Source organism: Bufo bufo, chromosome 1 (assembly GCF_905171765.1).
Source record: "Bufo bufo chromosome 1, aBufBuf1.1, whole genome shotgun sequence".
In the NCBI taxonomy this organism is placed as follows: domain Eukaryota; kingdom Metazoa; phylum Chordata; class Amphibia; order Anura; family Bufonidae; genus Bufo; species Bufo bufo.
In genome coordinates, this window is record NC_053389.1 from 590,706,744 (window position 1) to 590,846,462 (window position 139,719).

At 44.2% G+C, this 139,719-nt stretch overlaps 2 protein-coding genes across 4 annotated transcripts; both read right to left on the reverse strand.

The window, feature by feature from the left end:
* Positions 1-2,634: 2,634 nt before the first annotated feature.
* Positions 2,635-39,145, reverse strand: MEST. 3 transcript variants are annotated; one of them, XM_040413425.1, is made up of 12 exons: positions 39,074-39,145; positions 18,412-18,566; positions 16,739-16,818; positions 15,282-15,359; positions 14,585-14,721; positions 13,725-13,783; positions 13,137-13,177; positions 9,498-9,568; positions 8,360-8,461; positions 7,866-7,942; positions 7,215-7,278; positions 2,635-3,066 (listed from the first exon to the last, which is right to left on the reverse strand). In XM_040413425.1, exons 2-12 carry the CDS (start codon positions 18,563-18,565, stop codon positions 2,949-2,951), a joined length of 981 nt encoding a protein of 326 aa, XP_040269359.1. In that variant the 5' UTR covers position 18,566; positions 39,074-39,145; the 3' UTR covers positions 2,635-2,948. The 3 variants fall into 3 exon arrangements, with proteins under 3 accessions (XP_040269359.1, XP_040269361.1, XP_040269360.1); XM_040413427.1 differs by having other exon boundaries at positions 39,069-39,108; XM_040413426.1 differs by having other exon boundaries at positions 39,012-39,090.
* Positions 39,146-64,852: 25,707 nt separating this feature from the next.
* Positions 64,853-121,200, reverse strand: CEP41 (centrosomal protein 41). The gene is made up of 11 exons (XM_040413428.1): positions 121,085-121,200; positions 106,440-106,503; positions 99,585-99,632; positions 90,016-90,077; positions 89,096-89,171; positions 87,480-87,636; positions 83,224-83,393; positions 81,473-81,540; positions 71,688-71,802; positions 68,807-69,025; positions 64,853-66,960 (listed from the first exon to the last, which is right to left on the reverse strand). The coding sequence occupies exons 1-11, from the start codon at positions 121,115-121,117 to the stop codon at positions 66,821-66,823; spliced, it is 1,152 nt and encodes a 383-aa protein (XP_040269362.1). The 5' UTR covers positions 121,118-121,200; the 3' UTR covers positions 64,853-66,820.
* Positions 121,201-139,719: the final 18,519 nt, after the last annotated feature.

Below are 139,719 nucleotides of genomic sequence, written 5' to 3' on the forward strand. Positions count from 1 at the left end.
AATAGTACCTTACATCCTAACCGCTTCTGTAGAATGCCGGCAGGCCGGCCGGGCGGGCGGCAGCGTAAGTCCCTGATGTCACGTGCCTGCGCCGCCTACTTTATGAATGAAGCAGGCGGCGCAGGCAAGTGACGTCAGTGAGTGACGCGCCGGCCGCCCGGCCTGCCTGGGTTCTACTGAAGCGGTTAGGATGTAAGGTACTATTAGGAGTGAGGGGGCATGTTTAATAACTATTGAATAAGACATCTTATAATTGTATACTGGAGCGGGGGGGGGGGGGGGATCTGTGGATGACATTTTTATGGGGGACATCTGTGGATGGCACAGTCATGGGCTGGGGGGGGTCTGTGGATGGCACTGTTATGGGCTGGGGGGGGGGGTCTGTGGATGGCACTGTTATGGGCTGGGGGGTCTGTGGATGGCACATATATAACAGTGCCATCCACAGATCCCCCCTCTAACAGTGCCAGCCACAGATCCCCCTGTAACAGTGTCCGTCACAGATCCCCCCCCCCATAACAGTGTCCGTCATCCACAGATCCCCCCATAACAGTGTCCGCCATCCACAGATCCCCACCATAACAGTGTCCGTCATCCACAGATCCCCCCATAACAGTGTCCGTCATCCACAGATCCCCCCCATAACAGTGTCCGTCATCCACAGATCCCCCCCATAACAGTGTCCGTCATCCACAGATCCCCCCATAACAGTGTCCGTCATCCACAGATCCCCCCATAACAGTGTCCGTCATCCACAGATCCCCCCATAACAGTGTCCGTCATCCACAGATCCCCAGTAATAGTGCCATCCACAGACCACCATTAGTTCCAAACACACAGCACACCTTTTGGTTAAAAATATTTTTTTTCTTATTTTCCTCCCCAAAAACCTAGGTGCGTCTTATAGGGCGAAAAATACGGTAACACCAAAAACTTGCAGGTATCTGAAAGTGTTCTCAAATTTTGATCAGTGTTCTTTTTCAACTATCTCATTTACATTTTTATTCTGTGCTTTAGAAATACTGCTTTTTTTTTTTTTTACTCATGTTAGGATATATTCACATAGGACTACACTATGACCTTGACATTTTGGAAATTGTGTGTTCTCTAATTTTGATAGTTACTGTATTCTGGTCTTAAACATCTTGCATGACAAGAGTATAACATGCTCTAGCAATGATATGGCACAAAATGCGGTAGTCCAAACACACAAAAATGTATTTAATCTTGACGCTACAAAATTTTAAGATAACGGTGTCAATATGGAGTGATAAGAAAACCCTGTGTCACACACAGTCCGAAAAATACAGTAGCTATTTCTCTTTTTTTCTAAGACGCCCTTTTTAGCAAGAAAAAAAACTTGCTAAAAAGTGCCTGCAACTTAGGCCCCTTTTTACACGGGCGGGAATTCCGTACGGGTGCAATGCGTGAGGTGAACGCATTGCACTCGTACTGAATCCGGACCTATTCATTCCAATGGGGCTGTGCACATGAGCAGTGATTTTAACGCATCACTGGTGCGTTGCATGAAAATCGCAGCAAGCTCTATATTGTGCATTTTTCCAGGCCCCATAGAAGTTATTGGGGCTGCGTGAAAATCGCAAGCATCCGCAACCAAGTGCAGATGCGGTGCAATTTTCACGCATGGTTGCTAGGAGACGATCGGGATGGGGACCCGATCTTTATTATTTTCCCTTCTAACATGGTTATAAGGGAAAATAATAGCATTCTTAATACGGAATGCTTAGTAAAATAGTGATGGAGGGGTTAAAAAATAAAAAACTATTAATAAACTCACCTTAATCCACTTGAATACTCAGCCTGGCATGTCTTCTTTATTTTTTGATGAAAAGGACCTGTGGTGACGTCACTGTGCTCTGATGAGCACAGTGACGTCATCAAAGGTCCTGAAGAAAGTAGAAAGAAGAGGAGATCCGCTACGCGATTAAGTGGATGGGGTGAGTTAAATTTGTTTATTATTTTTAACCCCTCAATGGACATTTTAGTAAGCATTCTGTATTAAGAATGCTATTATTTTCCCTTATAACCATGTTATAAGGGAAAATAATAAAATCTACAAAACACCTAACCCAAACCCGAACTTCTGTGAAGAAGTTCGGGTCTGGGTACCAAACATGCCGATTTTTCTCACGCGCGTGCAAAACGCATTAAACCGCTTTGCAGTCGCGCGGAAAAATCGCGCATTTTCCCGCAACACACCTGCATCTTGTCCGCGACGCCCGTGTGAAAGGGGCCTTATAGTCCGCAATCACTATGTTTATGCACTGGCCGGATGGCCCCTCAGCACTTGAGGGCTTGCTGGAGCTGAAGTGCGCCAGAGTTGCCTAGGTAACCATGACGCTTGCAGCATAGAGTGTTGGCTGTCTGCAGAGTTCGGGCAGCAGCATCAGGGGGAGGGCTGCTTTAGCCACTTATATCTCCGGATTGGAATCTGCTATAGGCATCTTCTTGTTTGGAAGCTGTCAGTCTAATCTTTAAAACAAGATCAGAATCGCTACAGTGTTTTCACAATGGTGAAAACACTGTAGTGCTTTTGGTGCACTCGCTATATGGCTTAATGTGCTTAAAATAAATCCCTCAAAACATGAAGAGTCATAAACCTTCTTACTGTGCTGGCATTCCCAACAGCTATACTGTCTGTAATCATCACAAATGACAGTGGCTTTTAAAATACTGATTGGATTCGGAACATGCAATTTCTCCAGTACTCCAGGAATAACATAAAACACTTAGTCAGTTAAAAATATATTGTAGGTACATACAGTGTTAAAGACTATCCCTGAGACATGTCTGGCTGGGGTCACTGCTGGTGTTTTAGTCCAGAGCAAGTCAGGAGCCCGTTGTGTAGAAAGGATTGTTATTGCTTTAACAGAGCTCCATATTCACACAGGATGAAATAGACACCAAGTTAACTTGTTCTTTGTGGCTCAAAATGAATTGATAAAGTTTAGATAAGCATTCAGGAATCCAGTGGGGTCCTCCAGCTGAGGGTAGTGACTGATGTGATCATCCAGTACAGTAAAGGTTGACTTGGGAATAAGTTTCCTACATGGAAAATAAAAGCTTTTAGAGCTTATATAATCCTAAACTTTCAGTTAAAGGGGTTCTGCAGTTTTTTTTTAAACTGATGATCTATCCTCTAGATAGATCATCAGCATCTGATTGGCGGGGGTCCGACACCCGGGACGCCTGCCGATCAGCTATTTGAGAGGGCAGCTGCGCTGGCAGTAGCGCCGCGGCCTTTTTTGCTGTTTACCGCAGGCCCAGTGACGTCACGAATAGTATCAATGGCCTGGGCGGGGCTAATCTCTGTTCACTTGAATGGAGATTAGCCCCGCCGAGGCCATTGATACTAGTCGTGACGTCACTGGGCCTGCGGTCAACAGCAAGAAGGCCGCTGCACTACTGCCAGCGCCGCTGCCTTCTCAAACAGCTGATCGGCAGGGGTCCCGGGTGTCGGACCCCCGCCGATCAGATGTTGATGATCTATCCAGAGGATAGATCATTAGTTTAAAAAAACTGCAGAACTCCTTCAAGTTCACTCCAATGGAGTTTAAGGGGTGTTGAGATCAGGCTTCTGTGCAATGTTGAGCACTCCATACAGTATTAGAATGTATTGGCTCCGATGAGCCGAAGTTATTGCTTCGTTCGGGTAATAACTTCATAAATTAATTTGTACTGTAAAAAACCTTTGTACCGAACTCTGGTTCGGTTCCAGGTACTACTTTGGCACCAAACTCAGGTTCGGCAAATGGTTTTTAATAGTACAAATTAATTTATGAAGTTATTACCCGAAGTCTCGTGAGACTTCGCAAAGCAATAACTTCGGCTCATCGGTGCCAATACATTCTAATACTGTATGGAGCTCCTGCTCCGTACAGTACTGGGACGAAGTTTTATGCGAATCGACTTCGGATGTTTCATCCGAAGTCGATTCGCTCATCCCTTATCATATCAGCTGGAGTCCGACTCCTAGCACCCCCTTCAATTACCTCTTTAAACGGATGGCGGTGCTCATGCGAGCTCTGCTTCAGCTTTAAAACTACCTGTGTGCCGTCTCATCTGCAGTGGCCGCGCGGTGTAATTACAACTGTTCATCCCATTCAGCAGGGGTGCTGGAAGTCGGACCCTTGACAATCTGACATTGATGACCTATACTGAGGATAGGGCATCAATATCTTTGCACTGCCCTACCCTTTAACCCCAACATCACATCAATATGTGCTTTCAGCTATTTATTGATCCACTAGAATGAGAGGTTTGGGCACTGATAATAGGTAAAACGCAGATTTAGGCCTCATGCACACGACCGTTCCGTTTTTTGCGGTCCGCAAACCACGGATCCGCAAAAAACGGAAGCCGCCAGTTTGCCTTTCGCAATTTGCGGAATGGAACGGGCGGCCCATTGTAGAAATGCCTATTCTTGTCCGCAAAACGGACTGTTCTTTTTTTTTTTCCGGGGCCACGGAACGGAGCAACGGATGCGGACAGCACATGGAGTGCTGTCCGCATCTTTTGCGGCCCCATTGAAGTGATTGGGTCCGCATCCGAGCCGGCGGCTCAGATGCGGACCCAAACAACGGTCGTGTGCATGAGGCCTTATAGACAGTCCACAAAAAAAAATAAAACTGCATTTTATTTTTTTACGTTTTTACTGCCTATGTGCCAGTACAGGACATGCTGTGTCATGTGGACAGTGGAGGACACAATGAGGAGAGAGAAGAAAGGGGTATTATTTTATCTTTCAGTCCTCTCTATAGTTCATCCAGTGTCCTCCGCTTTTTCTGCGACCAGCTCAGTCCCACTGTGTACAAAGTAGTGTACTTGAATTTATAACTCTAGATGCCATGGCTTTAAATTACATTTTTCTATAGGAGGACAGTACAGAGGCAACCAAGAGCATTCTTGCCAATTGGTGGTGGTTACTGAACAGAGGGATGCATAAGGAGTCGTCTCATCCAGAGCCTTCACCTCAAGCTTCCCTGTGTTCAAAAGCCACCACCAGCAACAATGAAGAATGCTCCTGGATTTATGTGGGGGACTGAACGTAAATGAATTTAAAGAAGCACTCCCACAAAAAGGTTTATTCTGTAACCTGTTATAAAGGTACATGATGTAACTAGTGAAGAGACTATATCTGTAAATTATAATCTCCCTTCTGATCCTCAGCTGTTTAATGTGACCAACATTCTGACTCTCTACATCTAACGTGTAGACAGGAAGCCAGTTTCTCTGTGTATTCCTATGGGATCCTCACTCTCGGGTCTCATGCACATGGACTTATTTTCTTTCCGTCTGTACCTTTTTTTTGCGGACCGTATGCGGAACCATTTAATTTCAATGGGTCCGCAAAAAAAAACGGAAGCTACTCCGTGTGCATTCCGTTTCCGTATGTCCATACTTCCGTTCCCCAAAAAAATACAACATTTCCTATTATTGTCTGCATTACGGACAAGGATAGGACTGTTCTATTAGGGGCCAGCTGTTCTGTTCCGCAAAATACGGAATGCACACGGCCATCATCCGTATTTTTTGCGGACTTGAAAATACATACGGTCGTGTGCATGAGGCCTCTATCCCATATGAATGAATAGAGAAGTAACTGACTTCCTGTCCTTTGTCAGTTGGAGAGGCAGAGTGTTGGTCACATGACACAGCTGAGGATCAGAAGGGAGGTTATAACTCACAAATACAGACATCGGTAAGAATATTACCTTCACTACAATTTACATCATATACCTTCTTTAAGAAGTCTCATGAAGGGAAAAAAAATTCACCTGGGGCATTAGGATGTGGTGTATGCCTGTAAAATCATCCATGATTTTTCGTTTAGTTTAAAGAAAACAATATCTGAAGAGGATGTTGGGAACCCTGACAAAATGTCGGGTTCTCTGTCTTTCACCGTTTTAGTTCACTCCAATGGAGTTTGAGGGTGTTGAGATCAGGCTTCTATGCAAGCCAGTTAAAGCTTCCACACAAAACATGTCAGACTATTTAGCTTATGAATTTTGCTATCAAGTTGGGGGCTTTGTAATACTGATGTAAATTCCAAATCTAGAATTTCTGTGTGTACTGTAGTGTTAAAGGAGTTGTGTCACTTCAGCAAATGGCATTTATCATGTAGAGAAAGGTAATACAAGGCACTTAGGCTACTTTCACACTCGCGTTTTGGCTTTCCGTTTGTGAGATCCGTCATGGGCTCTCACAAGCGGTCCAAAACTGATCAGTTTTGCCCTAATGCATTCTGAATGGAAAAGGATCCGCTCAGAATGCATCAGTTTGCCTCCGATCAGTCACCATTCCGCTTTGGAGGCGGACACCAAAACCCTGCCTGCAGCGTTTTTCTGTCCGCCTGACGAAGCGGAGCCAAACGGATCCGTCCTGGCACACAATGTAAGTCAATGTGGACGGATCAGTTTTCTCTGGCACAATAGAAAACGGATCCGTCCCCCATTGAATTTCAATGGTGTTCAAGACGGATCCGTCATGGCTATAGAAGACATAATACAACCGGATCCGTTCATGACGGATGCATGCGGTTGTATTGTAACGGAAGCGTTTTTGCAGATCCATGACTGATCCGAAAAAAACGGTAGTGTGAAAGTAGCTTAACTAATGTATTGTGATTGTCCATATTGTTCCCTTTGCTGGCTGGATTCATTATTCCATCACATTATGCACTGCTAGTTTCCATGGTTACGGCCACCCTGCAATTCAGGAGCTGTGGTCGTGCTTGCACACTATAGGAAAAATCACTGGCCTCTCTGGTGGCCTGGACCATGGCAGTGTGCATAGGCCGGCTCTTTTTCCTATATTGTGCAAGCACAGCCACCGCTGCCGGATTGCAGGGTGGTTGTAACCCCTGGATACGAAAAGTCTACAATGTGAAGGAAAAATGAATCCAGCCAGCAAAGGAAGCAATATGGACAATCACAGTACATTAGTAAGTGGCTTGTATTACCTTTGTCTACATGATAAATGCCATTTGCTGAAGTGACACAACCCCTTTAAGTGAATAGTGATGCTCCATACTGAAATCCCTCTCTCTTTATTTACGAGCGATTATTTTCTCTGTACATTGCGCCTCTCTTTATCATGCTGCCATGATACTGTTTTGGCCTGTGCTGCTCACCTATGTTATAGAATGGAGCTGTATATGATGTGGTTTATAATTAAAAAGTAGTTGGACTTACTTGTATTGATCCAAGAATTCAGGATGGGGATTGACTGGATCCAGTGGTCCATAAATTAAATGCACTATGGATACAGAAAGCAAATTGTAAAGTAAACAATTTTGTAAATGTTTGATGATGTTAAATTTGAGAAACAGGTCCATAAATTATCATTGTGTGATAAATTGAAATCTGTAGTTTTTATTCTGACTCCCAAGTAGCTCAAGACAATGCTACTCTATGGTCTTGGCCAACTCCACCCTCATCCAGAACAGCCCTATTCAGGTAAATTAGATTTTGGCAGCTACAGATTTCCATAAGATGCATTTTTAGTTCAGTAGCACCATGGGGGGCTTTAATAAGCCCATATTATGACTGCAAAAAAATGGCCTATATAGAAATGAAAGGCTACAATAAAGCTGACCCTGTGCATGGAGAGCAATAATATAACTGGGACTTCTAAGTAAAGAAGAAAAGTGGAGTAAATTTAGCACTTTTCTGATAATGCTGGTCTTGTGATATTCCAGTTTGGTACAGGAAACAAGTGCTGTATTATCAGATTTCTAAATATACTTCACCGTCTTATCTTCTACTGTTATTATGGCATCTAGGTTTTTGGGTTTTTTTCAAGAGAAAGTTGCCCTGTTCGTAGAACATAGAAGGAATACTCACATGGAACCGATGAATTGGTCAAAGCTCCCACCCAGCGTTCTCTGTACTTTCTGCGCTGGTTTATATACTGTAAAATACTAAGAGCCAAATTGAGGTTATAAAAAAATATATACTTTGGATATCCCTTTAAATCCAACTGGTAAGACCATGTAGTACATGTTAAATGAAACTATGACTTCATTTGATCTAGTACATGTCATCCATACTTGCCTATTTTGAGAAATATCTTTCAAGCACAACTTGTGGGTGGCACACTAAGCGGAAAATTGTTAAATGCCCCCCTAAATACACTAAACTACACAAGCTAAATCGTTAAATTTTCACATGCACAACCTTTGACTTGGCTTTGAGAAGCAGTCACTTGGCTTTGCAGAACAGCCTGTTCTTCTGGGAGGCCTACTGAACTTTCCAGGAGAACCAGCAGCACTGGTGTAAGCTTTGGTGTGGGGCTAATAAAAACCAATGCAATGTCAAGTAAGTTTACTATGCTTTACCTGTCTACTACTAGATTGCCATCGTTGATCCTGAGGGCAGTCCACATATCCCAGTATTCAGTGTCTGAAGGCTGAGTATAAGGTCCAAATACCTCACCGATACTGCCGATGCAAAAGCAGGAAATCGTGGTCAGGCAACTAATATCATCATCTACTAAGTATTAGAAATTGTTATTTTCTGATGATTAAAATTCCTATGTCATAGATTTGTTTTAGGGCTAATGCACATAGCTGTTGCTGTTTTTGCAAAACACGAATACCAGACGTGTGCATTCCGCATTTTGTGGAACGGAACGTCCTGCCCTTTATAGAACGGTCCTATCCTAGTCCATAAAACAGACAAGAATGGGACATGCTCTATTTTTTGCGGGGCAGCGGAACGGACAAACAGATAGCACACAGGTGTGCTGTCTGTATCTTTTGCGGGCCCACTGAAGTAAATGCAACCACATCCGACCGGCAAAAAACGCGGATTGGATGCGGACCAAAAATAAGTTCGTGTCCATGAGCCTCTACAAATATATTACATTAACAATGTGCAATTTACCACACTTCTAATATTTGTTTCCAAAGGAATATAGTTCAGTTTTTAAGAGGACGGCTATGTCATTTTTTTTTACCCTGTATTGCCCAATAACAAAATGTGTGGGAGAAGGAAGAGAATGCAGCCATGGCCAGCACCACTGAAGTAACCAGAAAGGCCTCATGCACACAAACGTATTTTGTTTCCGTGTCCGCTCAGTTTTTTTTGCGGATAGGATGCGGACCCATTCATTTTAATGGGTCTGCAAAAAAAGCGGACAGCACACCGTGTGCTGTCCGCATCTGTATGTCCGTTCCGTAGCCCCGGCAAAAAAATATAACATGTCCTATTCTTGTCCGTTTTAGGCATTGTTACAATGGATCCGCAAAAAAAAAAACTAATGGCATACGGATGTCATCCGTTTTAATTTTTTTTGCGGATCCGCGAAACACATTTGGTCGTGTGCATGTAGCCAAAGGGAGATGCAGAGTAAATATAAAACAGATATGATGATATTTCACTTTCATACCTTTGCTTCATTACTATACACCCATTCAGCTTGACCAGGCTGGAATATATATATTTTTTTATTATATACATCTTTAATTTACTTACCCTTTGCTAAAGAAGTAAAAGTTCATCAGTCTAGTTAGTATTGGTGAAAAAATCCCACCATCTTTCAGCAGCTGTTGGTAGGGAAAGAAATATTTGCTATAATGTAAGACTGAACAGCCTGAGTGACCTGAATGTTACTTCACAAATCTTTGGATCCCCGCCTAAATCATTGTAAGTTTCCAAACCCTTCTACTAATGAAATACAGACTTTAGCAAGAAGCACAATCTCAGTGTTGGCCTAAATTCAGATAGATGTTTTTGTCAGCACAAAATGCAGTTGTATCTGCAGGAAGCATGTCATGGAGGAGAAGGAGACGAGCCTCTTGATATATACGGTAGTCTTGTGGGAAAAGAGTCAATACAATTTGTAATTTTATACGTTTTAATCAGCTCTTTCTGATCTGCATTTGGCTGTTATCAGTGACAGATGGTATTCTCTGTGCAAAGGGTGTATTAGGCTACTTTCACACTACCGTTTTTGCTAGATCCGGCAGGATTCAGCAAAAACGCTCCTGTTACTGACAATACAACCATCTGCATCTGTTATGAACGGATCCGGTTGTATTATCTTTAACATAGCCCAGACGGATCCGTCATTAACTCCATTGAAAGTCAATGGGGGACGGGTCAGTTTTCTATTGTGTCAGAGAAAACTGATCAGTCTTCATGCTGCGTTTTTTTTCTCCGGTATGAGAGCGCAACCAAACGGAACGAAATGCATTCTTGTGCACTCCGTTCTGTTTAGTTACGTTCTGTCCCCATTGACAATGAATGGGGACAAAACGGAAGCGTTTTTTTTCCCGGTATTGAGACCCTATGATGGATCTCAATACTGGAAAATAGAAACGCTAGTGTGAAAGTAGCCTTAGATGGGCAGATTTTCAGCCCGTGAACACTCATTGGCGATCATCTTGCAGTGTAATACTACCACCGATTGCACAATGCTGAAAGATCAGGATTTGCAGGCGGCAGATTGTGCTGTCTAATTACGATCTGCCGCTGGCAAACCACTGTACAGCATGGGGACGAGCGATGGCATAGCGATCGCTCCTCCTCATTTTGTGTAGGGAGGGAACATTTCCGTCCTGACAATCACCTGCGTGATCGGGGTGTCTAATATACCCTTAAGTGTGTACACATAGCTGTCAGTCATTAATAAAATGGCCCCAGTGTACAAATGAACTCGGAAAGAGCAGAGATTTAAATATACACTCACCTAAAGAATTATTAGGAACACCATACTAGTACGGTGTTGGACCCCCTTTTGCCTTCAGAACTGCCTTAATTCTACGTGGCATTGATTCAACAAGGTGCTGATAGCATTCTTTAGAAATGTTGGCCCATATTGATAGGATAGCATCTTGCAGTTGATGGAGATTTGAGGGATGCACATCCAGGGCACGAAGCTCCCGTTCCACCACATCCCAAAGATGCTCTATTGAGTTGAGATCTGGTGACTGTGCGGGCCATTTTAGTACAGTGAACTCATTGTCATGTTCAAGAAACCAATTTGAAATGATTCGAGCTTTGTGACATGGTGCATTATCCTGCTGGAAGTAGCCATCAGAGGATGGATACATGTTCTCATTCTTTTTACGCCAAATTCGGACTCTACCATTTGAATGTCTTAACAGAAATCGAGACTCATCAGACCAGGCAACATTTTTCCAGTCTTCAACAGTCCAATTTTGGTGAGCTTGTGCAAATTGTAGCCTCTTTTTCCTATTTGTAGTGGAGATGAGTGGTACCCGGTGGGGTCTTCTGCTGTTGTAGCCCATCCGCCTCAAGGTTGTGCGTGTTGTGGCTTCACAAATGCTTTGCTGCATACCTCGGTTGTAACGAGTGGTTATTTCAGTCAACGTTGCTCTTCTATCAGCTTGAATCAGTCGGCCCATTCTCCTCTGACCTCTAGCATCCACAAGGCATTTTTGCCCACAGGACTGCCGCATACTGGATGTTTTTCCCTTTTCACACCATTCTTTGTAAACCCTAGAAATGGTTGTGCGTGAAAATCCCAGTAACTGAGCAGATTGTGAAATACTCAGACCGGCCCGTCTGGCACCAACAACCATGCCACGCTCAAAATTGCTTAAATCACCTTTCTTTCCCATTCTGTCATTCAGTTTGGAGTTCAGGAGATTGTCTTGACCAGGACCACCCCCCTAAATGCATTGAAGCAACTGCCATGTGATTGGTTGACTAGATAATTTCATTCATGAGAAATAGAACAGGTGTTCCTAATAATTCTTTAGGTGAGTGTATATAAGTTTTGCTGAATCTTTTTCCACAAATTTATATATCAATCTCCACCTGCCTGCAGAGTGCAGTGCACTTGGTGGTGACAGGTTCTGAGAGGTGTTGGCTGTGGATGACAGTGTACCTCTACTTATAGAACATATAGCCCCTGATTTATCAAGACAGACGTATGCTGCTCCAGTCTTGCCAAGGCAGGCTTCTAATTTATGAGAAGGCCTCTTGATAAATTAAATGCCTCTTCTGGCAGTCTGTGCGGTAGACTGAAATGTACTGAGCTGCCGTAGATTTCAGCCATTATTTAAGCCAGTTACTGCCGTAAATAATGATAAATGTGCCAGTACTGATGCCCCCACCCACACCACATCTCCTTCTTGGAAACCCGGTGAGAGTGTGGTTAAAATGCCAGTTGCGACTAAAAGCCAATATAATGTCAAAAGTTACTATTAGTAGGGGCCAAGGCATGGAGAACTCCACCAATAGAAAGCGCAAAAGGGCTCAACAGTATTGTTTTTTTCAAAGGGGTTTTCCGGGAGATTTAGGGCTCGTTCACACGAACGTGTGATGCCCATTGCTGTATTGCGGACTGCATTTGCAGATCCGCAATACACAGGCACCGTTCCATTGCCATTCTGCATCACGGATGCGGACCCATTCATTTCAATGGGTCCGCAAATCTGGAACGGTGTGGAACGAAACACTACGGAAGCACTACGGAGTGCTTTCTGGCGTTCCGTTCCATGCTACCACCCAGCAAAAAGATAGAACATGCTCTATATTTTTGCGGAACTGAAGGATTGCAGACCCATTCAAGTGTATGGTTCTGCGATCCCCATGCTCCTGCCCCACGGATGGTGCCCGTGCATTGCGGACCGCAATTTGCAGTCCACAGCAGGGGTTTCACACGTTCGTGTGAACAAGCCCTTATACTGATAACCTATCCTCTGCATAGGTCATCAGTTTCTGATCGTGGGGGTCTGACACCTGTGACCCCCGCCGATCAGATGTTCAAGAAGGAACTGGGGCTCGCAGTAGCTCTGCAGCCTTCTTTCAGCAAACCAAAGGCAGCACTGTCCATTTGATAGCGGCTGTGCTTGGTGTTGCAGCTCAGCCTCATTCACTTCTATGGCACTGTGACCGATTGCCTAGGCCATGTGATGGCACGTTCAAGCTGAGAGAAGGCCGCTGCCTTCTCAAACAGCTGATCGGCAGGGGTCCCAGGTGTCGGACCCGCACTGATTACTTATTCAGAGGAAAACCCTTTGAAACTGGGGTACACTCTAAGGTCCGTCAGTAGTGTTAATGAAAGAATAGCTTTTGTTCTTCAGGATCATCACATGTGGAATATCTAACAATGATTTTGCTAGAAACCATTCAAGAACCAACCTTCTGAATTAATCTGGGGTGATGTGTCTCTGGGAAGATTCCTGCAAATTAAAAAGGAACATATTAGCAAAGAATCTGCCCTCTTGCAAGCCATGGAACACCTACAACATGCACACAGAAAGAGATATGTCTTTATAAAGTATATATACGTTTTACAGAAGTCACTGCAGTTCCACCAGAACTAAAATTCCACATAGTATTTATCAGTTATATAAGTAAAGTTGGCTGTGCACATGAATCATATACCCTAACTGTTCAATGTAAGCCACATAGCCAAACTGGATGTTAAGGAACTCAGCTTGTAAGGATAAATGGATACACCTAGAACTTTATGGAATATAATAAGCAATTATTTTAAAAAGATGTAAAAGAAATAATAATACGGAACCACAAAATGTTTTAAGCATATAGTAGAGTTAAGCAGCCATCATTTCCCTATAAGAGAAATTAGAAATATGAATTGATACTGCACTGCTAGTTATTACTAAATACATCTAGTCCCTAACATCCTAATATACAGAGCTACGGACAGTGCAGTACAACACAGCAGCTTCTCAGAGCTGGCCTAGGTGCGTCAAATCGTCTTACCTCCATTAGAGAGACACAAACTACCGATGTTAATATGTCCTTGTCTTTGGTGTTCATACCTAAGGAAAAACAACATAGGCAAGTTCTAAATGTGAAAATGCAGTTTTTGGCTATAGTTTTGGAGCCATACATGCCTCCTAAGATACAACCAAGTGCTGCATGACTGTTGTGACCAACACAAGAAAGATGGGGAGCTCTGGAATAGTTATGTTCAGCACTGTTCCAGAGGTCAACCCCCTTCTATCTTCTACTAAGCCACAGCCACTGGTGTGCGAGTGGTATTTGGTAAAAAATTGGGGGCATGCATGGAGCATAGCTAAAAGCTAGGTTTTATTTCCACCTTTAGGATACAGCCATACAGGGCAGAATTTGTGCTGCAGATTTGTTACGGATTTTGTGTGGATATCACCCTATAAATTACAAAGGTTGAAATCGGCAGTGGAAATCCGCAGCATAAATTGACATGTTGTGGATTTAAAATTTCAGTTTATGCTGTGTTTTTTTTTTTGTTTTTGTTTTTACACCATGTGGATATTTCATAAAAATCCTATCCACATTGCTGATACCGTAAAAAGCTTCGGATTTGCCACAGCATTTATACCATGTGTGGCTGTACTTTTAGGGTGGTACCCCACAAAGCTTTTTGTGGTAGCTTTTGAAGCAGTTTTTTGACCCATATTCAGAAATGAATCCAGCAGGAAGGATAAATATAAGTCCTTCCTTGTTATTTCTCCATTCCTTTTGAATACACTGCTGGCTTCGGCTCGAAAACTGCCACAAACACTGGGGTGTTTTTCTGAAAACACCATAACAAACACAAATAAAAACCTACATGTAATTATGGCGGGTATAGTACTGACCTATAAAGCAATTCCTGGGCGACAGTATCTCCATAATCATGAGAAAGTAAGTTCACTTTTTGATCTGTTAAGCCAAGGTGACTGATCAGTGCTTCCACGATACTGGCCTGCTCAAAAATGGAATAGCGGTGGAATCTCTGCAAAATTAATATTATTATAAACAGATCAAACCTCAAATTTGTAAAAAATAAAATAAAAAATCCTGATGTAGACCATATGCTATATGCAACGGATAGAGTTTAAGATAAACTAAAAAAATAATAATAATAATTTGGAGAATCTACCTTCAGAAGCCGCACTCTGGTTTTGCTCGTCAACATCCGGTTTGGTGCAAATCACAGGTACCACTGCGGCCGATGACTGGCCAATAATTGGCTCTAGTGGCACTCGTGATCCTCGTCAAACTAGAAGTTGCTGAGCGGGAACACAGCAAAGCAGCGGTGGACCAGAGGGGCCGAACCCTGCTGCAGAAAGCAGGTAAGTATGCTTCTCTATGTAGGTCCAGCAAAAGAGTAAAAAAGAGAAATTAAGACAAAAAATGCAGCAAGGACAACTAGGCATGCACAAACGACAAATACTTATAATGCAAAATTAAAGCGATGATAAAACATGAAGAAAATCATTTATAGTTATTTTTGGGAAACAATGATGAAGATAGACCCTGAATACTATACAACACATGACCTGCTGTACTTACTGGCTTGTCACTAAAACCAAAGCCTATGAAGTCCAGGGCAATCACTCTTTGAAATCTTTGTGTTAGCCCTTCCCAGATCTGCAATTGGATACAATACAAAACTATGAAGACCATGACACAATAAAAGTAATTTATGAAAATATAAGGGGCAGTGCCTTAAAGAGGTTATCCAATAGTACAAATATCCCCCACAATGCCCAGGGCCCAGCACCCGCATCCCTCCGGACTCCTGCATGGCCACCGCTACATCTCCCCATTGTATGGATAAAAACATCTGGCGATGGGGGGGGGGGGGGGGGGGGGAGCAGCTGGCCGTGATGCTAGGGAGGCTGATCACTGTCACAATCTGCTATTGGCTGCTCACCCCCGTCGCCGGATGTTTTGATTCGTGCGACGGGGAGATGTAGCGGTGGCCATGCAGGGATCCGGAAGGACGCATGTAAGTATCATCTATAAGAGGGGCACTGGCATTGTGGGGGATATCTGTACTATTGGATAACACCTTCAAGCTGGCAATACCCATTAGTCTATAGTTCATATCAACCCTTTGACTGTGCAGATGAGCGCATGTTGATATGTGCCTTTGTAGGTTATGCAGATGAATACCTAGGATGTGGCCACTGCACCTGAAGCTCCAGTCAGTTTCTGTAGCAGCCAGCCCCCCGCCCCACTGACAGGACCAGGCAGTGTAGATGTAATCATGCCTGGCCCTGAAATCTCATGGCTATGCAGTACATGGCCAGGCATATGGAATCTCCAGCCCTATACTGCACAGCCACGAGATTTCAAGGCCAGGTATGATTATGTCTACACTGCCTGGCTCGGTCAGTCAAATTGAGTAGGGGGGCTGTCATAGAAACTGTGCAAATGGAGCCACATATCAACATGGGACCAAGTGTGTTTCTTTCATCTGCACAAAGGGTTGTATTTCCAGGTGTGTGAGGACAGATTCCCTTTCAATAAATATTTTAAACTGTTAGACACGCCTTGATAATTTTTTAAATATACTTTATTTATAGATTTTTACTGTTTTACAAGCAAAAAAGAGGACCTCAAAGTTTGACCATGTATGTAGTCTATGGATTCTGCACTGAGTACCATGCATCACCACAGCTTGAACAACTGTAACAACCAATATGGACTAAAATGTGTATAGCCGTTTCAGCGAACTGATCGTTTCAGCAGATGGTTGTTCATTTGCTATTGAACCATCAACTTCTTTCTAATGTGTATGGACACTTTTAGGGTGATTCAATGGCAGATACAGCTGAACATTGGAAGAATCAGGAAGAATTACAAGTTCCTTGTGAGCTGCTCAAACGGGATTCAATGGTAAACTGCCAACTTTCAGAGAAGAATATGGCCCACGTTTTTGAGACATTTCACAACTGTGATTTATGTATAAACTGCATTGTATCTGGTGCAGCACACTTTTATATAAAACACATTAGATTTACCTTGTACCAGTCGTAGCTTGATGTTGGGAATCCATGTAAAATAATCACCACATCTGAGCTTCCCACAGCTCCCCAAGATTCTTAAAATGTAAAAAAAATAAAAGATTATATATATATATATTCACTCCTCAACACTGAAATTGCAACACCAAAAAGGAAAAGTTGAAGTCACAGGATCTGCAAATAATAAAAAAAAAATAATGGAAACAATATATTCAAAACATCTCGCTTTATGTAGTATCGAGTAGGAATGCCACGCTCAGAAATACACACACTTACCTGCCTTGGCATGCTATCAATGAGGTTATGGAATGTCCTGCCATGCTGAATGCACTTGGGCATGGAAATGATTAACATACATTGCTGGAAGCTCCCTATGTAATTGCCGACCAATGATGACCTTTATGTGCTCAATGAGAGACAAATCTGGAGATGCTGCAGGCCATGGCAGCATGTTAAAGGTCACACAGACTGCTCACAGTAACACAAGCAACATGCGGCCTGGGACACTATAAAAGGGCCGTACCACTGGTTCCACAACCAAATTGATGTAATGTATACCTGAAATGAAGACTAGAGGGAACCGGCTAATGTACATTATGCCACCACACACCATAATCCCGTGACATTCCCTTATGAAGGCCACTTCATGATATTGCCTATGTGGTCCCCAGACCATTCTCCAGCTATCATTGCGTCTGAGACAAAAGTGCGATAGACCTCCATTGCCGTCTTGCTGTGCACCATGATACCCTTTAAGAGTGGTGTCATGAGGTCAATGAAACGCATGTAAGCTGGTCATCTAGCTCGTAGACCTATACCGTACAAATGCCTTCTGATTGTTTGCCACCGTGGGCTTGGGATGTGACGTCCAATTGCGCTTGCAGTACACAATGAATCATTATGCGTCATTCTTCTATTTAGACGATCTGTCCATGCAGACATTCACCTCTGTGCTCCTCTTGCTGTCATTCAAGTTAAATGTGTTTTCCCAACCACTCGGACACACAATGTTGAATAGTGCTGGCTTGGGCAGGTAGTGATCTGCCGGAGTGATAAACCAAGGTCTCTCAGTTCAAGGGTTCTGTCCATTTCAGTTTGCAACAAGTGGCAATAACTGGAAAGTTGAGGTTTCATGTTGCTAAAAAACTTTGCCTTCAATCTGGCTTTTATGCCCCTCCCACATACCACAGATTGGAGCTAGGTGCTTGAAAATTTGATCACCTGTAGATCTAACCAATGCAATTTCAATATTGAGGAATAATTTTATATATATATATATATATACCACCAAGTTCCATTCAGAGAGCCTAGACAGCTTTAGGACCCATTACAATAATGAGTGTCTGTAGGCAACAGTGAAGAAAGGTTCCTTGCCAGCGTGGGGCTACATTTCAGCCAATGGAATCGGGAATTTGGGCAGGATTAATATTGTCCTCAATGCTGAGAAATACAGGCAGATACTTCTCCATCATGCTATTCCATCAGAGAGGCATCTGATTGACTCCACATTTATTCTGTATACAATGTAATTGAGAAATATCTTCAGCATAAAGAACAAGGAGTCCTTGAAGTGATGATAATAATATAATAATATAGTTATTATATTTCCTTGCCTAATAATCTAACAACTTATTTTGCTCAGCAGAAGTAAAATGAATCAAAATAATAACCTCTATAAAAGATCTGTTGTTCTTGGAATGTGAAAAATGCGCCAAATGACCTCCATGTTAACAGTGCTGGGGAGAGGTTAGGTGGAGGAATGTGCAGGTACACAGCAAGCAGAGGCACCGTAATCAGCCCCACCTGAATCCACCATTCCTTCATCCTGCAACACATAGAGAGGAAAAATTCATTTGCACATCCTAAATATTCTTTCCCCTGATCTCAATGAAGAACAAGTTATCATGAGCCTTTTACTGGCAGATCACAAAAAGATGGTTACTTATCTTATGTACGTGCCACTGAGGCTCTGATTCTTCATGAATTAAAGGGCTTGTACTGTACCAAGATAGAAACGTATCCCCTATTCAAAGGTGAAGGTCTAACTGCTGGCACACCCACCGATCACAAGAACGGCCATCACGCATGAATGGAGCAGCAGGTAGAGCTTTTATGCTGTCACTTCACTCATTCTCTATGGGACTCCCAGGGACAGCAAAGCGCTACACTCCGGCTATGTATGCATTCATACAGGGATATGGGAGCCCCATTCTCGTCCCAGTAGTCGGACCGCTAACAATCAGATACTCATCACTTGTCTTGCCACAACCCCTTTAAATAATATGCCATTAACACCAGAGTTCTGGAGTTCTAGAACTGGGATACCCAACTTGCAGCGCTCCAGCTGTTGCAAAACTACAACTCCCAGCATGCCTGGACAGCCTGTAAGGTCTTATGCTATTAATTGAAGGGTTTCCCAGACTTCCTAATGCCCTCTCATCTGTGTGAACCTTTCAAAGACAACATTTCTAATGTAGTCATCATTTTAAAGCACTGTGGATCTGCCGCTTTCCAAACTAGTCATGTGACTTGCCTCTTCGAAAAATGTACTTCCGGTTGTGTCATACGTATCTCTGTTCTTACTCCAAAAGCTTCCAAAACCCTTTTAATTTACTTTCAATTGTTTGAGGTATGTTTGCTGAGATTTGTGTAGTTGCTGCAAATAAAAAAATAATAATCTGTGTGCCCCCTCTAAATGTGGGGATTCCAGAATGTTTTTTTAGGGGTTTGGCTGTATTTATACTGAATTGGGGGAGGGTTTCTATACTAAAAATGCCGGCATGAATACATTAAATGATATATTCTACTATTAAAATCAGTGGTCAGAAGTATCCAAAAGCTGCACACAGTACAGCAACAAAAAGCATTTTTCTCATAATGAAAGTCATTGAGCAGGCATATCCAGCTGTGTATATGTGAAATAATGGATTACTGTCTTACTAAAAGATAGCTAAAGCCCGAAGAATTTCTTTACTACTGAAAATATGGGAATGCAGACTGCACCTAAGAAGCTTTATTGCCACAGACATGTAATCTTCTTAATGCTTCTGCTGGCTCAGGACATAAGTGCAGAAATCTGCCACACAACACCACAATTATCACAAGTAGATAGATAGATAGATAGATAGATTTATGTTTGTTTTTTAATATTTAATTATGTATATTGATTTATGATTAACTGCACATGCACTTTGTGTATATATAAATATATACAGTACAGACCAAAAGTTTGGATACACCTTCTCATTCGAAGAGTTTTCTTTAATTACATGACTATGAAAATTGTAGATTCACACTGAAGGCATCATAACTATGAATTAACACATGTGGAATTATATACATAACAAACAAGTGTGAAACAACTGAAAATATGTCATATTCTAGGTTCTTCAAAGTAGCCACCTTTTTCTTTGATTACTGCTTTGCACACTCTTGGCATTCTCTTGATGAGCTTCAAGAGGTAGTCCCCGGAAATGGTTTTCACTTCACAGGTGTGCCCTGTCAGGTTTAATAAGTGGGATTTCTTGCCTTATAAATGGGGTTGGGACCATCAGTGGCGTTGAGGAGAAGTCAGGTGGATACACAGCTGATAGTCCTACTGAATAGACTTTTAGAATTTGTATTATGGCAAGAAAAAAGCAGCTAAGTAAAGAAAAACGAGTGGCCATCATTACTTTAAGAAATAAAGGTCAGTCAGTCAGTCGGCCGAAAAATTGGGAAAACTTTGAAAGTAAGGGCTATTTGACCATGAAGGAGAGTGATAGGGTGCTGCGCCAGATGACCTGGCCTCCACAGTCACTGGACCTGAACCCAATCGAGATGGTTTGGGGTAAGCTGGACCGCAGAGTGGCAAGTTCAGTTTATATAGGAGTTATAGTGAATATAAATGACATTGTATTTTAAAAGTTATTGCTAAAAGATATGGGTTTATCTATAGGGAGTATACTGGTTTCTCCAGACATGTCTGTCTGAAGGGAACAATGTTTGTTTCATGGCTAAGCCATGACAAGATAAGAATTTATATCCTTAACCACCTCAGCCCCCAGTGCTTAAACACCCTGAAAGACCAGGCCACTTTTTACACTTCTGACCTACACTACTTTCACCATTTATTGCTCGGTCATGCAACTTACCACCCAAATGAATTTTACCTCCTTTTCTTCTCACTAATAGAGCTTTCATTTGGTGGTATTTCATTGCTGCTGACATTTTTACTTTTTTTGTTATTAATCGAAATTTAACGATTTTTTTGCAAAAAAATGACATTTTTTACTTTCAGTTGTAAAATTTTGCAAAAAAAACGACATCCATATATAAATTTTGCTCTAAATTTATTGTTCTACATGTCTTTGATAAAAAAAAAATGTTTGGGTAAAAAAAAAATGGTTTGGGTAAAAGTTATAGCGTTTACAAACTATGGTACAAAAATGTGAATTTCCGCTTTTTGAAGCAGCTCTGACTTTCTGAGCACCTGTCATGTTTCCTGAGGTTCTACAATGCCCAGACAGTACAAACACCCCACAAATGACCCCATTTCGGAAAGTACACACCCTAAGGTATTCGCTGATGGGCATAGTGAGTTCATAGAACTTTTTATTTTTTGTCACAAGTTAGCGGAAAATGATGATTTTTTTTTTTTTTTTTTTTTCTTACAAAGTCTCATATTCCACTAACTTGTGACAAAAAATAAAAACTTCCATGAACTCACTATGCCCATCACGAAATACCTTGGGGTCTCTTCTTTCCAAAATGGGGTCACTTGTGGGGTAGTTATACTGCCCTGGCATTCTAGGGGCCCAAATGTGTGGTAAGGAGTTTGAAATCAAATTCTGTAAAAAATGACGAGTGAAATCCGAAAGGTGCTCTTTGGAATGTGGGCCCCTTTGCCCACCTAGGCTGCAAAAAAGTGTCACACATCTGGTATCTCCGTACTCAGGAGAAGTTGGGGAATGTGTTTTGGGGTGTCATTTTACATATACCCATGCTGGGTGAGATAAATATCTTGGTCAAATGCCAACTTTGTATAAAAAAATGGGAAAAGTTGTCTTTTGCCAAGATATTTCTCTCACCCAGCATGGGTATATGTAAAAAGACACCCCAAAACACATTCCCCAACTTCTCCTGAATACGGAGATACCAGATGTGTGACACTTTTTTGCAGCCTAGGTGGGCAAAGGGGCCCATATTCCAAAGAGCACCTTTCGGATTTCACTCGTCATTTTTTACAGAATTTGATTTCAAACTCCTTACCACACATTTGGGCCCCTAGAATGCCAGGGCAGTATAACTACCCCACAAGTGACCCCATTTTGGAAAGAAGAGACCCCAAGGTATTCGCTGATGGGCATAGTGAGTTCATGGAAGTTTTTATTTTTTGTCACAAGTTAGTGGAATATGAGACTTTGTATGAAAAAAAAAAAAAAAAATCATCATTTTCCACTAACTTGTGACAAAAAATAAAAAATTCTAGGAACTCGCCATGCCCCTCACGGAATACCTTGGGGTGTCTTCTTTCCAAAATGGGGTCACTTGTGGGGTAGTTATACTGCCCTGGCATTTTCCAGGGGCCCTAATGTGTGGTAAGTAGGTAAATGACCAGTGAAATCCAAAAGGTGCTCTTTGGAATATGGGCCCCTTTGCCCACCTAGGCTGCAAAAAAGTGCCACACATGTGGTATCTCCGTACTCAGGAGAAGTTGGGGAATGTGTTTTGGGGTGTCTTTTTACATATACCCATGCTGGGTGAGAGAAATATCTTGGCAAAAGACAACTTTTCCCATTTTTTTATACAAAGTTGGCATTTGACCAAGATATTTATCTCACCCAGCATGGGTATATGTAAAATGACACCCCAAAACACATTCCCCACCTTCTCCTGAGTACGGAGATACCAGATGTGTGACACTTTTTTGCAGCCTAGGTGGGCAAAGGGGCCCATATTCCAAAGAGCACCTTTCGGATTTCACTCGTCATTTTTTACAGAATTTGATTTCAAACTCCTTACCACACATTTGGGCCCCTAAAATACCAGGGCATTATACCTACCCCACAAGTGACCCCATTTTGGAAAGAATAGACCCCAAGGTATTCGCTGATGGGCATAGTGAGTTCATGGAAGTTTTTATTTTTTGTCACAAGTTAGTGGAATATGAGACTTTGTATGAAAAAAAAAAAAAAAAAAAAATCATCATTTTCCACTAACTTGTGACAAAAAATAAAAAATTCTAGGAACTCGCCATGCCCCTCACGGAATACCTTGGGGTGTCTTCTTTCCAAAATGGGGTCACTTGTGGGGTAGTTATACTGCCCTGGCATTTTCCAGGGGCCCTAATGTGTGGTAAGTAGGTAAATGACCAGTGAAATCCGAAAGGTGCTCTTTGGAATATGGGCCCCTTTGCCCACCTAGGCTGCAAAAAAGTGTCACACATCTGGTATCTCCGTACTCGGGAGAAGTTGGGGAATGTGTTTTGGGGTGTCTTTTTACATATACCCATGCTGGGTGAGAGAAATATCTTGGCAAAAGACAACTTTTCCCATTTTTTTATACAAAGTTGGCATTTGACCAAGATATTTATCTCACCCAGCATGGGTATATGTAAAATGACACCCCAAAACACATTCCCCAACTTCTCCTGAGTACGGCGATACCAGATGTGTGACACTTTTTTGCAGCCTAGATGCGCAAAGGGGCCCAAATTCCTTTTAGGAGGGCATTTTTAGACATTTGGATACCAGACTTCTTCTCACGCTTTGGGGCCCCTAGAATGCCAGGGCAGTATAAATACCCCACATGTGACCCCATTTTGGAAAGAAGACACCCCAAGGTATTCAATGAGGGGCATGGCGAGTTCATAGAAATTTTTTTTTTTTGGCACAAGTTAGCGGAAATTGATATTTTTTATTTTTTTCTCACAAAGTCTCCCGTTCCGCTAACTTGGGACAAAAATTTCAATCTTTCATGGACTCAATATGCCCCTCACGGAATACCTGGGGGTGTCTTCTTTCCGAAATGGGGTCACATGTGGGGTATTTATACTGCCCTGGCATTCTAGGGGCCCTAAAGCGTGAGAAGAAGTCTGGAATATAAATGTCTAAAAAATTTTACGCATTTGGATTCCGTGAGGGGTATGGTGAGTTCATGTGAGATTTAATTTTTTGTCACAAGTTAGTGGAATATGAGACTTTGTAAGAAAAAAAAATAATAATTCCGCTAACTTGGGCCAAAAAAATGTCTGAATGGAGCCTTACAGGGGGGTGATCAATGACAGGGGGGTGATCAATGACAGGGGGGTTGATCAATGACAGGGGGGTGATCAATGACAGGGGGGTGATCAATGACAGGGGGGTGATCAATGACAGGGGGGGTGATCAATGACAGGGGTGGTGATCAATGACAGGGGTGGTGATCAATGACAGGGGGGTGATCAATGACAGGGGGGTGATCAATGACAGGGGGGGTGATCAATGACAGGGGGGTGATCAATGACAGGGGGGTGATCAGGGAGTCTATATGGGGTGATAACCACAGTCATTGATCACGCCCGTGTAAGGCTTCATTCAGACGTCCGTATGCGTTTTGCGGATCCGATCCATCTATCAGTGGATCCGTAAAAATCATGCGGACGTCTGAATGGAGCTTTACAGGGGGGTGATCAATGACAGGGGGGTAATCAATGACAGGGGGGTGATCAGGGAGTCTATATGGGGTGATCACCACAGTCATTGATCATGCCCCTGTAAGGCTTCATTCAGACGTCCGGATGCGTTTTGCGGATCCGATCCATCTATCAGTGGATCCGTAAAAATCATGCGGACGTCTGAATGGAGCTTTACAGGGGGGTAATCAATGACAGGGGGGTGATCAGGGAGTCTATATGGGGTGATAACCACAGTCATTGATCATGCCCCTGTAAGGCTTCATTCAGACGTCCGGATGCGTTTTGCGGATCCGATCCATCTATCAGTGGATCCGTAAAAATCATGCGGACGTCTGAATGGAGCTTTACAGGGGGGTAATCAATGACAGGGGGGTGATCAATGACAGGGGGGTGATCAGGGAGTCTATATGGGGTGATAACCACAGTCATTGATCATGCCCCTGTAAGGCTTCATTCAGACGTCCGGATGCGTTTTGCGGATCCGATCCATCTATCAGTGGATCCGTAAAAATCATGCGGACATCTGAATGGAGCTTTACAGGGGGGTGATCAGGGAGTCTATATGGGGTGATCACCACAGTCATTGATCATGCCCCTGTAAGGCTTCATTCAGACGTCCGGATGCGTTTTGCGTATCCGATCCATCTATCAGTGGATCCGTAAAAATCATGCGGACGTCTGAATGGAGCTTTACAGGGGGGTAATCAATGACAGGGGGGTGATCAATGACAGGGGGGTGATCAGGGAGTCTATATGGGGTGATAACCACAGTCATTGATCATGCCCCTGTAAGGCTTCATTCAGACGTCCGGATGCGTTTTGCGGATCCGATCCATCTATCAGTGGATCCGTAAAAATCATGCGGACGTCTGAATGGAGCTTTACAGGGGGGGTAATCAATGACAGGGGGGTGATCAGGGAGTCTATATGGGGTGATAACCACAGTCATTGATCATGCCCCTGTAAGGCTTCATTCAGACGCCCGGATGCGTTTTGCGGATCCGATCCATCTATCAGTGGATCCGTAAAAATCATGCGGACATCTGAATGGAGCTTTACAGGGGGGTGATCAGGGAGTCTATATGGGGTGATCACCACAGTCATTGATCATGCCCCTGTAAGGCTTCATTCAGACGTCCGGATGCGTTTTGCGGATCCGATCCATCTATCAGTGGATCCGTAAAAATCATGCGGACGTCTGAATGGAGCTTTACAGGGGGGTAATCAATGACAGGGGGGTGATCAATGACAGGGGGGTGATCAGGGAGTCTATATGGGGTGATAACCACAGTCATTGATCATGCCCCTGTAAGGCTTCATTCAGACGTCCGGATGCGTTTTGCGGATCCGATCCATCTATCAGTGGATCCGTAAAAATCATGCGGACATCTGAATGGAGCTTTACAGGGGCTTGATCAATGACAGGGGGGTAATCAATGACAGGGGGGTGATCAGGGAGTCTATATGGGGTGATCAGGGAGTCTATATGGGGTGATCAGGGGCTAATAAGGGGTTAATAAGTGACGGGGGGGGGGGGGTGTAGTGTAGTGTAGTGGTGCTTGGTGCTACTTTACTGAGCTACCTGTGTCCTCTGGTGGTCGATCCAAACAAAGGGGACCACCAGAGGACCAGGTAGCAGGTATATTAGACGCTGTTATCAAAACAGCGTCTAATATACCTGTTAGGGGTTAAAAAAAACACATCTCCAGCCTGCCAGCGAACGATCGCCGCTGGCAGGCTGGAGATCAACTCTCTTACCTTCCGTTCCTGTGAGCGCGCGCGCCTGTGTGCGCGCGTTCACAGGAAATCTCGCGTCTCGCGAGATGACGCGTATATGCGTCCACTCGGAATGAATCAACCACCTCCAGGACGCGTCTGTGCGTACAGCGGTCCGGAGGTGGTTAAGACACATCTGATGTGTGATGTCTATTCATAAGTATTATATATATTCATGTGTGCATTTATTTAGCTTTTTAGTATGAACATATCAATAATTCATGTATAATATGCAATATTGATATACAGTACAGACCAAAAGTTTGGACACACCTTCTCATTCAAAGAGTTTTCTTTATTTTCATGACTATGAAGGCATCAAAATTATGAATTAACACATGTGGAATTATATACATAACAAACAAGTGTGAAACTACTGAAAATATGTCATATTTTAGGTTCTTCAAAGTAGCCACCCTTTGCTTTGATTACTGCTTTGCACACTCTTGGCATTCTCTTGATGAGCTTCATGAAGTAGTCACCTGAAATGGTCTTCCAACAGTCTTGAAGGAGTTCCCAGAGATGCTTAGCACTTGTTGGCCCTTTTGCCTTCACTCTGCGGTCCAGCTCACCCCAAATCATCTTGATTGGGTTCAGGTCCGGTGACTGTGGAGGCCAGGTCATCTGGCGCAGCACCCCATCACTCTCCTTCATGGTCAAATAGCCCTTACTTTCAAAGTTTTCCCAATTTTTCGGCTGACCTTCATTTCTTAAAGTAATGATGGCCACTCGTTTTTCTTTACTTAGCTGCTTTTTTCTTGCCATAATACAAATTCTAACAGTCTATTCAGTAAGATTATCAGCTGTGTATCCACCTGACTTCTCCTCAACGCAACTGATGGTCCCAACCCCATTTATAAGGCAAGAAATCCCACTTATTAAACCTGACAGGGCACACCTGTGAAGTGAAAACCATTTCCGGGGACTACCTCTTGAAGCTCATCAAGAGAATGCCAAGAGTGTGCAAAGCAGTAATCAAAGCAAAAGGTGGCTACTTTGAAGAACCTAGAATATGACATATTTTCAGTTGTTTCACACTTGTTTGTTATGTATATAATTCCACATGTGTTAATTCATAGTTTTGATGCGTTCAGTGTGAATCTACAATTTTCATAGTCATGAAAATAAAGAAAACTCTTTGAATGAGAAGGTGTGTCCAAACTTTTGGTCTGTACTGTATAGTATAACCAAATATTAAAGTATACTTTATGCCGTGTGTATCTCACTAGGTGGATATAGTCTTAGAAGGTATAGAAAGCACTAAGGTTTTCTACTAATGGAAGTTTCTCAGAAAAGCTAATGTTATTCCAGGCGTCGTTACTCAATAGCTTGGACAGTTAGATATACAAACCCACGGTGCAAATGTAAGGCCCATTGTATTTCTTATCAAACCCATAAATTCAAGAGTCTGGGGAAATCATAATGGTACCACTAAGTCTGGAAATATTACTCCAGAGTGTCAGAGAAGTATCCCTCCTCTTTGATATACATTGAGAAAGGTTAAAAGGTAGTCATATAAAATAAAGCCACGTTATCTAAGTTCTGATCTACAACAGTGCCATCTGGAGGCAGATGGACAATATTATATCATTTTACCATTTTTTTTTATACCATGTCAAGGGTTAATATGACATCATTGTGTTATTAGCATAGGAATACACCCACTTAACCTGATTGGAAATCCCTAATCCAGAAGGAGATAATTCTTAGATAAGGTGGCGAATAATGTCATGGTCTTACCTGCTTGCTGCTCTCCTTCGTTTGACATGTGCTGGCGGCCATCTTGGTTTCTGGGTTTCTTGTAGCCTTCCACCCTGCGGCTCCTCCTTCCCCTGGGAGGAGCTGGATGCCTAGCTCATATATATAGGAGGTCTGTGGCTTCAGTTCCTTGCTTGGTCCTCTTGTGTTCACATGCTTCTAAGACTGCTGCTGCTTCTGGTTCCTGATCCTGGCTTCGTCTGACTACCCTGCTGGTTCCTGATCCTGGCTTCGTCTGACTACCCTGCTGGTTCCTGATCCTGGCTTCGTCTGACTACCCTGCTGGTTCCTGATCCTGGCTTCGTCTGACTACCCTTCTGGTTCCTGACCTCTGGCTTCGCAAAGACTCTGCTCGGTTTCACCATCCGTTTGGACTTTTGCTTTACAGCTTTATTTTCAATAAAGCCTTCTTATTTTCACTCATCTCTTGTTGTACGTCTGGTTCATGGTTCCGTGACATTAGGACCAAGCCATGAATTCTGACGGTACAGGGCCATCCTCGCTACCCACGCTGGTTGCCAGACTTGATCAGCAGGATCACCTGTTGGGTCGGTTCGCTGTGGCGTTGCAAACCCTGCTTGAACGCACGGCTCATTTCGCTCCCGTTGCCGATGGGTCGGTTGTCGCTCCTGGGCTCGCTCCTACTGCCGCTCCGGTTGTTGCGCCAGAGTCTACCCCGACACCTGTTGTTGCGCCTGCGGTGTTTCGGGGTATGACCGGTTCTGCCCCTCTTCCACAGCGCTTTGGGGGAGAGCCAACTCAGTGCCGAGGTTTCCTTAACCAGGTGGGCATTTATTTCGAGTTGCTGCCACATGCCTTTCCTACTGAGAGATCAAAGGTGGGCTTCTTGATCTCGCTGCTCTCGGACAAGGCCTTGGCCTGGGCCAGCCCTTTATGGGAGAACAACAATCCGGTGGTTGCCGAGTTTTCCGGTTTTGTTGCTTCTCTTCGGAAGGTATTTGATGTGCCGGCTCGTGCTGCCTCTGCTGCGAAGCTCCTTATGTCCATCAGACAGGGTTCACGATCCGTAGCTGAATACGCCATTGAGTTTCGTACCCTGGCAGCAGAGGTGGGCTGGAATAATGAGGCTCTGGTCGCTGCTTTCTCTCATGGTCTCTCGGATGCCTTGAAGGATGAGGTTGCAGCTAAGGACCTACCAGTTGAGCTCGAGTCTCTTATTTCTTTCCTGATTTTGATTGACACCAGACTCAGGGAGAGACCTTCCTTTAAGGAGAACCTGCGGAGGTCTTCTAACAGATTGGTGCCTACGTTTGCTGTCCCACCCGTGCCTCCCTCTCCTCCCACGCCTCCTGGGGTTGACTTGTCTGGGGGTGAACCCATGCAGCTGGGGTTTGCTCGCCTGTCCGAGGGGGAGAGGGCACTCCGGAGACGCGAGGGCCGATGCATGTACTGTGGTCTCGGTGGGCATTTTCGGTTGGCATGTCCGAACGTCCGGGAAACGCTCGTACCCTGAGATCCTGTCGGGGGCAGATCTTGGGTGGAGTCTCCTCGTCCCCGGTTTCCCGTGTTGACAAACCACTGATCACTGTTGTCCTCTCCTGGGTCGGGGGCTCGGTGACGACCCAGGCGTTGGTGGACTCTGGTGCTGGTGGTTTGTTCATTGATAGTGTGTTCGCTGCCGCCAATTCCATTCCTCTGCAGGCTCGAGGTTCCCCACTGGCTCTTGAGGCGATAGACGGCAGACCCCTTCTGCCGCCACACGTGACTCATGAGACCCTTCCAGTGGGGATAGCCATTGGTGCCGCTCACAGAGAGTCGGTCTGCCTCCAGGTTATTTCGTCTCCACACTACTCGGTGGTCTTGGGGTACCCCTGGCTCCAGAAGCATAATCCGACTTTCGATTGGAGATCGGTCGAGATCCTCTCGTGGTCACCGCAGTGTGGGGCTAGTTGCATCCATGGGTCTGTCAAGTTGCTGTGTACTTCCTCGGACTCTCTGTTGCCTCCTGAATACGAGGAGTACCGGGATGTATTCGATAAGGTGCGCGCGGTTGCCCTACCTCCGCACCGCCCATACGATTGTGCCATAGAGTTACAATCTGGTGCCGTTCCTCCTCGTGGCAAAGTCTATCCACTGTCGGTAGCGGAGAATGAGGCCATGGAGGAGTACGTGAGGGAGGCGCTTTCACGCGGACACATTCGCAAATCTTCGTCCCCGGCAGGGGCTGGATTTTTCTTTGTGAAAAAGAAGGGCGGTGAGTTGAGGCCTTGCATCGATTACAGGGGTCTCAATCGCATCACGATCAAGAACGCTTACCCGATACCCTTGATTTCCGAGCTGTTCGATCGCCTTAAAGGGGCCACGGTCTTTACCAAACTCGACCTGAGGGCGGCATATAACCTGGTAAGGATCAAGGCGGGCGATGAGTGGAAGACCGCGTTTAACACCAGGACCGTTCATTACGAATCCTTGGTTATGCCCTTTGGGTTGTGCAATGCGCCCGCAGTCTTTCAGGAATTCATCAACGATGTTTTCCGTGACCTGTTGCAGCAGTGTGTGGTAGTCTATTTGGATGACATCTTGGTATATTCTGAATCCATGGAGGCCCACATTCTGGATGTCAGACGAGTGTTGCAACGGTTACGAGAGAACAAGCTGTTCGGTAAGCTTGAGAAATGCGAATTTCACCGATCCCAGGTAACCTTCTTAGGTTACATCATTTCCGCTGAGGGGTTCTCCATGGATCCTGAGAAGGTTTCGGCTGTCTTACAGTGGCCCCAGCCCAGTGGTCTTCGTTCCCTGCAGCGCTTTTTGGGCTTCGCCAATTATTATCGGAAGTTCATCAGGGACTTTTCCATGCTGGCCAAGCCTCTCACGGATCTGACCAGGAAGGGCAGTAATTCCCAGGTCTGGCCGCTCGAGGCCATCCGAGCTTTTGAGGCCCTAAAGTCCGCCTTTGTGTCGGCTCCGATTCTGTCGCATCCCAACCCTGGGTTGCCCTTTGTCCTCGAGGTGGACGCGTCTGAGACGGGAGTAGGCGCCCTTCTGTCTCAGCGTAGAACACCAGAGGGTCCTCTGCTTCCTTGTGGGTTTTACTCCCGGAAACTGTCTTCCGCGGAGTGCAACTATCAGATTGGTGACAGGGAGTTATTGGCCATCGTGCAGGCCCTTAAAGAATGGAGGCACTTGCTCGAGGGTTCGGTGGTTCCGGTTCTCATCCTGACGGACCACAAGAATCTGACCTACCTTTCTGAGGCCAAGAGATTGACACCACGTCAGGCCAGATGGGCTCTGTTCTTGTCACGTTTTAATTACGTGGTCTCCTACCTACCCGGTTCCAAGAACATCAGGGCGGATGCCTTATCACGGCAGTACTCCGAGCTGTCCAGGGAGGAGTCGATTCCGACTTCGGTCATACCTCCGAATCAGATCCTGGCCGCCATTCGCACCAGCCTGACCTCTCCCCTGGGTGAGCAGATTTTGGCGGCTCAATCTGGTGCTCCCTCTGGGAGACCCAACGGCAGATGTTTTGTGCCTGAGGAGTTGCGCACTCGGTTGTTGCGAACCTACCATAAACCCAAAGACCGCGGGGCATCCTGGAAAGAATCAGCTGTCCTGGGCTGTTTCACGTCTGTTCTGGTGGCCTTCCCTACGTTCCGACATCGCCGCATATGTAGCGGCATGCTCCGTTTGTGCCCAGAGTAAGTCCCCTCGGCACCTTCCGTTGGGCCTTCTGCAACCCATAGCCACCGGGGAGCGCCCATGGTCACACCTGGGGATGGATTTCATTGTGGACCTCCCTGCATCCCGAGGCCATACGGTCATTCTCATGATTGTGGATCGGTTTTCCAAAATGTGCCACTGTGTTCCTCTCAAGAAGTTACCCTCTGCACAAGAGTTGGCCACGATTTTTGCCAGGGAGGTCTTCCGGTTGCACGGTTTGCCTAAGGAGATTGTGTCGGATCGGGGGAGTCAGTTTGTGTCCACAAGTCCACAAGTTTGTGTCCACTACCCCACAAGTGACCCCATTTTGGAAAGAAGAGACCCCAAGGTATTCGCTGATGGGCATAGTGAGTTCATGGAAGTTTTTATTTTTTGTCACAAGTTAGTGGAATATGAGACTTTGTATGAAAAAAAAAAAAAAAAAAAAAAAAAATCAGCATTTTCCACTAACTTGCGACAAAAAATAAAAAATTCTAGGAACTCGCCATGCCCCTCACGGAATACCTTGGGGTGTCTTCTTTCCAAAATGGGGTCACTTGTGGGGTAGTTATACTGCCCTGGCATTTTCCAGGGGCCCTAATGTGTGGTAAGTAGGTAAATGACCTGTGAAATCCTAAAGGTGCTCTTTGGAATATGGGCCCCTTTGCCCACCTAGGCTGCAAAAAAGTGTCACACATCTGGTATCCCCGTACTCAGGAGAAGTTGAGGAATGTGTTTTGAGGTGTCATTTTACATATACCCATGCTGGGTGAGATAAATATCTTGGTCAAATGCCAACTTTGTATAAAAAAAATGGGAAAAGTTGTATTTTGCCAAGATATTTCTCTCACCCAGCATGGGTATATGTAAAATGACACCCCAAAACACATTCCCCACCTTCTCCTGAGTACAGAGATACCAGATGTGTGACACTTTTTTGCAGCCTAGGTGGGCAAAGGGGCCCATATTCCAAAGAGCACCTTTCGGATTTCACAGGTCATTTTTTACAGAATTTGATTTCAAACTCCTTACCACACATTTGGGCCCCTAGAATGCCAGGGCAGTATAACTACCCCACAAGTGACCCCATTTTGGAAAGAAGAGACCCCAAGGTATTTCGTGATGGGCATAGTGAGTTCATGGAAGTTTTTATTTTTTGTCACAAGTTAGTGGAATATGAGACTTTGTAAGAAAAAAAGAAAAAAATCATCATTTTCCGCTAACTTGTGACAAAAAATAAAAAGTTCTATGAACTCACTATGCCCATCAGCGAATACCTTAGGGTGTGTACTTTCCGAAATGGGGTCATTTGTGGGGTGTTTGTACTGTCTGGCCATTGTAGAACCTCAGGAAACATGACAGGTGCTCAGAAAGTCAGAGCTGCTTCAAAAAGCGGAAATTCACATTTTTGTACCATAGTTTGTAAACGCTATAACTTTTACCCAAACCATTTTTTTTTTACCCAAACATTTTTTTTTTATCAAAGACATGTAGAACAATAAATTTAGAGCAAAATTTATATATGGATGTCGTTTTTTTTGCAAAATTTTACAACTGAAAGTGAAAAATGTCATTTTTTTGCAAAAAAATCGTTAAATTTCAAATAATAACAAAAAAAGTAAAAATGTCAGCAGCAATGAAATACCACCAAATGAAAGCTCTATTAGTGAGAAGAAAAGGAGGTAAAATTCATTTGGGTGGTAAGTTGCATGACCGAGCAATAAACGGTGAAAGTAGTGTAGGTCAGAAGTGTAAAAAGTGGCCTGGTCTTTCAGGGTGTTTAAGCACTGGGGGCTGAGGTGGTTAAATAGAAAATAATCAAGATTATTTTTTTCTTGGTAAAAATCGCCCGACCCTAACTAGTGTAAAAGACTTCAATAGATTACTATTGTAGCTTATGGGATTTTGACAGGTTTTCTTTTAAATTATGCTGCAGACACAGCTTAACAATGTCACGCGACAATTTTTATAATGATAGTATAATGATGGTGCGACACCATAGACTTTTATTATAAAAATTGTCACGCGACATTTGTGCGACAAAATGTCGTGCGACACATGTTGCTGTGTAGTTGTGCCTTATGTGTCGCGCGACACATGTTGTCGTGTAGACCTAGCCTAAATGTGGGCCAAGGTTCTTTGTAATGAGGGATCCTGTCGGTATTTCAAGCTGCAAAAAACAGGTGACAAGTTACTTTTTAAATAAGTTCTCATTTTATTTCATACACGCCAATAGATACAAAAATATCTGTCAACTGAACCCACTTAAACTCATCTATATTTTCTACTAATAAGATGTACAACCAAATGTATATTTTGTATTAGACCAGTTGTACTGCCTATGATTGCAATGCTCTTGTCGATTAATGGTGTTTTCCAAAGATTATATGCTGACGACCTACAGTATCCTCTCACTTCAATGGTTCCACAATCTGCAAGATGCGGCGCAGTGTGGAACATGTCCTATCTTTTGCCGTATATTGCGGATTGTGTACCAATTCAAGTCGATGGGTCCGCACAGCAATGCAGGATTCACATGGCCAGTGCCCCTGCATTGCGGATTGCAATTTGCAGTCCACAGCACGGGCACGGCCAAACACGGTTGTGTGAATGAGCCCTTTTAGTCCGAAAAATATGTCATGTGTGTCAGTAGAGAGGGACTTGACACCTAATTATTTACAGTATACTGTAGAGGACACTGTGATTGCACTAACCAGCCGTGGTAGGGGTTGAGGGAGAAGAATGCCGCACCACCACTCACACTCAGTACCCAAATCAAAGTGCTGTACAGTAATGAGGGGCCTGGAGGGTAATAATATTACCGGTTATAGTTACTAGAGATGGGTCATTGATCCAGGGGGTTATTCTGATTGGAGTCGGGAAGGAATTTTTTCCCCCTAAAATGAAGAAAATTGGCTTCTACCTCCCAGGGTTTTTTTTTGCCTTCCTCTGGATCAACTTGCAGGATAAGGCCCCTTTCACACGGGGGCGAGTATTCCGCACGGGTGCAATGCGTGAGGTGAACGCATTGCACCCGCACTGAATCCGGACCCATTAATTTCTATGGGGCTGTGCACATGAGCGGTGATTTTCACGCATCACTTCTGCGTTGCGTGTAAATCGCAACGTGCTCTATATTGTGCGATTTCCACGCAACGCAGGCCCCATAGAAGTGAATGGGGCTGCGTGAAAATCACAAGCATCCGCAAACAAGTGCGGATGCGGTGCGATTTTCACGCGCGGTTGCTAAGAGACGATCAGGATGGAGACCCGATCATTTTATTATTTTCCCTTATAACATGGTTATAAGGGAAAAAAAATAGCATTCTGAATACAGTGCTGGAGGGGTTAAAAAATTTTTTAACTCACCTTAATCCACTTGCTTGCGCAGCCCGGCATCTCTTCTGTCTCCTTCTTTGCTGATTGCAGGAAAAGGACCTGTGGTGACGTCACTCCGGTCATCACATGATCCATCACCATGGTAAAAGATCATGTGACGGACCATGTGATGACCGGAGTGACGTCACCACAGGTCCTTTTCCTGCAATCAGCAATGAAGGAGACAGAAGAGATGCCGGCTGCGCGAGCAAGTGGATTAAGGTGAGTTAAATTATATATATATATTTTTTTTTTTAACCCCTCCAGCACTATTGTACTATGCATTCTGTATTCAGAATGCTATTATTTTCCCTTATAACCATGTTATAAGGGGAAATAATACAATCTACACAACCCCGATCCCAAACCCGAACTTCTGTGAAGAAGTTCGGGTTTGGGTACCAAACATGCCGATTTTTCTCACGCGCGTCCAAAACGCATTACAATGTTTTGCATTCGCGCGGAAAAATCGCGCATTTTCCCGCAACGCACCCGCCTCTTATCCGGGCCAAAAATATGACGCCCGTGTGAAAGAGGCCTAACAGGCTGGAATGGATGGTCAGATGTCTTTTTTTTAGCCTTACAGACTATATTACTTTGAAATCTGCCTCAAAACTTCCTCCAAAACTCTGTGTGAACCTGCCCTAACAGAATATGCTCTAGATTTTTTTCTTTTAAATGGGGCATGTCAGGAGAGTACATAGGTCCTTACTGAACGTTGTGTAATCTCCATATAGAGGCTTGCTATCTGCAATAATGCAGGGCAGAGTTTACGCTGGTCAGAGTAGTTGTACACCACAGATAAGACATTCACATTTATGAACTCACTACTTACATGTCAGCAAATCACACATGTAAAGGTAAGTTCCACTCACTATAATCTCCAACACAATGCAGACGTTTAAGCTCTGTACTATTACATACACTGTATACTATTAAATATAATGGAAACATCAATCTAGTGATCATCTATACACCCAACATCAACTATAACATAACGTAGACTCTTCTAGAAATATCCAGAAGTGTCTCAATAAAAGGTGAGACTGCTGAGCCTCCCATTATATCAGGGGGTATCAGGGTTGTCTTCTCTTATGGGGGCAGTCACTGTTCTGGAGGCACTAGGTCTGTCTCTGGTAAGGGGGTATCAGAGTTGTCTTGTCTTATGGGGGCAGTCACTGTTCTGGAGGCACTATGTCTGTCTCTGGTAAGGGGGTATCAGGATTGTCTTCTCTTATGGGGGCAGTCAATGTTCTGGAGGCACTATGTCTCTGGTAAGGGGGTATCCAGGTTGTCTTCTCTTATGGGGGCTGTTACTCTTGTGGAGGCACTATGCCTCTGGTAAGGGGGTATTAGGGTTGTCTTCTCTTATGGAGGCAGTCACTGTTCTGGACGAACAATGTCTGTCTATGGTAAGGGGTATCAGAGTTGTCTTCTATTATGGGGACAGCCACTGTTCTGGGAGCATTTTGTCTGTGGTAAGGGGGGTAAGAGGGAGGTCTTCTCTTATGGAGGCAGTCATTTTTCTGGAGGCAAAATGTCTCTGGTAAGGGGCTATCAGGGAGGTCTTCTCTTATGCAGGCAGTCACTGTTCTGGAAGCACTATGTCTCTGGTAAGGGCTATCAGGGTTGTCTTCTCTTATGGGGGAAGTCACTGTTCTGGAGGCACAATGTCTCTCGTAAGGGCTATCAGTGAGGTCTTCTCTTATAGAGACAGTCACTGTTCTGGAAGCACAATGTCTCTGTTAAGGGGGTATCAAGGTGGTCTTCTCTTATGGGGAAGTCATTGTTCTGGAGGCACTAGGTCTGTCTCTGGTAAGGGGCTATCAGGGAGGTATTCTCTTATGGAGGCAGTCACTGTTCTGGAGGCACTGTGCCTCTGGTAAGGGGCTATCAGGGAGGTATTCTCTTATGGAGGCAGTCACTGTTCTGGAAGCACAATGTCTCTGGTAAGGGGGTATCAGGGAGGTATTCTCTTATGGAGGCAGTCACTGTTCTGGAGGCACAATGTCTCTGGTAAGGGGGTATCAGGGAGGTATTCTCTTATGGAGGCAGTCACTGTTCTGGAGGCACAATGTCTCTGGTAAGGGGGTATCAGGGAGGTATTCTCTTATGGAGGCAGTCACTGTTCTGGAGGCACAATGTCTCTGGTAAGGGGGTATCAGGGAGGTATTCTCTTATGGAGGCAGTCACTGTTCTGGAGGCACTGTGCCTCTGGTAAGGGGGTATCAGGGTGGTATTCTCTTATGGAGGCAGTCACTGTTCTGGAGGCACTGTGCCTCTGGTAAGGGGCCATCAGGGAGGTATTCTCTTATGGAGGCAGTCACTGTTCTGTAGGCACTGTGCCTCTGGTAAGGGGCCATCAGGGAGGTATTCTCTTATGGAGGCAGTCACTGTTCTGGAGGCACTGTGCCTCTGGTAAGGGGCCATCAGGGAGGTATTCTCTTATGGAGGCAGTCACTGTTCTGGAGGCACTGTGCCTCTGGTAAGGGGCCATCAGGGAGGTATTCTCTTATGGAGGCAGTCACTGTTCTGGAGGCACTGTGCCTCTGGTAAGGGGGTATCAGGGTGGTGTTCTCTTATGGAGGCAGTCACTGTTCTGGAGGCACTGTGCCTCTGGTAAGGGGCTATCAGGGAGGTCTTCTCTTATGGAGGCAGTCACTGTTCTGGAAGCACAATGTCTCTGGTAAGGGGGTATCAGGGAGGTATTCTCTTATGGAGGCAGTCACTGTTCTGGAGGCACAATGTCTCTGGTAAGGGGGTATCAGGGAGGTATTCTCTTATGGAGGCAGTCACTGTTCTGGAGGCACTGTGCCTCTGGTAAGGGGGTATAAGGGTGGTATTCTCTTATGGAGGCAGTCACTGTTCTGGAGGCACTGTGCCTCTGGTAAGGGGCCATCAGGGAGGTATTCTCTTATGGAGGCAGTCACTGTTCTGGAGGCACTGTGCCTCTGGTAAGGGGCCATCAGGGAGGTATTCTCTTATGGAGGCAGTCACTGTTCTGGAGGCACTGTGCCTCTGGTAAGGGGGTATCAGGGAGGTATTCTCTTATGGAGGCAGTCACTGTTCTGGAGGCACTGTGCCTCTGGTAAGGGGGTATTAGGGTGGTATTCTCTTATGGAGGCAGTCACTGTTCTGGAGGCACTGTGCCTCTGGTAAGGGGGTATCAGGGAGGTATTCTCTTATGGAGGCAGTCACTGTTCTGGAGGCACTGTGCCTCTGGTAAGGGGGTATCAGGGTGGTATTCTCTTATGGAGGCAGTCACTGTTCTGGAGGCACTGTGCCTCTGGTAAGGGGGTATCAGGGAGGTATTCTCTTATGGAGGCAGTCACTGTTCTGGAGGCACAATGTCTCTGGTAAGGGGGTATCAGGGAGGTATTCTCTTATGGAGGCAGTCACTGTTCTGGAGGCACTGTGCCTCTGGTAAGGGGGTATCAGGGAGGTATTCTCTTATGGAGGCAGTCACTGTTCTGGAGGCACAATGTCTCTGGTAAGGGGGTATCAGGGAGGTATTCTCTTATGGAGGCAGTCACTGTTCTGGAGGCACTGTGCCTCTGGTAAGGGGGTATCAGGGTGGTATTCTCTTATGGAGGCAGTCACTGTTCTGGAGGCACTGTGCCTCTGGTAAGGGGGTATCAGGGTGGTATTCTCTTATGGAGGCAGTCACTGTTCTGGAGGCACTGTGCCTCTGGTAAGGGGGTATCAGGGTGGTATTCTCTTATGGAGGCAGTCACTGTTCTGGAGGCACTGTGCCTCTGGTAAGGGGGTATCAGGGTGGTGTTCTCTCCTGTATGAAGACGTTGCACTCTGCAGGTACTGACACAACGTGCACAGCCCACACTATAACACACACCTCATACTGACACATGGCAATGGAAGCTACATCCCCCAACCAATAAGCGCCCTGTCCTCAGCATGTGCCAGGAGGAGCAGTGGCAGCGCTTCTGCCCTCAGTCATGGACCCAGTGACTGTCATACTGTGGCAGTGCCCGGTCACCATCCACCCGCTTCTACGTGCCACCTTCACCCTCCGCTCACCGACAGCTGCCCTGTGTCAGGGAACAGTGACTTCAGCCCGGCAACTGCCCTCCTTACCTTACCTGGGCTCAACTTCCCATCCTGTCGCCTGCACCTAATCAGGCGCGTCCCCGGGGAAACAGGTCTCGTGCGCGTGCCTGTGACAGCAAAGGGCGGAAGTGTGCGAGAGGCAAGAAGGCGCCATGTTTTGTGCTGGCAGGTTTCTAAGACACAGCTGTCACCGCATGTGCGAGGACGAAGCTGTCAGTTGTAGCAGGGGCTCAGGAATAAATATACATGATAAGTCTCTCTCTCTCTCTTCCTCCTTATTGCCGGTGCAGGTTACTAAAGCGCATGCTGCATTAAAACTTAGGATAATGCATACCTCCCAAGTGTCCCTCTTTTTGACCCAAGTCCCTCTGTCCCTCTTTGACCCTTAAAGGGGTTCTGCACTTTGTTTAAACTGATGATCTATCCTCAGCATCTGATCGGCGGGGGTCCGGCGCCCGGGACCCCCGCCGATCAGCAGTTTGAGAAGGCAGCGGCGCTATAGCAGCGCCGCAGCCTTCTCACTGTTTACTGCAGGCCCAGTGACGTCACGAATAGTATCAACTGGCCTGGGCGCAGCTAAGCTCCACTCAATTGAACAGAACTTAGCCCCGCCCAGGCCAGTTGATACTAGTCATGACGTCACTGGGCCTGCAGTAAACAGTGAGAAGGCTGCGGCGCTGCTGGAGTGCCCCTGCCTTCTCAAACAGCTGATCGGCGGTTGTCCCGGGTGTCGGACCCCCGCCGATCAGATGCGGAGGATAGATCATCAGTTTAAACAAAGTGCAGAACCCCTTTAAATGTCCCTCTTTTTGACCTGGGGAAGTAATGCATAAATGTGCATTAAATTACTAAATTGCTCCTTACTAAAGTGTCTGTATGGTTTCTACCTGTATATTAGACCAGAACTTCATTATTTTGTGCAATTTCTACCTTAAAATATCTATAATTTGATGATTTATGTGCTAATATTTAAATGCATATTGAAACGCAAGAAAAAATTGTCCCAGGGCTCCACATGCTGTAAAAAAATAAAGGAACTTATACTCACCTATCCGATCCCCGGCTACCGCAGTTGTGACGGGGGTCAGTAATTATTCTATGGGCAGAGTTAGAGGTGTGGCCTAGTATGAAAAAAATTACCTCAATGCGTGCCAAAATATATTGTCCCTAATGGGATTGCACACCAAAGCTGCACGTATATTCACACAAAGCTGTATCTGAACTAGTTAGGAAAAACGCATGCAGCTTGCCACAGGTCACCTGCACATGTTGTGGAATACGTGCGTTTTTTTTTCCACGCAGATTGCCGTATGTAGTACAGCACCAGTAAATAGGGTTGCCACTGTTCCCAACAAAAAATACCGGGCAAGTTAAGCCACACCAAAGGGGGTTGTCGGGCATAGCTTAACACGGGGTGTGAAGTCGCTGTCATACTGTATCTCCCCAGGAATATTAAAGCCCCCATTAGCGCCCCCAGTAATAGTAACGCACCCAGTAATAGTAATGCCCCCATTAGTGTGCCCCAGTATGAGTAATGGCCCTATTAGTGTGCCCCAAAATGAATAATGCCGCCTATTAGTGCCCCCCAGTAAGAATTATGCCCCCAGTAAGAGTAATGCCCCCATTAGTGCCTCCCATTAAGAATATTGCCCCCATTAGCGACCCCCAGTTAGAGTAATCCCGGGAACCGGCACACTGACTGTAGAGTGTTGTGTGAGAGTCCGGCAGCTTTCCTGGGCCCGGTAATGGAGACCGGGGGAGAGGGGAGGTGATAGGAAAGGAGCGCAGCAGAAGAGCCTGGGACGGGAGGAGTGCAGGTCCGCGGCTCGTCTCATTGTTATCCGGCCTGATCTGGGAGTGAGAGCAGCTCAGTCCCGGCGTGGCCGTCCTTCAGCAGCGTCTTCGTGCTCCTGCTCCTGACCACCCGCAGCCCCTAGCTTTCCAAATCCATCCTGACCAGCGGCCTCGTCCTCTTCAGGCTCGAGCCGGTCCCGGAGTGCCGGCCGCTCACAGCTCGCCACCGCTCACTCACCGCCAGCTGTCAGGACCGTGAGCGAGCAAGTCAGACAGTCTGCACTGCAGTTTTAAATGAATCCTGTGTCCGGGTCTGAGAAAGGCTTGTACCCGGACAAAGGATTACCAACCCGGACTGTCCGGGTCAATCCCGTACGGATGGCAAAGTGTATGAGATTACACAAATCCCATGTACACTTTGCAGATTTTTCTCCATGTGGAAAGTTCCAAATCCGCAGCATGTCATTTATGTTTGTGGTTTTAGCTGTGGATTTTACCCTTCTGTGAGTCAAAACCGCATCACATCCATAATTAGACATTGCGGATTTGCTGCAGAGATGTACATACTGTAAATCTACACTTAAATTCGTGCAGATCTTATGTGCGTTCAGCCGCACTCGTGTGCAGGTGACCTGTGACATGTCTGTTTTTGTCATGGTCATAAACCACGGCCACATGAACAGCAGCACAGCCACATTGAAAACATTGGGAGGCAGATCGCACACGGCCGCCGGCAGTTTTATGGCCATAATCTGCACCAGAATTTCAATGGCAAAAGACAACGTATGAATGAGGTTTTTATTGGAAAAAGCCACAGCAGTTTTTGGTGTAAATTTTTGATACAAAACCAGAAGGGGATCCAAACGTAAAAAGAAGTAGGGTTCCACTCCTGGCTTTGGCTCAAAAGACTGCATGAAAAAGTGCCACAAGAACTGGGTCTTTAAAAAACAAACAAAAAACACATTATCAATAATGGCGTAATTTGCGCCAAAAAAATACTAATGTTACAAATCAAAACTGGTTATTTGTTTCACCTCATATATCAAAAGGCGCACTCCGCTTGTAAAATGTGACTTTTTAAAATTTCAACTTGATATATCCACCTATTTCTCCTAATTTGCGACATTTTAACACCAACAGCACTAAAATGCAACATTTTAAACCAAAATGTGCCACTTCAGCCAACCCCCCCTGCCAGACCACACTTGAGACTTTTGAAACATAATTGCGACTTTTGAGGCATATTTGCGACATTTCCACTGGTAAATTGCGACTTTTGTTTTACACTTGGGATGTTTTTGTTATTGTTTTGTTTTTATTGGATGCCAATTTACTGACAAAACCCTGTTGTTTAGCTCAAAATAGAAAAAATAAATCGCATCCGGTTTTAATACTTACTTATCACTTGTTCCCACCACGAGTTGGTTTCACTTTTACGCAAAACACCACACATACAGTCAGGTCCATAAATATTGGGACATCGACACAATTCTAACATTTTTGGCTCTATACACCACCACAATGGATTTGAAATGAAACTAACAAGGTGTGCTATAACTGCAGACTGTCAGCTTTAATTTGAGGGTATTTACATCCAAATCAGGTGAACGGTGTAGGAATTACAACAGTTTGCATATGTGCCTCCCACTTGTTAAGGGACCAAAAGTAATGGGACAGAATAATAATCATAAATCAAACTTTCACTTTTTAATACTTGGTTGCAAATCCTTTGCAGTCAATTACAGCCTGAAGTCTGGAACGCATAGACATCACCAGACGCTGGGTTTCATCCCTGGTGATGCTCTGCCAGGCCTTTACTGCAACTGTCTTCAGTTACTGCTTGTTCTTGGGGGCATTTTCCCTTCAGTTGTGTCTTCAGCAAGTGAAATGCATGCTCAATCGGTATCAGGTCAGGTGATTGACTTGGCCATTGTACAACATTCCACTTCTTTCCCTTAAAAAACTCTTTGGTTGCTTTTGCAGTATGCTTTGGGTCATTGTCCATCTGCACTGTGAAGCGCCGTCCAATGAGTTCTGAAGCATTTGGCTGAATATGAGCAGATAATATTGCCCGAAACACTTCAGAATTCATCCTGCTGCTTTTGTCAGCAGTCACATCATCAATAAATACAAGAGAACCAGTTCCATTGGCAGCCATACATGCCCACGCCATGACACTACCACCACCATGCTTCACTGATGAGGTGGTATGCTTAGGATCATGGGCAGTTCCTTTCCTTCTCCATACTCTTCTCTTCCCATCACTCTGGTACAAGTTGATCTTGGTCTCATCTGTCCATAGGATGTTGTTCCAGAACTGTGAAGGCTTTTTTAGATGTCGTTTGGCAATCTCTAATCTGGCCTTCCTGTTTTTGAGGCTCACCAATGGTTTACATCTTGTGGTGAACCCTCTGTATTCACTCTGGTGAACTCTTGATTGTTGACTTTGACACACATACACCTACATCCTCGACAGTGTTCTTGATCTGGTCAACTGTTGTGAAGGGTGTTTTCTTCACCAGGGAAAGAATTCTTCGGTCATCCACCACAGTTGTTTTCTGTGGTCTTCCGGGTCTTTTGGTGTTGCTGAGCTGACCGGTGCGTTCCTTCTTTTTAAGGATGTTCCAAACAGTTGTTTTGGCCACGCCTAATGTTTTTGTTAGCTCTCTGATGGGTTTGTTGTGTTTTTTCAGCCTAATGATGGCTTGCTTCACTGACAGTGACAGCTCTTTGGTTCTCATCTTCAGAGTTGACAGCAACAGATTCCAAATGCAAATAGCACACTTGAGATGAACTCTGGACCTTTTATCTGCTCATTGTAATTGGGATAATGAGGGAATAACACACACGGGCCATGGAACAGCTGAGAAGCCAATTGTCCCATTACTTTTGTTCCCTTAACAAGTGGGAGGCACATATGCAAACTGTTGTAATTCCTACACTGTTCACCTGATTTGGATGTAAATACCCTCAAATTAAAGCTGACTGTCTGCAGTTAAAGCACATCTTGTTTGTTTCATTTTAAATCCATTGTGGTGGTGTATAGAGCAAACAATGTTAGAATTGTGTTGATGTCCCAATATTTATGGACCTGACTGTAAGCTGGCTAAATTGTCTGCAACAATTGGAGCCATTTCTGCCGATAAGAGGATGATAAATGAGGCGATATATGCGCCATGTTTGATAGCCCCGCCCACTTTGACATTTATAACTCATTTCTGGCGTGATGCATTCTTTATGGTGAAAATTCTGGAGAAAATAGTTGATATATTTGGTGAAAATCAAAACGCCATTCTTTTTGGTGCATTTTACACCCCACTGTGTGTGAAACCTTCCTAAGGCTCTTTTCACACATGCAAATGATGAGATGTGTATATATAACAGGGAATGAAAAGCGCAGAGAATGACTGAAAGTAAAAAAAAAACAACAACATTTTTTGAAAAAAATTTGCAACTTTTTTGACTCCTCAATTCAGACAGGTCATGATAAACCTCCTCCGCTATTGGTTTATCTAAAGAGAAAGTCCCAGATACTGTATGTTCTCTGCCACATATTTTTAGCTAAAGCACATTATTGGAGGATGGTTCAAGAGAAAGTGGAAAAAAAATCGTTCTTTTCATCTAAAGAGACAAGAAAAAAAAATAGATTCCCCATACATGTTAGCAGTGGCGTAACTAGAAATGACTGAGCCCCACAGCAAATTTTTTATTACCCCCCCCCCAAGAAACTTCTTCGCAACCACTTCGTCCTGTGAAACCCCCTCTCTTGTGGCTAGTCAAGATAACTCTTTCAGACCAAACCCAGTAGCTGCTCCATCGGTTTCCTACAGTGTCACTCAGTGTAGGACTGGGGTACCTAGGGCCCACCAGTAAAATTTATTTTGGGGTCCACCATACAGATACATTCAAATATAATAAATAATTTAACAGTTTTTTTTATATGAACATAGGCTGGTGGAGGTGCTGTACATTGAATATATGATTGAAGTGCAGTACATCTAATGTGTTATGTGCCACTTGTGCAGGGGGTGGGAGACTAGGGGCCCACCTTGCTCAGGGGCCCACCAGGGGATTCACCTGTACCCCTGTGGGCCAGTCTGAGCCTGGTGTCACTGTATATATCGTCATTGTATAATGCTGTTATGGGGGCCTTGACATTAAAATCTTTTAGTCCTCCTCCTGGGTGGGCCCCTTCTGAGTTTGGGCCCCAAAGCAGTCGCTTCCCCTGCTTGCCCTATAGCTACTCCCCTGCATGTTAGGCTAGTTCCACATTAGCGCTAGTGAGATCTGGCAGGCTATTCCCTGCTGGATCTCACCATTGCTAGTGTGAATTTCACATTTTCGGCAGAGCATTCCAGCAGAGAACAGCCTGCCAGGAGTTTTCCGGATCCGGCATTGCCGGATGTTACCGGCCACATGAACTAGAATATGCACGCCACGTTCTTTGTCCTGCCGAATCCCAGCATCCTATGCCGCAAATGTGATAGACGTGTAAGACTGTCATCATAGTTGACACTTGCCACGACCTATGGTAATCTTAGGCACTTAGAGAAACCAGTATGACCAACCACTTCACTGCTGAGCTGCGATGTTCTAATTATGTGTTTAAAAAAGTGAACAAAGCTCAAAACCCTTCTAATAGCTTTTATTTCCATACACACAAATGCATTGGGAACACTACACATTCTATTCCACATCAAAACATGAATAAAAAAAATATATCAAATTTGTGTTGTTCCTCTAAATAAATTTAAGAAAAGTGAATATTAGACTGTTCAAAAAAATAGCAGTGTTTGTATTCTTCTTTACAAACTCAAACATTCACTATATAAACTGAAAAATGTTTGAAGATTTTGCTTTCCTTTGAGTCACTTAACTAATATTTAGTTGTATAACCACTGTTTCTGAGAACTGCTGGACATCTGTGTTGCATGGAGTCAACCAACTTCTGGCACCTGTGAACAGGTATTCCAGCCCAGGATGATTGGACTACATTCCACAGTTCTTCTCTATTTCTTGGTTTTGCCTCAGAAACTGCATTTTTGATGTCACCCCACAAGTTTTCTATTGGATTAAGATCCGGGGATTGGGCTGGCCACTCCATAACGTCAATCTCCATAAGACCGCTGGTATGCATTAAATAGGCCCAACACCATAGTATGAGAAACATCCCCATATCATGATGCTTGCGCCACCATGCCTCACTGTCTTCACAGTGTACTGTGGCTTTAATTCAGTGTTTGGGGGTCATCTGACGACCTGTTTCCGGCCACTAGACCCAAAAAGAACAATCTTACTTTCATCAGTCCACAACATGTTGCGCCATGTCTCTTTAGGCCAGTCAATGTGCTCTTTGGCAAATTGTAACCTTCAGCACATGTCTTTTTTTCAACAGTGGGACTTTGCGGGGGCTTCTTGCAGATAGCTTGGCTTCACATAGGCGTCTTCTAATTGTAACAGTACTCACAGGTAACTTTAGACCTTCTTTGATCTTCCTGGAGCTGATTGTTGGCTGAGTCCTTGCCATTTTGGCCATTCTTCTATCCATTCGAATGGTATTTTGCTTTCTTCCACGTCTTTCAGGTTTTGGTTGCATTTTAAAGCATTTGCGATCATTTTAGCTGCCTATCATTTTCTGCACTTCCTTATATGTTTTCCCCTCTCCAATCAACTTTTTAATTGAGGTACGCTGTTCTTCTGAACAATGTCTGGAACGACCCATTTTCCTCAGAGATAAATGCACTATAACCAGCATGTACAACATTTGCTGCCTTCCTTCCTTAAATAACTGCTATTATTTTGAACATGCCCCTTTCAATAAGTGATTGAATTACAGAGAATCAGCAGCATGCATGTCATGACTGTTGGGTCTGTTGGATTTCTATTACTCTACTACACCTGCTAGTAAATTATTTGCCATGTAGAAATATCATTTCTACCAAAAGCAGCGATTGATCAGGTTAGTGATGTCTGACTGCTATTATTTTGAACACAACTGTATAAGTGAAATCCCAAAATCAATGCAGAAATCTGACAACCCGGTTCACAGAGCATTGTAATGACAGATGCTCTGCAGAGTTGTGGCATGGCAATGAGAGAACGCAGATACCTAATGACACAAAATCACTGCACAGAAATTTACAAAACGCTAGGGGAACAGTTTTTTTTTTTGGGTTATCCTTTTCTTGAAATGCCAGTGTAAACATTAGTAAATTAACATTGAAGGTCATCTGCTAATTCTTACACACTAGCACACAGCGTTTTGGCTTTCCGTTTGTGAGATCGGTCATGGGCTCTAACAAGCGGTCCGGAACGGATTAGTTTTGCCCTAATGCATTCTGAATGGAAGAGGGTCCGCTCAGAATACATCAGTTTACCTCAGTTCAGTCACCATTCCGCTCTGGAGGCGGACACCAAAATGCTGCCTGCAGCGTTTTTTCTGTCCGCCATTGGACAGAACGGATCCGTCCCCCATTGACTTTCAATTGTCTTCAAGACAGATCTGTCATGGCTATAGAAGACATAATACAACCGGATCCGTTCATGACGGATGCATGCGGTTGTATTATTGTAACGGAAGCGTTTTTGCAGATCCATGACGGATCCGGATAAAACGCTAATGTGAAAGCAGCCTTACATGGCCCTTTATTCATTTGTTCTATAGTTTGAGTACAGCCACAAGTGAATGTCAGCAGATGTACACACTACTCCAATAACACTGCAATCCTGTATACATTCTACGTTCCTTCTCCTTTCAAAAATACAATCACATTTCTTGCTAAAGTGCATTGTGACATTTTATGGAAAAACCCCCTCAACCACAGGACCCTACCACTGGTAAGAACGACATGTATGGCCCCATTCACACATCCCTGTCCACAAACTGGATGCACAAACTCAGATATGCATTTTCAGTGTTTTTTTTGTGTCTCCCTAAATGTTTTTTATACAAAATTTTCATTATTTTTCTATACAATGGATCCGTGAAATATTACACACAGTGCGCTGTCCATGGTTTCCGCTGAATAGAATGGGCACACTCTGTCTGCAAACTGGACCAAAGTAACGCCTGCTGTCGTCTCTTTCCTGCAGACCAGTGGTCTGTGGAAAAAAAATGGACATCTGAAAACATGCAGTATAAAGTATTCAACTGATCCATGGACAGCAAACGGACGTGAGTCACTGACTTTTAGTACGCAGTGAAGTCTGTGTAGGTTACGGACCTAGTGACTGCTGGAGCAATTGCATCCAATGGTCTCCAGGTCAGTGTACAGTGAGACACGTATCATGAGTTAAGCCTCATTCACAAGTCCGTGATCCACGGATGTGTGCTGAACGTGTTCTCCACGGACAGCACACGTCGTGTATTCACACATCAGTGTTTTAGCACAGTCCGTGGGTCTGTTTTTTTTTTAGCACGGATGCATGCTCTATTTTGTCCTTGTTCACGGATCCATCACGCCCATTGTAGTCTATGGGTCTGTGAAAAGTATAGACACAACACGGATGCCATACGTGTTTCACGGATCATTAAGAAGAGATGCTTTGAAACGTATGTTTCAGCTGTTCAGTGTCAGTGAAACACGGATGGCAAACGGACAGCAAAAAAAAGGACACACGGACCCAACACGGATCTTTCATGGACAGCTTTACGGATGCATCACTGACCACCTTCTTACGGATTTGAGCATGGATACTGACATGTGAATGAGGCTTTACTCAGCTCAGAGGGTATGTTCACACATAGTATATATACCGCCGATTTGTGTGCAGGAAATACAGTGTTCTACAGTAGCAAGCAAGTGAATGAGATGTGCGCGATTTCACAGGCAAAGTCATTCAGATTTAATGCATTTTGCACGCGCATGATAAAAAAACTGAATGTATACAAACATCATCTCTTAGCAACCATGCATGAAAAACACACAAGCGCGAATGTGATGCAATGCGATTTTCACACAGCTCCATTCACTTCTATGGGCCAGCGTTGCGTGAAAATCGCAGAATATAGAACATGCTGCGATTTTCAATCAACGCAAGAGTGATGCATGAAGACCAACGCACATGTACACAGTCCCATTGAAATGAATGGGTCCGGATTCCGTGTTGGCACAATGCGTTCGCATCATGGATTGCACCCGCACGGAATACTCGCTCGTGTGAAAAGGGACTAAGTTCTCATTCACCCAACCATATTTTCTGTCTGCCTTTTTTGCAGTTTGGACGTGGACCCAGTCATTTCTATGAGCCCGCAAAAAATTCGGACAGCACGCGGCCAGTATCTGTATTTTGCAGACCACAAAATACATACAGTTGTGTGCATGAGGCCTAAATTCACATGCGGTACAGATTTTAAATCTACTGTATGTTAATTTATGCTGCAGATTTCCACCTTTCCAATACTTTTTCCGCGCGGGTGCAATGCGGTAGGTGAACGTATTGCACCCGCACTGAATCTCGATCCACTCATTTCAATGGGGCTGTTCAGATGAGCGGCGATTTTCACGCATCACTTGTGCGTTGCGTGAAAATCGCAGCATGCTCTACAGGTTCTTCTCAGAAAATTAGCATATTGTGATAAAGTTCATTATTTTCTGTAATGTACTGATAAACATTAGACTTTCATATATTTTAGATTCATTACACACAACTGAAGTAGTTCAAGCCTTTTCTTGTTTTAATATTGATGATTTTGGCATACAGCTCATGAAAACCCCAAATTCCTATCTCAAAAAATTAGCATATCATGAAAAGGTTCTCTAAACGAGCTATTAACCTAATCATCTGAATCAACTAATTAACTCTAAACACCTGCAAAAGATTCCTGAGGCTTTTAAAAACTCCCAGCCTGGTTCATTACTCAAAACCGCAATCATGGGTAAGACTGCCGACCTGACTGCTGTCCAGAAGGCCATTATTGACACCCTCAAGCAAGAGGGTAAGACACAGAAAGAAATTTCTGAACGAATAGGCTGTTCCCAGAGTGCTGTATCAAGGCACCTCAGTGGGAAGTCTGTGGGAAGGAAAAAGTGTGGCAGAAAACGCTGCACAACGAGAAGAGGTGACCGGACCCTGAGGAAGATTGTGGAGAAGGACCGATTCCAGACCTTGGGGGACCTGCGGAAGCAGTGGACTGAGTCTGGAGTAGAAACATCCAGAGCCACCGTGTACAGGCGTGTGCAGGAAATGGGCTACAGGTGCCGCATTCCCCAGGTCAAGCCACTTTTGAACCAGAAACAGTGGCAGAAGCGCCTGACCTGGGCTACAGAGAAGCAGCACTGGACTGTTGCTCAGTGGTCCAAAGTACTTTTTTCGGATGAAAGCAAATTTTGCATGTCATTCGGAAGTCAAGGTGCCAGAGTCTGGAGGAAGACTGGGGAGAGGGAAATGCCAAAATGCCTGAAGTCCAGTGTCAAGTGCCCACAGTCAGTGATGGTCTGGGGTGCCATGTCAGCTGCTGGTGTTGGTCCACTGTGTTTTATCAAGGGCAGGGTCAATGCAGCTAGCTATCAGGAGATTTTGGAGCACTTCATGCTTCCATCTGCTGAAAAGCTTTATGGAGATGAAGATTTCATTTTTCAGCACGACCTGGCACCTGCTCACAGTGCCAAAACCACTGGTAAATGGTTTACTGACCATGGTATTACTGTGCTCAATTGGCCTTCCAACTCTCCTGACCTGAACCCCATAGAGAATCTGTGGGATATTGGGAAGAGAAAGACCCAACACTCTGGATGAGCTTAAGGCCGCTATCGAAGCATCCTGGGCCTCCATAACACCTCAGCAGTGCCACAGGCTGATTGCCTCCATGCCACGCCGCATTGAAGCAGTCATTTCTGCAAAAGGATTCCCGACCAAGTATTGAGTGCATAACTGAACTTAATTATTTGAAGGTTGACTTTTTTTTGTATTAAAAACACTTTTCTTTTATTGGTCGGATGAAATATGCAAATTTTTTGAGATAGGAATTTTTGGTTTTCATGAGCTGTATGCCAAAATCATCAATATAAAAACAAGAAAAGGCTTGAACTACTTCAGTTGTGTGTAATGAATCTAAAATATATGAAAGTCTAATGTTTATCAGTACATTACAGAAAATAATGAACTTTATCACAATATGTGTTGAGGGAAGTTTGGATTTAAATATATATGTATATATGCCCTTACATATATGCATGTATATTGGCCCTTTTGCATGGGCCGGTCCAGGTGGTATGGGTGTATACATGGAGATGTATGTATGCCCCCTTGTCAGCATATATCTCTATGTATAATATATCCATATGCAGGTGGGCTTATTACTGCCCATTTATGATATTGTGTATATGGACATGCATGTAGATGGGCCCCAAACATCTATATGGATGTATATACCTAAGTATCCCCAGGTTGTGTAGTGTGTATATGTGTACATATATATATTGATCAGCCTGGTTCGTTTATGACGTGGGAGTGGGTGATCTTATGTTGTAGCAGCAGCTGGGGGCTTACAGCTTGTGCAGGAAGTCCTTTGTTTCAGCTCTAGCATTCCGTCACACGACCCCACGATGATGTCATCACCCTCCTGTTGAAGAAGGAGGAGGGGGGCTGTTTTGGTGGTATAAAGCCCCCAGCATGGCAGACATGCTCTCTCTTGGATTCCTGGACTGCAATGAGGCACATGGTCGCTGCACCCTGAAGAGAGGCCACATGGCTCTGAAAAATGGCTGAGTACCAACCATCCCCTAACCCCTGGCTGCTGACTTCATGTCTCAGCATTAATCCTTGATGAGCCTGTACCCTGGAAGCAGCCCAGTCACCCCCTGTATAACCCTTGGTTACCCTTAACCTCTCCTGCCCTGAGTCCCCCTATAATCATATATCCCCTGTGTCCCCCCAGGATTGTAGTTCCCTCCGTAATAACCCCTGGTTATTCCCCGTAGGGATTAGTACAATTGTAGTTAGATGTTGGGGAGGACTGGGGAATGTGTTAGTGTAGTAAATCCCTGCAGAGCATTAACCTCTGCATTGCCCTGTCCCTGCAGAGTCCTAACCATTAACCCCTTCAATGCCTTATCCCTGCTACCACTGCCCTGATAACTCATAACCCTGTGTCCCTTGGCCTGCAGGTATTAATCCCCTGCAGAGCCACCATTGTGTTTAACTCCTTGTACCCCATAGGGACAGTGATTAGTCAGGCGGGTAGGTTATTGATATTTGTGTGTATAAATGTATTATGGTATTATATAGATAGTGTGTGGGGTGGAATTTGGGATTGTGCTGTGTAGAGTAGTTAGGCTTGTATTGTGTTTATTGTAGTACTTCTATTTCTATGCTGCGGTGTGTACTTCTGTATGTATATATATTCATATCCATTGATCTATGAATATATATAGATATAGCATATTGTTAGACTTGTATAATTGTATTGTGTAATAAATATTCCTTATTGTTCATAATACAGTGTATGGTGTTTTTACTAGTCGCCGCCGTAGTATAGTGATAGTAAGTCGTACGTAGTGTAGTTCAGTGTAATGTATAGGCAATCAGAGGTAATCAGTAGTGTTTTATGTTTATTTAGGTATAAATGGGCGGAGTCATCAATAGGTGGCTCCTCCCATTTATGAATATTAATTATCGATATTTGCATAAATATTGGTGATTAATATTCCCCCTTTACATTGGCGAGTCAGGCCCACTGCTTAGATTTTGAAATCTGTGTTTGGTTTTGGGGTTAGAGGTCAGTCATCCTGTGAATTGTCAGGCAAGAGAGACGTGGTCAGCTGAGCGTCTAGGACCTGATAATTCGGACGGGTAACGTGACTCTTCCTTACGGCACCAGACGCAGATCAAAATCTTTAGCAGAGAATCTATTGTCTATCTGTGTATTAATATTTTGCTGTTTGCTTTACACGGTCACTGCATCGCGCAAGTGATTGCAAGGGAGAAGAAGACACGTCACTGAAGGAGATCCATCTTCGTGGGAGCGGCGTACAAGTCAGGCTGGTCGGGAAGAGGCGATCCGGGAAAATGGACTTCTTCCAAGCAGCTGCGAGGTACGGCGCCAAGAAGAAGATGGACACTCATCAAACGGTGAGTATGGACTTCCCCACACTGCAACACTTGAGCAAACACAGCACATTTAACCCCATCCTCCCCACTACATACAAGTCAGCAGAAATGCTGTGGTCCGATTTGTTAGCACAGGCTTGTAGTTACGACAAGCTTTGTGTTAACAAACGGACGGTTTTGAACAAGGCCACCAAACGGCTTCGGATGCTAGCCAAACTCGTTCATACGTTTGAGGCTAGCATCTGTAAGCCAAAGGAAGTGGCGCTGGTGTCTCGGTCAACGGAGACAATTCCTCCGGCCATTCACTGCCAGTGCTGTGCCAGTAATTCGGACCAGGTTTCGGCATTGCGGGCACAGCTGGCAGAGAATGTGCAGTCTACTGTTGACCGAGATGCGCAGGTGGCTAGGATAGAGTCACAGTTGGTAGAGCTGCAGAGGCAGAAGGAGGAAATTGAGGCTAAGTTGACTCAGTCTTATACTGAAGTCAATGCCTTCAAGGAGCGGGCTGCCTCTACTGACGTGACGGTAGCCAAATTGAAAGCTCAGGTTGCTGTAAGGTCCCAGCTAATGTCTGGCATGCAACAGGTTATCACCAAGTTGGTGCCGGCCCTTTCTTTTTCCGTAAAGCCAGGGTCGGAATCTCCCAAAACGTTGCCCTGTGCAGGGCCACAAGGGGGGAGAGTAGTCTGTGACCGGTCTGATCATCAGGTCAAGCCGGTCCAGACTAACAGAGATTTTTCCCTGACTTTGGGAAAAAGAACTGTGGTGAAGAGTGCGTCCCTGAGGATGGAACAATTCAGGAGAAGGGAGCACGGATGCAGTGTAGATGGACCTGGGCCATGCAGAGCAAACATCAGATGTTTTGCATGTGGTGGCCTAGGTCACATAGCGAGACACTGCGAAACAGATGGGAACATAACACACAGGACAGGAAACCAAGTCACGTGTTTCAGGTGTGGGAACAAAGGACACATTGCAAGGAATTGCCCTTGTGCAGGTAATTGCAATGTGTCCAACAGTATCAGCCAGGTAACAAATTGTGCAGTAGGGTCTAGTCAGACTGGCCATAACGGGGTTACCTCTCGGCAGCATCACCAGCTGCTGAGGGGTCAGAGTGGCCAGGCTAGGCTAGGCAACATTTGACACCCCTGTACGATTTGTTACACCGTTTGTTCCCTGTGTATGTCCATGTTGTGTGTTTTTGTTATCTGTTTGTAAGTTTTTCTTGATGTTGATGGTGGTAGTCCTTGTCTGCGGATGTGTTCTACCATGCTGATTTATGTAGTGGTGTAAGTCCCATCTGCTGTCTGTTTCATTCTGTGTCCCCTTGCAGTGGAACAGTGTTATACTGTGGATCAAGGACGTATAGGCTTGCGAGCAGATAATTTCACACGGGAAATCCTACACAAAGGATGATGTGATATTATTCTGGGCAGCCAGGGTCTCAGATCGATACAGATAACACTGTTTTGCTCAAGGTTTTCGGTAGGACTGTGTTGCGCTGGGGACTGGGGCGTACAGACAACATTGGTGTAATGTTGTGCTGTGCACTTAATTCTAGTCCGGTCAGGTAGCACAGCTCTGATAGGGATTGGACGCAGAGTGTTTGGCAGCAGAATGTGGACTGTGTTCTTGTGTTGTGGGGGCCTCGGGAGCCAGGGCATGCCTATGCCATTGGTTCTGCGGGCCTCCACAAGACGGGATCACAGGGGGAAATCGGCCTGGGTACACACGAGCGGACGGGGATACGGTGCCATCAATAACAAGATGGTGCTTTGTCCACAGAGCTCCAGTTATCCTAACCTAGTAGGGTGGCCATCCTTATCTGTTGGTGCAGAGGGATGTGCAGCAGAGGACTCAATCCTCTGAAGGTAGGGTGTTCAGACACCAGTGTTGGGATAACGAGGGGTCCTGTGAGATAAAGGGCAGCCCAATACCTTTCTCTACCCATGGGTCAAAGGTATTGGGGCTGGGAATTTTCACATTAATTGCACTGTTAGGGGAGAATCTCCCCTGGGAGCGCCTGGTATTTTCTTCTGCCATAGGTGTGATTTTTATATGGAGCGGAAGAAAAACCTAGGAGATGCCACAGAAGAGGCCAGCTATTCCCCCTGACACTGTTGTGAAGCTCCAGAGGATCCCACTGGATTTTGGCAACTAAGCGACCTCTGCCTAGAGGTGTTCTAGAGAAGACTGTGCCACAATCCAGCGGGAGCATTATTTAAGGCTCTGGAGGAAGACTTGGGAGACGTTCGGGTGGAAGAACTTATCACTTGTTTCACCCAGTGAAACTTCTTCTGGTTCTGGTCATCGTAATCGGAGGGTCAAGGGACTTACTGACCAAATACACCAGAACCAGACAGAACTTTGCAGAACTATCCGGAGGAGGAGGCTCAGGACATAACTCCAGCTTTGTCCTGTAGCCAAATATTTTATGGACACTTTGTTTCCTATGAGGGTTCGGGACTTATAACATGTACTACCCTGAAACCCCATAGCACATTGTATTGTATATATATTGATTATGTTTGTTGGTTGATTGTGGACCTATAGACACTCTAGGTACAAATGTGTGACAGCCTATACCCAGGGAAACTCGCCCAACGCATTGCGGTGAGTTATTATTTGGCTGTACACATTTGCATCCTATAGTCGTTTCCCATTGACACAGGGGTCTGCGACCTACCTGTGTCTTTGGAGGTGTAGAGATATGCCAGGTTGCATGAGTCTCTATGGGTACACACATTTAATGGAATCTGGTGGTGTTGGGAGGGATGTGACCTGTTTTTGTGTGAATGGGGAAGAGTAGATTCCCTAGGGACAGGCCCCCCCCCCCCCCTCCTTTACCAAGTTCATTTGCCACTTTAACCCCAAGAACGGTGACGTTTGTAAGGGTTGGACTGAATGTCAGTGAGTGCGGTGTTCTTTCCCGCAGTTAGTATTTAGGTACTATGACATCACCTCTTACCAGAAATCTTACCAGAAATTCTGACCTGCCTTGTAAAGACCTACGTATCTGTCCATGGGAGAACCTCTCCAACAACTGAGTCTAAAGTTGTACTTGTGTTAAAAGGTCAGCCTATGGCCGTCCGTACCCCATAAGGAGGTGCTACATGGATTAAGGGTAAAGTCATTCTGGAATCATTGGGAGTGACTGACACCGATAGACTGGCACTGACATTGGGGGTGACGGACGCCAGAAGAACAACACTGGCAAAGAGAAAGAACACGGTCGCTGAGTGGAGTGATAAAAACAGCGAAGGTGAAGCCATTCCCGAGTCAGAAATAGACTACATAGGGAGTGGCTGACACCTGAGGATCATAATGTAAGATGCAAGTAAATTCCAGAGAAGAAGACGGTGTATTCTATGGATGGAGACGCCTGGTTACGTTGAAGGGCAGGTCGGAGGTGTTAGTGCACGATGGGTGATGACTAGGTACCTAAGGGCCATATTACTTCAGTCCTTCCTGAACTGTTACCAAGAGGGGGGTTGAGGGGGCAAATATGTCCCAACACTTCCCCAAAGTTTATTGTCGAATTGCGACAACAGGGGGATTGTTGAGGGAAGTTTGGATTTAAATATATATGTATATATGCCCTTACATATATGCATGTATATTGGCCCTTTTGCATGGGCCGGTCCAGGTGGTATGGGTGTATACATGGAGATGTATGTATGCCCCCTTGTCAGCATATATCTCTATGTATAATATATCCATATGCAGGTGGGCTTATTACTGCCCATTTATGATATTGTGTATATGGACATGCATGTAGATGGGCCCCAAACATCTATATGGATGTATATACCTAAGTATCCCCAGGTTGTGTAGTGTGTATATGTGTACATATATATATTGATCAGCCTGGTTCGTTTATGACGTGGGAGTGGGTGATCTTATGTTGTAGCAGCAGCTGGGGGCTTACAGCTTGTGCAGGAAGTCCTTTGTTTCAGCTCTAGCATTCCGTCACACGACCCCACGATGATGTCATCACCCTCCTGTTGAAGAAGGAGGAGGGGGGGCTGTTTTGGTGGTATAAAGCCCCCAGCATGGCAGACATGCTCTCTCTTGGATTCCTGGACTGCAATGAGGCACATGGTCGCTGCACCCTGAAGAGAGGCCACATGGCTCTGAAAAATGGCTGAGTACCAACCATCCCCTAACCCCTGGCTGCTGACTTCATGTCTCAGCATTAATCCTTGATGAGCCTGTACCCTGGAAGCAGCCCAGTCACCCCCTGTATAACCCTTGGTTACCCTTAACCTCTCCTGCCCTGAGTCCCCCTATAATCATATATCCCCTGTGTCCCCCCAGGATTGTAGTTCCCTCCGTAATAACCCCTGGTTATTCCCCGTAGGGATTAGTACAATTGTAGTTAGATGTTGGGGAGGACTGGGGAATGTGTTAGTGTAGTAAATCCCTGCAGAGCATTAACCTCTGCATTGCCCTGTCCCTGCAGAGTCCTAACCATTAACCCCTTCAATGCCTTATCCCTGCTACCACTGCCCTGATAACTCATAACCCTGTGTCCCTTGGCCTGCAGGTATTAATCCCCTGCAGAGCCACCATTGTGTTTAACTCCTTGTACCCCATAGGGACAGTGATTAGTCAGGCGGGTAGGTTATTGATATTTGTGTGTATAAATGTATTATGGTATTATATAGATAGTGTGTGGGGTGGAATTTGGGATTGTGCTGTGTAGAGTAGTTAGGCTTGTATTGTGTTTATTGTAGTACTTCTATTTCTATGCTGCGGTGTGTACTTCTGTATGTATATATATTCATATCCATTGATCTATGAATATATATAGATATAGCATATTGTTAGACTTGTATAATTGTATTGTGTAATAAATATTCCTTATTGTTCATAATACAGTGTATGGTGTTTTTACTAGTCGCCGCCGTAGTATAGTGATAGTAAGTCGTACGTAGTGTAGTTCAGTGTAATGTATAGGCAATCAGAGGTAATCAGTAGTGTTTTATGTTTATTTAGGTATAAATGGGCGGAGTCATCAATAGGTGGCTCCTCCCATTTATGAATATTAATTATCGATATTTGCATAAATATTGGTGATTAATATTCCCCCTTTACAATATGCTAATTTTTTGAGAAGAACCTGTATATTCTGTGTTTTTTCACGCAACGCAGGCCCCATAGAAGTGAATGGGGTTGCGTGAAAATCGCAAGCATCCGCAAGCAAGTGCGGATGCGGTGCGATTTTCACGCACGGTTGCTAGGAGACGATCGGGATGGAGACCCGATCATTATTATTTTCCCTTATAACATGGTTATAAGGGAAAATAATAGCATTCTGAATACAGAATGCATAGTAAAATAGCGCTGGAGGGGTTAAAAATAAATAATTTAACTCACCTTAGTCCACTTGATCGCGTAGCCCGGCATCTCCTTCTGTCTTCTTTGCTGAACAGGACCTGTGGTGAGCATTAATTACAGGTAAAGGACCTTTGGTGACGTCACTCCGGTCATCACATGATCTTTTACCATGGTGATGGATCATGTGATGACCGGAGTGACGTCACCAAAGGTCCTTTACCTGTAATTAATGCTCACCACAGGTCCTGTTCAGCAAAGGAGCCAGAAGGAGATGCCGGGCTACGCGATCAAGGGGACTAAGGTGAGTTAAATTTTTATTTATTTTTTAACCCCTCCAGCGCTAGTTTACTATGCATTATGTATTTAGAATGCTATTATTTTCCCTTATAACTATGTTATAAGGGGAAATAATACAATCTACAGAACACCGATCCCAAGCCTGAACTTCTGTGAAGAAGTTCGGGTTTGGGTACCAAACATGCGCAATTTTTCTCACGCGAGTGCAAAACGCATTACGTTTTGCACTCGCGCGGAAAAATCGCGGGTGTTCCCGCAACGCACCAGCACATTTTCCCGCAACGCCCGTGTGAACTCAGCCTTAGGCCTCTTTCACACGAGCATGACGGATTGCCTTCGGATGCGTTCAGTGAAACTCACACCATTTTGCAAGCAAGTTCAGCCAGTTTTGTCTGCGAATGCGTTTTGATGCGTTTTTCACGCGCGTGATAAAAAACGGAAGGTTTACAAACAACATCTCTTAGCAACCATCAGTAAAAAACACATTGCATCCGCACTTGATTCCGGATGTAATGCATTTTTCACTGAAGCCCCATTCACTTCTATGGGGCCAGGGCTGCTTGAAAAAAGCAGACTATAGAACATGCTGCGTTTTTCACACAATGCAGAATTGATGTGTGAAAAAAACGCTCATGTACAGTCGTGGCCAAAAGTTTTGAGAATGACAAAAATATTAGTTTTCACAAAGTTTGCTGCTAAACTGCTTTTAGATCTTTGTTTCAGTTGTTTCTGTGATGTAGTAAAATATAATTACACGCACTTCATACGTTTCAAAGGCTTTTATCGACAATTACATGACATTTATGCAAAGAGTCAGTATTTACAGTGTTGGCCCTTCTTTTTCAGGACCTCTGCTATTCGACTGGGCATGCTTTCAATCAACTTCTGGGCCAATTCCTGACTAATAGCAACCCATTCTTTCATAATCACTTCTTGGAGTTTGTCAGAATTAGTGGGTTTTTGTTTGTCCACCCGCCTCTTGAGGATTGACCACAAGTTCTCAATGGGATTAAGATCTGGGGAGTTTCCAGGCCATGGACCTAAAATGTCAACGTTTTGGTCCCCGAGCCACTTAGTTATCACTTTTGCCTTATGGCACGGTGCTCCATCGTGCTGGAAAATGCATTGTTCTTCACCAAGCTGTTGTTGGATTGTTGGAATAAGTTGCTGTTGGAGGGTGTTTTGGTACCATTCTTTATTCATGGCTGTGTTTTTGGGCAAAATTGTGAGTGAGCCCACTCCCTTGGATGAGAAGCAACCCCACACATGAATGGTCTCAGGATGCTTTACTGTTGGCATGACACAGGACTGATGGTAGCACTCACCTTTTCTTCTCCGGACAAGCCTTTTTCCAGATGCCCCAAACAATCGGAAAGAGGCTTCATCGGAGAATATGACTTTGCCCCGATCCTCAGCAGTCCATTCACCATACTTTCTGCAGAAGATCAATCTGTCCCCAATGTTTTTTTTGGAGAGAAGTGGCTTCTTTGCTGCCCTTCTTGACACCAGGCCATCTTCCAAAAGTCTTCGCCTCACTGTGCGTGCAGATGCGCTCACACCTGCCTGCTTGCATTCCTGAGCAAGCTCTGCACTGGTGGCACTCCAATCCCGCAGCTGAATCCTCTTTAGGAGACGATCCTGGCGCTTGCTGGACTTTCTTGGACGCCCTGAAGCCTTAACAAGAATTGAACCTCTTTCCTTCTTGATGATCCTATAAATTGTTGATTGAGGTGCAATCTTAGTAGCCACAATATCCTTGCCTGTGAAGCCATTTTTATGCAACGCAATGATGGCTGCACGCATTTATTTGCAGGTCACCATGGTTAATGGAAGAACAATGATTTCAAGCATCACCCTCCTTTTAACATGTCAAGTCTGCCATTTTAACCCAATCAGCCTGACATAATGATCTCCAGCCTTGTGCTCGTCAACATTCTCACCTGAGTTAACAAGACGATTACTGAAATGATCTCAGCAGGTCCTTTAATGACAGCAATGAAATGCAGTGGAAAGGTTTTTTTGGGATTAAGTTAATTTTCATGGCAAAGAAGGACTATGCAATTCATCTGATCACTCTTCATAACATTCTGGAGTATATGCAAATTGCTATTATAAAAACTTAAGCAGCAACTTTTCAAATTTCCAATATTTATGTAATTCTCAAAACTTTTGGCCACGACTGTACACAGACCTATTGAAATGAATGGGTCAGGATTCTGTGTGGGTGCTATGCGTTCACGTCACGCATTGGACTCCGTGCGGGAAAACTTGCTTGTGTGAAAGGGGCTTAAGTGAGGGAAGGAGAGGTGTTACCATGTGCCAACAACCTCTTGATGCCCCAAATTGCCCATATTTACATTCCTCCTGCTAACGGACCCTGACCAGATGCCAACAAAGCAAATAAACACAGCACTATCCAGATTCAGACAGGCAGGGTTCACTGTGTATGACTTCTAAGAACCCGAACACAGCTGAAGGGGCACAGTGCTTAGCTGAGCACTTTTGCTCCTTCATTTCAGCAGTCAACTAGGGTCTCAGCACTCATGTCAGTATGGCATGTAACTAGCATATAAGATTACAGGAAGATCAACTACCCTGCAGCTATATGAAGGCATCAGCATAATACAACTGCCATTTGCAGTACTCCATTCAAATAAGCAATAAGGAGATTCTCGAGTATGGTTAGCAAGGGAGAGCAGGCCATACAAGTCCAGTGTTTCCCCAGTGGAGGAGGAATGGGGCATGCTGTAGCCCTGAACTAGTTATTAGTGGTATCCCAGTTGTGAAGCCTCCAGCAATCTAATATTTATTACCTAGATTATTGATAGGAGATACGTAGTCTTTGTGGGAAAAAAAAAAAACTTTAGTTTTGGGTCAACTACAACTAAAATCAACTAAGCAAACTATCTACAGAATAAACTACATTCTATTTTGTCACATACAGAATTGTGTAAAATTAAAGGCATTTTTAACTGACAAACACAAATGTGGACACAATGAACAGCAGTTAAACTGAAAGAAAAGGATATGTACCAGCAATAAAGAAACCACAAGGAAAACATGTCTGCAAAATATATCAGATAAAACCCGTTAAATTAGGGCTCTCACTAGCAGTCCAAAACGGATCAGTTTTGCCCTAATGCATTATGAATGGAAAAGGATCCGCTCAGAATGCATCAGTTTGCTTCCGTTCAGTTACCATTCTGCTCTGGAGGCGGACACCATAACGCTGCCTGCATTTTTTTTCTGTCCGCCATGTGGTATGGAGCAAGACGGATCTTGGCACACAATGCAAGTCAATGGGGACGGATCAGTTTTCTCTGACACAATAGAAAACGGAGCCATCCCCCATTGACTTTCAATGGTGTTCATGACTGATCCGTCATGGCTATAGAAGACATAATACAACCGGATCCGTTCATGACAGATGCATGCGGTTGTATTATTGTAACGGCAGCTTTTTTGCAGATCCACGACGGATCCGCAAAAAACGCTAGTGTGAAAGAAGCCTAAGCTTATTCATTCTCAAATCTTTCAAATTGACTTTACATTATACACACAGATGAAAAATGCAGTTGTATACATGAGGCATTGGTAAGGTGTCACCTGTGAGGTGTTGCAGATTCTTTTAAAATTGCTCTAGGGTAGCATGCAGCTCTATTTTGACCTATGAAATGATAGACGCAATGATGGAATCCCAGGGAACCAGATTAAAGTCAGTGGGGTCTGTCAGGCAGTGTTCACCATATGAGGGATCCATCTGAGGCTTGCATTTTTTTTAATTTTTTTATAATGAAACAGAAGAACAGAATGCCCAACACAAATGTGATGAAAGCCTAAATTGGCCTCAATCCCTGTGGCACCAGGCAGCATGGAGCACATATCACTGATGAGGTACTAAAAAGAAATTCCAAAAAGGATTAACCTACATTGGCATAAATCTTATTTAAAGACAACCATAAGAGTGACCTTATGGGTGGGGTATGTAAAAGTGTACTTTCTCTAGCTTAAAAAATATTAATATATTACCTTTCATATAAATTTAGAAAAGGTGTCAGTAACCATCACTCCACCTGGTGTGAAACTACAACTCCCAGCTTGCTTGGCTGTTCTTGTAACTCCCATAGAAGTAAATGAAGCATTCTGGGAATTGTAGTGATGGAGGTTGTTGATCCCTGGTTTAGAATGTCTGAATCAGTGATAATCAGTTCACACCTCTCCTGTGTTCTCCCCTTCCCCTTATACTAGGTATCTTCTCACCTCTCTGTGTTCTCTCCAGACTCATACTAGGTATATTCTCACCCCTCCTGTCCCTTATACTAGGGATACTCTCACCTCTCCTGTGTTGTCCCCCGTCCCTTATACTAGGTATCTTCTCACCTGTGTTCTCTCTGATCCCTTATACTAGGTATCTTCTCACCTCTTCTGTGTTCTCTCCTGTCCCTTATACTAGGGATCTTCTCACCTCTCCTGTGTTCTCTCCTGTCCCTTATACTAGGGATACTCTCACCTCTCCTGTGTTGTCCCCCGTCCCTTATACTAGGTATCTTCTCACCTGTGTTCTCTCTGATCCCTTATACTAGGGATCTTCTCACCTCTCCTGTCCCTTATACTAGGGATCTTCTCACCTCTCCTGTCCCTTATACTAGGGATCTTCTCACCTCTCCTGTGTTCTCTCCTGTTCCTTATACTAGGGATCTTCTCACCTCTCCTGTGTTCTCTCCTGTCCCTTATACTAGGGATACCCTCACCTCTCCTGTCCCTTATACTAGGGATCTTCTCACCTCTCCTGTGTTCTCCCTTGTCCCTTATACTAGGGATCTTCTCACCTCTCCTGTCCCTTATACTAGGCATCTTTTCACCTCTCCTGTCTCTTATACAAAGTATCTTCTAACCTCTCCTGCCCTTATAATAAGGATCTTCTCACCTCTCCTGTGTTCTGCCCTGTCCCTTATACTAGGGATCTTCAAGCTGCTCCAAAGCCATTAGTTACAATGCCTGAAAATGTACTGCACGTGCTCAGAGTAAGTTGTTCCTCTAAAGACCAGAGGAGGAAGTTTACTACTAGGTATGGCTGCAGTCATCTCAGAACAGACCAGGAAGACAGCATTAACAGGGTTGTCTAGGAATAAGTAACTTTTCACAGGAGCCCGCAGCCAGTCTCTACTTACCTGCCTGCTGCCGCTCTGGTCCTAGGTACTGGCTCCCGTGTCTCCATCTTCTGGTCTGCAGCTTGTTTAATTCTTCCCCTGCCTTGGGCATGACCATCTGCTCTGCTGCAGCCGATGACTGGTTTCAGTGGTGAAGTGTCTGTAGACATCAGTCATTGGCTGCAGAGGAGTAGATGATGCTACCCATGCTGGAGAGGACGTAAACAAGCTGAGAACCAGAATATAGACCCAATGGATCCAGTGCGCAGAACCAGAGCTGCAGGGAGCAGGTTAGTATGAATCTTTCCATAGCGGAGGCAGACTGCAGGAACCTGTGAAAAGTTATTTATTCCCAGAAAACCCTTTAACGACAAGCACTGAATATACCCACAGCTACACTTTTTACATGTTTCCTTTATTCCCATTTAGATTTGCACAGGATTCTCTGCATTTCCAGGACATACATATATAGTGTAGTTTTTATAACTTTTTCTGAGACCAAATTCATAGATTTCTTACAATTAATAAGTGTATAACAGTGTTTCCCAGTTATTATATGCACAGTCCATTGCATATTTACTTACAGGAATTTAGAAAACGTCAGGAATTTCAGAAATGTATAGCCCAATAAATATGGTTTAAGTTCTATCCAAGTAGCCTGATTACTTCCATGATAGTGCAAAAAAGTCAGATGTCACCATTTTACTACAGTAAATCTGTCATTACTATATTATTGGCCATTTATGAAGGAGTTGGAGTGTAATAAAATGCAGGAGTCAGAGCTAAATTGGCAAGTGTAATAGTAGATTTTTATAGCAATATATACACCTACACTGTGAAACCCACAATAACACTCATCTTGTTTATAAAGCACCAGTTGCAGCCATATCCTTTACGGTAAAAAAATAAATTGGAAAAATAGTTTTATGAATGTTAGCAATTTAATGCATAATTCCAGGCAAAATCCTTGACATTCTATATACCACCAAAGAAGAATGTTCAGGAGGTTCATGGCAATAGAAGTCAGGGGAATATCCCAAGCATAGGCATAAAGACCAGAAGAATCTTCTGGACAGCAGCTCTCACTTCACGGATCATACAGTTGAGCGAAAAAGGCTAGAGCTGGATAGTTGGAATGTAATCATCTTGTGCAGATAATGTTTAGAGAGAGACAGACATTAGAGAGAGAGAGTCTCTCACTTTCATAGTCAATATTGAAGTAAGCATCCCCCTATACAGGGCAGATACCCTGAAACATAACCATATGTTTCTTGTGAAAATCCAGCTCTTAATCCAGAGAAAAGGCTTTTTTTAAATATTATGCAGAAAAAGTTTTTAGTGCACAGTGATCTGTTCAGCACATCTGGCTGCCCGCATGATTGGTATAGGCTCTGAAATTTCAGAGGCTGTCAAACAAGAGAGGGAGGCCTGGACGGAGTTACTGACAAAACGATGATGCACCAAATGCAGTGGCTCCACCCATGAGGAACCGAAAACATTATTAGCATAAAAATAAGCGCTTTTCAGGATTAGAGGACCAGCTTTTCACAAAAAAAGGTAAATGTTATGTTGACAATTGGGACATCTACCTTATATGGTGGTATGCTGATCCTTAGTTTTTCAGAGCTACATTCACAGTTCTGCTGACTTCCAAGCTACCACCAAGCAACCATCAGCATCTGTACAAAATTTGTTTTGTTATTTGCATTTTTAAAGAGTAACCTTAAAAAGGTTGTCCGAGCAGTTTAAAATTCTTGTACAACTCCTACAATGTCTTGAAATCAAGAAACATAACATACTCACCACTTCTGCACCAGTTACCTGGCCAATCCAGTCAGTCACTGTACTCAGCTGTAGAACGTAGAGGACACTGATTTGCAGCAGTCATCACATGCTGTATATAGGCATGTCACTGCTGCCATTTGTAAACAAACAGCATGTTTTTTTGTATTTTAAAAGACATTGTAAGTGTTGTCCAAGATTTTTTGATTATCTCACAGCTCCTTTAATACCAGGCATTGTACAGGAGTCTGATAAAGAGTTGTATCCATCTATAGCTCGATCCATCCTATCCAGGTAGGTAGATATAGGGGGTCATTTATTAAGAGCAGTGTTTTAGACACCAGTCTTAATAAGCCCTATACCTGGCGCAGGCCTCCTTATAACTTCAGCGGATCCACCGCCTCTTCTAAATGTTCCTTCCGGCCCATCCCATTCCCTGTCCATGCCACACCCCCTATTTTAGACCTGGCATAAGCGGGGAGAAGTTGCAGATTGCGGCTCAACGAACCACAACCTGCGTCTGAAATAAGCCTAATATAGGTGTATTTCAGCTTTATAAATGACCCCCATAATTCTTTATTAGATTCCTGAAAAATGCCTGATATCTTTTTCTCCAAACTGCTTTAGAAAAAGGAGTACAACACATTCAAGTTCCAAGATCACACAGGTATGGTGTATTAATGTACCAGGTCTATGACAGCAATGCAGATGTTATCAAAGAATAAATTAGTTCTCGTACGCAACCCTACACACATTCCTGGAGAGATCTCCCAAATACCATATTATAACACAATTTAAACACAAAAACTCTCAATTTCAAAGGATTAGACAAAAAGATTAGAAAAGAAGCCTAAAAGAAACAATGCTCACACATATACTATGCACCTTCTTTAAAAACATTTTTTTTACAGATCAGGCAGTTAACAAAACTGCACGGATAAACAAAGTATTCAAAACATAATAGATGTGTAATGGGCTCATTATATTTGCAGTGTGTCCTGTCATTTTGGATCAGATTATAAGGACAGAAGTGAAGTCAGACAGTAAAAGAAATTTGGAGAACATGGTGTAGTGTTATGTACAAGAACCAGGCAAAAGCAATCTCTAAACCTGAAGTTCAGGAGCCCTTAGGGACCTGTTCTATGACCGACAAAGAAACAGCAAGCAACTTATATATAAATAAATAAATTGTTCTTTCTATACATTGATTTATAATATCATGTAAACAGCATTCTAGGCGTCTTGTATCCCCTCCAACCATTGTCAAGCTAGCAATACTGCTGGAGCATGAATAAGAACTGCTCTACTGGGGAAGACACGTGGAGGAGAGTGAAAACAGTTGTTTATTGCGAGGCTGAATACTAATTATTTCCATGGTTTGGAGTGCGGGCTGATGCTGCGGATCGATCGGGAACTGATGGAACTGGCAGACGATGGGACTTGGCTATTTCTTGAGTTGGCCGTTTTTGAATCCGATCTTCCAGTGGATAATCTGCTGAGACGGCCTAAAGGCAACAAACAGAGCAGTCCATTAAATGTCATATTTAATGATGTATAGCCATAATAGCATGGTACATAGCAAAATCTTCAAAAACAAATTATAGCAGTGATACCTTTATTGGCTAACCCAAAACATTTTTATCTGTTTGCGAACGGTCAGAAAACAGAGGCTTCTTCGTCTGGCAGGTAGCCAATAAAAGTATGACTGCTATAATACTTTGTCTTTTTTAACGCAAAAGTATTTAACATCACATTTCATATTTAAAGACGACCCGTCAGGCCCGTTTTAGTGAATCCTTGTATTCCCCCTAAGCAGACACTTCCGGATCATATTTTCTGGGATCTCTGAAATATGCAATTTGATTGGACGGTGAAAGACTGTGTAGGGACACCTCCCCAACTGGTAACACCCAGTTATCAAATTACTTAAATATTTCATAAGAACACACAGAAGTGAAACAAAAGATGCTCCAGAATTGTTAACTTCATGGGGAATACCAGTATTTACTAAAATACTTTTTCAGATTCCAAGTAATTCTAGGCCTTTTACAGCAGGTCACTAAAGTGAAGACCTGTCAGCAGTGAAACATCTGAGATGACAAAAACTCCATTGAAGTGGCCTTCTATGGGGGTGGCGTTCTCAATCAAGATAACCAATATGCATAATATATGGTGGAGCTGAAGACCTGTCACTGGAAATCTGGGTTAAATAAGGGTGTGGTCTTCTCAAAGAGGTGGTCTTTTAGAGAGGTTTCAATATATATTCTGGAAAGTGCCAAATGGTAAAAAAAAATAAAAAATCTTAACACACATTAGCACAGCCCTGAACTAACCAGCTGCTTGAAACATACCTATTGCCATAAGGCACCTGCAGAAATGATAATGTGGCACCTTAAAGGGATTATCTACTTTATCTTTACATCCCTACATGACAGTAAAGAGCACATAAAGTCACTTAGCAATACTGTTATTAGATAATTGACAGCAATATCCTGTTTCCTTTTTTACTTTAATATTCCTTAGGCTAAGTTCACACGAACGTGTGTGATCCGTGGCCGTATTGCGGCCCGCAAATCGTGGGCCGCAATACACGGCCACAGTTCCGTGTGAATTCCGCATCACGGATGCGGACCCATTCACTTCAATGAGTCCGCAAATCCGGAATCGCGGAACGGCCACACGGGACGGGACCCCTCGGAAGCACTACGGCGTGCCTACGTGCGGTTACGTCCCGTACTTCCATTCCGCAAAAAGATAGAACAAGTCCTATCTTTTAGCGGAACGGCCGGATCGCGGACCCATTAAAGTGAATGGGTCAGCGATCCGATGCGGCAGACCTACGGCCGGCGATCGTGCATTGCGGCCCGCTATTTGCGGGCCGCAGCACAGGCACGGGTCACACACGTTCGTGTGAACTCGGCCTTACTGCCAGAATGGCACTCTCGTCCCAAAATGGACGGTCACGGAGGGGCATGTGATGAGACCCATTCATCAGCGGCTTCCAGAGACCAACATTGGGCATAACATTACAAACGAAACAACTGATGGACAAGTCTGGTCCCGGCAGCAGTTATTTTAGGACCAGAGTGCCATGTTGGCAGTAAGGAAGAATGAAGAAAACCAGGAAGGAGCACAACTTCTTGTATGTTCAGTGAAAAAGTGGATATTAGAAACAGACAGAGCAGTATTGTCAGCCAGAAAACAAGTTAATCTGGATAACTCAAGTTAACAGATCATTTTTATAGAAGACATGAACATACAGCCCTTTCTATTGGAATAATAGCTATACTAGTGTTTTATAAGGTGTATAATAAAGCACATTGTTAGAAGAGTGCAAGCGGGACTACTCACTGGCAGTGTCTGTTGGCATGAGCAATTTCTCCAGGTGTTGCTCTATTTTGTCCAAGTCGTCACTAGAAAATCTCCACTTGTTCTCTGCAGTTGTGGAAGGTTCTCTTGGGGTGGTTCGTTTCCGAGCAGATTTGGATTGGGTTGGTTGGGGCAGGCAGGTGACTGGGAAGGAGCCAGTTGTGAGGCAGTCTGGAAATTTCTGAGCTATGACTTTCAAACCTGTGCAAGAACCAGTTGTGTCAAGCCATCTTTGAATCTATGACATACAGCAGGGATGCTCAACCTGCGGCCCTTCAGCTGCTGTAAAACTACAACTCCCATCATGCTGTAGGCTGTTAGCTGTAGACTGCGGCTGCAGGTTGAGCATCCCTGACCTACAGTTTATTAGGTACTTTAAAGCTTCCATCACACACTCTTCTTCAGCATTTTGTCTTGTAAAATAATACCATGAATTTCAAGAATTCTGTTTTGTTGTGTTTTTTTTTTTTTTAACAAGCATTTAAAAAAATATATATTTTTTGCATTAGTAACAGGTTTTTCCTGTTATTTTTAAAGTGCTTTAGAAACGCCTGTAAGAAATGCAGCAGAAAAAAGCGTGCTGCATTAAAAAAAACAACAACAAAAAACACTACCGACCTTAAAGAGGTATTCCAGTTTTAATGATTACATTTATTTAGAAAATAGGATGTTGAATAATTTTCTAATATACATATAAATAAAAAAATTATGTTTTTTTACATAATTTCACTTGTGGGGTAGTTATACTGCCCTGGCATTCTAGGGGCCCTAATGTGTGGTAAGTAGGTAAATGACCTGTGAAATCCGAAAGGTGCTCTTTGGAATGTGGGCCCCTTTGCCCACCTAGGCAGCAAAAAAGTGTCACACATCTGGTATCCCCATACTCAGGAGAAGTTGGGCAATGTGTTTTGGGGTGTCTTTTTACATATACCCATGCTGGGTGAGAGAAATATCTTGGCAAAAGACAACTTTTCCCATTTTTTTATACAAAGTTGGCATTTGACCAAGATATTTATCTCACCCAGCATGGGTATATGTAAAATGACACCCCAAAACACATTGCCCAACTTCTCCTGAGTACAGAGATACCACATGTGTGACACTTTTTTGCAGCCTAGGTGGGCAAAGGGGCCCACATTCCAAAGAGCACCTTTCGGATTTCACCGGCCATTTTTTACAGATTTTGATTTCAAACTACTTCGCACGCATTTGGGCCCCTAAAATGCCAGGGCAGTATAACTACCCCACAAGTGACCCCATTTTGGAAAGAAGACACCCCAAGGTATTTCATGATGGGCATAGTGAGTTCATGGAAGTTTTTATTTTTTGTCACAAGTTAGTGGAATATGAGACTTTGTAAGAGAAAAAAAATAAAAATCATCATTTTCCGCTAACTTGTGACAAAAAATAAAAAGTTCTATGAACTCACTATGCCCATCAGCGAATACCTTAGGGTGTCTACTTTCCGAAATGGGGTCATTTGTGGGGGTTTTCTACTGTCTGGGCATTGTAGGACCTCAGGAAACATGACAGGTGCTCAGAAAGTCAGAGCTGCTTCAAAAAGCGGAAATTCACATTTTTGTACCATAGTTTGTAAACGCTATAACTTTTACCCAAACCATTTTTTTTTACCCAAACATTTTTTTTTATCAAAGACATGTAGAACAATAAATTTAGAGAAAAATTTATATATGGATGTCGTTTTTTTTGCAAAATTTTACAACTGAAAGTGAAAAATTTCATTTTTTTGCAAAAAAATCGTTAAATTTCGATTAATAACAAAAAAAGTTAAAATGTCAGCAGCAATGAAATACCACCAAATGAAAGCTCTATTAGTGAGAAGAAAAGGAGGTAAAATTCATTTGGGTGGTAAGTTGCATGACCGAGCAATAAACCGCTAAAGTTGTGGAGTGCCGATTTGTAAAAAAGGGCCTGGTCTTTAGGGGGGTATAAACCTGTGGTCCTTAAGTGGTTAAACAGGTTTTTCGATTTATTTATTTTTTATACTGATGACCCATCCTCTGGATATGTACTCAGTATATGATCGGTGGCTGGCTGACAGCCGGGACCCTCGTCAATCAGCTGTTTGAGAAGGCCGCGTAGCTCCTGCAAGTGCCACAGCCTTCTCGCAGCATGGCCGACGCTATGTTTATTGTTCACATGGCTAGGTGCAGCTCAGTCCCATGCAAGTGAATGAGGCTGAGCTGTGATACCAAGCACAGCCACTATACAATGTGCTGAGCTGTGATACATAACACAGCCGCTATACAATGTACAGAGCTGTGCTTGGTAAGCTAACATGATAACATCACCTAGAGACAGGCAGCCATGTAAGTACACAATGATGTAGTTACTGTAATAACCACAATAAAAATAATGATTCCACCACTATTCCTATTGTGTCCAGTGTGCTAATCCAGCAAATGTATGTCATGCAACACTGTTGCTTACTGAATGCCAGGGATTATATGATGTGAAAAGTGTCACATGACTGCCATGTTTTAGCTAGGCCATTTTTTATCCATGTGCTATCTGCATCTTTGCAGATAGCACACTGACCCAATCATTTCTATGGGGCCATGCATTGGTATTTCTTGAGGATTCGTGTGACCGTTCAATAAATTACAGAACATTGTCCATACTGCAGGAAAAGAATAGCTCTTTCTATTGATAGGAGTGCAATGCGCAAAATGAAGGTAACAAGTATTTGTCGGATCCATTGTTTGCAGACCAAAATAAGGACATGGCCATTTGCATGAACTCTAATACTGAATATGAAATCAGAAAATTGGTTGCATCTATGAACACTGGCACCTAATTACAGGGGTGATGTTTTTTTAATAAAAATTATAACAGAATTTACCTCCAGAAAGCATGAATAAATTTTCAAATCCTCTCTCACACATTGTTGTTGCGGCTTGGCTGGTTATCCTCTCATCTTCATCATAAAGGATAATAATTTTGCCATGAGCATTTTTCTGAATGCAATTGTTAAGTAAAAAACATAAAGTGTAGTTAATGTTAGGGTTGTTTCGGGTATCGAATATTCGATACCCATTCAATACTTTTGCCCGGTATCGACCTCGATACCAGGATTTGACAATTTTCGATACTAGGATGCGCTACTGCGCAGTCTAGTATCACAGAGCATGGAGCGTGCTGCTATCAGCGTGCGCCATGTTCCCTCAGCAGCACAGGGGAGAATGAGTCACTCCCTCCCTCCCCCTGTGCCGCCGCTGCCACCAATGAGGAGAGAGAGGGGCGGGCGCACTGCGCCACCAATGAAAGTTAACGTTCAATACAAATTACGGGAGGCTGGGTGCAGAATCACATAGCCGTCGCCCAGCCTCTATAAAAGGAAGCTGCGATCAGCGCCAGTTAACCCCCGTTAACTGCCGCTGATCGCAGCTTCCTTTTATAGAGGCTGGGTGACGGCTATGTGATTCTGCACCCAGCCTCCCGTATTTTGTATTGAACGTTAATTATCATTGGCGGCGCAGTGCGCCCCCCCCCCCCCCCCCTTCCCTCCTCCCCAGTATTAAAATCATTGGTGGCAGTGGCCACAGGGTCCCCCCCCTCCTCCTCATTGGTGGTGGCAGCCATGGTAATCTCCTTGCTGCTGTGTGTACTATGCACAGGGCAGCAGGGAGAGTGTGAGATCCTATTCACCCTAATGGAGCTCTATTAGGGTGAATAGGACAAGGGATCAAAAGATCCCAAGGTCTAGCCCCTAAGGGGGAATAGTTATTAAATTAAAAAAAAAAAAAAAATCCCATCAAAATATTAAGTATAAATCTCCCCTTTTCCCAATTTTACATATAAACTATGTGACAAACTCCCCTCTTTTGAGGTTGCCACGAGTGCTTGGAGAGGACTACTTGCCCGCCTCTTACCATGCGATTATGGTCCCATGTTGTATGCACCGGTTTTGTGCAGAAAAGTCATGAGTACAGCCAGGCCAAAGAGACTTGTACTAACTTTTGAATTCCTGGTCTAATTCGTGTCATTTTGGGATGTGTTAAATGTCTATGTGTATTGTAAAGGGTGGGACATTGTATGTTTGAGTAAGTGATGTCTGTTCCATTGTCTCTCTGTGTGTATTGGCGATTGTCCTCTGTCCTGGAGACAACCGAGTTGTAATTCGATTGTCTCTCAGGACAGAGGGCAATGTGTATTCTCCTGCCTGTGTTGATTATGTTAACCATGGTGTCTATGTGGGTTGTAACCTTTGTGTTATGGGTTAATGTATGTTTGTTGTGGGTGTCTCCCTTGCATGGGGAAGATATAATTATGTGTAAAATTTGGTCTATAGTGTTGGTGACCTTCAGAACTTCTAGATACACATAAACAGCGCCAAATCCCCACAAACATAAAATTACGTACAGAAGCGCAATGAGCTCTAACGATATCCCTAAAGGGCAAGTATCCGTAAGTGATGACTTGCTTTGGTAGGGGGCTGTCAAACGGGTATAAAGGCACCTGCGACAGTGACCCCCCAAGCAAGTTCACCAGAGGAAAGGCACAAATAAGTAAAGATCAGTGTTTACAGCTTGAAGTGAACCGGACTACTCACTTCACTGGGGGGGCTGTCACATAGGTCAGTGGTCGCAAGTACCTAGGACAGTGAACCCCCCTGGCCAAGGTCGCTGGAATTCACTTGGACAAACAAATACTTTTGTAGAGGCAGTTATTACTCACTTCACTGGGGGGCTGCCAAACAGGTATAACGTATGGTACCTGAGACAGTACCCCCCTGGCCGAGTCAGCTTATCCAGGTCTCCAATTGGAAATCAGTGTCTCCAGTCTTTAAAATAGGTATCTTCAAATATTTTAATAAACAAAGCTCTACGCGTTTCGGGGTTATGCAAAACCCCTTCCTCAGGAGCAAGGTATTCACTAATACATAAAATCAAAGAAACTCACATATTAAATAGATTCCTCTCACCAATGCATCTTGTTCCCGCGCACGAGAATCGAAAAAAGGCGGGAAATTGCGTTTAAACATAGCCTCCGGTCAAGTGGAACGCATCCAGGGACCGGAAATCGTGCATCTAGCGCGACTTCCGGTTCAATGAAACGCACGCCGGCTGTGTGTGGAACGCACGCCGGCTGTGTGCGGAGCGCACGCCGGCTGCGTGTAGAACGCACGCCGGCTGAGGGGAGCGTCACTTCCTGGCTCTGTGTGGAACGCATGCCGGCTGCGTGTGGAACGCACGCCGGCTCGGGGGAACGTCACTTCCTGTCTCGATGCGCTCCAACTAATGGAACGCATCGGCAGGGGGGGGAGAAGAGAGGGGAGGGAAACCTGCTATTGGCGATGTCCCTCCCTTGCTAACAGCCGCCTGCTGATGCGATCTGGGAGGAGGAAAAAGTCAGTAGATAATGACCTCCTATCGAATTCTCTCTACATTCATATATGTAGGGCCCCCTGATAAGAATTATTTCATGATTTAGGAAGAGGGATATGATATAAAATATAATAATATTAGAAGGACAAATAATTTCATAAATTTGCAAAGGAAAATTAGAATAGGATGTAAAAAATAAATATTTGTGGATCATAAGAAATCAATAATAGAAAATTGATAATAAAAAATTAAAAGACACGTGCAGCACGGGTGGTCAGCGCATGGGTGTAGAGGAATAGAGGAATAGATATTAGGGATATAAAATTTAAAATTTAAAAATCACAAAAAATACATAAAAAATCCAATGAAGATATATAAATATAAATAGTCAATAATAATAACAATGTAGTCAGGTATAAGATCTTTTCCGAATGATAGATAAAATGATATATAAAATATAAAATATGAAGTAGGGAAAGCACCTATATTCAAAATCATATATCGATTTTCTCTTCAAAAAGTGTATAAAATGCTGGTAGTGTATAGATAACTCCTAACGTCATGGGATCTTTTTTCAGGTAAATGTTTATTTTCTCAATTTGGAAATTAGTAGTTAGCGTATTCCAAGGCCTCATTGAGACCAAACGGTGCAAGTGTATTTAATTTATATATCCAAAACATCTCCTTTCTTGATAGTGTCTGATAAGATTGTGGAACCCATTCTAACGGAGTGACTTTCAGGCCCTTGGAGTCACCCTCGTGATATAATGAGAAGTGTTTAGACACACTATGTGTAGTCACTTTCCGTTTTATATAACGTTTTGCCAAACTCACTTGACATTATTAATTTATCCACCTACTCAACATCTCCCCCAAGCCCAGAAAATAAATTTCTTGCACTCCCAACAAATCTATCAGGGAATTCTTTTTTAGACCAGGTTTTGTCCACCCCCAACAAAGGTCCGCCTGTACCGCCGGCCAGACAGATACTTACAAGCTTTCTGGCCCTAAGCCCGGTTATTCATCCCAACGAGCCCCCCCAATTGAATACCCCATTAGCACCACGGTCTCTAAAGATAACCCATTTCTACACCCCTGTCTCCTCTATGAAAAAGAAAAGACCAAACGAAGACACAGAGGGTGTAGAGGTGGGAGAAGAAAGTGCACCACTCACCAAAAAACCAAAACCAAAACACTAATTGATTCCAAGGACCAGGAGAAAGAAATTGGCATTTTTAATTTATCTGAGTATATCCTAAAAGAGAACGAAATAGAACTTCTAGCAAAAGGATTATCATTTTGCCCAACTAATCAACCAGACTTATTTGAACTTTTTGTTGATTTGAATCAGTTTATTCGCAAATTAACCCTACATAGACATTTTACCATAAAGAACTTTCTACAGATAGATACACAACCCAAAGATCCTACCTCAAGTTCCCAAGAACCAAATTTGGACCAAACATCAATTGCCCCAATCATACCTAATATTAGAATTAAATCAAACTTTTATCCATTGGACAGCAAAGGTCCACATATCGAAACTTTTTATAACTTAGTAATGTCCGATTTCAAAGAAAATTTCTCCAAAGTCCCGCCAGATGTTGGTGTTAGAAATCTAAATAAAAGGGAAACTAGAGCACTCAAAACCCTCACCAACAATAGAGATATTGTGATAAAAAATGCAGATAAAGGAGGGGGCATTGTCATTTTGAATTCCAATTATTACCAAAAAGAAGCTTTACGTATTCTTGCAGATAAAGAGTACTATGATACCCTATTATACGATCCCACTCCAGAATATAAAAAGATACTGGGATTATTGATAGATGAGGGTTTCCATACAGGTATTTTAAACAAGAAAGAAAAACATTTTTTAAAGATCAACTATCCCTCCACCGCAAAATTCTATTTCTTGCCAAAAATACACAAATCCCTTACAGAACCCCCAGGGAGGCCCATTATTTCGGGCATAGGGTCTTTAACCGCCAACCTCTCAGAATATGTAGATGGAATCCTACAAAAATATGTTCTAAATCTACCGTCCTATTTACGAGACACCTCACACCTTCTCGCTTTCTTGGAAACACTAAAATGGGAGAATCATTTCTTGTGGGCCACACTGGATGTATGCTCACTTTACAGCAACATTCCACATAATTTAGGGCTTAGAGAAATAGAAAAAGTTCTCAACTCAGATCCCCTGATGCCAATTACACAAAGATCATTTATACTAAAATCCATAGACTTTATTCTTAAACATAATTTTTTTTCTTTTCAAAATACAATATACCAACAGAAGAAAGGCACGGCAATGGGGACAAAATTTGCGCCAGCCTATGCAAATTTATTCATGGGGGGATTCGAGAGGGAAATTGGACTTTTGGCCCATCCAAACATTCGGTTTTATAAGCGTTATATCGACGACATCATTATTATTTGGGACGGGGGAGAAAATAAATTGGTTTCGTATGTGGATACAATAAATACCAACGACTGGAATCTAAAGTTTACTATAGACCATCATAATACGGAGGCCATATTTTTGGATTTGCATATAGAAATCATTAATAAGACCATAACCACAAAAACACATTTTAAAAAAGTTGACACGAACAGCTATCTCAATTTTAAAAGCTGCCACCACCAGAGATGGAAAACTAACATTCCCTACGGCCAAATGAAAAGGATCCGCAGAAACTGTAGTGACGATGCTACTATGAAAAAACAGCTTGATATTCTGAAAGAAAGATTTAAGGAGAAAGGATATCCCAATAAATTAATATTGGAATCCGAAGCCAGAATCCTGAAGGAAAGCCAAAAAGAAAGTCTTACGAAAGTCACAAAGAAAGAAGTTCAACAGAAATATAGTAATCTAGGTTTAACCACTAGTTTTAACAATCGCCATGCAGAGATCAGGAAAATAATTAATAAGCACTGGAAAATTCTTTTGAAAGATCCAATTATGGAGAAAACAATCCCATCAGCCCCTACCCTAACGTTCCGCAGAGCAAAAACCTTAAAAAATATATTAGCACCTTCATGTCCCAAACTACCTCAGAAAACTATACAAACAGACTACAAAGGTCTGATAAGTGAGGTAGGATCATCTAAATGCGGCTCAAGAAAGTGCAAGTGTTGTCCAATGATATATTGCGGAAAAACACTGATCCTCTCGCCACCAAAAGAACCGATTTCCCTTAAACAAACAATGAATTGCAACACCTCCTATGTCATCTATCTATTAGAGTGTCCCTGCAAGCTCTTATATGTGGGTCGTACAATACAGGCTCTGAGAGAGCGTATGAATGAACATCGCTCTAATATAAAACGGAAAGTGACTACACATAGTGTGTCTAAACACTTCTCATTATATCACGAGGGTGACTCCAAGGGCCTGAAAGTCACTCCGTTAGAATGGGTTCCACAATCTTATCAGACACTATCAAGAAAGGAGATGTTTTGGATATATAAATTAAATACACTTGCACCGTTTGGTCTCAATGAGGCCTTGGAATACGCTAACTACTAATTTCCAAATTGAGAAAATAAACATTTACCTGAAAAAAGATCCCATGACGTTAGGAGTTATCTATACACTACCAGCATTTTATACACTTTTTGAAGAGAAAATCGATATATGATTTTGAATATAGGTGCTTTCCCTACTTCATATTTTATATTTTATATATCATTTTATCTATCATTCGGAAAAGATCTTATACCTGACTACATTGTTATTATTATTGACTATTTATATTTATATATCTTCATTGGATTTTTTATGTATTTTTTGTGATTTTTAAATTTTAAATTTTATATCCCTAATATCTATTCCTCTATTCCTCTACACCCATGCGCTGACCACCCGTGCTGCACGTGTCTTTTAATTTTTTATTATCAATTTTCTATTATTGATTTCTTATGATCCACAAATATTTATTTTTTACATCCTATTCTAATTTTCCTTTGCAAATTTAAGAAATTATTTGTCCTTCTAATATTATTATATTTTATATCATATCCCTCTTCCTAAATCATGAAATAATTCTTATCAGGGGGCCCTACATATATGAATGTAGAGAGAATTCGATAGGAGGTCATTATCTACTGACTTTTTCCTCCTCCCAGATCGCATCAGCAGGCGGCTGTTAGCAAGGGAGGGACATCGCCAATAGCAGGTTTCCCTCCCCTCTCTTCTCCCCCCCCTGCCGATGCGTTCCATTAGTTGGAGCGCATCGAGACAGGAAGTGACGTTCCCCCGAGCCGGCGTGCGTTCCACACGCAGCCGGCATGCGTTCCACACAGAGCCAGGAAGTGACGCTCCCCTCAGCCGGCGTGCGTTCTACACGCAGCCGGCGTGCGCTCCGCACACAGCCGGCGTGCGTTCCACACACAGCCGGCGTGCGTTTCATTGAACCGGAAGTCGCGCTAGATGCACGATTTCCGGTCCCTGGATGCGTTCCACTTGACCGGAGGCTATGTTTAAACGCAATTTCCCGCCTTTTTTCGATTCTCGTGCGCGGGAACAAGATGCATTGGTGAGAGGAATCTATTTAATATGTGAGTTTCTTTGATTTTATGTATTAGTGAATACCTTGCTCCTGAGGAAGGGGTTTTGCATAACCCCGAAACGCGTAGAGCTTTGTTTATTAAAATATTTGAAGATACCTATTTTAAAGACTGGAGACACTGATTTCCAATTGGAGACCTGGATAAGCTGACTCGGCCAGGGGGGTACTGTCTCAGGTACCATACGTTATACCTGTTTGGCAGCCCCCCAGTGAAGTGAGTAATAACTGCCTCTACAAAAGTATTTGTTTGTCCAAGTGAATTCCAGCGACCTTGGCCAGGGGGGTTCACTGTCCTAGGTACTTGCGACCACTGACCTATGTGACAGCCCCCCCAGTGAAGTGAGTAGTCCGGTTCACTTCAAGCTGTAAACACTGATCTTTACTTATTTGTGCCTTTCCTCTGGTGAACTTGCTTGGGGGGTCACTGTCGCAGGTGCCTTTATACCCGTTTGACAGCCCCCTACCAAAGCAAGTCATCACTTACGGATACTTGCCCTTTAGGGATATCGTTAGAGCTCATTGCGCTTCTGTACGTAATTTTATGTTTGTGGGGATTTGGCGCTGTTTATGTGTATCTAGAAGTTCTGAAGGTCACCAACACTATAGACCAAATTTTACACATAATTATATCTTCCGCTACTCAAGTGTCTAACCTTGTGTTAACACTATATTTTTTTCGTGCAGCCTCCCCTATCACTGCTGTCCTTAACATCTAAACACAATATTTTATTTTTTATAATTTATTTATATCTTTTTTTTTTTTTTTTTTTTTTTTTTTTTTTTTATTTTAAGAATTAATATTCCAGTAATTCCTAGTCCCATCACCGCTGGCGCCTTACAAGTGGGATTTTCCTTGTCACAAGGTCTTCCTAACCTCCTTTCTTTTTTTCTGTTATCTTTCTATCCCTTGCATGGGAGCAGGGGATAAAAGCAATTGTATTTTGCAATTTGAGGCCTTCCAGTAAAGTATTTCTAGCATTCAGCTTGGGCTAATGTATAGACTTATTTGGCGATACCGGCGATACCAGCGATAATAACGATCTATTTCAAGTGGATTACTTGGCGGTGCTAGCTCAAGGGGAGAAGGGAATACTAGACGGTGACACGGATGATACCGTCACATAAACATATTACATATTGCCACGTCCGAAAAGTCCAAACTATTAAAATATTTAAAAAAAATCTCCTATGCAGTGATTGCCATAATAGAAAAAAAAATAATGCACGATTCGCCATTTTTTGAGTCACCTTGTCCCTCCCCCCCCCAAATAGAACTGGACTGTTCGATTACGGGCCGGACGTTCCATAAAATGCGGAACGCACGCAGCTTTTTTTTGGCGTTTTTATTTTTTTTGTGTGGTATTAAATGGTATCGCAATACTTTTTTATGGCAACGAAACCGAATCAAAATTTTGGTATCAAAACAACCCTAGTTAATGTACTAACGTCTTAATGTCTTGCAGAGGGGAGGCTGCAGCAGGAGAACAATCAGGATGATCCAGACCATTCATTGCTCTACCAGTTACCGGTAGCTCAGGTTTCTTACCTTTCACTTGCCCTTACTGAAAATAAGCCCCTCTAGCACTCTTTCTTGGCATTTGAATAACGCCAAGCACAGAACAAGGAGTATATTGACCAATTACTGGTAGACAATAGTCCTTTTTAGATATATTAACTTCTTCATTACCAGGCAATTTTTCGTTTTTGCAATTTCATTTTGCCTCCAGGATCCGCTCCCATCTCCGTTGTGTGGCCATCTGAGTTGGGACCCACACTAGGGCTGCACGATTTGGGAATTTTGTGCGATTAGGGCGCTAAAAATTGCGATAACTATATGCAATGTGATATTTTAAAGGGAATTGTGCTAGAGGTCTATTTGCTTGGATTTTCCCATATGAGCCGCTGACGCGGCTGGGGATGACGCGCTGTTATGTGGGGGATCTGTGGATGACACGCTGTTATGTGGGGGATCTGTGGATGACGCGCTGTTATGTGGGGGACCTGTGGATGACACTGTTATGGGGTGGATCTGTGGATGGCACTGTTATAGGGGATGTGTGCTATGACACATAGGGCCATGAGGGGGGGCAGCATAAGACACATATAGCATCTTATGCTGGTCCCCCTCATGGCCCTATGTGTCCTAAACTGCGCACATAACTGGCTTTGTGTGTAAAGTATTTTACTACTGTCTGAAACAAGCTCTCGCCTATTGATAAAATGGCCAGCCTCTGTACTCACTTTCACTATGAATGCACTGCAGCGAGCTGGCCGGCCGGCGCGTGACTGACGTCACTTAGTAACACTCCTCCCACTTAGTAACGCTCCTGCTTCCTGAATTAAGTGGGAGGAGCGTAACTAAGTGACGTCAGTCACGCGCCGGCCAGCTCACTGCAGTGCATTCATAGTGAAAGTGAGTACAGAGGCTGGCCATTTTATCAATAGGAGAGAGCTTGTTTCAGACAGTAGTAAAATACTTTACACACAAAGCCAGTTATGTGCGCGGGGCCCCTTCATATATAAATCGCTGCATTTTCGGGTCAGCCAAATCGCCATATCGCATTTGGCGATTATCACAATTTGATTATTTTTTTCAATATATCGTGCAGCCCTAACCCACACCTATCCAATATTGATGGTATATCCTAGCGATATGCAATCAATGTCTGAGATGAGCCAACCCCTTTAATACAATTCTGAGAATATGCAGTGATATAAAAGGATACATAATTTAGGATTTCGGTTGTGAATGGATTCATTGTCCTCGCAAGCATTGCAGTGGGATAGCTTTTAGCTGTAAGGGCAAAGAAAATGATTACATTATACAGTGCACACATTAACGCAGATCACAGTTTCAGGAGATAATTCACAGCATATTGTATGCTTTATGGTGGAACAAGCAGCATCAAGACATACAGAGTATTCATAAGGACTATTTGAGTACAAATATAGGAGACTACCTCTACTTTGAGATTTGAGAGTAATATTTTAGACTACATCTTTAATAAATTTGTCACATTTTACAACACATCACCCCCTTCTGCTAGATCCCTTTCAAAACTGTCCAGGTAGGTTAAAAGGAGTTGTCCAAGTTATTTTTTGTTCTTTGTATGTTTCTAACTAATCAGATGTAAGGGATTCATAATTCACTTACTTCATCTGCAGTGGCTCCTTTCTAAGATCTCACTGAGGGTCCCATGACCTGTGATGTCAGCTTCTCTTTCGTGCACAAGCCTGAAGTGCAGGTCTGAGACGTCACTGTGCTGGCCACGCCTCCCTGCACCGGCCCAGCTGTGTCTCCCTCTCACTGGATTCTTCGGGATACTTTAACCCCAGGGACTGCATTATTCAGTTGGATACTATCTACAGAAAGCTATTGGGCTGACGGCTACCGTGCCATTGATCCATCCGTGTATCTTTGACATCCCCTGATTAATCCGGTGATATATATTTTTATCGGAGGAAACGCGTTGGGTTAATTTAACAACTTTTTTTGGCTTTACTGACACTGGGAGAAACTATTTTCAGGGACAGGATAACAGGGATAGCCGTCGATAAGTGGGGTCGCTCCCTTTGGGGTGATTCTCCCGCATATAGGCGGGAGACCTCTCCGCTTTTAGGCAGGGCCTCACTAGTCGGCTAGGGATATTATCTTCCCAGTTACCCATCTGTCCTGGATAAGAAGAGCCGGTGACTACATCATCTTTTTATGATATTTGCAGTGAACACCCATCTATTTTGTTTCTGTGGACCTTCCCACCACAAACACGTATATCCTGCTGTGGGACGACCTATTTCCATAACAGAAAAATCATCAAACCGTGAGTGGGGACTATCTAGTCCAAAATCGTGCTCTCTATTTGTTTACATACCCTGTGCCCTACTGTGCATAAGCCTATTGTATCTTATATATGCAGCTATCTAAATACTCCTGTGGGACCTATTTTAAATGTTAATGACTAAAAGTTAAGTTTTAGTAGGATAATTATTCAGTGATATACTTTAACCCCTTCTGCAGCACAGACTCAGGGCTGAAGGCTTTGCTAAGGAGCTGCAGGCAGTGAAGAGACACAGGATCTTCCCTCCTCATCCTGCAGACAGAGCTGACAGACTGGAGGAGTTCTGCAGAGCATTGAACAAGAACAGGTAGGGGGAGGATCCTGTGTGTATCAGCAGTGCCATTGTACAGCTGGGACTTGTAGTCCTACACATACAACATGCTGCTGAGTCTCCTGGCAGTCAGACATTGCACTCAGGTCAGCACTCTAATTCACTCCCTTTGCAGGAGCAGGGACACTCAGGAATATACATGAGGAAAACCTCACAGATTGTTGTTATTGCAGATAAACAGAGGCCAGAAGAGAACTAGGGAAATGCCTCCCTAGCATCATGGTTTATACTAAGGAGGCTCATTCCTGTCACGGTATGCTCCAAAGGAGTCTATAGGCTTTAAATGATCTTTTAATTATATACTGACCTCCAATAATATGGCACTGGTCGTAACAATCTCTGTCACGTACATCAAGGAGAAGAAATGGGCAATCTTGGTATGGCTGTTCCAGGGATCTTGGGCTAGGCAGAAGATCTTTTTTACTTGTCTGCTTGGGATCATTATCCAAGTCTAATTCTCCAACTCCACTAATAACACTGTAAAATAGCATAATAAAAGGCAGATAGATAGCTGGTAGTTATTTAGTTGCTTATAGTTCAGAATCATTCTATTCCTACACTATTATAAACATCACACACACTCTAACGAGCCTCAATATAGGGAGATTCTGGCCAATTAGTAAAATGATTTGTTAAATGGATACCTCTGACAGACAATATACAGTGGCATCTGTTACCATAAGGTTCCGTTAAAAAAAAAAAAACGTTTGCAGGAAGATGCAGGATAGAAAAAGTGTAGTGTACTATGTTTTAGCATCCACTTTTTACAATGTATATGTTGAACCTGGGACAAAAACGTGACGTGAACATACCCAAAGAGAGAAGATATTGATTACACACAGTCCTGATCAAAAGTTTAAGACCACTTGAAAAATGGCAAAAAATCATATTTAACATGGCTGGATCTTTACAAGGTTCCAAGTAGAGCTTCAACATGCAACAAGAAGAAATGGGAGTGAGACAAAACATTTTTTAGGCATTCAATTTAATGAAAACAACAAATAAACTGAAACAGGCTGTTTTTCAGCTGATCAAAAGTTTAGGACCACACCTCCAAAAAAAAAAAAAAAATCCAACTTCCAAACATGAAGTAATGAGTATCTCCGCCGTTATTGTTTATCACTTCAAAAATTCGTTTCGGCATGCTTGATGCAAGCGTTTCCATGAGGTGAGTGGGAACATTTCTCTAAGTGGTGAAGACAGCCACACGAAGGCCATCTACTGTCTGGAACTGTTGTCCATTTTTGTAAACTTCCCTTGCCATCCATCCCCAAAGATTCTCAATTGGATTTAGATCAGGGGAACACGCAGGATGGGCCAAAAAAAGAGTGCGGGCATTGTGTACTGTAGCGTTGTCCTGTTGAAAAACCCAGTCGTTACCACACAGACGAGGGCCTTCAGTCATGAGGAATGCTCTCTGCAACATCTGGACATAGCCAGCGGCCGTTTGACGCCCCTGCTCTTCCTGAAGCTCCATTGTTCCACTAAAGGAAAAAGCACCCCAGACCATTATGGCGCCCCCTCCACTGTGGCGCGTAGAAAACATCTCAGGTGGGATCTGCTGGTCATGCCAGTAACGTTGGAAACCATCAGGACCATCAACGTTAAATTTTTTCTAATCAGAGAATAAAACTTTCTTCCACCTTTGAATGTCCCATGTTTGGTGCTCTCTTGCAAAGTCCAAACGAGCAGTTCTGTTGCGTTCAAGGAGACGAGGTCTTTGAAGAAGTTTTTTTGTTTTTGAAGCCCTTCAGTCTCAGATGCCATCTGATGGTTATGGGGCTGCAGTCAGCACCAGTAAGGGCCTTCATTTGGGTCGAGGATTGTCCAGTGTCTTGACGGACAGCCAATTGGATCCTCCGGCTCAGTGCGGATGAAATTTTTTTGGGTCTTACACTTGAATTTTTTGTTCCATAACCCTCAGGATCATTTAAGAAATTCCAAATGACTGTCTTACTGCGTCCCACCTCAGCAGCGATGGCGCGCTGTGAGAGACCCTGCTTATGCAGTTCTACAACCCGACCACGTTCAAAAAGGGAGAGTTTTTTTTGCCTTTGCCATCACAACGTGTGACTACCTGACAGAAAATGACAATGAATCCACATCTTTGCACAGATTTGGCCTTTTAAAGGCATGTGGTCCTAAAATTTGGATCAGCTGAAAAACTGCCTGTTTCAGTTTATTCGTCGTTTTCATTAAATTGAATGCTCAAAAAATGTTTTGTCTCACTCCCATTTCTTCTTGTTGCATGTTGAAGCTCTACTTGGAACCTTGTTAAGATCCAACAATGTAAAATATGATTTTTCGCCATTTTTCAAGTGGTCTTAAACTTTTGATCAGGACTGTATTAGTACTAAGCTGCCACATAATACATTCTAAGGCTTCATGCACATGACAGTTGTTTTTCTCTGCCTCCGTTCCGTTTTTTTTGCAGATAGGATGGGGACCCATTCATTTCAATGGGTCAGCAAAAAAAATGCCGTTTCTGTTCCGCATCCGTTGTCTGTGTTTCCCTTCAGCAAAAAAAATAGTGCATGTCCTACTTTTTTCACATTTGCGGACAAGAATAGGCATTTATTACAAGGGATCTGTGGAAAAAAACGTATCCTCCCAAAAAAACTGATGCCGCATACTTTTTTTGCGGACGCACAATTTGCGTGTGCATGAGGCCTAAAGCTGCAAATTACATTTTACAAGCACTATAAATCTTTAAAATGGTTTTCAAAGACTTTAATACTGATGACATATCCTCAGGATAGGTCATCAGTATCTGATTGGTGGGGGTCTGACACCGCTGGGACCCCACCGATCAGCTGTTTGAGAAGGCTGCAGCACTCCTAGCCTTCTCTCAGCTCACCAACCCTAGCGCCGTACATTGTATAGCAGCTGTGCTTGGTATTACAGCTCAGCTCCATTAACTTCAATGGGCCTGAACTGTGCCTAGGCCATGTGATCAATGAACATGTCATCACTTGGCCTAGGTCATCAATATTAAAGTCTCGGAAAACCCTTTTTTCTAGAATTGTAAAAAATGTACCTAAAATGTGGCAACTTATCTTATTCAGAAGCATGTACAACCAATATGAAAAAGATGAAGTGAGCCTAAACAAATATTAACTACTTGTGGTTCACCAGCCAACTTAAAACATTGAGCGGCTCTGCATAGGTTTCTGAACGTCTGCAGCTGCAGAAGCGGAAAGCCAGTTGTCAGCGACAGCTGGATTCCCCGGAGAGAAAGCAGAGATGGTGTATTATCGTCCATGCCTTCCTAACGGCTGTAGACATGTAACTCAATAAGTACCACATATAGTAGTTCAGACAGTGGCCTTCCTCTCCTGGATCCAGAAATCACAAGATCGTTTGGTGATCCGGGAACTACAGGAACGGAACTTCTTAGCAGATCCAGATCAAATATGCTGCAAGGCCCCAGAGGAGGTTTCTCCAGCAACTGGGGCTAATATGTTAGCCTCAATTACAGGGAAAATCATCAATAAAAAAAAATAAACATTAAAATGCCAAAAGGTCTTGTATGACATTATGAAGGGGCACAATTTGTAAAATAAAAAAAATATTTAAAAATAAATAAATAAAAAAACACCAATACTAGCCCATGCCACATATTGCTGCTCTGGTACTTGCAATCCATATATCTCTTATATAAAAGCAGCCACAACTGAAAGAGGTCACAATGTAAAGAACTATTTTTATAGCTCCACTTTGTGCGATAAAAAATAAATAAATATAGACCCACAATTTTTTTTTTAATTTTCCAGATAAAGAAATAAAAAATAAAATGCTAAACAATGACCAAAATAAATCATATCATTGAAAAAAGGACACATAACCAAACAAAATACAGTTCTTGCTTTCAAACCTGCATGTCACCAGGAAATTCACTAGTGAACTACACACAGTGGGGGAGATTTATCAAACTGGTGTAAAGGAAAACTGGCTTAGTTGCCCATAACAACCAAGGACCAATCGGATTGGTTGCTATGAGCAACTACCCCAGTTTTCCTTTACACCGGTTTTAATAAATCCCCCAATGTGTTGTGGGCGGCAGGCCAAAGCCACTTTGTGCACCTTTGCTCCTCCCTTGTTTGACGGGGCCAGATTTCTGTATGGTCATCTCATCTAGCACTGGCAATCAAGGACAAGGAGGGGATGGCAGAGAAAGCAGGAAGAGCAATGGTGCACCGAGTGGCTTGGTCCCTCCCTTGGTGCGCTTAACCGCTCAATTGCATATGGATTAAAAGCACTTTTTTTTTCCCACAATGAAGAAATGAATTGCTAAGTGAAAGTTATCATTGCATTCAGCTGAGCTAGACCTACAAGGGAAGAGTGAATTTCCTGGTGACACACTCCCTTTAAGAGGGAAAAATGGCTGTACTTCAGCAAGAAAATCTGAACAAGAGACTATGGATGGAGTAGGTAGTATAAAATGTGTATGAATTCTAGTTTACTTCTTAATGAGCGATTCTTGTTCAAGCAATTCCCTAATGTATTAGTGCAACGTGCCAAGTGAAAATGGAGCACATATACAACTCTACAATCATTCCTTACCTCTGAAGGGTAGATCGTGCAGAATTGACACATTCTCCTCCTCCTATAGTGTCAATTAATTGAATTGGACTTAAAGGGACATTGTATGGACTTCCTTTTCCATTAGTCCGGTCAGTCATAAGCTCGGCATCCACTTCTGACATGACAGAATTGCTCTCTATATAAAAGTAAAAATAAAAACTTGTAACGCTTAAATAAAAAAAAAAATTAAAAAAATTATCTCAACAAACCAAGTCCACCAGATCACCGAATTGGATCTCATTCTTAATTTTTTAAGACAAGCTGCCACAGGTCCCACGTTACAGCATACGTTATTTCTTGCTGCCCTTTGTGGCAGAGGTTTACATGTGCTAGCAGGAGATGGAACTAGCAGCTTGGGCATATTATTGCCAGGGCAACCATATGACGCCAGTCCCACATAGCAGGTTTGAATGCTCTAATGGCATGATTTTAAATAAATTTTTTAATATTTCTGACATTTCAGAATTTTGGATAGGTGAGGTCTGGGTCCTGAGACACACGCCAGTCACTTAATGAAGCCTAGAAGCACTCAACTAAATACTGTTCCCCTTTGACTGTGATTGGCTACACTTAGCTTGCATTCCAACATGTGGCATTACATAGTACGATTCATCCTGCAAGCACCCCTTCTAAAAATGACTTTTGCTTCACTTCCCAAATAAATTGTACAACTTAAAGAGGACCTGTCACCGCTCCTGACATGTCTGTTTTAATAGCTTCATGTATTCCCCATGTAATAACAATTCTGGAGCATCTATTCTTGGGGCTCTATGTTGTGCCATTCCTTTATTATTTCTACTAGAAGTTATGAATGAATTGCTAGCAGTCTGCAGTAAGGGCACAGAGGGGTGGTAACAAATTGGGGGTGTGTGCCTGTATAGTCTGACTCTATCCAATCAGTGCTGCCAATGTCAGACTGTGCAGGTACACCCCCCCAACCGGTTACCACCCCTCTGTACACTTACAGCAGACTGCTGTAAATGTATTCATAACTTCTAGTAGAAATAATAAAGGAATGGCACAACATAGAGCCATAAGAATAGATGCTCCAGAATTAATATTACATGGGGAATGCAAGTAGCTATTAAAAACAGGCATGTCAGGAGTGGTGAAAGGTCCTCTATAATCTAGCTTCACACTAGCGTTCCGGCAAAGGAACAGCCTGCTGGAGTTCATTGTATCCAGCCTAGCCAGAAAGGGCCGGAGCACTGTCAGACTCCATGCTAAAACTACGCCATACCCCATTATAGTCAATGGACTCTGGGCATTGCAGGCAGTATACAGCTTTGCTGGATATGATTAACTCTGTCAGGTGTTCCTCTAATGCTAATGTGAAACTAGCCTTAAAGGGCTTTTCCACCTTTTTGATAGTGATAACCTATCCTCTGGATAGGTCTATATAGAGATCAGGGGAAACAGACATTTTTTAAATATTTTTCTGCAAGAAATTAGTTTAAAAAAAAAACACCAAGGAAGCGGAGAATACAAAGGGAGGGGACAATGGTTTGCGAGTCTATTCTTGACATCTGTCAGCATGTTATTAAGAGAATCAGGTGACTGATATTCAATACTTAAACCGCTGAAATATTCATTACCTTCCAGTCTCAGCAGCTCCTCGCTGGTAATGTCACCCGCCTCGCTCTCATCCGATACAGATGCCACTTGAAGTACCTGACCAGGATAGAATAGAGTCATTCTCTCATCCTCATACAACATAAGAATTCTAAAAACCAATATGGACTAGACACCCCGTTTTACTTTGTTCTTTTAGCCTTTCAATATATTGAGGTCTACTAAAGATTTAATGTAAACCAACCAACCCCGCCTAACAATCTGAAAATACATCACATAAACAATGGCCCTGATTTATCATGTCTGAACTCCAGAATTCTAGCTTTAAAAAGTCGCAAAAGTGGGCTGTTGTGACTTTTGGACTCACTTGTGCAAAAAATTTTGTGACTTTGCATTTTTCACACCACTCACTCCCGTTTTGAAATATGGATGTGAAAGTGGTTGTGGTTAGATATGTTCATGAGTTTCACTCCAGATTTATCACTGATCTATATTTTTTTTAAAGTGGCGCTCTCACTCCAGTAGAAGGGTAGAGTAGGAAAACAGGAGTAGAATTTCTATCTAAAAGTTTTAGGTTTAAGCATGAGACAAATTTATCAAACATGCGACTTTTGATAAATGTGAGAGTAACTAAAACTAACTTCCAATATCTCTCTTTAATGATAATTTTCCACAATGTATCAACTACAGCCCTCAGTTTGAGAGGCATATCATGATTCCTTGCATGTAGTTATTTCGAAACATTAAAAAAAATGTCAATGTCAATTTATTGTATAGCATAGATTTATGCATGCTATGTCCTTGTCCTGGTCGATACATAACTGAAACTAAAACTAAGTCTCACCCTACAAAACAAACCACATAATATATTCCTGTCCTAATGTTACCCAAAAGCCATAGCAAAACACATGTAGAACCTGAACACTACAAACTGTGCACTCACCAGTTGTGCAAAGGTAGTAACTTTAATCCGTTTGAAAAGTTCATCTTTTTTATACCTGTAATCTGAGGATCAAAAAATACTCATTTATTAAAATTTTGTAGTTAAAATGAACAACTATAAAAATGAACTGGTACTGAGCATCTGTGGCAGCCTGAACTAAAATAAATGACTGTGGATTGAAGACCGTAACAAAAACAGCATGAGTAATAAAAAAAAACGCCTCACTACATTTAGGCTAAGGGTACTTTCACACTAGCGTTATTCTTTTCCGGCATAGAGTTCCGTCAAAAGGGCTCTATGCCGGAAAAGAACTGATCAGGCATATCCCAATGCATTCTGAATGGATAGAAATCAGTTCAGTTTGCATCAGTATGCCTCCGTTCAGTCACTGTCAGGCGTTTTGGCCGGACATAATACCGCAGCATGCTGCGGTATTATGTCCGTCCAAAATGCCTGAACAGCCGCCGGAATGCCGGATACGGCATTAATTCCCATTGACTTGCATTAGTGCCGGATCCGGCATTGCAAAACAACTGAAGGACGGATCCGTCCTTCCAGTCTGCGCATGCGCAGACCGGGAAAACTGTGAAAAAGACTGCAAGGCGGATCAGTCCATCTGCATGACAAGCGGAGAGACGGATCCGTTCTTGCAATGCATTGGTAGACGGATCCGCACCCGGATCCGTCTACAAATGCTGTCAGTTGCGACACTGATTGGCGGATCCGGCAGGCAGCTCCGACGACGGAACTGCCTGCCGGATCACACTAACGCTAGTGTGAAAGTACCCTAAGGCTACACAGGTTTTGTTTTTTTTACCGTAATTTTTCCAGTTTTACCTATTGAGCTACAGCTGTTGTCCAAATGAACACTATAGGGCAGATCTACTAATCCTATAGATGGCGTAAGCTTAGACAGTTCTAGACAGAACTACAGTTCCCACCATGGCCTGCTGTGGGCTGATAGCTGTAGGCTGTCTGGGCATGCTGGGAGTTGTAGTTTTGCAACAGCTGGAGAGCCGCAGGTTGGCCATCCCTGGGCTAGAATATACCTACACCAGATTTATCAGATGGCTGGATGATAAATCTAGTGCAGAGAGAGACACTTTTCTCTGACTATTTATTGGTTGGTTTACTTTTCCACAGAACTTTATACCAGAATTGTGACACAATTTATGATAATGTCTAGGTGCACTCATTAGTAAATGTGGGCCAGTGAATGGCATGTGGGCTGCAGCTGTCACTTAAAGGGCGTTGTATGGCCTAGGAGCAGACCAACTCAGTCCTGGGAACCTATGCCCAAATAAAAAAATAAAAAAAATAAAAATAAAAAACCTTCACTTGTCCGCAGTTCTGCATGTCCCACACCATGGCCCTGTTCCCAGCCAGAATGGAAGTGGCTTGGTCCCATTATCATTGAGGCCAGTGACGTGGTAGAACGATACATTCATTCCAGTGACGTGCTGTTCCAGCTAGTGTGACTGCTGAGGCCAGTGACTGGCCACAGCAGTCACAGGATCAAGCCACTTCTTGTACAGCGGTGGCTCAGAGGCCGGGATCAGGGCTGCGGCACAAAAATGGCGATTTTGAGGACAGAGGTGAGTTTTTTTCATTTGGGCACAAGTTCCGAAGGATTGGTTTGGTCAGCTCCTAGGCTGGTTTCACACGAGTGAGTGTCACGCTCCAGACTCGCAGAGTGAGTATAAGACAGCTCCCGTCCTGAACTTCTAGCACTGCCGGGGTCGCATAGCATTATATTGATTTATGATGCTATGTAACCTGTAGAGGTCTGGAATGTATTGTATAACACATTGACACAATACATTTATTTATGTACAGTGAGAATTTGAACACCCCACTTAGAAAATCATGAAGGGGTCTGAAATTCACATTGTAGGTGCATTCCCACTCAGACAGAATTTTTCAAAAATAATTCAGGAAATCACATTGTATGATTTTTAAAGAATTTGTCTTGCACTGCTGAACATAAGTATTTGAACACCTGAGAAAATCTGTGTTAATATTTGGTACAGAAGCCTTTGTTTGCAATTACAAAAGGTCAAACGTTTCCTGTAGTTCTTGAACAGGTTTGCACACATTGCAGCAGAGATTTTGTCCCACTCCTCCACACAGATCTCCTCTAGATCTGTCAGGTTTTGGGGCTGTCGCTGAGCAACAAGGAGTTTCAGCTCCCTCCAAAGATGTTCTATTGGATTTAGGTCTGGAGACTGGCTAGGCCACTCCAGAACCTTGATATGCTTCTTACGGAGCCACTCCTCGGTTATCCTGGCTGCTGTGCTACGGTTCGTTGTCATGTTGGAAGACCCAGCCACGAACCATCTTCAATGCCCTGACTGAGGGAAGGAGGTTGGTGCTCAAAATCTCACAATAAATGGCCCCATTCATCCTCTCCTTAATACAGTGCAGTCGTCCTGTCCCCTTCGCAGAAAAGCACCCCCAAAGCATGATGTTACCACCCCCATGCGTCACAGAAGGGATGGTGTTCTTGGGATGCAACTTATCCTTTTTCCTCCAAACACGACGAGTAAAGTTTAGACCAAAAAGTTCTACTTTGGTCTCATCTGACCACATGCCTTTCTCCCATGCCTCCTCTGGATCATCCAGATGGTCATTGGCAAACTTCAGACGGGCCTGGACATGTGATGACTTGAGCAGAAGAACCTTCCGTGCAATGCATGAAACCATGACGGCGTAGTGTTCTACCGACAGTGACCTTTGAAACTATGGTCCCGGCTCTCTTCATGTCATTGACGAGCTCCTCTCTTGTAGTTCTGGGCTGATTCCTCACCTTTCTTATTGTCAGTGATACCCCACGAGGCGAGATCTTGCATGGAGCCCCAGTCTGAAGGAGACTGACAGTCATCTTTAGCCTCTTCCATTTTCTAACAATTGCTCCAACAGTTGATCTATTTTCACCAAGCTGCTTGGCAATTGCCCCATAGCCCTTTCCAGCCTTGTGGAGGTCCAAAATTTTGTCTCTGGTGTCTTTTGACAGCTCTTTGGTCTTGCCCATGGTAGTAGTTGGAGTCTGACTGACTGTGGGGTGGACAGGTGTCTTTAAAGAGCTCAGACAGGTGCTACTAAGTTAGATTAATGAGTGGAGTAGAGGTGGACGTTTTAAAAGGCACAGTAAGGCCTCTTTCACACGAGCGTGTCCGGATAAGGTCCGGATGTGTTGCGGCAAACCCGCGCGAGTAGGTACGCAATTGCAGTTGCAGTCAGTTTTGACTGCGATTGCGTTCCGTTGTTCAGTTTTTATTGCGCGGGTGCAATGCGTTTTGCACGCGCGTGATAAAAAACTGAATGTGGTACCCAGACCCGAACTTCTTCACTGAAGTTCAGGTTTGGGTTCAAGGTTGTGTAGATTGTAAAATTATAGCATCTGTGATGGTGATGGATCATGTGATGGACCATGTGATGAGCGTAGTGACGTCATCAAAGGTCCTATTCCTCACAGATGAAGACAGAAGAGATGCCGGCTGCGCGAACAAGTGGATTAAGGCGAGGTAAATTTTTATTTTTATTAACCGCTCCAGCCCTATTTTACTTAGAATTCTGTATTCAGAATGCTATTATTTTCCCTTATAACCATGTTATAAGGGAAAATAATAATGATCGGGTCCCAATCATCTCCTAGCACTTGCTTGCGATTTTCACGCAGCCCCATTAACTTCTATGGGGCCTGCGTTGCGTGAAAATCACCGCTCATGTGCACAGCCGCATAGAAATGAATGGGTCCGGATTCAGTGCGGGTGCAATGCGTTCAACTCACGCATTGCACCCGCGGGGAAAACTCGCCCGTGTGAAAGGGGCCTAACAGGTCTTTGAGAGACAGAATTCTTGCTGTTTCTCAGGTGTTCAAATACTTATGTTCAGCAGTACAAGACCAATCAATTATTTAAAAAAAATCATTCAATGTGATTTCCTGAATTTATTTTATTTATTCTGTCTCTCAGAGTGGGAATGCACCTACAATGTGAATTTCAGACCCCTCCATGATTTCTAAGTGGGAGAACTTGCAAAATTGCAGGGTGTTCAAATACTTCTGTTCCTCACTGTATGTACTGTCATACCGGGAAGGCGGACAATCACTGAATAGGACTGCCCACTGGACTCCTAAGCACAGAAAGCAGGGATTTAAGTATGAATAAATAATAACAGCAAATAAAGTAAACAAGTATACAAGATATCCTGAATGTTTCCCTATATATACATACATATTTCTGCTTAGCATTTCTCGCTGGCTGGGACATGGTCTGCTGTGATTAGACAGCTCACAGCCAGGGAGAAGGAGACATCACCTGAGAAAAGCTGCCTCCCTGTACTGATGCTATTGATTAGCATACAGCAGGGATGGCCAACCTGAGGCTCTACAGCTGTTGCAAAACTACAACTCCCTGCATGCCCACACTGCCTACAGCTATCAGTCTACAGCAAGGCATAGTTTTACAACAGCTGGAGAGCCGCAGGTTGGCCATCCCTGGCATACAGGGTGTCAAAACAGAATGGGGACACAGTGCCGCAAAGGAGGAGGGGATCAGAAAAAAAAAAAACAACGATATTACATCTAGTAAACATGCCCTACGGTGCTAGGTATTGATATTGTAATGTCAGAACCCGTGAAAGGTCCTCGTTAAGATGATGTATTGTAAATTAAAGGGGATGTCCTAAGGATAGGCCATCACTAGCTGATTGGCAGGGGTTCGACACCCCGCGCCTCTGCAGATCAGCTGTTCTGTGTGTGGGTGCAGCACTGCAGTGACCAGCGCTGTCAACTACAATGCCGACGGTGCTCTGTAGTTTTGGCACTGACTTCCAAAGATGGAGCTACACAGAACAGCTGATAAGCAGGGTGTCAAACCCATGCCGATCATCTTGTGATGGCCTATCCTGTAGATAGGCCGTCACATATATAGAGCAAGAGCCAAGCAAAATCAAGAATAAAAAAAATTTAAAAAATTAAAAATGATAGTGCAGAGTGCCAGCAGATCTGGATTCTGACAAAATCACCTGTTAGATATAAAAGAAATTCCATGGCGCCTCCATTCACTATATAAAGGACACCATTTCTTTCACCATATGGAGGTGCCATGGAATGAATATAAATATATATATATATATATATATATATATATATATATAGAATAAAAAAAATAAAAAAATAAAAATCGGACTGCACTCCAAAAAGATCTTCAATAAGACAATGTGTTTTATTCACCCATGAAGTGGCAAAGAGCGACATTTCGGCTCATACATGCCTTTCTCAAGCATTGGTGCAAAATGAACAGCATGCATATAAAGGTGTATCAATCAAGGTAATCAGTACAAAAACATAAATTGATAATTACAAAAATTCAAGTGCAAAATATATCAAAATACATAAGAGAAGTCAATAATCATCCGCAAAGGATAAAGTGACAAGTGCATATAATGAATCAAATACATGATGTAATAAAAAACATACAATATCCTCAAATAAACATGATTGGATCCAACTGTATCGCATTCATCTATAATCAGTGCATATACTTTAATTAATGTGATCATAGGAGGGAGGAGAAGACTAGTTAGTACATGGAAGATCGATATGGCCCACATATACCATCGCACCATTCTGCGCGTCTGTAGGTTACCTCTGCGCATGTTCCGGCTGCATTACGTCATCAGTATCGGGCCGAGCGGAGACGCACGCTCGCCGCAGGGTCGCATGTTAAAGACCCAAGCGCGAACGCATTAATCACAAGCCGTGCCCATAAACTGACGGCTGAAAAATGCGGCGCATGCGCAACAACATCACCTGTGCAACTGCCGCCATGTTCAAAGAGGGAACCCCGCCAAATCTCTTTTTATAATTAATCATTGTAGCTAAACACTGTCACTATTCCTATAGGATCAGTCACTGTGAGACTGCCAAATCAAAGGGGTGGGGGGGGGGGGAGGAGACTGCCAAATCAAACAAACTTGGCATCATATTCAGTAGAAGAGAACCTGCCATCTATGTAATTTCAGAGGTAGACATAGCACGGACAGCAGCTAGACAGGCTGAGAGTGACTGATTGGTTGTCACAGGTATCTGGAGCCATGCTGACTGCAGAGCCTCACACAGCTGCTGGAGGGTGTGTGGGGAGGATCCATGACAATCGTGGTGGTCCCACAGATGCTCAGTTGGGGTTAAGTCTGGGGAATTGGGGGTTCCCATCCACCACAGGGAAGACAATCCGCAAGTATGGGTGTTTATGATCTGCAAGGATGGATTCATACCCAAATCGGTTAAGAGTGTCTTCCACATGGATGAGTGGGCCAGAGAATGTCATGAAAACATTTCCCAGACCATAATGCTGCCACCACCAGCTTGTGTTCTTCCAGCAATGGTTGACGGTGTTTGTTCTCGGATGTTTCTCGCCTTAGGCACTAATGTCCATGCGTTCGATGATGTGGTTTTGATCCTTGTCGCACTTTGTTAATGTGGTTTGCAGTAGGGTTCCCACCCATATGTAATACACAAAATAAACTCCAGCTCCAAAAGTAATGCAATTGTAGTTTATTTGATAATTGCTGCGGCTGCAATAGTGGCCTTTCGGCCGTGTGGCCTACTTCAGACTAAAGCCACTTGCAGAAGAAAGTACAAGCGCTGTGGGAGAACAGCAGATCACACTGCATGGTAGGTAAAGTGCTCTTGTTCTCCCACAGCCTTTTCCTTTCTTCTGCAAGTGGCTTTAGTCTGAAGTAGGCCACACGGCCGAAAGGCTACTATTGCAGCCGCAGCAATTATCAAATAAACTACAATTGCATTACTTTTGGAGCTGGAGTTTATTTTATGCATTCGTTTGATGAAGCAGAAAATGTAACTCATCGGAGAAAAAAACAAACAAAAAAAAAAAAAAAAACGACAACCCTTTGTCAATCAGTGGAGGTCCAATTCCGATACTGCCGCGAAAATTAAAGCTTTTTCTGCTGATGCAACTTTGTTAGTGGAGGTTCAGTGACCATCGTCTTCTTCAGAGCCCCATATGTAGTAGGGTTCACTGAACTGTTTTAGACTGGTAGCCCCCTGGTTCATTCTGGTGGTGAGCTGCTCCTCTGTAGTGTGTCAGTCCACCCTCATACACCTTCATAGCCAATGTTCATCTCTCACATCAATGGCCCATGGTGCTCCGTGGTTTCCACAACGCTTATTCACAATGCTGCCATTTGTCCACTCACAATACACTTTCACCACTGCAGCACGTGAGCAGTTCACAAACTGCACAGTTTCAGAAATACTGCCACTCTTGGCCCGAAAGACAATCACCCTTTTCGCACCTCTGATAAATCGCCCCTTTTACCCATGACCGTAACAAGCGATATGTGTGCAGACAGATCATCAACACTTTATATACCCACCAACCCACACCTTCTATATAGCCACCAACCCAGCTCGCCACACCTTCTATAGCCACCAACCCAGCCCGCCACACCTACTATGGCCACCAACCCAGCTCGCCACACCTTCTATAGCCACCAACCCAGCTCGCCACATGTGACTTCCTTCATTAGCGAAGTGCTACCGACGTCAAAAGAAGGATGTGGTCATATGAATGTGAATAATGGGATTTTGGATGTAGAATTCAACATCTACAACCAAAATGTTTAGTCTGTTTCCCCATTAAACAGCACAATGAGCCAATAAACTGGACGTATACACAGACACCTGATGAGTAACGTACCAGCTACATAGCTCTTCCATTTTGTGAGACGCTAGCTTCTCTATGGCCAGCCTTGAGACAAATCTACACACAGACATAACATACTAGGTAACCCGCATAGTAATGGTACAGAAGGCTTGTTAGAGACTGGATGAGAGAGCTATTACCTGGTTCTGTCGCGCCAGAAGCTTCATCAGAGCTTTGTGACATTATAGATGACCGCTTTTAATATCCAGGTGTGTAGGATCCGGTCCGGATGCTAAGCTGACTCTGCAGGTCTGTGAAGCTGTCAGGAATGGTCCATCTCGCCCCACATTCCCTCATTATGCCATGCCCAGAGACAGTCCTCGCCATTGTGCTGGCTTTTATCAGATTTGTATACTTTCAGCCATCATATTCTCTCACTTGTTCTCATTAGACAGGATTACTGTACCATGGCTCCAATTTCACAGAGATAGGAGGCAGCCTTACCAGGGGGTACAAAAGTGCCTATTCTAGTGACCCCAGAAGGTGTATATTATCCAGCACATGGAACAGAGAAGATCTGTGTGTGCTCCAGACTCTTCTCAACCACAGGATAAAAATCCAAAGAAATCTGATGAGCTCGCAGGGAATTCAATTCTGGACGCCAACAAAACCGCATTTGTGTGGCTGCTCCAGTGAGAAGAATACAGCCAGGTAAGTGGAGATGGCTTCCACAAGTATTGTACTGGTTTATTGGGCTAATGAAACGTCATGGCTTCATAACTCACATTTTATAAACTTATTTCATCAAATAATGGTGAATGAGGTGATATATCAGGTGCCATGCCCGGATCAGAACCTCACCCACTTATGTTTGACGGTCTACTAATCAGATATTAAAGGGGTTGGCCACTTTCTGGTTACTGTTGACCAATGTGTATGTAAGAGGACAATAGGGAATTTACTAATACAGGGGGTCATTTATCAAACTGGCGTAAAGTAGAACTGGCTTAGTAGCCCATAGCAGCCAATCAGATTCAACCTTTCATTTTTCAAAAGGAGCTGTCCAAAATAAAAAGGTGGAATCTGATTGGTTGCTATCGGCAACTAAGCCAGTTCTACTTTACACCAGTTTGATAAATGACCACCATAGTCTTTGTTGACATTTTGCACTATTTCATAAGGTATGCCCCCTTGTTGGCCAAGTCTTTTGTGCCGTCCACACAGAGGGTCATGTGACCAGACACATCAGTCATCCTCCTCCATTAAAATACAGTAACACCTGCACTAAACTCTCAACATTGCATGTGCAGGTGGCAGATGCTGTGTATTTGAGTAGAGAAGGCAGAGTAATGTGTCGGAAGTTATTTTTGCCTGGTCACATGACCCTCCATCCGCGGCCATCTTATGGACAGGTCTCCTGTGTGGACAGCACAGAGTATTTGCTAAAAAAAAAAGGGGACATGACTTATGAAATCTAAAAAAAAAAACAGCACATAGCAAACAAAAGGTTGTATTCATAGAGTCATATAGTCATCTTACATGCACATTGGTCAAAAGTAGCCAGAAAGTGGTCAACCCCTCTAAGGAGCAAGCTAAACATACATATTATAGGTCTCATTTGTCAAAACTGTCCCTGTTGTCTATGGCAACCAATCCCAGCACAGATTTCATTTTACCTGAGCAGCATACAAAATGGATGCATGGCTCTGGTTGCTATAGGCAGCAAGGACGTTTTTTCTGACAGTTTTGTGTAAATGAGGCCTTAAAAATTTCTACATTATAACAAGTGGATATCCAGAATGCATATTGCGCTCCGCACGCCGACCTACCTCGTTGTTAGGAAGCAATGACACTTCCCTCCAACTAGTAACACAAATGACGGTTTTCCTTGTTACTTACTTCTCTTAATCTCTTCTATCCGTTCCAAATACTTGGTCATGCTGTTACCTGGAAGGAGAGACATGGCACTTTTAAATTTCACCTCAAAACAAGCTGTTCTGGTAAAGCAGCCGATAATCACAAGCGATGAGGTCACAGCACCATGAGGTCACTTCTATTTTCTCATTGTGACACATTCTCAGCTTAAAGGAAAAATTCTGCCTTCTTAAAACATGCCAGCCTAAAACATAGAAGGCAGAAACCGCACTATATAACACATAATGGGCCTCATTTATCAAAACTGTACAGAAGAAAAACTGTCCATGTTGCACATGGCAACCAATCAGAGATCAGCTTTGATTTCATACACTGCTCTGGTAAAATTAAAGCTGCACTGTGATTTGTTGCTATGGGCAGCATATCTTTTAGACAGTTTAGATAAATCTGCCCCATAATAGGCAATTAGGAGATTAATATTACATTGAATGGCAGCTGTGCTTGGTATTGCAGCCCAGGTCCATTCATTTATATGGGACTGAGCTGCACATAGACCATGTGGATGAACGTCACATCAATGGTCTAGGAAGAGCCCTCACCTATTGGGAGAAAAAGGCATGTAACCTGTCATCGCTCCATTACACTCTATGGAAAATGTGCAGGCAACAAATCGGCAAGTGAGGGTCTAAGACAGGGGTCCGCGGCCTTCGGCACTCCAGCTGTTGTAAAACTACAACTCTCAGCACGCACACTTGCTTAGCTGTTCTCATAACTCCCACAGAAGTCAATAGAGCATGCTGGGAGTTGTAGTTTTACAAATGATACAGGCAATTTACATGTTGGAAACTTTATTCTGCAGGCCAGGTATAGTTTAATATGCACTATTTTTCTTAACCCTCATCTGAAGTTACATCATATGCTGATCAGGTGGGTCTGACTCCTACCGATCAATGTAAATCCTTAAAGGGTTGTGTCACCTCAGCACGTGGCATTTATCATGTAGAGAAAGTTAATACAAGGCACTTACTAATGTATTGTTATTATCCATATTGCTTCCTTTGCTGGCTGGATTCATTTACACATCACATTATACACTGCTCGTTTCCATGGTTACGACCACCCTGCAATCCATTAGTGGTGGTCATGCTTGCACAATATAAAAAAAGAAAAAAAGCATCAGCCTATGTGCACTCCAACGGGCCTGGTCACCAGAGAGGCAGATTCTTTTTCCTATGGTGTGTAAACATAGCCACCGCTGATGGATTACAGGGTGGTCGTAACCATGGAAACAAGCAGTGTATAATGTGATGGTAAAATGAATCCAGTCAGCAAAGGAGGCAATATGCACAATCACAATACATTAGTAAGTGCCTTGTATTAACTTTGTCTACATGATAAATGCCACTTGCTTAAAACACATCTTAAAAGGGGTTCTGCAGTTTGTTTAAACTGATGATCTATCCTCTGGATAAAATCAACAGCATCTGATCGAAGGGGGTCCGACACCCGGGACCCCTGCCGATCAGCTGTTCGAGAAGGCAGCCACGCCCTTCGCACTGTTTACCGCTGGCCCAGTGACGCCACTACTAGTATCAACTGGCCTGGGCGCGGCTAAGCTCCATTCAAGTGAACAGTGAGAAGGCCGTGGCACTCCTGGAGCGTGGCTGCCTTCTCAAACAGCTGATTGGCAGGGGTCCCGGGTGTCGGACCCCCTCCGATCAGATGCTGATGATCTATCCAGAGGATAGATCATCACTTTAAACAAACTGCAGAACCCTTTTACCTTCACTTTAGGGGTCTACAGACACAAATTTTGCATTGCGTTATTTAACCATGCAAAAAACACCACATGAAGTGCCTGTTTTTTTTTTTTATATTGCATACCGTTATGTGTTTTTTACTGCCATTTTTTTCCTAAGCAACTGCTTGAACACCGTTTTTGTCTGGTGTTTTATTCCCTATAAAGAAGATGTCAAAATGCCAGAGGTTTGACATGCTGCAGAGCAGAGACCCTAAGGCCCCTTTCACACGGGCGAGTTTTCCACTCGGGTGCAATGCGTGACATGAACGCATAGAACCCGCACTGAATCCTGACCCATTCATTTCAGTGGGTCTGTGCACATGACAGTTTTTTTCACTCATCATTTCTGCGTTGTGTGAGAATCGCAGCATGTGCTATATTCTGTGTTTTTCACGCAGCCCTGGCCCCATAGAAGTGAATGGGGCTTCAGTGAAAAACACATTACATCCGGAAGCAAGTGCGAATGCAATGCGTTTTTCACTGGAGATTGCTAGGAGATGTTGTTTGTAAACATTCAGTTTTTTATCACGCGCGTGAAAAACGCATCAAAACGCATTGCACCCGCGCGGAAACAACTGAACGCAATCGCAGACAAAACTGACTGAACTTGCTTGCAAAAATGGTGCGAGTTTCACTGAACGCATCTGGAGCCAATCCGTCACGAGAGTGTGAAAGAGGCCTAAAAGGCGCTTGTGTGTCCTGCGTTTCCTTTTCGCCATAGACTTTCCGCTAACACCTGGAGCTGGCGTTTTTACAGCAAAGAAAAATCCATCAAGTGCAGGCACAAAGTCCTAGCTTAAAAACCTAAGTATGAATCCATTCCACACCAAATCATGCAGTTGCAGGACTTTCACGTGCTGTAGTTCTAAGAATATTAGAAAATGCCCGCTTTATATAATGTCATTCTGTACGTGTTAGACATAGCCACCACATTTGCACTGCTGTGAGTGAACGTTAAAATGACAGGCACTTGCCAAAAAAAACCTTCAAGGAGATTGAAGACGAGAACAAGTGTTTCATAAATGGAGCTGAAGGGTTTTGTGATCTGTAAGGAGAGCTGAGATAAGGAGAGAAGAGCACCTTTCTTCTTCACTCAGGCATATCCTCCTCAATGGTCTGTTTGGTGAAACACTCTAGTAACCGAACGTCATCAGCAGTCAATTCAGACAAAGCCAAAATTCTTCCCCTGCCCGATGCCTAAGTAACGCTTGTTTGTTGTCCAACGCAGAAGACGTCTAATGCCAGCAACTCCAATCACTGCAGGGTACTTTCACACTAGCGTTATTCTTTTCCGGCATAGAGTTCCGTCAAAAGGGCTCTATGCCGGAAAAGAACTGATCAGGCATATCCCAATGCATTCTGAATGGATAGAAATCAGTTCAGTTTGCATCAGTATGCCTCCGTTCAGTCACTGTCAGGCGTTTTGGCCGGACATAATACCGCAGCATGCTGCAGTATTATGTCCGTCCAAAATGCCTGATCAGTCGCCGGAATGCCGGATTCGGCATTAATTCCCATTGACTTGCATTAGTGCCGGATCCGGCATTGCAAAACGGGAAACATGCACAGACCGGGAAAACTGTGAGAAAGACTGCAAGACGGATCCGGATCCGTCTACAAATGCTGTCAGTTGTCACACTGATCGGCGGATCCGGCAGGCAGCTCCGACGACGGAACTAACGCTAGTGTGAAAGTACCCTAAGGGAAATGAGCTTCTTCTACTGGTGAAAAAGGCCTGCACTCACAGTATCATTCATCTGGGAAGATATCAGGTATTTGCCACGTTCCCCAGACAGAAAGCAGTCTCCACACAGATATATATACAGCTCCAGTGCACTTACCTTGCCCCAAGAAACTAATCTGTGGTCATTGTCAAATACTGACATTCACTGATCTCTGCACTCTAGAAAGTATCGTCCGATCATGCACACAACCGTCTATTCTGTGGAATTTTGTGGATTGGATGCGGATCCAAAAAAATGCGGACAGCGCACCTTGTGTTGTCAACATGTCTGTCCCGCAATAAAAAGATAGAACATGTCCTATTCTCATCCATTTTGCAGACAAAAATAGGCACTTTAACAATGAGGCTCGCGGAAATTGTTAAATGTACCAGTATTTTACGGACCACACAATACAAACAGTCGTGTGCATGAGGCCTTATATTGTGAACTGGTTAAGCAATCCGGACCTCTTCTGTTATCAAAGATCTTGCTGAAGGCCACTCAGCAAAATCCCAGAAGTCGATTTAAGTGGGGGGATTTAACCTCTTAATGACGGAAAATTATCCTTTTTTTTATTTTAGTTTTTTGCTCGCAGCATTCCTAAAGCCATAATTTTTTGATTTTCTATTTACATAGCCGTAAAAGGGCTTGTTTTTTTGGGACAAGTTGTACTTTCTAATGGCATCATTTACAGTTGCATACAATGTAGTCAGAAGCGGGGAAAAAATTCCAAATGGGGCAAATTGCGTATCCGCAAAACACTGACACCGGCCATGTGCGTTCCGCATTTTGCGCACCGCACATGGCCAGCACTATAATAGAAATGCCCTTTCCTGTCTGTGTCTGCAGACAAAAATAGGACATGCTCTATTTTTTTGCGGGGCCGCGGAACGGAAGTGCGGATGCGGACAGCACACTGTGTGCTGTCCGCATCATTTCCGGCCCCATTGAAAATGAATGGGTCCACACCCGTTCCGCAAAATTTCAGAATGGATCCGGACCCATTTTGCGGACGGGTGAATGGACTCTTACTTTCATTCTTTTTGCATCACCACATTCTTACTTTTTTATTTTTATGTGTACAGAACTGTGTGAGGGCTAATTTTCTGGTGGGGCGATCTGTCCTTTTTCATTGATATCATTTTGGGGTGTGTATGACTTTGTGATCACTTCGTATTCATTTTTTTGTAGGAGCTGATGGGACCAAAAAAACGGCAAATCAGCCGTTTGATTTTTTTTCTTTTTTCGCCATTTGCCGCATGGGATAAATATTTTTACATTTTAATAGTACAGGTGTTTCACACACGGCGAAACCCATTAGGTTTATTTTTGTTGTTTATGTACTTTTAATTTTGGAGAAAGGAAGGCGATTAGAATTTTTATATATTTTTTTTTTTTTAGTTCTTTTGTTTTTTCATTAGATTACTTTTCTTATAGACAATAGTCTTTTACAATTACACTAAGGGGCACATTTTTAAGACCAACTTTTTAGATTCTGGTCCTAATAAAGCCCTAAACTGGCGGTGGATCCGCTGGAGTTATGAAGAGGCGCCGGCACCAGTTCTAAATGTAAGACCGCTTCCGAGATGTCTTACGTTTAGACCTGCCGGACCGTCCCCTTCCCAGCCCACAATTTTAGACCTGGCATGAGCGGGGAAAAGTCGCAGATTGCGGTTTAATAAATGAATCTCTAGGTTATTCCATAACATCTATCTGCATAGTGCCATCTGCTTTGCTGACCTGGATGTACACTCTCACTTCTATCTTTCGACTGCCACCAGCCATATCCATTATTAGAAGCTGTGACAGTTACGGGGAGTGAGCTTAACCAGAAAAGGACACCGCCAGAGCTGTGACAGGGAGAGAGCTGCAGCAGAAAGGACACCCCCTGAGCTGCCAGCTTGAAATGGCACAGCAACTGGAGCAATGAAGGGAGATACTGTATCTCTGGACCCATGTGAGGTACAGGGCTGGTTCCAGCTTTGTTAGCAAGAGATTATCATGTACTATATGATGTCTGATTTTAATTTTTATTTATTTTTTACATTTAATCATTACATTAACATTTTTGACAACATCATCCCTGTCTGGCTCATCTCTTGGTCTTGAGAATTACTCTCCAAGACTGTTCACAAAAAAAGATCATTCTGCCCAACCAACATACAGTAATTTCCGTAGGTTATTAGTTATCACATATGTATTTCTTATTCTCTGTCAGCTTTTTGTTGCTTTTTGACGTCAGTCTTGCAATATGATAGCTGAGTGCTGTACTATATCTCTGGCACTCCATAGAAATAAATGGAGCGGTAGAGTGCATGCTCTACAGGCGCTGCCTTCGATTTTTTTTTTTTGGGGGGGGGGGGGGCTATATGGGGTACAGGGACCCCGTTCTAGTAATCAGTGGGGGCACCAGCAGTACAGCCCCCCACCGATATGGAAGTTCTTGAAGATATGGGAAAACTTGATATACCTCTTCAAGCTAGCCATACATCTTAGATTAATGTTGGCAGAACCCACTGGCCAGGTAATGGTATGGTGGCCTTCCAATAGCAGATTTTGGAGAGCTTGACAAAAGGTTTTGGCATTTGGATTTTAACATGCCTTATCTTTTTGTTCTCCCAGGAGTCTAATGCTGGCCATACACATGCAAGAGCTGGTAGTCAACCCTCCACACATATGCGTACTCAGCTTTGAATGGCAGAGGGGAGAAAGTTGCTGCCCGACTACTCTCCCCACTAACAAAAGGATCCCACATACCTGATCCTTATTTCCCTGGACATGCTGCCAATAAAGGCCTCCATACACATTAGATGATTGGCCATCTCCGGTGTATGGCCAGCTTTACAACATTCTCGGCATTCAAGGCACATGAACACTGCCCAGTCTCACGTGCATGTCTATGTAAAGATGTAGGGCGGTAGCTAGCCGAGCGTATAGCCAGCCTTACTGCTTCAAGTCATTTAGGGTCCATTCACACGTCCGTGGTGTATTGCGGATCCGCAATACACCCGGCCGGCACCCCCCATAGAACTGCCTATTCTTTGGCGGAGCGGCGTCCTGGAAGGTCGGGGCTGCTCTCCGGAAATGCGGAGAGCACATCGTGTGCTCTCCGTATCCCGTTCTGCCCCATTGAGAATGAGTGGGTCCGCACGCGTTGCCATTTTGCGGAACGGATGCGGACCCATTTACGGACGTCTGAATGGAGCCTTACTGGGCAACCACATACTGTGGAATTAAAGGGATTGATGTTTTATTTAAAAGGCAAAAAGCCACCGATCTAGACTTTATAACCAAAAGGTGTCATCTTACATAAAACCCTAAATTCCAAACCCCATATTAGTAGAGTACACGGACCTGTATTAAGCCTTGTTTTCACATGCTGGTACTTTGGATTCTGAGGGATTCTTTTCTTCAGAATCTGAAATAAAAGTATTTACAATGAACTTACAATGCAGAAAGTACTGTTTTCTGGTTATATATTTGTGTACATTTTATACTATTTAAAAGCCAATACCAGTTACTGCTGAGTAATATGGGTAAAGGAGATTTAAAAGACTATGTACACCTTTGGGGGCATTTCTTTTAATTATTGTATTGTACTCGTTTTGAGCTAAAATCATTTTTTCAATTGGTCTTTATTGGAATTATTGAGCCCTTTTTTCTGTACAGAGCTGAGATGCTCCAGTAGCAGCCTTTTGGATTTTCTCTCTTTTCCGTCAGTTGGGGAGAGGACAGGCTCCTTATCTCTCATCTCTGACATTATAAACACTCATAGCTCAGTTCTTATCTTATTGATAAGCATGTGGCTTAAAAAAGTGTTCATGACCTCTTGTCAAAGGGAAAGTACCAGTCATACAGCTAGAATAACATTGTGACAAAACGGCTCAATATTTTTTAATAAAGGCCAATTGAAAAAGTGATTTTTTGCCAAAAATGAGTAAAATGCAATCATAAACAAAAATTGCCTCCGAATTGTACATAGCCTTTAAAGAGGTTTTCCAGCAGAATAAAAATTGGTGGCAGCGGGGTCAGAGTGGCTTAAAAACTGGTGGTACTCGCCTCAACCAATACCCCACCATTCTCTAATCCCAGTTCCCATTTCAGCAGGCAAGAAATGCTTTGAAATGCCCGCTCAGTCTATCACTGAATTAGGACTAGCTAGCTGCTATATGCATCCTTAAAGGGGGTTGTCCAAGACCCAAAAAAATTGCAGCTGGTGCCATAGCTGCCGGGTTTCTGCCATTTTAAATAGCAGAGACCCGCGGCACATGTATGCGATCAGCCATAAGGCGGATCGCATACATTTTCCCCTTCAGATGCCGTGGTCAAATCTGACCACGGCATCTGATCAGTCTGGAAGCGGAAGTAGCACGCTTACGCAACAGCGTTCCCCGGCTGAGATCAGGGAACCTGTTACATCTCTGAAATAGCCCGAAGCCTCAAGCAGGCTTCGGAGCTTATATTAAGAATATACCAATACTAGGTGGCAGCATTGTATTGGTATAGTGCAAATGAAGTGTTCAATGATGACTATATAGCCATCAATGAACACAATGGGCAATGTAATGATTGCCAGTTATCACCCAAGGTGACTTAAAAAAAAAGTAAAAAAAAAAAAAAGTTTACAAATATTAAAAACCTAAAAAGTTCAAATCATCCCCCTTTCCTTAAAATAAAAATACTTAACCAATAAAAAAATAAACATCATGGGTATCGCCGCGTGCGAAAATGCCCATACAATTAAAATATAACAATATTATTGGCATACAGCATAACAGGGAAAAAAATATATAAAACAGCCAATTTGACATTTTTTGTGACTTCAACTACCCAATAATTTTTTTAATAAAAAGTGATCAAAAAGTCGCACACACTTGAAATTGGTATCACTGAAAAGAGCAGAGAGTTCTGCAAAAAATGAGTCCTCACACAGCCCCGTACACATAACTACAAAAAAGTTATAGGGGTCAGAATATGGTTATAAAACATTTTTTTCCCTCAAAAGGTTTTAATTTTTTTGTTTGTATTAAAATGCAAGAAAAAAAAAAACGTAGGGACACACATATAATATGAAAACTTTATTAGGTAATAAATAATTACAACAACTCATGAATCAAAAAAGAATAAAAAGGCATAGCAGCAATGCAGGTAGGCGCTGCGACAAGTAGCTCACCTGCTGATGAACAAGGTATGAGATCCCCACAACTTGTCTTGCTCAATACAAGATATCTCAAAAGAGCAATAGCAAAGGTATACCAGTGATCTCCCAGGAAACTACCCCATATACCCAGATGCCTAATGTGTAAACATCCACATAGGGTCACGTAAAGGAAAACCATCTGTGGATGTATAAATAACAGGCAGCTAAAGGGGAAATAAAGACAGTAGAAATACCTAGGTAATGGTCCAATACAGGGATCAAACCTCTAGTCAGCTGGAAGCGCACCCCGACGCACGTTTCGCTACGCTTCTTCTTCTACACGCCCCTTGAAGCGGAGATCACTGGTATACCTTTGCTATTGCTCTTTTGAGATATCTTGTATTGAGCAAGACAAGTTGTGGGGATCTCATACCTTGTTCATCAGCAGGTGAGCTACTTGTCGCAGCGCCTACCTGCATTGCTGCTATGCTTTTTTATTCATGATTGTTGTAATTATTTATTACCTAATAAAGTTTTCATATTAGGTGTGTGTCCCTACGGGTTTTTTGGTGTTTTATGTGATGTCCTGCATTTTTCCAACAGGTTGTTTGTTGGTTTAATAGGTTGTACAAATATCTACTATATATTACTCCAGAAAGACTGAATTACCGGACAGGACCAGATCAGATGCAAAAAGTCCGCTTGCTCACTATTACATTTCTGACACCTATACGTAGAGGTAGTACAATACTTGTATAACATAATAGGGGTATAGTACAATTGATGAAGTATATTAAACTGAATTAACCTACGATTACTGGACAGCGAGGATTTCTTAACATTTTTATATATAATTTCCCAATTAATAGTATTATTCATCCCTATCTCTTGTTCCCATTTTGCTTCACTCCTAAATTTAGCAATCGTGCTTAAATTGTCCCTAATTTTTCTGTATATCTGTGAGAATGCTCGGACTGGGAGAAAACGTCTGTATGTGGGTAAGTAACTGGCTAAAGGGATAGAAAACAGAGGGTGGTTATTAACGATACACACTCAGATTGGGTCACTGTCACTAGTGGGGTACCTCAGGGGTCAGTATTGGGCCCTATTCTCTTCAATATATTTATTAATAATCTTGTAGAAGGCTTGCATAGTAAAATATCAATTTTCGCAGATGACACTAAACTGTGTAAAGTAATTAACACTGAAGAGGACAGTATACTGCTACAGAGGGATCTGGATAGATTGGAGGCTTGGGCAGAGAAGTGGCAGATGAGGTTTAACACTGACAAATGTAAGGTTATGCACATGGGAAGGAATAGTGCAAGTCACCCGTACATACTAAATGGTAAAACACTGGGTAACACTGACATGGAAAAGGACCTAGGAATTTTAATAAACAGCAAACTAAGCAGTAAAAAAAACTGTGTCAGGCAGCTGCTGCCAAGGCCAATAAGATAATGGGTTGCATCAAAAGGGGCATAGATGCTTGTGATAAGAACATAGTCCTACTACTTTACAAATGATTAGTCAGACCACACATGGAGTACTGTGTACAGTTCTGGGCTCCTGTAAACAAGGCAGACATAGCAGAGCTGGAGAGGGTCCAGAGGAGGGCAACTAAAGTAATAACTGGAATGGGGCAACTACAGTACCCTGAAAGATCATCAACATTAGGGTTATTCACTTTAGAAAAAAGACGACTGAGGGGAGATCTAATAACTATGTATAAATACACTGCTCAAAAAAATAAAGGAAACACTTAAACAACACAATGTAACTCCAAGTCAATCACACTTCTGTGAAATCAAACTGTCCACATAGGAAGCAACACTGAGTGACAATCAATTTCACATGCTGTTGTGCAAATGGGATAGACAACAGGTGGAAATTATAGGCAATTAGCAAGACACCCCCAATAAAGGAGTGGCTCTGCAGGTGGTAACCACAGACCACTTCTCAATTCCTATGCTTCCTGGCTGATGTTTTGGTCACTTTTGAATGCTGGTGGTGCTTTCACTCTAGTGGTAGCATGAGACGGAGTCTACAACCCACACAAGTGGCTCATGTAGTGCAGCTTATCCAGGATGGCAAATCAATGCGAGCTATGGCAAGAAGGTTTGCTGTGTCTGTCAGCGTAGTGTCCAGAGCATGGAGGCGCTACCAGGAGACAGGCCAGTACATCAGGAGACGTGGAGGAGGCCGTAGGAGGGCAACAACCCAGCAGCAGGACCGCTACCTCCGCCTTTGTGCAAGGAGGAACAGGAGGAGCACTGCCAGAGCCCTGCAAAATGACCTCCAGCAGGCCACAAATGTGTATGTGTCTGCTCAAACGGTCAGAAACAGACTCCATGAGGGTGATATGAGGGCCCGACGTCCACAGGTGGGGGTTGTGCTTACAGCCCAACACCGTGCAGGACGTTTGGCATTTGCCAGAGAACACCAATATTGGCAAATTCGCCACTGGCGCCCTGTGCTCTTCACAGATGAAAGCAGGTTCACACTGAGCACATGTGACAGACGTGACAGAATCTGGAGACGCCGTGGAGAATGTTCTGCTGCCTGCAACATCCTCCAGCATGACCGGTTTGGCATTGGGTCAGTAATGGTGTGGGGTGGCATTTCTTTGAAGGGCTGCTGTCACGGCTGTATGTGAGCAACAATAGTATACACAGTAAAAGAGCTACTGACCGGACCCCTGTCCGACCCTCAAAGCTCTCCCTATGATGCTACAGCACATGCCCGGATCCAAATGGCGGAACGAGGCATGCCCACGTGCCTAAGACTGATGACCACTGTAACCCCTACAATAGTGGAAGTAACCCCTACTCAGTATATGGAGGGAACCGTGGCCACCTCAGATCCAGTCAGAAAATAATCAGGAACACAACAATGTCTGTACACTTAGCTGAAGGTGTTGCAGCCGCAGAGAAGACGGATCCAAGGACAGCTGGCAATATCCAGAGTGCTTGCTGCAGCAGAACACAGGTCCAGTGAACTGATAGCTACAAGTGAAGATACTAAAGCAAGAGCTACAACTGAAATGAGAACTATAATCCACGCCCTACAATAGGAGGAGGGGTGATATAAAGAGAGGGAAATCAAACGCATGAGAAACAGCTGGGAGGAAGGAAACCAAAAGTAAACAGAGCAGTGAGAACTCCTCCCAGCTCTAGTAGTGACATCATCACAGGGGTGGAGAAACAGAGCTGTGAGAACATCCCAAAGCTCTGGTAGTGACAGTACCCCCCCCCCTCTACGGGTGGACTCCGGACACCCAGGACCCACCTTCTCAGGATGAGCCCTATGAAATGCCCTGATGAGGCGAGTGGCTTTAATGTCCGACACCGGAACCCACATCCTCTGCTCAGGACCATAACCCTTCCAATGAACGAGGTACTGAAGAGAACCGCGGACAATGCGAGAGTCCACAATTCTGGAAACCTCAAACTCCAGATTGCCATCAACCAAAATCGGAGGAGGAGGCAAAGAGGAGGGTACCGTGGGCTGGACATATGGTTTTAAGAGAGATCTGTGAAATACATTATGTATCTTCCAAACCCGTGGAAGATCAAGACGGAAGGCAACAGGATTGATGACTGACAAGATTTTATAAGGCCCAATAAACTTGGGACCCAATTTCCAGGAGGGAACCTTCAGTTTAATGTTTCTTGTAGACAACCACACCAGATCACCCACATGCAGGTCCGGACCAGGCACACGTCTCTTATCAGCCACACGCCTATACCTCTCACTCATCTTTTTAAGATTACTCTGAATCTTTTGCCAAATGGTAGACAAAGACGAGGAAAATCTCTCCTCCTCAGGTAAACCAGAAAGAGCCCCTCCCGAGAATGTCCCAAACTGCGGATGGAACCCATATGCACCAAAGAATGGTGACTTATCAGAAGATTCCTGGCGACGGTTGTTCAGAGCAAACTCAGCAAGAGTGAGAAATGAACACCAATCCTCCTGGTTCTCTGCCACAAAACAGCGCAAATATGTCTCCAGATTCTGATTGAGACGCTCAGTCTGACCATTCGACTGCGGGTGAAAAGCAGAAGAGAAGGACAGCCGAACCCCCAGGCGAGAACAGAAAGCCTTCCAGAACCTGGACACAAACTGCGTGCCTCTATCGGAAACAATATCAGAGGGAATGCCGTGCAATTTAACAATATGGTCAACAAAAGCTTGCGCCAATGTTTTAGCATTGGATAAACCAGGGAAAGGTACGAAATGAGCCATCTTGCTAAAACGGTCCACCACCACCAGGATCACCGACTTCCCCGAGGAACGAGGAAGATCCGTGATAAAGTCCATGGACAGGTGTGTCCAAGGACGGGAAGGTATGGGTAACGGGAGAAGGGAACCTGAAGGCCGTGAACGAGGGACCTTAGCGCGAGCGCACGTCTCACAAGCAGCCACAAAACCCTCCACCGACTTACGAAGAGCCGGCCACCAAAATCTCCGAGCAATGAGATCTACCGTGGCTCTACTCCAGGGGTGACCAGCAAGAACCGTATCATGATGCTCCTTAAAAGAGTTTGTGACGTAGCTCAGGAGGCACGAACAACTTCCCAGAAGGACAACTGGCAGGTGCCTCAGTCTGGGCAGCCTGGACCTCGGCCTCCAAATCGGAATATAAAGCAGAAACAACTACCCCCTCCGCCAAAATGGGACCCGGGTCCTCAGAGTTTCCTCCTCCCAGAAAACAGCGAGAGAGAGCATCAGCCTTCACATTTTTTATCCCAGGTCGGAATGTAACAACAAAATTGAATCTGGAGAAGAACAGAGACCATCTGGCCTGTCTCGGATTCATACGCCTGGCCGACTCCAAGTATGCCAGATTCTTATGGTTGGTAAAAACGGTGATAGGGTGCCTGGCCCCCTCCAACCAATGGTGCCATTCCTCGAAAGCCAACTTGATGGCCAACAACTCCCTATCTCCCACATCATAGTTTCTCTCTGCCGGGGAGAGTTTTTTAGAGAAAAAGGCACAGGGTCGCCATTTGGCAGGAGAAGGGCCCTGGGACAAAACCGCACCCACACCCACCTCGGAAGCATCCACCTCAACAATAAAAAGGTAAGGAAACATCGGGATGCACCAAGACGGGAGCAGACGCAAAACTCTCTTTAATCTTAGAAAAGGCTGCAAGCGCCTCCTCCGACCAAGAGGAAAAATCCGCCCCCTTTTTTGTCATGTCAGTGAGGGGTTTGACAACAGAGGAATAATTCAAAATGAACTTTCTGTAATAGTTCGCAAAACCCAGAAAGCGCATCAATGCCTTCTGATTCTCAGGAAGCTCCCACTCAAGTACAGCACGGAACTTCTCCGGATCCATGCGAAAACCAGAAGCAGAGAGGAGAAAACCCAGAAATTGAATCTCCGATACCATAAAAATACATTTCTCCAGCTTGGCGTACAATTTATTTTCCCGCAGAATCTGCAGAACCTGAAAAAGATGATCCTGATGGGTCTGAACATCAGGGGAAAAAAAATCTAAATATCATCAAGATACACCAATACAAATTTCCCCATTAAATGGTAGAAAATACTATTAACAAAATGCTGAAAGACGGCCGGAGCATTCATCAGGCCGAAAGGCATAACGAGATTCTCGAAATGCCCGTTAGGGGTATTAAAGGCAGTTTTCCATTCATCCCCCTCTCTGACCCTGACCAGGTTGTACGCGCCTCTCAAATCCAATTTGGAAAACACCTTGGCCCCAACAATTTGGTTGAAGAGGTCCGGCATCAGAGGAAGGGGATAGGGATCGCGAATCGTGATACAGTTCAGCTCCCTAAAATCTAGGAAAGGTCTCACAGAGCCATCTTTTTTTTTTAACAAAAAAAAAAACCCGCGGCCACAGGTGACTTTGAGGGACGAATATGCCCCTTCTCGAGACTCTCGGAGATATAAAGTTCGCATTGCGATTCTTTCCGGTTGTGAGAGATTGTAGAGGCGTGCTTTTGGCAGCTTGGCGCCGGGAATGAGGTTAATGGGACAGTCAAACTCCCGGTGAGGAGGTAGCTCCTGAACACCGCTCTCGGAAAACACGTCCGAGAAATCAGAGAGAAATGATGGCACAGTTTTAGTAGACACCTCTGCAAAAGTCGCTGTGAGACAATTCTCTCTACAAAAGTCACTCCACTCATTTATGTGCCTTCCTTGCCAATCAATAGTGGGGTTATGTCTAGTGAGCCAGGGTAACCCCAAAACTAGGGGAGAAGGCAATCCGTTAAGGACAAAACAAGATATATCCTCCACATGAGTGTCACCTACAGCTAGCCGGATATTGTGAACAATGCCCTTCAGAGATCTCTGTGAGAGTGGAGCAGAGTCAATAGCAAAAACAGGTATATCCTTTTCTAATGTGCAAACCTGAAAACCATGCATGGCTACAAATTGAGTGTCAATAAGATTGACGGCCGCTCCACTATCGACAAAAATCTCACAAGAAATGACTTTGCTCTCTAGCGCCACCCTGGCAGACAGGAGAAAACGGGAACTGCAGGTCAGAGGAAAAGCATCAATTCCTACATCAACTTTGCCCAAAGTAGCAGATGAAGCAGAACTTGACGATTTACCTTTTGAGGTTTTTCTCTTATTATCGCTCTAAGTACAGTTCAAGAATCTCCTAGACGGACAAACATTTGCCAAATGACCTATGCCCCCACAACAAAAACACACCATACTCTGAGGACTAAATCCTTTTTTATCAGGGGCAAGTCGACCTAGCTGCATGGGCTCCTCCTCAGAGGGGAGCGAGACAAGATGAGGCCCCTGCACACTGAATGAGTCCGCACCACTGCCCCTAGACTGACAATGGCTGGACAGAGGTCTCGTTTCTTTCTCTTAGACGCCTGTCAAGGCGTACCGCCAATGATATGGCAGACTCTAAGGACGTTGGTCTCTCATGGAAAGCAAACGCATCTTTCAATCTCTCTGAGAGACCATGACAGAACTGACTCCGGAGTGCAGCATCATTCCAACCCGAATCAGCTGCCCATCTCCGAAATTCAGAACAATAAAGCTCCGCAGACAATTTGTTCTGGCATAAAACACGTAAGTTAGATTCGGCCAGAGCAACACGATCCGGGTCATCATAAATCTGCCCCAGGGCCACAAAAAATCTTTCCACGGATCGAAGGGAGGGATCCCCTGATGGCAGCGAAAAAGCCCAAGTCTGAGCATTACCCCTGAGCAGGGAGATGACAATCCTCACCCTCTGCTCCTGATTACCAGAGGAGTGGGGACACAAGCAAAAATGGAGTTTGCATGCCTCTCTGAAGCGAACAAAATTCTCACTGCCCCCGGAGAACGTTTCCGGAAGTGAGACCTTTGGCTCGCAACAGACTCCATGAGCCGGAGCAGAGCCTAATGCTTGAAGCTGAGTCATAGATTGACGGAGATCCGCTACTTCCAAAGAAAGACCCTGCATGCGGTCAACCAGGCCAGAAAGCGGATCCATGTAAAAAAAGGACGGTTTTGGTGGATTATAATGTCACGGCTGTATGTGAGCAACAATAGTATACACAGTAAAAGAGCTACTGACCGGACCCAAACTAGGGAGGATAAAGGGTGACCCCTGTCCGACCCTCAAAGCTCTCCCTATGCTGCTACAGCACATGCCCGGATCCAAATGGCGGAACGAGGCATGCCCACGTGCCTAAGACTGATGACCACTGTAACCCCTACAATAGTGGAAGGGGCACGGCCACCGGTGCCCTACTCAGTATATGGAGGGAACCGTGGCCACCTCAGATCCAGTCAGAAAATAATCAGGAACACAACAATGTCTGTACACTTAGCTGAAGGTGTTGCAGCCGCAGAGAAGACGGATCCAAGGACAGCTGGCAATATCCGGAGTGCTTGCTGCAGCAGAACACAGGTCCAGTGAACTGATAGCTACAAGTGAAGATACTAAAGCAAGAGCTACAACTGAAATGAGAACTATAATCCACGCCCTACAATAGGAGGAGGGGTGATATAAAGAGAGGGAAATCAAACGCATGAGGAACAGCTGGGAGGAAGGAAACCAAAAGTAAACAGAGCAGTGAGAACTCCTCCCAGCTCTAGTAGTGACATCATCACAGGGGTGGAGAAACAGAGCTGTGAGAACGTCCCAAAGCTCTGGTAGTGACAGCTGCACAGCCCTCCATGTGCTCGCCAGAGGTAGCCTGACTGCCATTAGGTACCGAGATGAGATCCTCAGACCCCTTGTGAGACCATATGCTGGTGCGGTTGGCCCTGGGTTCCTCCTAATGCAAGACAATGCTAGACCTCATGTGGCTGGAGTGTGTCAGCAGTTCCTGCAAGACTAAGGCATTGATGCTATGGACTGGCCCACCCGTTCCCCAGACCTGAATCCAATTGAGCACATCTGGGACATCATGTCTCGCTCTATCCACCAACGTCACGTTGCACCGCAGACTGTCCAGGAGTTGGCAGATGCTTAAGTCCAGGTCTGGGAGGAGATCCCTCAGGAGACCGTCCGCCACCTCATCAGGAGCATGCACAGGCGTTGTAGGGAGGTCATACAGGCACGTGGAGGCCACACACACTACTGAGCCTCATTTTGACTTGTTTTAAAGACATTACATCAAAGTTGGATCAGCCTGTAGTGTGTTTTTCCACTTTAATTTTGAGTGTGACTCCAAATCCAGACCTCCATGGGTTAAAAAATTTGATTTCCATTTTTTAATTTGTGTGATTTTGTTGTCAGCACATTCAACTATGTAAAGAAGAAAGTATTTCAGAAAAATATTTAATTAATTCAGATCTAGGATGTGTTATTTTTGTGTTCCCTTTATTTTTTTGAGCAGTGTATATTGGGTCAGTACAGAGATCTCTCCCATCATCTACTTATCCCCAGGACTGTGACTGTGACGAGGGGACATCCTCTGCGTCTGGAGGAAAGAAGGTTTGTACACAAACATAGAAAAGGATTCTTTACGGTAAGAGCAGTGAGACTATGGAACTCTCTGCCTGAGGAGGTGGTGATGGTGAGTACAATAAAGGAATTCAAGAGGGGCCTGGATGTGTTTCTGGAGCGTAATAATATTACAGGCTATAGCTACTAGAGAGTTGATCCAGGGAGTTATTCTGATTACCTGATTGGAGTCAGGAAGGAATTTTTATTCCCCTAAAGCAGTGATGGCGAACCTATGGCACGGGTGCCAGAGGCGGCACTCAGAGCCCTCTCTGTGGGCACCCGCACCCTGGAAAAAGTCTATGGTGTACCAATATGCCTTAGACTTTTCCTGCAATTCATTCAGCGCAGGACGCACTTTGAACAGCACAGGCAGCGCACTGAATGCAGGCAGGCTATTATAGCTAAAAATTAAAGTACATGGAAGATATACTATACTGGACTGTAGTATTCAGGGTATTGCTGTGTTGGCACTTTGTGATAAATAATTAGGTTTTGGGTTGCAGTTTGGGCACTCGGTCTCTAAAAGGTTCGCCATCACTGCCCTAAAGTGAGAAAAATTGGCTTCTACCTCACAGGTTTTTTTTTTGGCCTTCCTCTGGATCAACTTGCAGGATAACAGGCCGAACTGGATGGACAAATGTCTTTTTTCGGCCTTTTGTACTATGTTACTATGTAATAGAAAACGTATTCTTATTAAACTTATAACAAAATTCTGTGAAACCGTGCGCTTTAACCAAAAAGACGTTTTTGTTCTTAGTGCATAAAAAAGCATGTTTAAAGGGCTTCTGTCACCCCACTAAACTCTTTTTTTTTTTGGCTACTTATAATCCCTATACTGCGATTTATCCATACATAATGTAATTCATCATTTTGGTTCAGTAGATTCTGCTAAAAACGTACTTTTATCATATGCAAATTACCTGTCTACCAGCAAGTAGGGCGGCTACTTGCTGGTAGCAGCCGCATCCTCCTTTCATAATGACTCCCCCTCCTCATGTTGATTGACAGGGCCAGCGAATGCGCTCATCCTCTGACTGGCCCTGTCTGCATTCAAAATCTGGCGCGGGCGGCATACCCGTCTTGAGTCGGCGCAGGCGCACTGAGGGGAGGACGCTCGCCCGGCCGCTCCATCCTCAATGCGCCGGTGACGTCACATCTACACCCGGCGCAGGCGCACTGAGGAAGGAGCGGCCGAGCGAGCGTCCTCCCCTCAGTGCGCCTGCGCCGACTCAAGACAGGTACGGCGCCAGATTTTGAATGCAGACAGGGCCAGCAGAGAACGAGCGCGTCCGCTGGCTATGTCAATCAACATGAGGAGGGGGCGTCTTTATGAAAGGAGGATGCGGCTGCTACCAGCAAGTAGCCGCCCTACTTGCTGGTAGACAGGTAATTTGCATATTATAAAAGTATGTTTTTTGCAGTATCTACTGAACCAAAATGATTAATTACATTATGTATGGATATGGATCCTGCACTAATACACTTCAATGTAAATTAATGCCAGATCCGTCATTCAGGCAAGTGATCAGTATTTTTGGCCGGAGATAAAACTGCAGCATGCTGTGGTATTTTCTCCGTCCAAAAAACGTAAGGGACTGAATGCATTCAGAATGCATTAGGATAATACTGATCAGTTCTTTTCCGGTATTGAGCCCCTAGGACAGAACACTATGCCGGAAAAGAAAAACGCAAGTGTGAAAGTAGCCTAACCCTGGAGAAAAGGGAGAGATAAACCTCCATCCTCAACAGAGAGCCATTTTTTTATGGAACAGACTTGCAGACATACAGATACGGAATGCACAAGGAGTCATTTCTGGTTTTTATGCTGCCCCACTGAAATGAATGGGGAAAAAAAAAAAAAAAAAAAAAAAAAAAAGAACATACAGAGACAAAAAAAAAAAAATACGTTTGCGTTCATAAGCCAGTTTTTTTTTTCCCCCATACCCCTCCTTCTCCCACCCAGCGGGACCTGTCAAAGAAAGCATACTTACCAGCTCCCCGACGCTCAGTACTGAATCTGTGGGTCCACCACTGTCTTCACCGCGCTTCAGTCCCTGTATGTACACTTCCAGCATGGATGGGGTCCCATGCGCCACTGCAGCTAATCCCTGGTGGCAGAAGTGCGTGTCCCCAAGCAGAATGTGACCCAGCATTGAGGTGCCACTTGGGGATATATCACTGCTCTGGTTAGTCATTGCCTGCAGAGGTGCACATGACCCTACCCATGCCAGAAGTTCACATACAAGGACCGAGGCACAGTGAAGACAGCGGACCCGAGTGTCAGGAAGCAAATAAGTATGCCTCCATCGACAGGTCCCACTTAAACCATTTAAAAAAAAACTATATGAAGTTGGACAACCCCGTTAAGACATATCAAAAGTTTTTTTGAAATCTCAGTGACCCTTTAAGGGCTGTTTCACACCAGCGAGGCCATTGCGGGAATCGTGCTCCGTGTAGGAGCGTGATCCTTTGTTCTGGACTTGCAGGAACTCATGGCTTTATACAGATTTATAATGCTGTGCGCCTCTGCCTGACCTTATTTTTACAGGATCATACTGACAGATTTATGTCACTATGAGGCTACATTCACACTACCGTATGAATGAGTCTGCATCCGTTCTGCAATTTTGCAGAACGGGTGCGGACCTATTCATTTCTATGGGGACGCAAAACATGTGGACAGCACATGTTGCTCCGTGCCGCGGCCCCACAAAGAAAAAAATAGAACATATCCTATTCTTGTCCGCATTTGCGGACAAGAGTAGGCCTTTTCTATGATAGCCGTGGCATGTGCGGTCCGCAAAGTACGGAACGTATCCAGTATCCATGTTTTGCGGATCCACGAAACACAACGTTCGTGTGAATGTAGCCTGATTCTGTAGAAGTAAGGCCATCCAGAGGCACACAGCATTATAAATCAGTATAATGCCATGCGCTCCTGCAAGTCCAGAATGGAGCATTGCGCTCACTCCCGGAGCGGGATTCCCGCAATGGACTCGGTCATGTGAAACAGCCCTTAAAGGGAACCTGTCATGCCCTTTTCACTAGTAGTAAAAGTACCCGCAATGACCATCAAAAAAAAGACAGCCGTGTGCAGAGCGCATCTGTGCGGCAAATTACTGAACCCTTCCTATGCTTGTCCATTTTGCAGACAAGAATGGGCTTTTATTTTACAGTGGAGCCCGCAAAAATTGCGGGATGCACATGGATCTCATCTGCATTTTACAGAATAGGTACAGTCGTCTGCAGAACGCCTTATTCATCTGCAAAATGGCTCAGCTGGGTGGGCTTTACTTTTTAAAGTGCCCAAGCCCGCCGTCATTCCCCGCTGTGTGCTCCTCCGCTAAGATCCCAAGGTTTCCTCCCCTTTCCCACCTGCGCACGCCGTCTCCTCATACACCTATTCGGCAGGGGTGCTGGGTGTCGATCGGATATTGAGGACCTATCCTGAGGATAGGTCATCAGTAGAAAAAACCTGGACAACCCCTTTAAGCAATCTCATCCACACTGCAAAAAAAATTAAAAAAATTAAAAAAATTAAAAAATCTGCAACATTAACCTGTTCCACAGATTTCAGATTTGGAGCACGTCAATTATGCAGGTTCACTTGCAATGGGGGGGGGGGGGGAGCAAATCTGCTAACTAGGTGCCCATACCCTAATTACACAGTCACTCAATCATTAGAGCCTACATGCTTCCAGATGGTGAAAACTACAACCACTACCATACCCGCACAGGACATACTGGGAGTTGTAGTTTTACAACAGCAGGACAGCCGTGGGTTAGAGACTGCTGGATGCATTTGCAGTGAAATCACACAAAAGCCGTCCATGGGTGTAAAGGACCTGCATATGCCAGCACAAAGTGCCCGGAGGAGCAGCGGGTGTCCTCCTCAGACATCCACGCAGGCTCTCCGCTCTCACCTCCGGGTCGCCAATATTCCTCCTCGCAGACATGATGCTCTTTTTTCAAACAGAAGTGCACAGCTACCCGAGAGACACGGCCGCCTGTCTGCCGCTCAGCCGGGCCGCCCTCCAACAACCGCTCCAGTGATTGGCGAAAAGATGAAAGCGAGCTAATTAGAGGAGAAGTTACTGTGCAGAGGGGCGTGTCTTCCGCGGCCAGTGACAGTTCGCAGTGGTTGCTAGGCGACAGGGACGCTGTGGTCACCCCGCTGTTGGTTCTCGAGTTCCCGCCTGGCTGCTAGGGGGCTGAGGGCGATACTGGGGTAACCAGTTCCCGCAGTCCAGTGATGCATTCACTCCTGTCTGCTTCTAGTGGTATAATGGCTGTACAATCTGCTGCGCTGAACCTCTTCTGCCTCGGTATTCCATATTGTAAGGCAGTGCCATGTTGGACAAGAGCACCAGGCTCAGAATTTCTGGATTATCTCATGGTTTAACAAAAAAAAATAAAAAAAAGTCATGCCCAGATGTGCCCCCTTCACAATAGTTATGCCAGATGTGCCCCCTTCACAATAGTTATGTCCACATTGTGCCTCCTTCACAGTAGCAATGCCCCTCACAGTCATTATGCCCAGATATGCCCCCTTCACAGCATCACATGTGCCCCCTTCAGAGTAGTTATGGCCAGATGTTCCCCCTTCACAGTAGTTATGCCCACATTGTGCCCCCCTCACAGTAGTTATGCCCACATTGTGCCCCCTCACAGTAGTTATGCCCACATTGTGCCCCCCTCACAGTAGTTATGCCCAGATGTGCCCCATCCACAGTTGCTATTCTCAGATATGCCCCCTCACCGCGGTTATGACCACCCCTCAGCAGCAGCAGGCAGGGCTGCCATCAGAAATTTTGGGGCCCCTTACACAGCTCAAGGCCTGGGCCCCCCTCCTACCCCGCCCCTTTAGAATCTTTCCTGACTCCGCCTCCCGGCCCCCCTCCACCCCCAATTTCATTATTTTTTTGCATTAGGATGCATTAGGGCCGTACGGATCCGTTCGGGGCCGCTTGTGAGAGCCTTCAAACGGAACTCACAAGCGGAGCCCCAAACGCGAATGTGAAAGTAGCCTTACTTACAAAAGAAGCTATTCAGTCGTCTGCTGTGCCGTCCTCCGCTTGCTTTTGAGGATTCTTTCCCCTCCTTTCTCTCTCTTCCTCAGTGCGCAGGCGCACTGTTATGGGGGGATCTGTGGATGACAAACTGTTATGGGGGAATCTGTGGATGACGCACTGTTATGGGGGGAATCTGGGGATGACGCCCTGTTATGGGGGGAATCTGTGGATGATGCCCTGTTATGGGGGGAATCTGTGGATGACACACTGTTATGGGGGGAATCTGTGGATGACGCACTGTTATGGGGGGAATCTGTGGATGACGCACTGTCATGGGGGGATCTGTGGATGACGCACTGTCATGGGGGGATCTGTGGATGACGCACTGTCATGGGGGGGATCTGTGGATGACGCACTGTCATGGGGGGGATCTGTGGATGACGCACTGTCATGGGGGGATCTGTGGATAACGCACTGTCATGGGGGGGGATCTGTGGATGACGCACTGTCATGGGGGGATCTGTGGATGACACACTGTTATGAGAGATCTGTGGATGACAAACTGTTATGGGGGGATCTGTGGATGACGCACTGTTATGGGGGGAATCTGTGGATGACGCACTGTTATGGGGGGGGATCTGTGGATGACGCACTGTTATGGGGGGAATCTGTGGATGACGCACTGTTATGGGGGGATCTGTGGATGACCCACTGTTATGGGGGGATCTGTGGATGACGCACTGTTATGGGGGGATCTGTGGATGACGCACTGTTATGGGGGGATCTGTGGATGACGCACTGTTATGGGGGGGATCTGTGGATGACGCACTGTTATGGGGGGGATCTGTGGATGACGCACTGTTATGGGGGGGATCTGTGGATGGCGCACTGTTATGGGGGGGATCTGTGGATGACGCACTGTTATGGGGGGGATCTGTGGATGACGCACTGTTATGGGGGGGATCTGTGGATGACGCACTGTTATGGGGGGGATCTGTGGATGACGCACTGTTATGGGGGGGATCTGTGGATGACGCACTGTTATGGGGGATCTGTGGATGACGCACTGTTATGGGGGGGATCTGTGGATGACGCACTTTTATGGGGGGGATCTGTGGATGACACACTTTTATGGGGGGATCTGTGGATGACACACTTATGGGGGGATCTGTGGATGACACTCAACCACTCTCATACTTGTTAAAAGGATCCCAAACACAATATGCACAATAATAACACCCCCCACCCCCTCCAACACTTAATTAACCCCTTCATGGCCTAAACTTTTTTTGTTTTTTCTAAGCAGCACACAGCTAAACGGGGCTGGGAGGGCTGGCAAGGGAGGGGTTAATAATAAGTGATGGATCATGGTCTGGAGGATCATCATGGCCCTGGATAATGTTGTCTTTGCTCGGGGGTAAAATGCAAAGCTGTTTTCTGGATTATCCCACAGGGCCATGATCCTTCATCACTTATTGCTATTAACCCCTCCCTTGCCAGCGCCATTTAGCTGTGTGTTCTGACTGCAGCCGAACACACAGCTAAATGGGGCTGGCAAGGGAGGGGTTAATAACAATAAGTGATGGAGGATCATGGCCCTGTGGGATAATCCAGAAAACAGCTTTGCATTTTACCCCCGAGCAAAGACAACATTATCCAGGGCCATGATGATCCTCCAGACCATGATCCATCACTTATTGTATTGTTATTAACACCTCCCTTGCCAGAAACAAGTCAAGTAATAACCTACCTAATTTAACCTAATGGACGTTATGGACCTAATGAATTATTAGGGGGGGGGTCCATCCAAGTCCAAGAAGATCATGTGTGTGATGGAGGAGAGGGTGAGGGCACTAGGGCAGGCTTCCAGACCACCACAGTCTCAGGCCACAAGTTACCTCCAGACAGTACTGCGTCTGCTGCCACTCTCTCTGCCACTGCCAGGCCAGCCCAGAACAGAAGTTCAAGTTCCCCGCGCTAATTTGAATGACGCCGGCGGCGTGAGGCAGCGACGACAGACAGGTACAGCCAGCCGCACGCACAGCATCTGAGGTCACGTGCCGCTGCGCAGCGGCTCCTTTTAAAGGGGAATGCAGCCGGGCCCGGAATACCGTCCCCACTCCCCAGGTTAGGCTAAGGTGTGTTGTACACTACTTACTGCGGCCAAATCAGCGGAGCGGCGGGGGGAGGGTCGGTCAACGGGGCCAGGAACAATCAATTGCCCCGGCCCCCTGCAGACAAAAAAATAAAATAAAAATAAATAATAATTAAATTGGAACTGGCCGGGCCCCCTCGGGGTCCGGGCCCCTTACTGGGGTATCGGCTGTACCCCCCTGATGGCGGCCCTGGCAGCAGGATACTGTCACACATCATGCTTGCTGTGTAGGAGGAGCAGAGGCTGATTCCCACCCGGCACCGTTCCTCAGCCCTGCAGTGAGATGTGTGAGGGCGCTGTTTCTGCTGGGGAGCGCCAGCAGCTGAGCTGAAGGGTGAAACGGGGAGCAGACAGCTCCTTCTTCACTATTACATCAGCTGTCTCTGCATCCTATGGACACAGAGACAGAGAGCAGGACATACCTCCGCCACGGGACAGCCACTAAAATCCGGGACTGTCCCGCCGGATCTGGGATGGTTGGGAAGTATGTCCTCGCCTCTAAAAGAGCAGCTTTTCGTTTTCTACAGCAGCTATGAGCAGGGCCGGTGCTACCATAAGGCAGACCAAGCGGCTGCCTTAGGGCGCACCCTGGGGGAGGGCGGAAAAATGAACCTTCATTTTTTTTATATATATTTTTTTAAATCACTTACTTGTAAGTAGCGCCGCCGGCCGCCCGTTCCAGCCTGCGTGCGCCGTGCAACCCGGTCTTCACTCACAGAGCGGCACGGGCCTGGCAGCATGGCAACACAGTCACGGGGTCAGGGCAGGGGGTGTGACTGGCGAGTGGCGCAGCGGCGGACGGCAGCAGGGACTGGAGCTGACTGTGTCTGTGAGTCTGACTCACACACAGCCAGATTGCCGTAGCAGCAGGACAGGTGGGTAGGTGATCACTGATGAGTGCATGGCATAAATGTGTTTTAAAAAAATGATTACACAAACAACAGTCATAAATGGAGGGGAGGGGTGGTGACTGTGACATGATGGGAGGGGGGACAATGTCTGTAGTCTGTGACATGGGGATGAGGACAGGGCCGGCCGGGGGAAGATGATGTGCAATAGGGGGAAAGGAACGTGACACAATAGGGGGTAATGATGTGATCATGATGTGACACGAAGGGGGTGATGTGACATGGTTTGGAGGGGGAGAAATGTGACATTGAGGGGGTGAAATGTGACAAGGAGGGGGAGAAATGTGACATAGGCGATTTGACATGGAGGAGGAAAAATTAGACATTGAGGCCTTGAGGGGGAGAAATGTGACATGGAGGGGGAGAAAGTTGACATGGGGGTGATGTGACAGAGGGGATTATGTAAAAAGGAGGGGGGAAATGTGACAAGGAGGGGGGGAAATGTGACATGGAGGGCTGATGTGACATAGGTGATTTGACATGGAGGGGGAAAAATGTGACATTGAGACATTGAGGGGGAGAAATGTGACATGGAGGGGGAGAAAGTGGACATGGAGGGGGAGAAAGTGGACATGGGGGTGATGTGACAGAGGGGATTATGTAAAAAGGAGGGGGGGAATGTGACAAGGAGGGGGGAAAATGTGACATGGAGGGCTGATGTGACATAGGTGATTTGACATGGAGGGGGAAAAATGTGACATTGAGACCTTGAGGGGGAGAAAGTTGACATGGAGGGGGAGAAAGCTGACATGGAGGGGGAGAAATGTGACATGGGGTGATGTGACAGTGGGGATTATGTAAAAAGGAGGGGGGAAATGTGACAAGGAGAGGGGAAATGTGACATGGAGGGCTGATGTGACATAGGTGATTTGACATGGAGGGGGAAAAATGTGACATTGAGACCTTGAGGGGGAGAAATGTGACATGGAGAGGGAGAAATCTGACATGGGGGTTATGTGACAGAGGGCTGCAACAAACGGACAACAATGGGTCAACTGAACCATAGAGTTGAACTTCTGGGGCGGGGGGCGCCAAAATGTAGCTTCGCTTGTGTTGGCAAAACTCCTTGCACCGGCCCTGGCTATGAGCTGAAGTAGATTTCAATCCAGGCGCATGGGCTGCCGGAGTATGCACTTAATTTATGACGAGACATAGGACATCAGAGAGGGCCAGCATATAAATACCTCCAGGGGCGTTACTAGGGTCTCAAAGGATCCGGGGCCCAAGCCCCAATGAATATGGCCCAGTTCTCTAAGGCTACTTTCACACTGTTCTGGCAGGGGCACAGCCTGCCGGATCTGTGCTACCACTAGTGCACCGTGCCGCCGGATGTCTGCGACGAGAAGCGGCTGGAATAAAACTGCAGCATGCTGTAGTTTTTGTAGTTCATCCCACCTCTTGGCATGTTTGCCATATTGCGCCCAATTATAGTGAATGGGGCTGGAGCGGAATTCCAGCGGCACGGTGCACTAGCGGTAGCACGGATCCGGCAGGCTGCTCACCCGCCAGAACAGCCTGCCGGAGAAGGCTACCTCTAGTGTGAAAGTAGCCTAAGTTGAGCCTCCCTGCGCACGCTGCATTTTTCTGTACTCGCTATACAGCAGAGCATACCTGTCACATCCGGTGCCTCCAGGTCATGTCTCCTCTGATGTAGATCTTCCCTGTCATCATCTTCTCCACTCGGTCCAGAAAACTTCTTTCAGCTGCACCTCGTCTCTGCAGAGTGTGACACACAGACATCTTAGCTTCCCCACTTTTCTATCATCATCCCCCAACCTGGAGTCTCCACAGTGTTACCCTGCTGCTCGCTGTGCTCCCCAATACCCCCAAATACTATCCTGAAGAAAAATGAGTGCTGTACAGATAGCCCCTTCCCCATAGTAATAGTGCTCCTCATACAGTAGTCCCACCAGTAGTCCCATTACCTCCTTAGTAATACTGCTCCCTACAGTGCCCCCAACAGTAATAATGCTCCCCAAGAGTGCCTCCATTAGTAGAAGAGCCTTCCAGTATTAATAATGCCCTCACAGACCCCCTCAGTACTAATAAGGCCCCCATAGTGCTCTTCGTAGAAATAAGGCGGATCTATCAGTCACTCCTACAGAGCCCCCAGTAGTAATAAGAACGGTTAATGTCCCCTGGATTTAAAATGCCCCCACAGTGCCCCCATTATTTATATTGCCCCCTCCTGTTATAATGCTCTCCCCTGCAGTGCCCCCTGTAATTATATTCCTCCTTTTAGTGTCCTCACAAATTATAATTCCTTAGCCCCTCCACCATACAGTACCATGTAAATAACACTATTTCCGTCCCTCCGCCATAGAGTCCTAGAGTCCTATGTAAATAACACCACCCCCTCTCCAGCCACCATCAACATACAGTCCCATGTAAAGAACATCACACCATCTCTCCAGCCCCCTCCAATTTACAGTCCCATGTAAATACCATCACACTATCTCTCTAGCCCCCTCCAATATACAGTCCCATGTAAATAACATCACCCCTCCCCAGCCACCTTCAACATACAGTCTCATGTAAATAACACCACCCCCTCTCCAGCCTCCTCCAACATACAGCCTCATGTAAATAACATCACTTCCTCCCACAGCTGCCATCAACATACAGTCCCATATAAATAACATCACTCCCTCCCACAACCACAATAAAAATACAGTCCCATGTAAATAACATCACTGCCTCCCACAGCCATCTTCAACATACAGTCCCATGTAAATAACATCACCCCCTCCCACAGCTGCCTTCAACATACAGCCTTATGTAAATAACTTCGCTCCCTCCCCCTGCCACCATCAATATACAGTCCCATGTAAATAACATCACCCCCTCCCCAGCCTTATCCAACATACAGTCCCATTTAAATCACTCCCTCCCCCAGCCTCCATCAATATACAGCCCCATGTAAATAACATCACTGCTGAATATTTAGTCCCATGATAACATCCCTCCTTTCAGCCCTAACATACAGCCCCAGTTAAATAACCACAACTCCCAGCATTGCTCTGCCTCTCCCTTCACTTACCTCTCCTCATGTAGCAGACATCACCACAGCTTCTTCCTCAGGACTTCTCTTCACTGCGGTCCTCTCCTGCACTGGTCACATGATGGTGACATCATCGCAGGTCCTTCTCAACCCCTGCCTTCTGCACTGATCACGTGACTTGTGATGTCATCACAGGTCCTTCAGATCTTGCAGTGCATTATATTCAATTGTATTGCCGTCCTAAGGACGGCAATACAGTTGTATCTGCCTGGCAGGCAATACATTCGGGGCCTGGGACAAAACATCAGGGGCCCAGGACCTGAATGTTTTAGCCTAGCAACGCCCCGTGCAGCTTTACTCCATTCAAGACAAAGCCAATTTTCGTGTTTGCGTTTTCTTTTTTTCTTCCACACATTCAAATAGCCATAACTTTGTTAGTTTTCCGTTCACATACCAATAGCTTATTTTTTTTGCGGGACAAGTTGTATTTTTTTCATTTACCATGTCTTGTATTGGAAAACAGGAAAAAAAATATTTGTGGGATAAAATAGAAAAAAATCCACAATTCTGACAAGGTTTTTGGGATTTTGATATTATAGCGTTCACTGTGTGCTACAAATGACATGACGTCCTTATTTTTCGGGTCAATATGATTACTTCGATAACAGATTTGTATAGTTCTTATTTTGTTTTAATACTTAAAAAAAAAAAAACTTTGAAAAAATCAAAATGTTCTTTGCATCACCATTTTCTGACAGCCATTTAAATTTTGGTCTACAGAGCTGTATGAGGGCTTGTTTTTAACGGAACAAACTCTAGTTTTTATTGGTACAATTTTTTGGGTACATACGACTTTTTAATTACTGGTATTCAATTTATTGGAGGGACAAGGCATCTAAATAATGGTGAATTGTGTGTTTTTAACTTTGTTTCCATTGCAACATACACCGCACAGGAAAAATATTTTTATATTTTAATAGTTCAGACATTTTCAGATGCGGCAATATTTATTTATTTTTATTGTTTATTTATTTTATGTGTAAAATTGGGAAAGAAGGTGATTTTTTTTTAATGTTTTTTAAAACTTTTTTTTACTTTTAACAATGCGATGTCGAATACTTTTGTGTTAATAAATACAACAGTATTAAGATATAAAAGTAGTAAGCCTTTATAGGCTAGCCAGAAAAAAACATATTGCAAGCTTTCAGAGCACAAAGGCTCCTTCTTCGGGCTTGATTACAAATGAAAGACTGAGAAATAGGCACAACACTTATAGGATGTTACAGCAAGACATGTACATGGGGGGATGCATAATTAAGATAATTGGTAAAGCTGGTCAGCACTTACTAAGTGCACGCTGCACGGAAGAAGGAGAAATCTCCACAATCAATTAGTAATCAATAACTCCCAGCAGCTGTGTCTATGCGATATAAATTTATTCCAGAGATGTCCTACAACCAGGACGCGATTCGGCAAACATGCCTTTATCAACAAGTACATCTTAATGAACATGCAGAGTATATACAGTACAGACCAAAAGTTTGGACACACCTTCTCATTCAAAGAGTTTTCTTTATTTTCATGACTATGAAAATTGTAGATTCACACTGAAGGCATCAAAACTATGAATTAACACATGTGCAATTATATACATAACAAACAACTGTGAAACAACTGAAAATATGTCATATTCTAGGTTCTTCAAAGTAGCCACCTCTTGCTTTGATTACTGCTTTAAACACTCTTGGCATTCTCTTGATGAGCTTCAAGAGGTAGTCCCCTGAAATGGTTTTCACTTCACAGGTGTGCCCTGTCAGGTTTAATAATTGGGATTTCTTGCCTTTTAAATGGGGTCGGGACCATCAGTTGCGTTGAGGAGAAGTCAGGTGGATACACAGCTGATAGTCCTACTGAATAGACTGTTAGAATTTGTTTCATTGCAAGAAAAAAGCAGCTAAGTAAAGAAAAACGAGTCGCCATCATTACTTTAAGAAATGAAGGTAAGTCAGTCAGCCGAAAAATTGGGAAAACTTTGAAAGTAAGGGCTATTTGACCATGAAGGAGAGTGATGGGGTGCTGCGCCAGATGACCTGGCCTCCACAGTCACCGGACCTGAACCCAATCGAGATGGTTTGGGGTGAGCTGGACCGCAGAGTGAAGGCAAAAGGGCTAACAAATGCTAAGCATCTCTGGGAACTCCTTCAAGACTGTTGGAAGACCATTTCAGGTGACCAGTGGCGTCTCTAGCTTTCAAATTTTAGGGGGGGCACACTGGGGGCCAGGACAAAAGTAGGGGGGGCAGCTATAATAACAATACATTTACACAAGTATGCTTAGAAATGCTGCAATACTTTACCCAATACCTAAAACCGCAACAGGGAAGAAAAGTCCAGCTGTCTGTGGATGACACTTTTATAGAGAGGGGGATCTGTGGATGACACTGCTATGGGGGGGATCTGTGGATGCCACATACCGTATATAGCATCTTATGCTATATGTGTCATCCACAGATCCACCCCATGACAGTGTCATCCCCATTTCCCCCTCCATAACAGTGTCATCCACAGATCTCCCTCCCTATAACAGTGTCATCCACAGATCTCCCTCCCCGCCTCTCACAGGAGTGTACATATATAAAATAAACATATTTCACATGAACACTTACAGTTACTTGGCTTGGCCCTTGGGGATCTCGGACGCCACTTCCACACTTTGGCCGGGGGCTCGGCGGAGCTGAAGTTGTGTTTTATCCTAATTAGAAAGATTTCATAATAAGGATTTGGAGAAGGGGCAGAGGAATAGCAGAGCAGAGAGAGGATGGTGCTGCTACTAGGGGGTCATACCATGGGGGAGTAATAAAACCCACCATAATGCCCCCCAGTAGAAATAATTCTCCTTATAATGTGCAAAACATAAACCTCCTATGCCCCCAGTTGAGCTAATGTCCCCCATAATGTGCCAGTATAAAAAAAAACGATATAGTGGCCCAGTAAATGCCTCCATAGTGCTCCTCTCCCCCCTTCCTGCTAGTGCCCCCCATAATGTACCAGTATAAAATGCCCCATATATCGTGCCCCAGTAGATGCCCTCAGTGTCCCCCATAATTTGCAAGTATAAAATACCACTTCTTAGTGCCCCCCGTAGATGACTCCATAGTACTCCTGTCTCCCCTTCTCCATAGTACCCACCATAATTTGTCCCAGTATAAAATGCTACTGTACAGAGCCCCCCATATAAAACACCTCTTCTTTGTGGCCTCAGTAGATGCCGCTATAGTGCCCACCAATAATGTACCAGTAATAAGTGTCCTCAATAACGTGCCACTGCCAGTAACAAGAGCCCCGCCAACGTGCCAGTAATAAGCCCCCATCACGTGCCAGTAACAATAGCCCCCATCACGTGCCAGTAATAAGCCCCCCATCACGTGCCAGTAATAAGCCCCCCATCACGTGCCAGTAATAAGCCCCCCATCACGTGCCAGTAATAAGCCCCCCATTACGTGCTAGTAATAAGCCCCCCCATTACGTGCCAGTAATAAGCCCCCCCATTACATGCCAGTATTAAGCCCCCCCATCATGTGCCAGTATTAAGCCCCCCCATGTTCCAGTATTAAGCCCCCCCATCATGTGCCAGTATTAAGCCCCCATCGTGCCAGTATTAAGCCCCCCCATCATGTGCCAGTATTAAGCCCCCCATCATGTGCCAGTATTAAGTCCCCCCCATCATGTGCCAGTATTAAGTCCCCCCCATCATCATGTGCCAGTTTTAAGTCCCCCCCATCATGTGCCAGTATTAAGTCCCCCCCCCATTGTAATAAGCCCCCATAATGTGCCAGTAACACTATTGTAAAAAAACAAACAAAAAAAAACCCACTTATACTTACCTCAGTGTCAGCGATGCGATGCAGACTCTTTCTGTGTCCCGCGCTGTAAGGCTCAGGCGGCGCGATGACTCGCGCCGCCTGCGCCGGCCTCTGATAGGCTGCCGGCCTAGTGCCTGCAGCCTATCAGAGGAAGGGGAAGGGACACGCCTCTCCCTCCCCCAGTGGCGTAGCGTGGGTTGCCAGCACCCAGGGCAAGCCAAAAATTGCGCCCCCCCCCCTACCCCAGGCACGCCCCTTTTAACAGATACTGTAGTAGATCACCTGCAGTCCTATGTAACACCACAGATAACACGGTGATAACTCTCTGAGTACAGATAATGTAGTAGATGGGTGTAAGCCCCCAGAATTCAGAACACACACAGTGTGACCTGAAGTCTGGGGCCAGGATGCGGCAGGGTGGGCCATATTCTCAATCTCCTCCCCCAACCCTACTGTGAAACAGATATGTGCATGGACATTATTATTACAGTATAATATCGCCCCATACCTGTTACATCCAGTGACGTCTCCTGTGATGTAGACTCTCCTCGACGTCTTCATTCAGAGATAAGACCGCCATGATACTTTCTTTCAGCCGCTTCTCGTCTCTGCAGAGTTTCACAGAATTTTTTTTAGGTTCCTCACTTTACTCTCATCCTCTCCTTCCTGGTGTCTCAACAACTCATCCTGCTGCCCCCCAATACTGTGCTAGAGCCAGACAGATAGTCCCCCATTCCTCATAATATTATTTCCCCTGTATATTATAATGTCCCCCTCTTTGTTAATAATACAATAGCCCCCTCTTTGTTATTAATATAATGTCCCCGCTTTATTATTAATATAATGTCCCCGCTTTATTATTAATATAATGTCCCCGCTTTATTATTAATATAATGTCCCCCTCTTTGTTATTAAAGAGGGGGCCATTATATTAATAATAAAGAGGGGCCAATACATTAATAACAAAGAGGGGGCCATTACATTAATAATAAAGAGGGGGCCATTACATTAATAATAAAGAGGGGGCCATTACATTAATAATAAAGAGGGGGCCATTACATTAATACTAATGTATTGGCCCCCTATTTATTATTAATATAATGTCCCCCTCTTTGTTATTAATATAATGGCCGCCTCTCCCCTCCTCTCACCTAATTACAAAGGGGGGGACTCTGCACTCAGGGACTGTCACTCACTCTGGGTCGCTTGAATCACTCTCTGCCTGGAGTCTGCCTTCATTCATGCTCCGGCTACTGGCTCTGCACTCACTGCCTTTCCTGCCTGGAAGGTGGGCGGAGCCTATCGGGAACTGCCGTGCATGCCCCCCCCCTCTCCCCTCCTCACTCTGCTCTGCAGCCGGACGCTGTGTGAAGACGCTGGCGGCTCACTTCACGGGGGGCGGCATTTTAGTTGGGGGGGCACATGGGGGGCACAGCATGATGTAGGGGGGGCCGTGGCCCCCTCTGGCCCCCCCCTGGCGACGCCACTGCAGGTGACTACCTCTTGAAGATCATCAAGAGAATGCCAAGAGTGTGCAAAGCAGTAATCAAAGCAAAAGGTGGCTACTTTGAAGAACCTAGAATATGACATATTTTCAGTTGTTTCACACTTGTTTGTTATGTATATAATTCCACATGTGTTAATTCATAGTTTTGATGCCTTCATAGTCATGAAAATAAAGAAAACTCTTTGAATGAGAAGGTGTGTCCAAACTTTTGGTCTGTACTGTATATATATATATTTATATATATATAAGAAAAAGTACCGCCTACAAGGACGTCCAATCACCTCAGATTGAGGGTGGAACGATCAAGATGGTATTCAATTAAACTATAATAAGAACGTATTGGGAGAGAGCATACAAAAAAACAATAAGAAAAAAAAAAAACAGTAGCGAATTCTACCTTACATAGTTTCATTCACTGTCACATATGAGTATCCAAGATTCTTCACTAAGGGGTTGAAGTCTAGAAAAAATATATACAAAAAATCATGCAGTTAATGATATCATAAAGGCATCTCACAGAAAGGCTGTGTTCAAATGATCAATGAAGAGCGATAGGGTCTCCTGCCCATATGCAAAAAATATCGTCAATGAATCTTGAGAACTATTTTATGTTTGAAGACCATTTTTTCTTGCAGAAACGGGGGACCGCGATGGGGTCGAATGTGGCCCCCCACTATGCAAACACGTTTATGTCGTCTTTTGAAGAAACCTACGTATATAACACAGGGACCATATCCTTGTGTGGAAAAGATTCATTAACAATATTTTTTGCATATGGGCGGGGTCACAGGAGACCCTATCGCTCTTCATTGATCATTTGAACACAGCCTGCGCAGGTCTACAATTTACATTGGTCTACAATAAAAATGTAGTAAGTTTTTTAGATACCAGAGTGATCAAGGACCAACAGGGCCATTTATATACTGATCTCTATAGGAAGGGAACTGATAGAAACAGTATTTTACATTATACTAGTTCCCATCCGCCATCTTTGAATAGGGCCATACCTAAATCACAATATCAGAGGGTGAAGAACATAGTACTGACCTTGAGATAAGGAATATCAGGCTTGATGAAATGACGGAAAGATTTGAAGAAAAGGGATATCCTGTATCCATCTTGGAGGAAGCCAAAGAAAGATTGGTGAGAAAGGCATATTTTGATACAGAGAATAAATCATCTAGAATAGCGTTTATACACAAATACCACCCCTACAATACAGGTTTTGATAATTCAGTCTGCAAATATTGGCACTTATTGGAGAAGGCATACCCTCAAGTAAAAGAATTTAAAAATCCACCGTTGATATGTAATAAGAGGAATCAGAATTATAGAGACAAATTGGTCCATGCTGACCTCGGTAGCAAGAGTCAGATTTCACATCAGAAAGTATTGTCCACACCACGTAAATGTACTCCCTGTCTGCATTGTCTCCAGTGTTCACATATAATTAAAGGCCCTGTATTTCATCATCCTCATACAGGACGTTCATTTGAGGTGAAAGTTTTTTTCACATGTGAATAAGCGAATGTAATTTACCTGATAAAATGTCCATATGGCCTATTGTACATAGGGGAGACAATGCAGACAGTTAGAGATTGTATCAATAAACATACACTTGCAAGAAAAAGTATGTGAACCCTTTGGAATTATATGGATTTCTGCACAAATTGGACATAAAATGTGATCTGATCTTCATCAAGTCACAACAATAGACAATCACAGTCTGCTTAAACTAATAACACACAAATAATTACATGTTATCATGTTTTTATTGAACACACCATGTAAACATTCACAGTGCAGGTGGGAAAAGTATGTGAACCCTTAGACTAATGACATCTCCAAGAGCTAATTGGAGTGAGGTGTCAGCCAACTGGAGTCCAATCAATGAGATGAGATTGGAGGTGTTGGTTACAGCTGCCCTGCCCTATAAAAAACATACACTAGTTCTGGGTTTGCTTTTCGCAAGAAGCATTGCCTGATGTGAATGATGCCTCGCACAAAAGAGCTCTCAGAAGACCTACGATTAAGAATTGTTGACTTGCATAAAGCTGGAAAGGGTTATAAAAGTATCTCCAAAAGCCTTGCTGTTGATCAGTCCACGGTAAGACAAATTGTCTATAAATGGAGAAAGTTCAGCACTGCTGCTACTCTCCCTAGGAGTGCCCATCCTGTAAAGATGACTGCAAGAGCACAGCACAGACTGCTCAATGAGGGGAAGAAGAATCCTAGAGTGTCAGCTAAAGACTTACAAAAGTCTCTGGCATATGCTAACATCCCTGTTAGCGAATCTACGATACGTAAAACACTAAACAAGAGTGGATTTCATGGGAAGATACCACAGAGGAAGCCACTGCTGTCCAAAAAAAACATTGCTGCACATTTACAGTTTGCAGAAGAGCACCTGGATGTTCCACAGCAGTACTGGCAAAATATTCTGTGGACAGATGAACCAAAGTTGAGTTGTTTGGAAGAAACACACAACACTATGTGTGGAGAAAAAGAGGCACAGCACACCAACATCAAAACCTCATCCCAACTGTGAAGTATGGTGGTGGGGGCATCATGGTTTGGGGCTGCTTTGTTGCGTCAGGGCCTGGATGGATTAATTCCCAAGTTTATCAAGACATTTTGCAGAAGAACTTAAGGCCATCTGTCCACCAGCTGAGGCTCAACAGAAGGTGGGTGTTGCAACAGGACAACGACCCAAAGCATAGAAGTAAATCAACAACAGAATGGCTTAAACAGAAGAAAATACGCTTTCTGGAGTGGCCCAGTCAGAGTCCTAACCTCAACCCGATTGAGATGCTGTGGCATGACCTCAAGAAAACGATTCACACCAGACATCCCAAAAATATTGCTGAACTGAAACAGTTCTGTAAAGAGGAATAGTCAAGAATTACTCCTGACCGTTGTGCACGTCTGATCTGCAACTACAGGAAACGTTTGGTTGAAGTTATTGCTGCCAAAGGAGGTTCAACCAGTTATTAAATCCAAGGGTTCACATACTTTTTCCACCTGCACTGTGAATGTTTACATGGTGTGTTCAATAAAAACATGGTAACATTTAATTCTTTGTGTGTTATTAGTTTAAGCAGACTGTGATTGTCTATTGTTGTGACTTAGATGAAGATCAGATTACCCTTTTTTATGACCAATTTGTGCATAAATCCATATCATTCCAAAGGGATCACATACTTTTTCTTGCAACTGTATATATATATATATATATATATATATACAGTACAGACCAAAAGTTTGGACACACCTTCTCATTCAAAGAGTTTTCTTTATTTTCATGACTATGAAGGCATCAAAACTATGAATTAACACATGTGGAATTATATACATAACAAACAAGTGTGAAACAACTGAAAATATGTCATATTCTAGGTTCTTCAAAGTAGCCACCTTTTGCTTTGATTACTGCTTTGCACACTCTTGGCATTCTCTTGATGAGCTTCAAGAGGTAGTCCCCTGAAATGGTCCTCCAACAGTCTTGAAGGAGTTCCCAGAGATGCTTAGCCCTTGTTGGCCCTTTTGCCTTCACTCTGTGGTCCAGCTCACCCCAAACCATCTCGATTGGGTTCAGGTCCAGTGACTGTGGAGGCCAGGTCATCTAGCGCAGCACCCCATCACTCTCCTTCAGGGTCAAATAGCCCTTACTTTCAAAGTTTTCCCAATTTTTCGGCTGACTGACTGACCTTCATTTCTTAAAGTAATGATGGCCACTTGTTTTTCTTTACTTAGCTGCTTTTTTCTTGCCATAATACCAATTTTAACAGTCTATTCAGTAGGACTATCAGCTGTGTATCCACCTGACTTCTCCTCAACGCAACTGATGGTCCCAACCCCATTTATAAGGCAAGAAATCCCACTTATTAAATCTGACAGGGCACACCTGTGAAGTGAAAACCATTTCAGGGGACTACCTCTTGAAGCTCATCAAGAGAATGCCAAGAGTATGCAAAGCAGTAATCAAAGCAAAAGGTGGCTACTTTGAAGAACCTAGAATATGACATATTTTCAGTTGTTTCGCACTTGTTTGTTATGTATATAATTCCACATGTGTTAATTCATAGTTTTGATGCCTTCAGTGTGAATCTACAATTTTCCTAGTCATGAAAATAAAGAAAACTCTTTGAATGAGAAGGTGTGTCCAAACTTTTGGTCTGTACTGTATATATATAGTTCTCCAAAAAAGAGGCAGCACTCCAGTGTAAAAGGTGAAATGACCCGCTTTATTCCCCTCTGCAACGTTTCAACTGCTCATTGCAGTCTTTATCAAGCTCCACATAGTGCTGCTGTTTTTTCTTTGTTGGATATATATATATATATATATATATATATATTATGCATAGGATCTGATATTGAAAAATTGTCTATAAATGGAGAAAGTTCAGCACTGCTGCTACTCTCCCTAGGAGTGCCCGTCCTGTAAATATGACTGCAAGAGCACAGCGCAGACTGCTCAATGAGGTGAAGAAGAATCCTAGAGTGTCAGTTAAAGACTTACAAAAGTCTCTGGCATATGCTAACATCCTGTAATGGGGTTCCGAAGGTGCACTCGTTCCCCCATTAGCCGCAGACCTGCTGCTTAGCTTCGGGAGCGAGGATCTGTGTTTGACCTTGTTCCCAGGGCGGCTTTACTAGCTGGGTGGCTCCCTGCTCCTAAGTCTGCCTTGAGCGCCGAGCTGATCACTCGGTGCTCGACTGGTTGGTCTGTCGGTCATGTGACGCTGGCCACGTCACATGACCCTCACTCCCCACTATAAATACAGGCAGCCTGCTGGTCACAGGTTGCCTGTTAATTTAGGTTCCACCTGTGGTTTTGTCTTTCCTGGCGTACTTACCTCCTGCTGAATTCCTGAGGATCCTCTGCCTGCTCCTTGTGTACTTTGCTGCTCTCCTGGTATTCTGACCCCGGCCTCCTCCTGACGATCCTCTGCTGACTCCTTTGGTACTACACGACTCTCCTGGTATTTATGACCCCGGCTTCTCCTGACAATTCTCTGCTTGCTCCATTTGTACTTTGTAGCTTTCCTGGTATTGACTCGGTCCGTTCACATTCTGTTGTTTGTCTGTCTGTCTTCCCTGAGCTTAGTCCAAGCTAGGGATTGCCGTCCAGTTGTCCCCTGTCATTAGGACTCGCGAGGCAAGTAGGCAGGGCCAGGGGTAAGGGTGGAGCGCAGTGGTCACTTCCCTCCCCCTGTGTGTGTGTGTACGCGACCGTTTGTAACGCACCTAGTTGATCAGTTAGGATCTCAACTGCGGAAGCAATGGACATGCACTATTATCCCACTGCCCTTGTTCTTGGCTGTGGGATTCGCGGTTACTCAGTATGTACCCCAGGCGTCTCTCTCAGTCTTGGGCGGAGAGTTTGGGGTAACAAAATCATTTACCGCTATCCATCTATTTAGTATTACTGCTGGAGAGGAAGGTCTCCCAGTATTACAGGAGTCACAAGTTAGTATAAGCTTGTGCACAGTTCAGAGTTAGTATCTATTATGCAATAGGTTCAGGGTTAGTATATAGCATGTCCTCAGTTTAGTATATAGTATGCAGTAGGTTCAGAGCATGTCCACAGTTTAGTATATAGTATGCAGTAGGTTCAGAACATGTCCACAGTTTAGTATATAGTATGCAGTAGGTTCAGAGTTAGTATAGCATGTCCACAGTTTAGTATATAGTATGCTGTAGGTTCAGAGCATGTCCACAGTTTAGTATATAGTATGCAGTAGGTTCAGAGTTAGTATAGCATGTCCACAGTTTAGTATATAGTATGCTGTAGGTTCAGAGTTAGTATAGCATGTCCACAGTTTAGTATATAGTATGCTGTAGGTTCAGAGCATGTCCACAGTTTAGTATATAGTATGCAGTAGGTTCAGAGTTGGTTTGGGAGTATCGTCTCACACCAGTCAGGAACCACCCCACTCAGAGTTCCAGGACATTAATCAGAGCAGGTAACAGGCATATACTTGCGGTTAGTTGGTCCTGGCTAGGAAGCCAGCAGTGGGGAAGCCAGTGGCAAAAAGGTAGACAGTCCTTCATGCTGTTGTTAGGGATCCAGGTCTGGATATGTGGACAGAGTCCTCAGATGCAGTGGAGCT

Excerpts from the sequence above, each read along its gene's own strand:
- MEST (XM_040413425.1), bottom strand. The coding sequence starts at position 18,565 with ATGAAGGAATGGTGGATTCAGGTGGGGCTGATTACGGTGCCTCTGCTT. Across the intron at positions 14,722-15,281 it reads TTGGTTTTAGTGACAAGCCA|AGATTCCACCGCTATTCCAT; the intron begins GTAAGTACAGCA and ends TTAATTTTGCAG. Across the intron at positions 9,569-13,136 it reads ACCCCAGATTAATTCAGAAG|CTGCTGAAAGATGGTGGGAT; the intron begins GTTGGTTCTTGA and ends CCCTACCAACAG.
- CEP41 (XM_040413428.1), bottom strand. The coding sequence starts at position 121,117 with ATGTCTGCGAGGAGGAATATTGGCGACCCGGAG. Across the intron at positions 87,637-89,095 it reads GGAGCTGCTGAGACTGGAAG|AGAGCAATTCTGTCATGTCA; the intron begins GTAATGAATATT and ends ACTTTTATATAG. Across the intron at positions 83,394-87,479 it reads GCACGATCTACCCTTCAGAG|TGTTATTAGTGGAGTTGGAG; the intron begins GTAAGGAATGAT and ends GCTATTTTACAG.